General features: G+C 35.7%; 6 protein-coding genes and 1 long non-coding RNA gene across 9 annotated transcripts; 2 read left to right on the forward strand and 5 right to left on the reverse strand.

The window, feature by feature from the left end:
- Nucleotides 1-17,657: 17,657 nt before the first annotated feature.
- On the reverse strand, nucleotides 17,658-69,152 carry LOC124457498. Of its 3 annotated transcripts, none has more exons than XM_047007737.1 (7): nucleotides 68,867-69,152; nucleotides 53,404-53,488; nucleotides 46,966-47,004; nucleotides 45,936-46,004; nucleotides 31,056-31,333; nucleotides 29,775-29,849; nucleotides 17,658-19,791 (listed from the first exon to the last, which is right to left on the reverse strand). In XM_047007737.1, exons 1-7 carry the CDS (start codon nucleotides 68,867-68,869, stop codon nucleotides 17,926-17,928), a joined length of 2,415 nt encoding a protein of 804 aa, XP_046863693.1. In that variant the 5' UTR covers nucleotides 68,870-69,152; the 3' UTR covers nucleotides 17,658-17,925. The 3 variants fall into 3 exon arrangements, with proteins under 3 accessions (XP_046863693.1, XP_046863692.1, XP_046863694.1); XM_047007736.1 differs by having other exon boundaries at nucleotides 53,404-53,491; XM_047007738.1 differs by lacking the exon at nucleotides 29,775-29,849 and having other exon boundaries at nucleotides 53,404-53,491; nucleotides 68,867-69,150.
- LOC124457501 lies at nucleotides 62,051-62,617 on the reverse strand. The gene is made up of 2 exons (XR_006952632.1): nucleotides 62,369-62,617; nucleotides 62,051-62,284 (listed from the first exon to the last, which is right to left on the reverse strand). It is a non-coding gene; the product is annotated as an uncharacterized LOC124457501 (long non-coding RNA).
- A 5,813-nt stretch (nucleotides 69,153-74,965) lies between the features above and the next one.
- On the reverse strand, nucleotides 74,966-77,491 carry LOC124457087 (zinc finger MYM-type protein 1-like). Its single transcript, XM_047007376.1, has 2 exons — nucleotides 77,023-77,491; nucleotides 74,966-76,817 (listed from the first exon to the last, which is right to left on the reverse strand). The coding sequence occupies exon 2, from the start codon at nucleotides 76,757-76,759 to the stop codon at nucleotides 74,966-74,968; it is 1,794 nt and encodes a 597-aa protein (XP_046863332.1). The 5' UTR covers nucleotides 76,760-76,817; nucleotides 77,023-77,491.
- A 526-nt stretch (nucleotides 77,492-78,017) lies between these two features.
- Nucleotides 78,018-79,015, forward strand: LOC124457088 (reticulocyte-binding protein homolog 2a-like). Its single transcript, XM_047007377.1, has 3 exons — nucleotides 78,018-78,079; nucleotides 78,244-78,375; nucleotides 78,598-79,015. The coding sequence occupies exons 1-3, from the start codon at nucleotides 78,018-78,020 to the stop codon at nucleotides 79,013-79,015; spliced, it is 612 nt and encodes a 203-aa protein (XP_046863333.1).
- Nucleotides 79,016-99,960: 20,945 nt separating this feature from the next.
- Nucleotides 99,961-101,672, reverse strand: LOC124457089 (craniofacial development protein 2-like). The gene is made up of 3 exons (XM_047007378.1): nucleotides 101,442-101,672; nucleotides 101,034-101,384; nucleotides 99,961-100,287 (listed from the first exon to the last, which is right to left on the reverse strand). Exons 1-3 carry the CDS (start codon nucleotides 101,670-101,672, stop codon nucleotides 99,961-99,963), a joined length of 909 nt encoding a protein of 302 aa, XP_046863334.1.
- A 16,359-nt stretch (nucleotides 101,673-118,031) lies between these two features.
- Nucleotides 118,032-136,022, reverse strand: LOC124457090. Its single transcript, XM_047007380.1, has 5 exons — nucleotides 135,304-136,022; nucleotides 131,724-131,811; nucleotides 130,579-130,671; nucleotides 127,782-128,041; nucleotides 118,032-118,697 (listed from the first exon to the last, which is right to left on the reverse strand). The coding sequence occupies exons 1-5, from the start codon at nucleotides 135,307-135,309 to the stop codon at nucleotides 118,032-118,034; spliced, it is 1,113 nt and encodes a 370-aa protein (XP_046863336.1). The 5' UTR covers nucleotides 135,310-136,022.
- A 6,703-nt stretch (nucleotides 136,023-142,725) lies between these two features.
- Nucleotides 142,726-143,769, forward strand: LOC124457091. The gene has a single exon (XM_047007381.1). The coding sequence runs from the start codon at nucleotides 142,726-142,728 to the stop codon at nucleotides 143,767-143,769; it is 1,044 nt and encodes a 347-aa protein (XP_046863337.1).
- Nucleotides 143,770-144,179: the final 410 nt, after the last annotated feature.

Genomic DNA, 144,179 nt, shown 5'->3' on the forward strand with positions numbered 1-144,179 from the left:
GATGCGATGGATATAGTGACAGTTTTAAGGCAGAGGGCATGGAAGAAAGAGGACATGAAACACTATATAAAGAAAGTTAGTTGAGCTATGTTTATTAGTGGATACGCGGATACGTGGATACGCAGTGACAGGATCTTGAAACGAGGCATAAGATAAAGAGGATCTATTACCTATATAAAGAGTTAGTTGAGCTATGTTTTAGTGGATGCGTGGATACGCAGTGAGAGTTTAAGAACAGAGGCATAAGAACGGCTGCTGCATTACAAAATAAGCATTAAAGAACGAGGCATTGTTAAAGAAGGGCATTTCTTTCGTTTTAAGAACGAGGCATTTCTTTTCGGTTATGAAGGAATATTGTAGAAAGCTTATTCCAAATAAATGTTGAGGCTGGTCTTTTCAACAATTTGAGTGGTATGGGCTGTGGATAGTATATTTTCGAAACGTGTAGAGAATATCACCCCTCCATTCTTCTGTACAACAAGAATAGCGATAGGCAATGTAGCAATAATAAATGCAAAAAACTCTCTGTTTAAAATTTCATAAAAGAAATTTTTGTTGTTTTCGATACCATTGGATAGTTAATTATCGGAATTTTGCAATGTGCTTGGAGGCGTGTTTTGAATAACTAACAGATAGTTGAATAATGACTCATTTAAAGGAGAAATTATGTAATAGGAGCGTCATATAATTTGTAATATGATTGTTGCCTACAAATGCTAGCAAAGGAAATAGCCAGCAATAAACAGATTAATACCATGAAATACATAAAATGTATGGCGCTGAGGAAAAGAAAAATGTTGGGATTCAAGTAGCGGCAGGAAGGAAAAACAAAAGAAATTCAAACAGATTTATCATTGCTACAATGCGAAAGTGTTGCAACGCAATGCGGCGAATGGATAGAAGTTATCAACAGCAAACCAAGAAATGTTTGTGGACATACGACAAGCAAAGGCAGCGTACTTACCAGTATGAGAAATTGTGTGTAAGTTGGCTAATGGAAAGGAAAGTTGATCGCTAGTAATCGGCTATGCCCTCGTTGTGATAGCGTTATGAAGTGGTCATGATTGTGATAGAGTCGGACGGTTGTAAAATGGGAGATGTAGAAAGCAAATAGGAGGTAAGCGACACTAAATTGAGTTATCTATTCGGAAAGGTAGTTGGTTTGAGGCAGTAATTTAACGTTGGAAGAGTTTTAAGTTTGACATATTTGTGTGGTATGAGATGTTAAACAGGAAACAATGAAATTTGAGCATGTGGTGAAATCTACAGTATTGATTGGACCGTTTTGTAGGGAAATTTGCGAGTTGAACTATTTTAATGCGAGAAAAAGTGTGAGGTGTGGTCAAGACGCAGGTGCAAATTGATGAAACAAATTTGGAAACGAAAATATCATAGAAGGTTATAGAATTAGAAAATGATGTGGAATTTGGGGGTATAGAAGAGGTAGAAAAGAGTTTTATGTTTGCGGTAGAGACAGGAGTAGAGAACGTTTTGCCGATAATTGAAACAGTTATGAAAAGGCGACAATAATATCGGACTGTTGGAAGGCTTATTTAAATGTAGAAAACACAGTTACAAGCACTTGCAACGTGGTGGAATTCGTGAACAAAATGGAATCACACAAATAAAATTGAAGGACATTGGCGCCAGCCAGGTAAAGTTCCACCATTTGGCATACGAAAATGTATATTCTCGTCATCTGGCAGAGTTTCTGTGGAGATACGAAAATAAAGAGCAGACTTATTCGAAGTTTTTGGAAGATGCTAAGAAGATATATGAACTTGAATGAAAAGAATAAAAAGAATAAGATTGTAAGATGTAAAATATACGTTAAAGGTTGAAGCGATTAGAAATTCAGCAACATCAAGTCAAATTAAAGAAAATATATATATAAGTTTCAGATGGCGTGTTGTATGTAAACCTGTTGAATAGCCATTTATATTCTTGGCCTGTATATATGGCTCTGCCTATGTTTAAAAATTAAATATAAGATTTTGATGACTGCATATCCGCATATCCACTATAAATTGACTTCACTTTGGTGACGTTGAATTTTCTTGTATTTAATTATCACTGACCGCCTTAACCATGTATGGACTACAAACCGCAGCCCGCACTGTTAACTGCTGACCGCGCATCCGCGTATCCATTAAAAATTGGATTTGTAGTAAGTGGACGGGTATTCTATAATCTAGCCGAGCGGTATAATTGAAAATAAAATAAACCACGAATAACTTCATCGAAATTTATTCCCTTTAGCTGTTTCGTATGGCAGTTATTTAACTTGCCACACTCGTCAGGAGAATAAATATAGCACTACAGCACAACGGAACTTATACACTAAGATGAATAATTAAGTGTTTAGGTGATATAGTATTACATTAATGACGTTAGTGTTTATTACGAAGGCGGCATGCGGAAATGAATTCGTTTCGTTTATTTAGCGAGCTGAGTTCTGGGTGGAAGATGATGATGAATTTCTCCGAGAGGCATAAATTACAGCGTTTGGTTTTGTTTGAGTACGGTTGTGATTTCTTTACAATTTTCCAGTTGATGGTGTATGGTGTGTTAGAGTCTTTTAGTTTCCCTATGTGTTTGCTAAGTTCTGTGGAGTGTTGTTTTGATTTATTTCGGAATGAGCTGGTGTGGTTCAAGTAGCGTGTTTTAAAAGTGTTCTCCGTTAGACCGATGTAGGTTTCTTTGTGTTTGGTTAGTGTGTTGGTGACTGTGGCTTGGTAGACTACACCTTTGGTTTGGCATTCTCCTTTTAGTGGGCATTCCTCTTTCTCCCGGCAGCTGCATTTTCTGTCTGTTGTGGCGTTTTTCATCGTTTCTTCTTTGGTTAAAACGGTCTTATTGTGGGTAGAAATTATTGTATCGATGTTGGGCATGCAAATGTTATTTAGTTTAAGTGTGTTTCTGTTGAAGATTCTTCTGAGTGGATGGTTTTCTGGAAAGGACCTGTTGATTATACAAGGAACTTGTGTCCGATGTCTGTGTGGACATTGGAGTTGTATTGTGGGTTGTACCAGGTGATGTTTCTATTGCTGTTTCTGTTTTTTGACTTTCGTGTGATTTGTGGGTTGTATTGTAATTTGTAGCCTTCGAAATAAATTTCGATGAAGTAATTCGTGGTTTATTTTATAATTTATGATTTTCCGTATAAAACAGTGCTCGATGCCCGAGAGCAGAGCGTAAATATGTGTAGTGGTGTAGAGAAAAATCACAGAACTACAGATTCATCCCGACAAGCCTGTTTCGTGATTGCTCACTCTTCAGGGGATTTAATGAATAAGATACTTAAATGCTTAAAATATATATACAGGACGGAAGTTAGTGTATTAATCCAAGGTGTATAGTTTCAAGTTAGATGACATGATTGAGTATTAATTAAGGTGTATGGTTACAAATTACATAGGAGTGTTTTGGATCTATGGCGGCAGAGGAAACAAGAATTCGTTGCGTTTATTGAGGGATGATTTGGATGGTTGAGGATGAAAATTTTTCTTTGAGGCAAGATTGCATCTTTACTGGTGCTGTTGTATGGTTTTGCTGTGTGTGATGATGATCCATGAGATGTCGTGGTCGATATTGCTGTCTTTAAGGGTCAAATGTGCTTACTGAGCTCGGTTTCGTAGTTTTTGTGGCGGAAAGAGGCAGTGTGATTTCTATGTCTAGTCTTAAATTCGTTTCTGTAAGTCAATGTACGTCTCAGTTGTATTATTGTCTTTGCGTTTTTACAGTAGCTTGGTGAAGCAACGGATGACTGCAGGTGATTTCGAATTAAGGCTGGATTCTTTTATATGTCTGCGGTGCCTGCGCTTTTCCTGCAGTATATGGTTGGGTCGGTTCGCGAAGGCAGCCTGCCGGTATCCTGCGGTATCTCTGCGCTTGCCTGCGATTTCTTTATGTGAAATTTTTCTTCAAAACAAAATGGCGGTATCAACGACGCTTGACTTCTTTACTTCTTTCAAATTACTCATTACTGTGCTTTGGTAAATACTTACGTGCAGGGAAGAAGAATGAGAGCACAAAGGAAAAGAAGGTTTTGGGTGAGACCAATGCTACAACAACGCAAGAACTACAGTCAATTTCACTGTTTATTAAAAGAATTACAGTTGCATGATCGTGAATACTTTTTCAGGTATAGGGCTGTACATGCGAGAACATTGCTCGATTATATGATTTTATATTTGAAAATGTTATCAGGAATTAGTGTGCAAACTTGTTACTAGAATTGAGATGAACACGTTTTTATTTCAAGGTTCACAAGAATGAGTCTGAACGATTGGGCATTGTTAAGTTGGATTGCACCATATATGAAGAAACGAAGTTGCCGGAGTAGAGAAACAATCTCAATTAAACAAAGATTGGCGGTGGTTACACGATATCTTGCCACAGGTGACTCACAAGAATCCCAATCATTCAATTTTCGAATTGGTAGAAGCACAGTGTGTATGATCATGAGAAGTTTGTGATGATTTGGAAAAGCATTACGAGATGAGTACTTGAAGCTTCCCAAGTCAGAAGGGAATGGCATGGTGTTGCAGAAGAGTTTCTTTAGGAACGGGGTTCCTCATTGTATTGGAGCTATCGATGGAAAGCATGTAAACATCGACTGTCCCAAATGCTGATCTCTCTTTTACAACTATAAAAATTATCACAGTACTGTGATCATGGCGATTCAGCAATGCAAAGTATAGGTTTTATTTGTGGACATTGTTGGAAGCTACGGGCGTGACAATGATGCCTTATCTGAGATAAATAAAAAATAGAAATGGGCAACTTGTACCAGGACCGTCTATGGTTAGTGAATATATGTTGCCTTATGTTATCACTGGAGATGACATTTTCCGTTGAAAACCCTGGTTGATGTAAAACATTTCCTGAAGAAGTCTTACTCAAGAACAAGCTATATTTGATATCGATTGTCTAGATGCAGACGAACCATTTAAACACCTTTGGAATACTGGCGTACAAATTGGAGGAATTTATAGACGACCAATTCAGGCTGCAATTACAACTGTAGATCTTATTGTTCAAACAGCTGTATGTTCATCAACTATTTGTCATTAACTCAAAACATATTATATTCCAAAGGTTTTGTTGATGCTGAAGATGGATCTGGGAATATTATTATTAATGGGGAATGGAGACACGTCATGCAAGGGATGAGAGCACTTTGCAAGCAGTTCGACGAGTTGGGAACAATTCTTATTCATTTTACTGCAAAGTCTGTGCATTGTGTGAATATTTTAACTTCAGCAATATGGAGCCTTCCCTTGCACTAGATTATTAGATACTGTGGAAAAAGATGCTGAAATGTTTATCAGCTAAATATGAAATTCAAATACAATACTTGGGTCTATATGTAATCCTGAAAGCCTAATGTAAAGGGAGGAATTTGTAAACAAGCAATAATAATTCATCTATTTAAAGTTCTTAACTTTTAAGAACTAAAATCTCCTTGGTCAAAATTATTAAGAGTTCATCCTTTGCTGACTTAAATTATGGTGCTGCATCCATGGGTTAGGGGTGAAAGAAGTATGGATTTTTGTGTGGCCTGTTGTTGGGCATTACATTACATTTCCATTTCTTTCATCACTTTCAAAAATATTTAGTTATGTAAAGACTTGTGTGAAGTTAGGGATGCGTTTGAATTTGGAAACCAAGCTCAAACAAAACAATGTATCTTCATCATTTTTTAATGTTTCCCATGTCAGCATCGAATAAGAAAGTTGCAATATGTTTTGATGCCATGCATGGTCTTCATGATTTCCTTTTCAAACCCAAGTGCTGTGTTAACTTTTTTTATTCTTTGCCCATGGCCTGCAATATTTTTCTTCTTCTAATGAGCATATCTTTCTTTTTTAGACGTTTTACTATCTTTGACCATCTGTATAGCATCCTTATTACCACTACCAATATCTGCATCCAAGTCTTGTCCTCCATTGGATGAGGTTTGATCACAAAAACTGGCTGATATATCGTCCGAATCATCGTCTACAAACACCGTGCTAACTTTACTAGATTCGCTTCCCTCATCAGTTAGTTTTATTGATGCATAGGAAGTTTGCCCAAGAGGATAGTTCGTGGAAGTTGAAAAATTACTTGTTGTTTGACGATGTTGAATATGTGTAATTAACCATCGCAGATGTTCTAAATCAGGCCTGATTTCAATATCTGCCCGACTACTGCTTTGATTTTCCTTAATATTCTTTATGTACTTGGAGAAATTTGTTCGTATTGTGTTGTATCTTTTTGCACACTTCGGCGTCAATTCAAAGCTTCTGCCACAGCTTGCCAAGCGTTTTGTTTTATCCTTTGATTTTGTAATCTGGACACGATTTATTGTATAGCACGATATATACGGGTATCCATAAGTGCTTTGTTCTTGACTGTTTCAATAACTTCATTGGTGTCTGAATTGTTATTTTCGTCCATTTCGGTGCTTTGTATTGTGCGTTTTGCTATTTCGTCCGCCATGTTATCCACATCAGACCGCTGCATTGTGGGATTCGACAAATCGTTCAGGCATACCGGCGGACCATTCCCATATATGTAATTGCCGCCGTATACCGCAGACATATCGCAAACTTGCCGGGAAAGTTGAACTCGGTCAGCTTTCCCCGGCAAACCGATGTTGACACAGATACCCTGCGTTACCGGCGAGCGATTGCTCACACTATACAATAAATAAGCGCAGGTTAACATCGGCGGTCATTTCGCAGGCACCGCAGGCATATGAACCAGGCTTTAGTGGGCAGTTTGTTTTTTGTCAGCAGTTGCATGTTTTGTAAGTGTCTTTTGTTCGCGGTGTTGTCGTTAGTTTTGTCCTGATGTTCTCAATTATATGTTTGTTATGGTTGTTGATTATTTGATCGATATTGTTCATGCAGCTGCGGCTGAGTTTGATAGTGTTACGGTTGAATATTTTCCTGAGTTTATGGTCTATGGGGGTGATTGTCGATTAATGAAAGGAATTTGTGGCCAATGTTCGTGTAGACGTTTTGCTGAATGGAGGGTTGTACCAAAGTATGTTTTGTCGAAGTCTGTTTTCCGTTTGATAGTAGCGTCTGAGTCGAATTTTAGTGTGTGTCGGTATCCGTTTTCCTCGGAAGTGCTTTTGGTATAGTGCAGTTATTTGGTCAAATGATGCTTTTGTCGGACGATAGTGAAGAATAGACGTTTGTTGATGGCGTCGGGTATGTTCTTCGTTATGGTTTGGTGGATGGTTGCTTTTGCTGTGGACGTATTGCTGCAGAAGTGTTGGGTTTGTGTAAAGGCGATATGAAAAATTGTTGAGATTGAAGGTGATGTCAAGAGGAAGTCGATATGTTTTGTTTGCTTCAATAGTTGTCATGCGAATCCATTGTTATTGTTGAATATCCGGCATATTCCTTTAATGTTCTCTGTTTCTCATGGTGTGGTGTTTGAAATGGCAAGTCCGTCGTCTCGATAAAGTCCTATGTCTGTTGTGATGTTTTGTAGTTGAGAAAGGAGATAGCTTCCTACGAGTTCGCATGTCTTAGTAGGAAGACATGCGATACAGTTTAAAGACGTGAACAGCACATTCCTTAACATAATTTCTAATTAGCAGCAATTTTAAAAAACACTTGAGAAAAACGACGATTTTTTTGAGAGCAAACATGTTTCGACATTATCAGAATGCCATCTTCAGTGCAGAGTGGTTATTGTTTGTAATATGATACATGTATGATATGAATAAATTAATTACAATGAATAGGATTATGATTCAGTTACTAAATATAAAATATTTACAAAATAGGAAAAGAAAAATAAGTATTAAGAACTTAACAAAAATATTATTATAAAGTAAATATAGTGTTGTAGTGGTGAACTTGGATATTTAAATCGGAATTAGTTTTATTAATGTGTAAAGCTTCCTTGATTTTGAGTGAGAAAGTGGATTGATAGTGTCGATGATTTTAAAACAGGAAGGTGAGAATTTTATGAAGAGAGGCTTGAAGATGTTTGTAGATAGTGGAGTTTTGTCTGTGTGGTATGTTCCTTTATCCTGGTAGATAATTGGCGAAGTTTCACCAATATGGCAGGAATTACATCCCGCACATGAAAATGATAAACTACCATAGATTTGGAAAGTTCGGGAAGTGGGTCTTTAAACGAAAATAAAGATTTTATTTTAAAGGTGTGAAAATAAGTTTAACGTCAATGTCAGTGCAGTAGCATTTAATGATTTGTGTGAGTTTGCGTTGTGTATGTCGTGGTAATCACCTATGAGGTAGTTTGAAATAACGTTTATGTCAGGTTGTTGTATATCGTTAGTGTTAGTTGTAGCGTTAGATGAGTCAGTGCTTATCTTGTTGTCCAAATAGTGTTGTATAGTGTTGTTGATGAAATGAAAGGAAATGAATTACGTTGGAGAGTGAATATTAGTTTCTTTAAATCACGTTGAAAGCCGATGTCTGTGTTGTTAAGTTTCCGTGCTCTGTCGGTCAGTGTTCGTATCAGCCCAATTTTGTAATTTAATGGTGTGAAACTAAAAAGTTAGTCAGTAGTCAGTATATGTTGGTTTGTGGTATGTAGGGTCATACAGTTTTCATGTGATTTAGTAAGATGTCAAAGAAAGGGTAACTGATTGTCTTGTTCGGTTTCGTATGTAAAGTTTATGTTTGATGTTGTTTGTTGATGTATTCGTAAAGAGTAATGCTTCGGCTTTGTTATGAAAATACAAAAATGTCGTCAACGTATCTGCGGTAAAATAAAGGTTTGTTGTTGCCGTAGTTATTTAACCAGTTTCGTTCGTGAAAACCCATGAAAATGTTGGCTAGAATGGGTGCCAAGGGTGAGCCATACTACCCCGTCAATTTGGTCGTAGTACTTACCGTTAAATAAAAATGAGTCTCGGCCGTAGCCATGTTAAACAATAGTTTTAGTTCTGTTCTGTTCATTTGAATGTAGAGTTGTTGGTAAAATTAAATCAATGCAATGTCAATGGTTTCGGTCAGTGGTATGTTGGTAAAAAGAACTTTCAACGTCAAAGAAATAAAAGAATTTGTCATGTGGAGCGTTAGTGTTAAAGATAAAAATCATCGACAAAACTAAAAGAATCTTGCTAGAATGGTCATTAGGTATTAGGGTTGGAGTAAGAGCTGAGTATTTGGCTAATTTGTAGTTATACGAATTGATTGAAGAATTTATAGGTCTGATAGGAGGTATGTCATTGATATTGTTTAATTTATAAAGTTTAGGTAAACCGTATAATCGAGCTTCCTTAACAAAATGAAAGACCACACGACTACCATGAAACACGAAACGAAGCTACTAATCGCTGCCGACAAAACAACAAATTTCTACAAACTAGACAAGCCAGCATACTACGACCTTCTTCAACAAAACATCACAAAATCATACAAGAAATCAAACGCCGACACAATAAAAGCCATCCACACCGAAGACAAAAACATCACATCATGACTGGGTATATCTGACAGAGTAGAAGCCACTGCCCATAAAAATGCATTCATAACACTCAAAGACCATAAACCAAACTTTACGAATAAACCAACCTGCCGACTTATCAACCCAACAAAATCTGAAGTTGGTAAAATTAGTAAGAAAATACTGGACAGAATTAACAGCAACATCCTAAAAACAACCTCATACAACCAATGGAAAAACTCATCATCTGTGATCCAGTGGTTCAAATCTATCAAACACAAAAAAAAACGTCACCTTCATATCCTTCGACATCGTAGACTTCCATTAATCAAGACCTACTAAACAAAGCACTGGATTTTGCCTCAACCTACGACAACATCACAAACGCCGAAAAAAACATCATTATACACGCTAAGAATTCATTCCTTATACACAAACAACAACCCTGGCAAAAGAAATATAACTCAACATTCGACGTCACAATGGGTACCTTCGACGGAGCTGAGACATGCGAACTCGTAGGAAGCTACCACCTTTCTCAACTACAAAACATCACAACAGACATAGGACTTTATCGAGACGACGGGCTTGCCATTTCAAACACCACACCACGAGAAACAGAGCACATTAAAAAGGAAATATGCCGGATATTCAACAACAATGGACTACGCATAACTATTGAAGCAAACAAAAAAATCATCGACTTCCTTGACATCACCTTCAATCTTAACAATTTTTCATATCGCCCTTACACAAAACCCAACACTTCTCTGCAATACGTCCACAGCGAAAGCAACCATCCACCAACCATAACGAAGAACATACCCGACGCCATCAACAAACGTCTATCTTCACTATCATCCGACAAAGCATCATTTGACCAAATAACTGCACCATACCAAAAAGCACTCGACGAAAACGGATACCGATACACACTAAAATTCGACTCAGACGCTACTACCAAACGGAAAAACAGACTTCGACAAAATATACTTTGGTACAACCCTCCATTCAGCAAAAACGTCTACACGAACATTGGCCACAAATTCCTTTCATTAATCGACAAACACTTCCCCATAGACCATAAACTCAGGAAAATATTCAACCGTAACACCATCAAACTCAGCTACAGCTGCATGAACAATATCGAACAAATAATCAACAACCATAACAAACATATACTGAGAACATCAGACAAAACTAACGACAACACCGCGAACAAAAAGACACTTACAAAAACATGCAACTGCCGACAAAAACAAAACTGCCCACTTAACGGAAACTGCCTGCAGTCATCCGTTGTTTACCAAGCTACTGTAAAACGCAAAGACAATAACACAACTGAGACGTACATTGGACTTACAGAAAACGAATTTAAGACTAGACATAGAAATCACACTGCCTCTTTCCGCCACAAAAAACTACGAAACTCGACCGAGCTCAGTAAGCACATTTGGACCCTTAAAGACAGCAATATCGACCACGACATCTCATGGAACATCATCACACACAGCAAACCATACAACAGCACCAGTAAAAGATGCAACCTTTGCCTCAAAGAAAAATTCTTCATCCTCTACCAACCATCCAAATCATCCCTCAATAAACGCAACGAACTTGTTTCCTCTTGCCGCCATAGATCGAAAACACTCCTATGTAATTTGTAACCATATACCTTAATTAATACTCTAACTTGCGTCATCTAACTTGAAACTATACACCTCGATTAATACACTAACTTCCGTCATCTTGTATATATATTTTTGAGCATTTAAGTATTTTATTCATTAAATCCCCTGAAGAGTGAGCAATCACGAAACAGGCTTGTCGGGATGAATCTGTAGTTCTATGATTTTTCTCTACACCACTACACATATTTACTCTCTGCTCTCGGGCATCGAGCACTGTTTTATACGGAAAATCATAAATTATAAACTTCCTATATATATATATATATATATATATATATATAAAATGAACTAAAATAAAATGAACAATTATTTGCTGTCGCTACTCGGAGTTTCAAGGTAAATGACGGCATGCAATAAACATATCGGAACGTTTATTTAAAATGCTCTTTTTACGTCCTTTCAGGATAAGTAGCCTTTCTTCAATGCAAAAACGGCAGGCTCAATGGTTTTTGTTCGGAGGTGGAAGTTGTTTGATGTAGTCCCATTTAATGTTGTAGTTACGTTTGTTTTCTTTCAGTGTCCACGTGTATTTAGAAAGTTCTGTCTCGTTGCGGTATTTAATGTTCGTAATTGATTTAATGGGGTTTCGATATCGTGTCTTAAAAGCGCATGCAGTAACACCTATGTAAGTTTTTGTTTCGTTGTTGTCAGTCGTTGTCACGTCGGCTTTGTAAATCACGTTTGGTTTCAGGCAATTGCCATTTCTCGGGCATAGGTGTTTCTGTCTGCAGTTTCATTTCTTTGGTGGGTTGTTCTTGTTCTGGGTTGTTTCTGGGTTAAGTCTTTTTAAGATAGACTTGTTGTGTCTGGTTATGAAAGTTTTCATGTTTTCGCCGCAGCTGTAGCTTACGCGTATGTTGTGTAGGTTGAATATCTTGGAGAGTATAGTATTTGGTGGGAAATATTTGTCGATAAGTTGTAGGAAGTCTTGGGCGATGTGTGTTTTTACGTTTTTGCTGTATGGTGGGTTAAACCAAGTGACGTTACGTTTTCTGTTGCACGTAGTGTTTACATTGATGTTTGATGGATTAAAGGTGAGTTGGGTGGTGAAGTTGCTTTGTTTAAGAGCTTGGTTGTAAATTGGTGCGGCATTTTCGAAGGTGCCTTTGCTAGATGAGAGTGTGTTAATTCGGTGGTGGATGGATGTGGGTAGTTGGCGTAAAACTGATGGTGGGTGGTTGGACGATCTGTGAATGTAGAGCGACTCGTCGTTGGGTTTTCTATATGGTTGGTAGGTGTCGTTGCTAAGGTCAAATGTTACGTCAAGGAAGTTTGTGCGTTCATGGTTTGTCATCGCTGTGATTTTTAGCCCAAGCTCGTCAAATAGGTGTGAGAGGGTTTTTCTTTCTTTGTTGCAGAGTCTTCCAGATTTGGTATTTATGACTGCAAGGCCATCGTCACGGTATAAGCCGACGTTGTTACCGTACAGGTGCTGTAGTTGGTCGAGTAAGAATAGCCCTACAAGCTCGCAAACTTCCGCTCCATAATAACTGCCCATGGTTACATCAAACGTGTTGGTAGCGTTGCGTTTGGACCATGATTTGTTTTGGTGGAAAAGAAGTGATTTTCTTGCGTGTTTTATAATGGTGTGGTCTTTTTCTGTGATTGTTGTGTATTGTTTTGCCCACGCTAGGCATTTGTCCAGTAGGTGTTTGGTGATCGAAGGGTAAAAGTCAACTATGTCAAATGATATGAATGATTTTCTTTGTTTTTCGGTGATGGATTTAAACAAAGTCATAGCATCTGCTGTGTTGCGCCATTGGTTTAGTTTTAGTTCGTTTCGTATTACGTTGTTGATGTTGTCTAGGATGAATTTTTTTATCTTACGCTCTTCTAATATATAGAATATTGAGCGCTCTTTTATCCAGGATTATTATCCGAAATATATATATATATAAGTTTGAAAATTTGTAATCCAGGCATTTAATACATAAAAGATAAAATAGTATATATATATATATTATATATATATATATATATATATATATATATATATATATATATATATACTAGTTAACTACTTACAAGAGGAATTTTTCTTGATTTAGCTGGTAGTTTAAGTGCACATTGCTTTTTGAATTGCATGCGAAGATTTACTGCTAGAATGGGAGCACCCTTGCTAATAGTTTTGGACAACGGCAAAACAATTAAAACAACCGAGAAAGCGTTGAAGGGGACTCATAAAAGTAAGGAGGTAAAATCATATATGGAAGGTAATCGGTTGATATGGAAGTTTAATTTGGCGAGGACACCCTGGTGGGTGAATTTTTTAAAAGAATAATATCATTGGTGAAAGGTTGTCTGAGGAAGGTGTTGGGTATCGCTAAATTAAACAAGGAAGATTTGCTAACAACATTAGTTGAGGTACAACGTAGGTTTAACTCTAGATCATTGAGTTATGTACATAAAGATGATGTACTGACTCCTGCAATTGTTATTGTTTGGAAGAAGATTAACATCTATTTTAGACAAAGGAATTCTACATACTATTAATGACGAAGATGCAGGAGAGGTTAAGCGTAAGTTTAGCTATGTAGTGAGATTGAGAAAGCATTTTTTGTGCAGGTGGAGCAAGGAATACTTAACAAGTTTAAGAGAGTGTCATAAGGTTCGCAAGTAAATGGTAGTGTGGGTCCGAAAGTAGGTGATGTAGTTCTTGTGTTTGAGGAAATTTTGAAAAGAGGATTTTGGAAAATAGCGAGAACCGAGGTATTGATCATAGGAAAAGAAAATATTGTCAGAGGAGCGGAAATCAAAATCGTTAGCAATGGAAGGCCACTGCACATAAGCAGGCCTCTTCAGAAACTGTATCCACTAGAGATGGATGCAAAGGAGAGTAAAGACAGGTGTGTAAAAATAGAGTAACAACAAAGTAGTGACAGAGGTAAAGTTTCAAAAAAGTGTAGCAGTGTGGAAAGTCAAAGGAGACCTAAAAGTGCAGCAGCTGTGGATGTATGTTGACGATTAAAAGTTTTGTTCAACCCTAAACGCTCAAAAGGGGGGAATGTGCCGGAACTTGTGTAAATAAGTACTAGATAATTTTCATTTGATACTAGAAACGTATGGAAGAACGGAAACAGAAACTTATGTTAATACTTTTTTAGTTATGACACGTTGAAAGTCAGGGTGCTTCTCTCACTGGCTGTGAATGTAAAATGTTGAAATTTTTAAGATTATCTGTGATGCTGCAAAGTTATATTGAGTAAAATTGAGAATTGTGTCAACTGCGCGTACAGTAGGATAGCATAGAGTCCCAAAAAGGAATCGACAGACGCATAAATGCTTTGTAATAACGCGGAAAGTAGAAAATTGCTACACAAATAAATAAACCATATCTTGTAATTTATGAACTGGGTTTTAATCCTTCAATTGTTAAAGAATTTAACGGCCCTCAAAACTAATAATAATTCCTCTTTTATAAACAACACACATTTTGTATATTTTAATAAGTATATCAAACTCATATCTTAAATATCTAAACACAGGTGACATATTTTCATGTTGACAGCAGAGAAATTTGATTCATAGAGCACATTCAAGTGGGCATACACAAAAATAAAGAATTTCTGAGTATTTAACATTTACTTCTTTCTAACTTTTCCATGCAAAAAAAGTGGTTTTTATATCCGCGACTTTACCCGTGACAGTTAGATACACTCAAAGTATACTATCCCGACATGTATAACCTACTCATAAATTTTACAAGCATTTAATCAAAGCCTTTCGGACAATCCGAATTTTCTTCTTTTTGTGGGAAATCCGTATTTTATTCTTTTTGCCCGCAATCCATATATAATTATATGAATAGTTGCAACTACTGCGTCAAAGCGCAACACCCATGTTACTTGGATAATCAACATGGTTATATGACAATAGAAATAGAAATGCCTTCGAGGCTTGTCGTTGTGAAGAAATTGAATTTACATTTATATTTTATGATTTGCATTAGTCCTGGGCTAAATTTTATGTTTTTCTTAAAATTTTCTCAATGAAAATAGCATATATATGTTTTACACTCATATAACAACATACCATTGAGAAATAAACGTCCCTTGTTTGTATTAAAGTACTAAAACGTTGCTATACCTCACTTACCGCAAGAAGGGCATCTTGTAGTTAACACCTGAACCGCAAACTATATAGCCTAGATAACGTGACTTTTTGCGTTTACCGTTGATGGAAAATGGCACCTCTCTATGATTAGCTTTTTGGCTAGTATAATGTGCGATTTTCTAACAACATAGTCAACACTATAAATATAGCTTTACGTACTTAAAATCCTATGCTACATCATCCTGTCCTTAATTGTCACTTATAATTTTGGATTGGCAGAAATGCATGCTGATGACCATCTGATAAATACATTAACATGTGTACCACGCCACAGATTTTTAAAACCCTAACCTATAGTGTTCATTCGAGGTCCTTTTGCTCCAATAGGATATCTTGCTGATGTTGGTCATTTTCTCTCTAATCTCACATTTATGTTGCCATAAATGAATTATGGTTACACGATTTTGTCTCCCAAAATTTACTTAACTTCCAAAATTTACGCCATGTTGAAAAGCCTATTCTGCAATATTGTTTAAAGTGCTACAAAAGTGAAATTTTGGGTATCGATTTTTTCTATACTCAAATACTTCAATCTTTCCTGATCACTTTTGTATATTTTTTTTGAAAATTGAGGAAAGAGATTATTAATAACTTCTTGCTCAAAGTTGCTTTATGCGTGTGAGTTTTAATCTTGCAATACTATACGGATGTGACGTAGTTAAAAGGACGGGAGAAGTATGAGCATTGATTTACTAGTACTTTGTTATATGTTATACACTTATTCACAATAAAATTTTAGTTTATCAAGCAGTAAAAGCGAACGCAGTTCGGATTCTGAAACTCTAATAGAGTAAAGGAAAATTTACTTTCGAATTCCAGCGATTACGATATAATAGTAGCTGAATCTATTGTTCCTTCGTACGAAAATGAATCTCTAGAGAAAGCTGTCAGTGAGAATTTTAGGTCAAAGAAGACGCAGATGGATTAGAGCTCTAAGCGTTTAAGGCGAAGTTCAAATGAACCGTTCAGTTAGATAATTGGTAAGTTGATAAATGTTATGAGAACTTTATAAGAAACTGAAATTGTCATTTTGTCCGTATGTTGTTTAGTGTAAATACAAGAACAAAGAATATAAGTGTGCATGTAGCTTGTATGTGTCTTACTCAGTTGGTCACTGATGCCAATGAATGCCGTTGTTTTAGAGAGGTTGGGCCTACTTTACACAAAGTCATATTTAATGGGATCATTAAAAAGAATTAGCTGTGTTTCTTTTCACGAAAAGCGCACCATTATGACATTGACACATGCTACTGTCTTCAAGAATGTTGGCTCACCCAAAAGACATGAAGACGGAAGCATCGTTGAATACATGAAAATGAGTTAGTACATTTTAATTTCTACTTTTATTTTGTAAGGAAAGTTCGAAATCTTGCCATGGATCGTCTTCGGATCTTTATCTTGTGTTGTATTTGATGATGCCTCACAATTCTGTTATGTTAAATCAAAATAAAAAAGTGACAAATATACATTTACTGATTTAAAATTGTTAAAACCTTTTCATTAATGTCATTTGCCTCAAATTTGTCACAATGTAAAGTTGCCTGTCATCTGTCACATAATTTGCCCGTGTGAAGAATTCAGTGGGTGAGATTATAAGAGCTTTGCAATGTGATATTAAAATTTTGTGAAATTGCATATCGTATTGAAAATTACTCATGCATCACATTAAAAACAACAATTTTACACCGAGAATAGGCTAAAATCTCTAGCTATTTTTTAAAGTATTAGAGTCAGCCATGTTAATATCAGGTTTTGGTATTTTTTCACTTCACTTTACTCATAAACTAAAAATGCGTTTAATGTGTAGTTGATAAATAACCCATCTTCACGTCAGGGCCTTTCCTCATTTAATCCCATATTAATCAACTGTTGTATAAATTAAAATGTGATAAATTGAGTTAACATTTGTCAATTTTGGAATCACCATCGTAATAATCGTGTAAAATATTATTATAATCTTCCTCTTGGTTAAACTCATCAATGTGAAACACACTTCAAAATTTTTTCTTTATTTTCAAATTCCGTTATGCTCATAAATCTCCACTAGCCCTTTTAGATTTAGCTCTGGCAGCACCAAAGACGGATGACTTAACATTTAATCTATGAAATGGTTTTCTTCCAAAGATAGATCGACTTTTACGTGGATTTTGCAAGCTTTGAAATGCTTCACCTGTCTCATTCCTCTATAAGCCGTACCTGAATGTGTTTATTATGTTGTTTGGCTCGAGGACCAGCAAATAAATCAACGCCATGTTGCAGAAATTGCAACTCGTATTAGTTACAAACAACGTTCTAAACTTTAGAGCTCTTTCTATAAGCAATTTATAACATGACACACGGATTACAAATTTTCTGCAAAAGATGCAGAAATTTGTTCCACACTTGTTTGGACAAGAATAATTTAGTCAATGCAAAATCCAAACGTCGGACTTCAGATAATCCCATACAATTAACTTTATTATATATCTTGATTAAATGTACGTTAAACAGTTTGAATATCACAAACATAATTCAACAATAGTATTAATCTATTTTAAATGGTATTAAAATTTTATTAAAAATTAAATTAAAGAAGGTAAATTACAATTAACGACAGACTAGTCTAATTTAATTTGTAAGTCTAAAAACACCAGCTATTATTGGCATTTATTGAAATAAAATGGTACAGAGTTCAAATTATTCTTTATGCTCACTTGAATTATTTGCTTCCAATTAGAACAGAAAGCACATGAATTGAGACCGTTTCCCATTTTGTAATTGCTGTTATCTTCACTTCAATGGATCTTTTGCCAATTGTTTGATGAAGAGGAAGAAGGTAATCGTTCAGACGTAAAGAGTATAACTCAGTTATTGCTCTTTGTGGACAAAACCATATCCCAGCTTCTTTTTCGTCAACTACCACGTTTGCCTTTTGATTTGGTATTATTGAGTGATATTCTCGACGAAGAACGACACCAACGTTGCTTTCAGAGATAAAAAATGTATGAACCACAGTCTGTCCGGGCTCCAAAGACACAACTGTTTTGTTTGAAAGTCCACCAGCTTGGTTTTCGTACATACTTTGAATGTTGAAATATTTAACTCTTGCAGGAATAAATTTTAATCTGGGAGACAAACCATTTTCGAAACTATAATAATTCACTTTGTCAGTGTACAAACCACCAGAGCCTTTGCTACCATAGTACAATACAACAGTATAAAGGGAATCTGGTAAAATATTTTGGTTGAATGACGATGATGTCATTAGAAACTTTCGATAGTTATTCGGTTTTTGATTAAAGTGAGACTCTAAGTAAATTCGAATACCATTAATAAACAATATTGGATCCAGTGTGTTTTGTCGAAAGCATTTAGTCATTCGCATCTTTTTTGTTTTGTAAAAGGAAGGAATGCCATTAAATGGTCCGGTGATGTTTTTAGTTCTAAAAAAGTCGTGAAAATAGTGAAAGAAGTCTTCCAATCCGGTTCCAGGAAATATTGGAGCAGTTGCATTGTTTGTTTCAATATTTATATCCAGTTCTTGTGCTTGTGAGATTTTTTTACTCCTCCAAAAAAAGTTCACAGCCACAACATGACCCCATTCATTTTGCAAATGAAAAATATCTTTATTGTGTTTTAAATCAAAACCTTGTTGAGTCAATTGAGCACTAAAGTAGCCAGTTAGTCGGGGGTGATATATTTTATAATCTAATAGCTTTGTTGAAAACTGTGAACAAATAAGAGCAGATTTAAATCCATTTGGTATACTAACTGTGATTTTAGCTGACTTCCAAAAGGGCATTTCATAGAAGAGATATGCCGTCCAGTCGAATGGCTTTAGTTTTAATGCAGCGTCTCCTGTCAAGTCACAGCTCATTTTTCTTAGTCCTGTTGTCAAACTTTTTATTTCACGAATGAAGTCAAGGCCAACATTAAAAATTCCTCCTAATGGAATATCCTTTACCTGTGGTTTTTTACCGTCCCATTGCATTGATATAAGAACTCTCCTCCAATTTTCTGATATGATCGCTTGTCCTTTGAATAAATCATACACTCGAACACGCATTGATTGAATTACTTTAGCTGCTTCATTACTCGAGCTCTCAAACAAGACTACTTTATCATTCTGTTTTACAATATGACATACCATTGAACAGCTTGAACCTATACCTGGCGCATATTTTTCAGGCTCAGAAGCCATAATAGATAAAATAGATGTCATTTTATGCAAGTACTTGCGTTTTAATGAGTGAATATCTTGGGTAACATAATCTTTAAAATGTGTGTTTATTTTTGCACCATGTTCAAGTTTGTTTACAGTTACTCCAAAATATACCTTAACGTTGCATGCTGTCTTTGTATCATGACACACTTTTGATTGATTCCATACATCATCGGTTTTAAACTGTTCACTGCCCGGCCACCTGGTAATGATGCGAAAACTTTTTGCATAGGAAATTGGGTGCGTTAATTGAAAACCAGCTTTGTTTTTTTTGTCATCAAATCGAAAGAACGTCTTTGGAAAAGGATAGGCAAAATTTCTCTTCCAAGCGGTTGGTACTGTAATTAATTCTTCTCCGTCAACCTTTACAAAAAATTTTTGAAAATCATTACATTACAAGTTTAGTAAAAATACTTAGAATACTGTAATTATTCACATTTATTTGTTGAAACGAAAAAAATGACCATGTCGTGCCAGAAAGTAATCGTACATTGACCATAAAATCTTTCAGTTCAATATGCTATTCCGATAAGTAAAAGAATTATGTAAAATCGTTACTTCAGGCATAGTAGTGCACTATGATTCGGTCAGAAACATATAGTCGTCCGAAAACTTGTTTTGGACAGGAGATACAATATGCACGTAGTTTTAAATTTGATTTTAATAGTAAAGATTTTAAGAGTAAAGCCAGTTAAAAATACCAGTCAAGAAAAACAACTCGAAACATGAGTTTAATTATCCAGAAGACACAATTACAAACGATGTTTTTTTTTACAAACGAAAATTAGAGAAGTGAAGGCACGAAACCGAAAAAACAGCGAGGAGAAGAAAAAAGGAAAGTTTTTTCGTTTTTTTTTAAATGCCAAATAAGAAACGTTTTATCAAACTCTTTTTATGTGTTATCGCAGTAAAAACAATTTTATTAGTTGAAAGAAGACAGCATGGAGACTAAATTTAATATACTTTGTACGCTTATCAACAAAAGAGACTTGTCTATGTGAAACATATGCATGAATAATATTTGACATTGTAATACAATTTAATTATTTTTAAAAACATGGCGTCGTTGATATTCGTTTGAAAGCAACAGAAATATATATCTTACTGAAGACAATCGCGCTGTTAAAAATTAGGCAAAAATATAATATCTTGAGTTTGTCCTTGTCAAGGCACATTTGCCTTCCATGTATAATGTCGTGTCTCAAAAATTAAAGCATCGACAAAAGGATTGGTATTATGATTAATTATACAAATAATAACATTACGTAAGAGATTTAGGAGGAAAATAAACGTGGCAATACAAGCTTTTTATCGCTAATTATGAGACTATATAGATAGAAGTGCATAGTCACCGACAAAGCTTCATTAACAAGGCTATATTAAAGTTTGATAGCTTATTTTGATTTTGATATTTTTTTGTAACAAAACATATCGTACGTACCTATAGAAATAATCTTAATTTTTTTTAAATATAAAAATTTAATTTATCAATAGATGAAGAAGAAAAATTTCGAATTTTGAAAGTTTTAGGCGCTGCTTTTAAGTTGTTTTCAAAGAAATTAAATATAGACTTCCATGTTTAATCAAAGTTTTTTTCCTCTATTTCTAAGGCATGTTTTGAAGGGAAACTCACACCGTAATTTAAAGTAGCTCTATGAAATTTTGGGCTATTTACAAAGCAAAACTCGCTAGCCTGCTGCTGCAGAATCTAAGTGCATTTAGTCAAAGGGGTGTAAAGGTGAAAGTTCTGATATGAAGTATACATGTCGAAAAAAGAGAAATCTTAGATGTGCCAAATGGTCAAAACACAAAAAAATGTTGTTGTACCAGGATGTAGTGTATGTACACAGCTTCCGATGGAGAAAAGTGAACTGTCAAATAAAGTAAAGAAATAAAAGGGATAGTGAAAAAGCAGGGTGAAAGTGCAAAGTTCTACCGTATACACGTAAATGTTTATGCAAGTAGAGTTGACAGGTTTTTTGACCATTCCAATTTACTATTCAAATTGAATCTTTTTTGTACTTTTAGTTAAAAATCTACAGTCAAAGCTAAAGAATCTTAAAGCTGTTTCAAAGAGCCCTGTCAGGAAAAACTTGGATGACACATACAAATTTGGTGTATTCGACTATGACGCTGATAGCGTTATATTTGGAATGGATTTTATTCTTCTATTAATAAAAGCACATCCCAAAAATGGAACTGAAACTAAAACAAAAACAGAAACAGAAACAGAAACAGAAACAGAAACCATCGGGAACAAACGCTCAACTGATATACGGTTAGTTAACATACGGTTAGACTACACAGCCACTGAATGTTGTCCTCATTTAAGTATTTTCGCAATTAAAAAAAAATCTGTGGTTATTTGTAGTGGCTTATAAAAAGTGATTCTTGATGTACGTATGCTACTGAAAATTCTAGTGATTTATTTGATATGTTTTACCCAATATATACTTGTGAAGTATGCTAAATTACTACATCTCATAGATTGCCTTTGACTGGTTAAGCAGAACCGAAATATTTCGTTTTTATATGACAATTTTTGATTTTTTTAAAAAATTGTCATACATGTAATCATGATTACACAGAAATGGAAATTAAACATCACATAAGTAATAGTACAGTAAAAATGAAGTGTCCCTCTTCAAATCATAAAAAGCAATGGTATAGTCCACCTAATCTTCCAGTTTTATTGATCTGAGCTGGTAACTTTTTGCTTTACTTTTCTACTTTGCTCGGTTAAGGATAAACAGGGAAAGCACTGAAAATGTTTATTTAATCAGAGTCAAAATGCATTGGTTCAAAAAGCTGCTAAAAATATCAACAGGTATATATAATTTGATAAAAAACTTACCAAAACTTAATAATTTAAAACTTTACCAAAAAATTTTAAATCCTCAGATTTATAATTATTTTAAGTAAGTTTTCAAACGTAATTTGTATATCTGTTTGAGAAATTTGTAAAGCACTTTCTAAAATCGTATAAGAAAAATCATTGAAAGATTTGGGTAATGCAATGATGCCATGCCTAAACAATTTTTTTTGGAATGCATGTCACTCGAGATGGAAATGGCTTAGTCATCTGACCAAATTTAAAGCATTCATAAGCCAAGTAGTGAGGGAACACGATAACCTACATGACCCTTTGTTTGACAAATGCGCACATTAAGATATCAGTCACGAAAAATGGTTAAAAAAGTTTGTTAATAAGGTTTTAATACATATCTTTAGTTATAAAAAGTATTTATACTTTGCAAATACATATGCCAAAGTTTACATTCTGCTTGATATACTATAAAATGCATTAATCAGATTAAGTATAAAAATTATGTCACTGCAACTTTTTTTGTAGTTTAGTTTAGTATGCCGTTTGTTTAGTAAGCAGTCACAGATACATGACCGTCTTTGCAAAGAGATGTGAAAAAAATCGCTAGTGGATAGCATTAAGTAAGATTCTCCTCTAGACCAATCTAATTATGTAAATGGTTTCTTTATGATCCAGAGAGAAAAATTTTTTATCTTAACAATTTCGTCATAAATACGCAATAATTTCCTATTTATTTGTTTTATAAATACCAATGTAACCAAGAATAAATCAATTAGAATCTACATATTAGACTCTAGAAAACATTAAAAAAGGGAAATTTTTGGAGAACATCACAGCATCTAAACAGAGACATCAAGATTATCGGGATAGCCGTGTTTACTGTTGAGTAAACTTGTTTTAGCCTACGTGTACATATCTAATGTCATTTTTTATTTGTGACCACTTCTATTTTCTCAGTTAAAACTTATCGTGAATTGTGAATTGTTTGTCGAAACAAGGGAGGCAAGCTCCAACAGTGTAAATGCAAAAATATTTTTCTGACTTATATTGACGGCGGTGAATTTTTAAAAGAAAATGCAGCGGGAAAACAAACAAACAAAGACAATAACAAAAGCAGAATTTTTGTTGCGCATCCTAAATTTAAGAATGGCGGTGCTATGGTGCAGGATGTAAGAATAAAGCCTAAAATCTGTCAAGTGCCTTGATTAATTGCGGTTTGGACATTTAAAGCCATCTACGTAGCTCTCTATATAAAATATATAAATGCATACTAAAATGTTTACTCCTCGTTCTTAAAGATGATGTTAACATCAATACACCACTTTATTAATATGAAAAACGCGTAGTATTTTTAAATGTTGCGTGGTGCAAACTGTAAACATAGCGTACATTTTAACAACTCTATCTTAAATTCTTACACAGGGTTGACTTTTTTGACTTAAAAAATTCGACTATTAGTGTGTTTACTTTTCAGTTTTATGGCAAATGAAGGCGTATAAAAGTCTGAAAGCCTGAAATTTTTTTAATCAGGCTGAGTTGGACTTTTATTAACAAAGCAAGCAGAAAAGGACAAAGTTTCGGTTTATAGACGAGTAAGTGTTAAGTTTAAATTTTAAAGCACGTAAGAAGTTTATAAAAGATAACGTTTTAGTTTTCAAGTAGACTCATCTGGTTTTAGTCAAATTACTGGAAGGTTAATCATACTCAAAGAGGAAGAGAAAATCCACTGAAGCCATGGTTCTTAGCAAAAAAAGAGTAGGTCTAGCCCACAGCAATTGTATAGCTGGTTTCAGTGAAGCCTGTTGACAAATTGCAGCTATAATGTTTGCCACTGAATCAGCAGTCAAATCATATAAATGTATAACATGTACACAGCAAGAGAACAAATAGCTTGCACTGGGGCATGTAAATAGCATACCTTATTTGCCAATAAACCAAGTTGATTTCACATCACTAAAAAAAGTACTCGATAATTTGTAAGCCTAGTGCATTTGCTGATACAACTAAAAAGCAAAATTTTTTACTCCACGTATTGATGAAGTCAATTCTTTCTTTAATGCAAATAACACATAAAGCCGTTTTTTATCTATTATTCCAAAGTTTAATGAACCATATACTCCCAAGGAGGTAAAAAAACACTTTCATTCATTTACCAAGAGAAGAATATGGAATTTGACTATTTGAACTGCTTGAGGAATGTCTATCAAAGCAGAAACTAGATAACAATCGCAATCTAAAGTTTAGTTTAATCAGAGAGCTGGTCGTGTCAGAGCATCGAGGCTAAAAGCAGTCTGCCACTCAAATTATGCCACACCATCAAAGAACTTAGTGAAAGTAATATGTCATAAGAAGCACAGAGGTTTTCAACAGCAGCCAAAAGGTACTGTAACCTTATTAATAATTGCCATTACTGATCATCCTGGGCAAAATAGTATACGTTGGTAGTTCATATTCTGCACTCATAAGTGGTGATGCTCTTATGAGCTAACAACCAGGGAAGTATACCAAAATAAAATTCGTGAAACGCATAATAATTTTAGTGTTGAAGACAGTGAATTGCATATGCTTTATTAATGACCACAATTGGAGCCTCTCCGGATGCGGTTGTTGAGTACTTTGTTGTGGTAAAGGTGTGTGTCAAATTAAATGTCTTTTTTGCTACAAAGATCAAATATTAGTAAATGCAGTTGATCAGAAAACTAGTTGTTTGGTGACAATCGATGGTCAAGCAAAACTGGATACAAGTCATTTTTACTATTCCGAAGTACAAGCTCAAGTTTTTATATGCGATTTAGACTATTGTGATTTTGTGGTCTATACAGAGAAAGATATCAATATTGAACGTATACTGCCAGACTACAACTTCTGGCGAAAGGGTAAAGAACTGGCCTCAAAGTTACTAACATTGCCATTCTCACTGAACTGGTAGGGAAATGGTAACAAGACCAGTTGCTATAGAAGATAGCATACTTGGAGAAATGGCGCAAACACTAAATCCGAATGATGTTGTGTGTTACTGCCAGAGAAATTTGTCAGTATCAACATTAATTGCCTGTGAAAATACTTCATGCACAATCTCGTGGTTTCATATCAGCTGCTTGAAACTTGACAAAGTACCAAAAGGAAAATGGCGTTTTCAAACTTGTTAGTGAACCCCCCAAAAACCTCAACACACATCAAGAAGAAATGCAATGAAATATTTTAATTGAATTACTTATATTTTTAAGTACAACAATATGAACTTTATAGAGATAAATAAAAAAAATGCAAATTATATTTAAAAGGAACTATATTTGGTGATAAATTTGTAAGTGCACCAAGCGCCAAGGCAATTTTATCACATTGTGCTTCCGCTTCCTTTTTTTACAGTAAGGTGGTCTACATGCAGACGGTTTTGCAAAATAACATACTTGCGTCTTACGAGTCTTATTACACGCTCTATCCTATGTATCCTACTGTTTTCAATTTTCCTATTTTCCTCAACTTCTGCAGCACAAAGCTGTGCTATTTCACGAGTAAAAGCTGGTATTTGAATTGATGTTTGCTTTAATCCAACACTTGTTTTATATAAAATCCCCAGTCGGCCAGAACAATGTGACCAAGTAGTAAGTTTTTTCAAAATCCACTGTTTTCCGTTGTATGCTTGTCTCAAATTTTACCTTCCAACGCCCATGAAATAATTGATACTGCACCTTGCGGAGTAATACTGATGTAAAACTTCACACTATTGTGGTGTTTATAGCTTGAGAATGTTATTGCTCTTGCTGAGAGGGATGATGGTCTATTTAAAAAAGTCCTAAGCAGTCGATTGTTGCTACTACACGTTTGCCAAATTCTGTTTTAAGGTATTGGGCATATTCTTTTGTAGAACCTCTATTTCAGTGCAAACAATCAAAATCTTAAATGCTGCATTCATTAAATCAATCCTTTTGATAAAAATTCATGATGCTGTCGCCCTCGATTTTTTGAACCGGTAAGCTAAATCCTCCAAGAAAATATTTGATTGGAATCATATAAAGAGCAACAACAATTCTTGAAATTTTGTTAGTGCATTTGAACGGTGATATGAAATGAAGGGATCACAAATTTTCCATACCGCCATTAAAGGCGAGAAATTATGGAGACCAGTGAAAAAGGCTGTTCTCTTTGCATCTTTTTTCAGACTTTTTTTGTAGACTTCAGTGTCTAGTAATTTCTTCTTCAGCTCAGATATCTCGACTTTCATAGTGTTTAATGACAGCAAGCCAAATTCGTATTCTTTTACTGGATTGTTTTTCAGTTTTCTTGTTCTGATCGTTATTTTTCATAATTTTGGAAATCATCAAGAAGCCTTTATGACTATCTATAGTAGCATTATTTAAGAAACCATGTACTGCCCATAGAGTAGACATACTTGATATTTATCATTTATTATCCAACATGGCGCGCATGTAAAAAAGTTCCATTAATGAAGTCACTTAAGTATGACCCAAATTGTTAAAGTGAAAAAAAGTAAAGCAAAGAACAAGCCTAAAATGAACATTATTCATGAGTAACAAGTGCTAATGTCTTTATGCTGACACTTAATTCATTTTGCGCCTGAAATAAGATTACTTTGAAATTTAACAAAAATTATAGAAAAATTTTGCTGTGTTTTTACTTCCGTATTTTAACACCAAATGCTATACTTCTGCACAATTAATTCTTCTACTCTATCGTGTATTCCTTTTAAATGGTACTACACCAGTTTAATGGTATAAAAAATATTTTTGCTATCTTCTATAGTGTGTTTTATAGAATTCTACACAACTTGACATAGAAGGTTCTATAGAATATGCTATCAAATAATTATCTGAATATTAATTTAATATTGCATAGAAAGTTTCATAGAATAAGTTCCAAAATCTACTAGAGTCTTCTATAGAATATTCCATGGAATATCAAATAGAACGTGTCAATGTCATATTCTATAGAATATTTTTGTAAGTGAGGTTTACAAATTTAAGGAATTCTAAGCCCTTGCGAAACACAGGAAGTCTCTCCTCTTAGTAATGTCCACAGATGATTTCAAGCAACAGTGTTAGTTAGCCAATTCAGTGACAGCAGCGAATCCAATAATCTTATTTCAAAGAAATATTTAGGACCGGATTTAGCGACGTCTGCAACAAATAGTACAGCCAGACCAAAGAACAAGCACGTTCTACCCCCTGTTTGTATAATATTTAAAATGAAGGATTTATACTACAGTGATTCGGAATGATGATTTTCTTTTTTCTTATGACTTTTCAAAACAAACGTGAAAATTCATTTGTTGTTTTACGGTAATAGATAAGTAGAAAGCAAAAATTAATAACATTGTTTCAACAGAAAAAATCGATTGAGGTAAGTTGAGCAGAGTTGAAATGTGACGAAATACTTTCCCGCAGATCAAAGGCAAAGATTGTGTTGCCGTAGAAATGAAGTATCACAGACCACGCCATAAAAAATGCATTTTATTTTTGAGTCATGGGAAGGAGGATCAAGAAGCAGTAACATGAAAAAGCACACTTCCACTTTATTGCACATCATTTGAATCCATTTGCGAGCAGTTTGTATAAATAAAAATAATTCAGGAAGAGGGCGTTTTCTACATAAAAAGGTTAAAGACGTGTTTGTGAGCACTGTTGTGGAATATTAAAATGCTGATGCATCAAAATACAAAACTAGCCGGCTAAAACAAAGGATGAAGTCACGGTTTGCCAAACTGGTTTTACATTCCACTAGGTAAAAAATAAGACTGAAATTGTGTATTCCGATAGTCTAAAAAACGTTATGTGGTTGAGAATCTTGCATATAGGGATGCTTTCTAAAGCTCATTAACTGAAAGTGATTCTACTGAAATTGGTGAAAATAAAGCTAGGCCTGCGGACAAAGGTACCACGATAACGGATTTTTATAATGTAGCAATGACCATAAGAACAGAAATAAATGAGAAATCGAAAACAAGATAAGCTGTAAATTATTGCTACTTATAAAGAAATATGATGGATGTATATCTATCGTTAATATGAATAAAAACTAAAATCATTTACATATGAAGGTGGTACGAAACATGGCTTCTTGTTGCCACAGATTTGTCCGATGAAAGTGTTAAGAAATCAGTTTCACCAGTATTTTTCAGTTTAATTGCTTGGACGTTGTGATTTTCAGATGAGCCCTTGCTTTCAAGTTATCTCCATGTTCGAGAGAAGGAAGCCGTCCAGATTTTCGCCATTTGCCCAGGTATGATAAATGCTTTAGCAAATTAAGGACCCAAATGCCAAAGGCACTATCTCTAGCTATGGCAGTGAGATAACAGGTTCTTCTCGATTGATGAACATTTACACAACAATAGCATATGAATAAACGTTAGCTCATATGACAATAAATACATCAAATATTGTTCTTAAGGAGTTGATTCCTGGAAAAAATATCTGTGTTGTGTTTGACAATATTGGTTTTCAAGAGAAATCCTATCGAAAACGCATGATCTATAGAATTACCAACCATTGACATAGCCCCATACTCTGTTGGCATAAAAAGAAAACCGAATTTTGATCACTCTGAATTGGATGTAGAAGCAACGGAATCTTTCACCAAAACAACGAAAGTGCAATAGCGCAAAAGTTAGATCGAATATATTAGTTGATCAAGATTTTCAGTGCAAATAGTGAAGAGCCTTGGCCTGGTTGAACATGATTAAACACGATGCTAAGACTGTGTAGCATACCAGCAGTTTCAAGAATTGTGTATCCTCCTACTATAAATGCCAGGTTTACGCAATATTCTACACTTCATGAAGTATTACAGTCGGGTTTAAGAGTTCTGCTGTATCTTGCGACCAGACCCTAGAGCAGACGATAAGTCAGGACTCGAAAACTAAAGACGGTAACATCGGATTTTCGATAAATCATGCAGCTATCCATAGATGGCTCCTTGCCCAAAGAGGGAGAGCAGCCATTACTAGTAGATGCAAGAATATGGCTGGTGCGAATGACAAACCAAAGCTGTACAATTGCTCTTTTTTTAACTTTAGTTACTTCAAGCACTATTGGTTACATACCTGCAATGGCCATACGTTATGCAGCTCAATTCCCTTTATTTTAAATTATTCCCCCTTATAGAAGCCGAAAAGAACTTAAAAAGCCAAAATGCATTCGTCATTAAAAACCGGTGGTTGATGTGATGCGTACCGTAGGGCATATGATTAATCCATTCACCGTTAAATATGAGCAGTTTTTTGGTTTGGCAAGTGGGTTTGCTCGCGATGATATTGTTGCAGACAGGCTTCTGGAGTCAGAGAAATACGGAGAAAAGCAGTTTGTAGAATTTTTTCGTGAGAAGCTATTAACTGTGTTATTGAATTTATTTTTGTTTCTTAACATGGAAATCAATCAAGAACAGTCAAACGTTGCGTCTGAAGCTTAAACAATTAGAGTTACCATTCCTGATTTTTGCGAATGATTGTCTTTTCACGCATTGCTATATTCTAGAAAAACATTGTTTGTATGCCACTACAAACCTCTGCCCTCACACTGGATAATGAAAGATAAACGTTTCCAACAGTCTTGGTGTGAAAGGAAAGATTGCTTGTGCTCTAGTATGGAGAACAAGTGATTATTTTAATTGTATCGTACAAAGTCAACTATATGAACTTAAACGGATTATGTCGACATGGATCGTTTACAAGGTGATTGCCAAAAGCAATAAAAGTGAATGTAACACAACAAAGCGTACAGCAAGGACTTCTTAAATTGCCACTATCTGTAGTGGAACTTCATGTTTGTTCTCGCAATTGCACGACTAGCTGTTTTCGTCCAAATACGCCCCTGTAGAAGAACCCTAGCTACAGACTGAAACATGCGAGTTTCATTCGAAAGTTAAGAAAATGAAAACGGAAAACAAAAATTTTTGAATCACACAGTCAGTTTCACTTTCCTACTGTAAATTAATATCGATAATATTAATTGTATAAGACAATTTTGACTATTCAGTTAACATTATATATTTTTATAGTAATAAACGCACCTGAAAATGTTTATTGAACGACTACATTAAATCGAGATTGATCTATAAGACATACTAATAGAATAGACTATTTAGCGATTTCTGGTTAAAATCAGGGAACGGGTAAACTCAATACTCTAATAAGAAAACAGTAATCACCTTTACGGCAAAAACGCTATTTTTGCAATCAGATCAGTCAGATTTATAACAGTGGGATGTATTAAAGTAGAAACTGTCACGAATCGCTTCTACACAATTCTTCTACAGTATAATTACTACGCGATACATTAAAAAAGGTTTTAGCAGTTTTTACTACAGTCAAGTGTCCGGTTCACCACTGGTTTTACAATATTTTTTGATATAGCGCTGCCAGCAATTTACTATAGTAAATGTTATAACATGCAAGATAATGGAACTGGAGCATGCACATAAAAATTAGCGACAAATAAAGTCAAGGGTGGCCCTTATGTGTAGTATACATTCTGTTATGAACAAATTTGGATGCATATGTTCTTTGCTGAATGTATTGAACAAGCAAGGAAAACGTTTTACTTATATGTGTCATAGTTAGACAGCAATAGTTTACATCAAAAAACAAAAGTTAGGGCCTTTGCTTTCCGGATGTTGCTAAAGTTGCTTTTTTAAGTATACTTGTAGGAACTTATAAGAAAAATTCTAAAAATGTAAAGACGAAGGAAAAACAATCTTTTTTTGGGCAAGAAAATGATCATAGGACTTTGGAAACTTCAACATGTTAAGTAAAAATTATTTAAATGTATGTCAATAAGAAAAATACCTCAAAAGAGACTTCATCAACTTTTTCAGATTGATTTAGAGCTTGATGAGTGTGAAGCAAAGCAAGCCTGTGGAAAACTCCAGCACCATAATCCTCGAACAAAACAAGTCCTCCTTTATCAAATCTGATAGGATTATAAAAATCTCCATTAACAGCGTTTGGACGAAAACTTGTCATTTCTACATAGCTCCGCCCTAGTTTTCGTTTAGTCAAGTCACTAAAATTAAATTCCCAGGTAGATTGATCACCAGAATTTCCTTTGAATATGTAACCGAATTCTAAAATAAATCGCCATATTAAATTGCGTTATACGTAAAGATATTGTTGATAAACAACAAATACATATTTAAAAACTATAATATCTTAATCATGCACAAATAATGATTGTAAACATAATATTCAAATTATATCATTCGTATCTAGGAAGAAATAAATAAATAAAAAAATTCCTATTCCATAATGTCATAGTAAAGTGAGTTAATTGCTCACGAAAAGAAAAAAAGAAAATCTTAAGTTGTTATTGATAGAAACAAACTCTTCGATTTTCCAGGAACGTTTGGAATATTTAACTTTACGTATTTTATAGTTTTAACACCTTACTTTATGAAACTGAGCAATTACAGTATTTATTTTCCCTTCAATTTACTGTTCTATTAGTCAGTTGCATGAAACACCATTTACACATTATAATTGGTGTCCTAGTTGATTTTAATTTACATCAAGAACGCAAGTTATCTTTGTCTTAACATATCATTACACATTTTTATTTCTTTTGCGTCATCAGAATAGTTACATTAATATAGAATAATAATTGATAATTCTATTGCGAAAAAAATAAAAAGTGCTTTGAGTTTTCCATAAATTTATTAGACAAATTCCTTTTCTAATTTTCTCTAGTTTTCTACTTATGCTATCAAAGATTGCAATTATATAAACATCAAGATGATCTAATTCCCTCTGGAACAAACAATCCCGCTGCATTTCCAACATGGTAAGGTTGCGTAAAATTGGTGTAAAATAAAGGCAAATGCATAGACGAACGAGGAAATCCGTCTAGAAAACAGAACCGACAGATTGTTCGAGAATGTAACATATAAACAGGATACCAGCTGAAAAGGTATGATCTTTTCTGCTCCTATTTTATTGAAATTAAACAGACGCAGAAACCACGTATCGTGTCAGTTCATTTCTTTCTTTCTTATGTGAGTAGGAACTTTTCAAAACGAAATAGTTATTACTGGCAATCGCAGATTTTTGCGTTTGCTTATCTTTTAGTAGTATCAATGTTTATTGCATGAAGTTATAGATGTTGTAAGCATAAGTGTTTTTAAGAAAGCGTATTATTGCTGAGTTACACTTACAGAAAAACTTTTATTGTGTCACAGTCGGGTATCATCATCTGTACTTACAGTTGCTGTACGTTTAACCCAAAGGCAATAGAATCGGGAGGTAGTTTTGGTATACAAGCCAAGACACAACAAAATTTGAAAAATAATATGCACTAGTCGAAGCACTTTAGACTCAAATTAGTAATCATGTATTCACTTGTCTTTGGCGACAACGATTATATTTGTGCAAAAAGGGAGAATCAACTAGAGCCCTAATTAAAGTTTCGACTAGAGCCTTAATTGTGGCAACACAGTTCTCAAAGGTATCTGTATACGTGCTGATCTGCGTATCGAGGATGGCTTTGAATTCTTGGCGATAAAATCGCATCTGTACGTTAATCGCACCATCGTATTGGAATTTTTATTTATTTTTACGAGGAATGTTTGGTAACGAATATCGTGGAAAACCGCTTTTAATATCTGTTCAAACTCACTTTACAAACAATTAGATTCGATTCCTGCAGTCATTGCATCAATACTCTCAACTACGTTCATTGCCAGAAATGGCCGTTTTTATACAAGAAATGCATAATGCCTCTGAACGCATATAATACGTCACCTTTTTTATTCCTCTAGTATAGAAACGGAACGAATTATCCATAGAAGCACCACACGTACAAAGTGATAGTTGCGCAAAAAGTTATTAAAACTTGGGCGCCAATTCACATTTTTTTGGCAAATTTCGGCAAAAGTCTAAACTTTATTAGTTTACAACAATAAAAAGAAATTTATAAAAGCGCTTTTTAAAACCATTAGAATTCTAAAAAGAAACTGCAATGTGCATAGCATTGTCGACGATAGCATTCTTAAAGGGAAACGGAAAAAAGCTGCGACCAAATGAGCCAAGAATGAACAACTGGTAAACGAATGGGTTCCAAACCTGATACCACAATTCATTAGAAAAAAGTTTTAAGGTCTCTCAAATGATATTTGATTATATTTTAGAGGAAATAGACAAACCCATTCAGAAGGAATAAACACATATAGTTCCCCAGCCCATGCCTATACAGCTCAGATAGTACTATATTTATATCGACTTGCTGTCGTAGTACTAAATTTATATCGACGCACAATAGGTGTAATTTTTTGAATTTTGATGATCTCTTTGGTGTAGCTGAATCAAAAGCTGTAGATATTTTTACGACGTTTTTACAGCGATTGTGTGTATTTATATGACATTTTTCTAACCTGCCCATAAGTATTGACGAATGGAATGAGGAACAGAGAAACGTCTTTCAAACTTTCCCCTATGATGCAGCATGAGTATGGTTTTCATGCTTACATATGTACTAAACTTAAAAAATTTCCACAGATTTAAGAAAAAGTACTCAGTGAGAAAAAAAATATGTTTTATTGGACACAACAAGCGCTTCATATCGGTGGCAGTCAGTGCTCCAGGATCAAGAAGTGATTCAAGGCTGCTAAGAAACTGTACTATTTGTACTGACAATAATAATGGACATGTATTTCCGAAAAAATCTTTAATCCTTAGTTCTTATGGGGAGATTACCTTTACAACTGTAGGTGTTTCGGCCTTTTCAAGTTACCCTTGGCTTCCAAAGCCATACAGAGATTGCACAATGTTTCCAAAGCAAAGGTAATTTAAGAAAATGCTTTGCTCTGCAAGGGTTCTATCGAACATGCCTATGGCATGATGAGAGGGAGGTGGAGAGTTCTAGACAAAAAAAAAGGATGTCACTTGGAAAATGCTTCTCTCATCATTATGACTTCTATTGCTCTTCATAACATCTGTATCTAAAGGTTTCATCCATGTAAACGAAGATGGAGGCTTGCAATTCAAGAAATAAATCTTGTTCGAAAAGTAAATTCTGATGGAAAAGCATGACAAGAAATAATTGCAAACTGGTTTTGGAATATCAAACAGAAAAGATATAGTTACTAACATTAATAAATAATTAAAGTAATAATAATTGCCTACGTTATAACATTTCCAAATGCAACACACTATCTGGTGATATAGTTAAACATGTTAATATGCACTGATTGTTAAAACTTTGAAATTTGGGTCTATTGCTTTCTAGTTCTCATGCACCTGCTCTGGCCATTGTAGTCAACACTTTGCTCTAGCAGTTGTAGTCAACACTTTGCTCTAACAGTTGTAGTCAACACTTTGCTCTAGCAGTTTTTTTCGTTTTGCTTGAAAAGGTTAAACGGTAAGTATATCGCGACAAAGAAAACGTCATATGACAGCGACAAAAGGCGATTGAATCGCTTTGTAAATGTGCAATAATAATCTAAAACTTGCGCTGAAAGTCAATTGACAGTTTAATATAAGTAATTAATACAAACACTTTGAGCAAGCAATTTTGTATGAAATCGGTATTAATAGTTAATTTTGGCAGTCAGTTGTATTGTATTTATAGAAAACAAATAAAACACTCAAAACTTACTGACGACATTTGCCCAATTGCATCATATGTTGGCAAACACTTTATCAATAAAAACCTCAGAATGCATGCTCTATAAGTTTTTGATGTGACAACGCAAACCTTTGTCATGCACAATAACAATAACAAACCACATTTTTTATAGTTGTGCAATTATCTAGTGTCGTGCTTAATTACTTACAGATGATGTAGAATACTGTTGATGTAGAGAGACTGGTCATAATGTATATAAGTGATAATTAAACAAGACTTATCGTGAAGTTTAAGTTTGATTGTAATTCTGTCTTGCCATAAGTCAGGAACGTAGGAGTCACACGAGATGTGCATCGAGTGTAATAGATCAGTCTTAAAAGCAAATATGAGCGGAATCATAGTACGGAGTATTATGCCGAAAGTTGAGGGTTGGATTCTGGGCATGTGACTCATCTGTTCCTGACTGATGACAAGACAGTATTACAATTAATTTTCAAATTCTAGGTAAGTCTTGTTTAGTTATTAACTCTATCGTGTCATCAGTTTACGTCACTCCGTAGTCCCATGAGTCTTTAAAGTTCTTCTCATATGCAATCTAGTACCACAAACAACATCAACTTTACAAAATTTCAACATTATTGCTTATGCAACTGAAATTCTTGATAAATAGTCAATATTCATTAGTATCATAGAGTAGTAATGCTTCCCAAAAATTATCCCTTTGTTCTCTGGGTCCGTTATAAAACCGTTCAAAAACTGATGTCGAAGTCCAAACCTGCAGTCTTTATAATTTCGGATAAACTAACTCCTCGTTTTTTAGTATGTGAATTAGCAGCTGCTCTGCAACTATGCGCAGAATATATATTAACGTCAATGCCTGCACTTTTTAAAATCATCTTTATCCATTTGGCTATGGTAGCCTTGGTAACTGGCTGATAAGCTTTCACATAACTAAACAATAATTGATTATTCTCTCCTCTCAATTCTTTGATTCTATTGATTTATTCTTGCAGATTATCTACTAAACAAATTTTTCAGTCTAATGGAATTTTAAGTCAATCGGCTCATGTTGTACCCGGCTTGATTGCTTTAACTTCTAATGAATTGTTATTATATATTTGTCTTCTAATTCCTGTATGCCATTGATGTCCGTGTGACCTAGTGCCAGACATCTTTGTGCTGATGTCAAACTAAGTAGCATTGCTAATTTTATAGTAAGATTCTTTATGTTAAGATGTTCTGTAAGTTCAAATGACTTAAAATAATCCAGCACATTGCCGACATCCCAAACTGTTGAATATCTAGATAATGCTGGTCTAAGTTCAAAGACTCCTTTTGAAAACCTACACGCGATAGGATTTTTTCCAAATTTCATACCATCGATTAGTTGTTAAGTGCTTGATAACGTTGATTGTGCTGTGTTTAAAGCCCTGCATCCTATTCCAGATTCAAAAAAATTTGCAAAGACCTCGATTGCGTCCTCTGAGCCCTGATACAAAGACGACAATCTATTTTCATAGCAGTTTTTCTCCATTTATTGAAATAAAGGTTTTATTGCTTACTTGTACCTCTTCTCTATAAAACACAATCATAATTTGGCTAGTTTGAGGCGAGAAATTATATTGACTTAGTCTTTCCCTGACTAGTAACATATCATCAATATTAGCTTGCACTCTAGTGGGTGTGTTGCATCGGGAGGTTGTGGTAATTAAAGATGCCTGTTGCTTGCTTTTAATATTATTACAGGTTCTTTTAGAAGTTGCGATATTTTGGGATACCAGTTATGTGTAGTCCATTCTGTGATAACCACTAACCTTTGGGCTTTGTCGCTGCTCAATTTGTTTAGTACTAATGAAATGACACTAAAAGGCGGAAAGAATGTAATTTCCAGTTAGTCCATTGCATGTTCTATGCATCAGTTGCTACTGCATATGGATCTGGTCTAAATGACACATACTTGGGAATTTTTTTTATTCTCAACGCAAACAAGTCCACATTAGGAATGAATGATAATTGTCGACGTGCATTTTGAATTCTGCAGGATTTAGCATCCATTCTGAGGCATTATTTGTATTTTGTAATTCTGCATCTGCTATGACATTGCATTTTCCTGGAATGTGTGCTGCACTGATCCATACATTCTTTTTAATGCAGCACTATCATATTGTCGTTCAAAGCTTATTGCATAAATCTGAATGACTTGCACCCTTGTGGTTTAAAATTCTGACCCAAGTCGTATTATCTAACAGAAGACGAATATGCACATTTGATTCATTTTTTGTGTATGTTTGTAATCCGAAATATGCTGCCAATAACTCTAAGTAATCAATGTGATGTTCTTCCTAAACTATGTACCATTGACCACCTGTTATTTTTCAAAGGAAGAACATCAATGTGATGTTCTTCCTTAACTATGTACCATTGACCACCTGTTATTTTTCCCAGGAACTCAGCTCCTCACCCCAAAAGAGACGCATCTGTGGTGATATAAAGGGATGGTGGTGCGCGTGAAATATTATTTTGTTCGTTATGAAGATTTATGTTCCACCACTTCAGTTTTTGATTTTGCTGCTTGTGATAATGGCCTTTGTGATCTTTACATCTGTAAGCTTTACTGTTATGTCAATTAAGTTTAAAGTGAATCCCAATACAATAATTATTTGTGATGGCATAAATTGCGATTTAATGGGGAGAATTACCTATGCAAGCCTGATGAATAACATAATAGTGGCATAAATTTTTTTCAAAGCAAGTGATATGTTGTAATGAATTCATTTTGAAATGGAGATACTCCACATTTTCATTGAATTTTTTAACGTTTAAAACTATTCTATAGTTGCCATCCTTTTTCGGCTTCAGAAAAATACTGGAAATTATTTCCCTGGTGCTTAGTTTGTAACATTATCAATGGTAAGCTTTAACAACATTTCCGGTAGTATTTCCTTCCGATATTTGTGCTCATTTTTACAAAGTTTTTGCCTTTTCCAATGCTGAACAGGCAATCTGTTAGTTCAATTCTAACCCCTTTGATATCTGACGATATTTGTTTGTCAGTAGCTAATTTTATCTATTCAGCCCAATAATATGCAACTTGACCTACTTGAAAACTTTAGCACAACAACCATGATTATTTTAATGTAGGAATAAACCCTTAAATGACCTCACATTTTGTATTTGCTATAAAGCTTTAATTATTTTCTCTCACTCTTTGTTGAACGTTTTCCTATTGCCTGAATGACTTCGACCTCTCCAAATAGCCTCTTGTCCTCTAACTCTGTTGAAACGATTTTAGTATGGGGTATAGTTCGGACGTTTTTCTATGTTGTAGCTGTAAGGTTTGTCTCTAACCTTTGTTCGTTTTTTATACGAGAAATGAATCAAATTTCAGGTAATCGTAGTGGCCTCTTTTGCTTCGTCCAAATTTTTGTTTAGGTCTTCTCCAAACAATAATGGCCTATTTGGGATATCTGCTCTACCGAGCAATGCGTATTCTGGGCGAAGGGCAAAACGCATTTATGCTCGACGTAGTCTGGAGAAATTAGCATTCGCGTTTCCCAACCACATGCGAGGCTCAGTTTTTATTTATAACACCGGTGGTGTTGGGTAATAATAGCTTATCTTCTGTGTGAAGTATCGTTATTGCCATTTTTGCGAATTGTTTGCATGAGATTACCTAATTAAAATACATTTTTCGTTTGACTAAAGATAAACGAGACCAAATTTCATTGTTTACTTTGGTTGGTATTAACTGGGACATGTTTTCAGGTCTATGATATCGGCTGGTAAGTGTTTTGATCCCATCTGGCGTAAGTTTTGCCCCTATCGTTTCTCAAAAATGTCTGGCAGTTCTTTCTGAATGGGTGGGCCTTTTGTCTTCTATTCGTCAATGAAACCAGCAAGTTTTTCAGAATTAAAAAATCAGCTTTTTTTTTACTATTCTCACTCTGCGTTTCTCATGGGGCTCGGTGAGCCTTCTTAAGGTTTTGCTCCCTTCGCCCTTGGCGTAAACCCTCATTTGCTCATTTTCTCATAATTTTTGCTTCTTGTGATGTAAATTGTTTTTTTTGTAAATTATTTTTTTTTGCCATTTCTTCATTGATAACGTGCCTTAAATATTTACGAAGCGTTCAATTTATATTTTGTTATCTTCACTGTCCAACTTACCTGTCGACGATCAACGAAAAATTTAAAACAAGTTGTTGGTTGGACATTATTATTTTTTTGTATTGCAGTCACAAAAAATCGAATTAAATCATTTTGTGACATATAGAGTAAACAAGGTACTAGCATCATTGAGTAAATGAGCTGAGGGAATTGCACCTCGGTAAAAAAACTTTGCAGACTTAGGAAGTCTCAGTCTTGTGGTTATAGGAATATATCTAATTGGTAAGGAATCCCAGAACAGAAAAGCTTCTGTTTTTAGTAATTAAGACAGAGGGAAAAGTTCGGGAAGAAAGGAAAGTACGTGGCTGTATTATTGGTAGTAGCTAGTGAGAAAACTGTTATTGACAAGAAAATCAACACAAAAAGTAAATAATTGGGAACTTGAACAAAATGATCATTAAGGAAATAAATACTACAGAGACGTGTTAATTTTCAGTTTTCAGAAAGAGAAAAATTTAATATGGTATGAGAATTGATTAAAATTAGTTGAAGAGAATGGCTAGATGAGGTACGACGTAGTACTAGCAAAATGCACATTTACAGATAGACAAAAAATTATTTATTTTGTTGCCAAATTAAGGCAGTTTCACTGCACTGATGAGTTGGAGCAGCCATAGTAAGCAGGACTAAAGAGGAGTGAGAGCAGCATTAGCAAAGATTAGGTTGTGATTTTTGTTCCCCAAAGGCAGTGGTGGATTAAACCTTTCTCGGGCCCTAAGCAATATTCCCTGGTTGGGCCTCTTTATACTTTCCGCTTCCTCCCATTCCCTTGCAAATGATTCGTTTTCCAAAACTAAACAAGGAAGAGACTTCAAGAATAAAACAAACAGCCATTAAACTCGACAAAACAATTTAGTTAAAGTACGGTTTACATAGGTTTCTTGCGCGCTTTCTTTTCAGAAAAATCGTCAATAAGCTCTGCAAAATTAAGTGCATTTAAATTTATGCTCCATGCCCATAAGCGATATTTTGCTAACTCATTCACCCCCCGCCCCCCAATGTGCTTCTTAAATCGTTTTTATGCGTTTTAACTTAGAGAAAGATCTCTCTTACCAGCCATTTGAAACCGTCACAAAGAGGTATATCTAAAGTGTGAGGCTTATATTTGCCAATGTTTGTATCCGGTCATTTTTATGTAATAATAAAAACACACGAAGTTCATTTATATCCTTTTACGCGAATCGATGTCCATAATTGACTAATTTGTCGCTGAAATTTAACAGCTAATGATCTGCCGTGGGCAGTAACTTTGAAATTGAAAAAAATTATTAATAATAAATGCATTGTTTCAATACGTCGATAGATCATAACACAATATATCTTAAAATGATAAAACTAAGCAAAATTCAGTCTAAATTTACTGCAAGCGCTGAGTTAAAATGTAGTAATAGTTAAATGTTTCAATGAAATATTAAAAAATTATTTGACTGTTACGGCCACCCCCGCAGAACCCGAATATCTGCATGACCCCAGTTGTACCCCAGTCACCACCACCCCCTGTGATCCACTTCTGCCCAAAGGAAGAAAACAGGAATGACTATTCTCAAATTCTTCACAGTTTTTAAGTAATTAAAGTGCTACTGAAGTGAAATTTTCACATCTCGTTTTTTGAAACAAACAATTTCTTTGTACTTTGCTGATCATTTGACCTGGCACCATAGATATAATAGGACTAGATTGCTGACGAGCCGCCATATCGCGTGACATCCATGATAAATCCAAGATGGCGTGGGAACCGGGCAAAAAACATAGAGTCACTATAGGGCAATTGATGTTTTCGCAATTTACTTCTTCTCATTGTTTTCAAACTCTTCCAATGAAGTTTTATTGGAAACAAATCTTTATTTCAAGTGTTTTAAAACCATATTGGACAGTTATAATTGAAATACGGGTGAAAATATCGCTTTCGAAATATTGTGTAAATTGGTCGTTTGGTTGTCTCAAGTCGTTTGTCCACTAAGAGAAACAGATTTTTTCAGCTTTAACTCCCATACTGATTTGTTGCGCATCGGAATATATCATATTGACAATTTACAGAAAGATTGGGGAATCAATCTGAATATTTCTGACAAAAAAGCGACTTATTCGAGAAAGCACTCCCACTGTACTCGTACTGATATGTGAGATTCAAACACGGTTTAGATAGACCATCCGACTTTGAATGAATGAAAAGAGGAGCAAGGAGATACATAACACTGCAGCACTATTATCTACTGACAAGATCTTAGTGAAGTTATTAAAGTTAGTAAACTTAACTGAAGGAAATTTACCTCATCTCAAGTAATTGTATCCAGGAGCATTGGCTATACTGATGAGATCTTACAGCTAAGTGGTTCAACGAAAGAGAAGGAACTTATGTTCAGAAGCTTGTTATATTACCAGTGGTTATTTCAAAATCTGACATAATAACATTCAAACACATAACCCAAGATACTGTTACAATACTATTTTTTGAGAGAGTTATGAAGCTCTGTATGAAGTATTTTTTTACCAGAGCTAAGGTGTTCATTAAATTTATATATTATCTTATGAAATATTTGATATGGATGTCATCGGTGGCATATCCAGAATGAATGTATAAATTTCACTGCATGATTGCTTATTTCATTAGAAATCTATTGTTTTTACAGTGAGTGAACACAGCAACATTGGAATAGCATGACCAAATAAAAATGCTGGCTATGGCTGAGATTATTATAAGATATAGCTGTGAATAAAATATATGTGACTTTTATGCTTATCATACTTAGTTATAGTATATGTTTTATTATGCTATAGCTATAACACCATCTATGATACCAGTTGTTTCCAATGGCAATACAATTTTATAACTACAAATGTCTAAATTGCATCACATTATTAACATGCAGCTAATGATTTCTGACAAAATTGTATCATACTGCTCAGTTGGTTCATGCGATGACCATAGTGATTTTGTGATGACCATATCACCATCCTCATCAGAAAAATAGCATACATGTACAGTAAAATAGTTGTACACCAGTGTTCGTAAAGGAGCTTCATCTAAGCGGCAAAAGCTGACAAAACTCATCCTTTTTGGAAACGATAAAGACTCTGTCTGTTAAGTGTCAACACATGTTTGAAGATTGAAAGAACGAATAGCATCTTGAAGTGAACTTTATGTAAAAAATATGAAGATTAATTTTCCCATCTTTTTGTATGTATTCAATATGATGTATTTCAACGTGGACGAGCCAGTATGGGAGGTAAAGCAGACGAAATCCGTTTATTTTGGTAGACAAACGCCTGGAGACAACCAAACGACGAATTTACACAACACTTCGCAAGCGATATTTTCGCACGTATTCCAATAATAATTGTCCAATATGGCTTCAAAACATTATTAATATCGCTTTGTTTCCAATAAAACTTGATTGGAGGAGTTTGAAAACACTGAAACGAAGTAAACTGCAAAAAACAACAATTGCCTAATAGTAGCCCCAAGTTTTTTGCCCAGTTACCGCGCCATCTTGGATTTATCATGAATGTCACGCTGCCGTCTTAATAAATCTAATATTACGTCACACTCGTCAGCAATCTAGTCCTATTATATCTATGGCTGGCACAAACTGAAATTGTTCAACGGAAATCCATCGAAATTTGCTTTCAAACATGGCTTTTTTAATTGTCTTGATGCGAATTTGACTTTCGTTTTGGGATTTCAGAAGTAGGCCAACATTTTTCAAAACAGTGCCATATGTCATGACGGTGTACTCTTTGTAAAGAGTAACACAGCTGAATTCTTCCATGCTGCCATCAAATATTAGTTTATGTAAAGTAGACCCAACCTCTTTACAACAACGGTATTAAATGGAATCATTCAGCAGTTGAGTACGACACAAGCTACTATTTTATAGTTATAAAATAAGCAGTTTTTCATTGTATTTACGTACCACGACATGCACAAAAAATAACATTTAAAAATTCGTCTAAATGCATTCATCAATTTACCACTTATGTAACTAAATGGTCCCTTCAGCTATCTACGTCTTCATCGACCTACAACTCTCTCCACTAGGTTCATTGAAGGTTCTATCTAGTACGAATTCACTGTTGAGTTAGCAACTATTGTTTCATCATCGCCGGGAAGTGTAAAGTAAATTTCTACTTGCTACATCAGAGTTTCAGTAATTTAACTTTGTTCGCTTTCAATGCTTGAGGAACTCATATTTTATCGGGAATATGTGAAAAACATCGAAAAAATACTAATACATTAACGCTAATACTTTGACTTCCATCGACACAAGTATAACATTTCAACTACATCACATCAGTATAACATTTCAGAATTAAATTTAGCACGCATAACGCAAATTTGAGCAAAAAATTCTTGATGATGCCGTCCTAGAAGTTTCATAAAAGTCATACCAACGTAACCAGGAATCATTGGCCAATTTGTTTATTGAAAAAATTGACTCCAAAAATTTCACTTCAGTAACACTTTAAAAGGTCGAAAAGACAACATAACGACAAAAGCGAATTAATTGTGCCAAAGTTTAGTTAAGTCAACCATAACTATAATTTAATACAGGGATGTATTTTTTCAGACCACATTATGTTAAAAATACGTGTAATGGAGCATATAAACTGTATTTTGCTTTTTCTTTCATGCCTTTTTACTAGGACTTTAAATTGGGATCCTGTTAAGGACCATTCTTCAAATGAATTTTCGATCTCTTTTTTGAATTTTTCGGAAAGATGGGGAAGCCATTGATCGAAAATTGATCTTAAGCATCTTACAACACATTTTTTAAGGCAACAGATACTAAATTATAATAATTACAGGACAAATTTTTGCCACCAAAGTATTTGTATGATGACGTTGTAAGTGAGCCGTTGACTACACCGCTCTTGGCAATGTGGCGGAGGTATTTATCAGAGCTAGACCATGTAGTTGAGGAAGAAATATATTATGGAAAATATTGTAAGAATAGCTATAAATAATTGGGTAAGGGAAAACTGTACTTTTGAATTAAAATGCGTGTAGACAGTATTTGCTTTTATTATGGAAGTTTCGTAAAGATAAATTAATTTAAGGGTAGCCGAAAAGAGTGATGTCGTGGTTAACAACAAATAAAATGTGAAAAGAAAAATCTTAATAATAAGTGTCATGCATTAATTAGGTTATGTGCAATATAATGTAGTTAGAAGAGCAAAGTTAAGTTTGCATGATAATGAAAAAATCGTTCATCTTAATCTCTCTCTCCGAAAACTTTATCCTACTGCGTTTAGCTCCGATGAGGGAAGATGACAGAAGAAAGTAAAAGGAGTCAAACGTAGTGAGAGATAAAAAGAAAAAAGCCTTGCTATTGACTCTGTGTGGAAACGAAAAAGCATATGACTCCCACTTTATAAGGTGGGAGTATTTATTAAAAGGTAATGATCGTACATAAGATGTAATTGCCTGATATCTAAAATAATATAGTATATTTAAAAAGAAAATAGTTATTTTAAAGAAATTGTCGTTAAAGAGTAAAAAGAAGGGAGACTTTGTTGTTGTAAAAAATGTAAATTAAAACTGTTTTGAAAATAACAGATACCATGTGAATGATCAAACAATCACGTAATATTTCTTAAAAAAACTGTTTGTTACCAAACAGAACAGTTCTAAGAACATAGTCTTAAAGCTAAAAAAAGAAGTATTTCGACAGACTACTCACCAGACGTCAATGGCTGCTAATAAATGAGAATAAAATCACACGACATTTATACCGATAAATTAAAGTTAACGTCATCTCTAAATAGTGAGTTAGCACTTATATAACAGAAAAAATCAAATATTTCAGTGAGCAGGATTAGTCGACTTAATTTGTACAAACTTTATGAGTTGTACAAATGTAACTTCGAAAGACATCTTTTAACACATATGAAACTATAGAGATTAGCATAATATAAGTTAGCAGAGTGAATGTTATTCGAAAGATGTTTTTCATTTGCTGGAAGACAGCAAATCAATTTTCAATCGTACAATAATATAAAAGCTAACATATGCTGCTTTGTCCGAACACCAAAACTTTATGAGGTATAACCTAACTTTAGAAAAATAAGTAATAAATGTTATATTTGTTCCATTTTTTGGGGGGTGGGGGCGATTCTGTAAATTTGCAGGATATTTCAATGGTAAATTTCAAAGCAATGTTTGAACGTTTTTGACAAACAATCAAAATAGATAAAAAATATGTAAGTGACAAAGTTGCAACAAACATAAATAAATTGACTTAACGAATGTGCAATCTGCAATTTCTTTCCGAGCCATTTATTAAATAATGTCGTCTTAATTTGTATAAAAGCACCACCAGCTCTACCACTCAAGGAGCCCCCTTCCACGTATAACTTTTGATACTATGCCTGTTTTCCCTAGGTTTTAACTTAGCTAAATTTTGGAAGTAATTATGTAGTTAAAGTAGCTCTATATGTGATTTGTATGAATATGCTTCCTTAATGATTTACAGCTGGTGTTTACTAATATTTCATGTAATTAGCTTACAGGTACAAAACTTGGCTAATTGACCCAAATTTTGTGAGAACCCTTCAAATTAAATTTGTTTTACAGATTGAAATTTGTAATGGATGTTTTAATAAAGAAAATGGTAATTTCCTGCATTTTTTCAACATTGTCAAGCGACGTTTTTTTACTTAGTTAAGATCAGCAATGGATTGTGCTATTCCAAACAACATCTTTCACAGTTCTGACAAACGTGGATTATGCCAAACATTTTACAGTGTTATGGCATTTAGTAAGTTAGAAATTACGTTTGTGCAACATTAACGCTTTATACGGCAAAACATTTTTTTTTACTCTAGATGAAAGCTTATTTTAAAACGTAAAGACTTTGTGCTCGTACTCGCAATAAACTTATAAAATAAGTCATGTTAGCCTCGTGAAACTCAATCAAAGCAATAATTCGATGATATATGTCTGATACCTGTATCATTTATGGGTCCGTGAACTTCTTTTAACAATTTCCGAATTAACTCATCTTGAAATGCAAAACCTGAAAAATATTTTTTTAAGATAGCACAAAAAAGTAAGCTGTGGTAGAGTCAGAACGGGCTTTTAAGATTTCTCTCGTTTTTCTCAAAAGAAAGACAGCTATCTCCAACATGCATGGTCTCAAAATTTTAGTAAAATGAGAATATTTAACGAAAAGATAACATTTAACTGTTGTCTACAAAGTTATAGATACACGGGTATAACGTTATTTGTGATAAATTCTTCCGGTGGCTCGTGGCTACTTTTTTAGTTTTTATCACAATCGACGTTTAACCGTGTATTTTTAACTGTATAGACAACAGCTAAATGTGATCTATTTGTTTTATATAATAAAATAAAGTTTGTCATGGAAGACAAGTCGCTGTATGTAAATAATGCATCCGATATATTTACGAGATTTCAAAAACCATAAAAGAAAACAAACAGGTCAAAGAAAGATAGCAAAGCAATACTAAAACATGTCGTTGTAGGTACGATCAAAGCAATGTCTATCATTATTAATTTGTTAAAAACAAAGAAAAAAGAAAATAAAGATCAGTGTGGGTTAGAGATAAACTCGAGGTAAATTTGCCGTATTTCTTTCGTTGAAAACAATCGTGACTTTTTTCATTTTCTGAATCGCTGCAGATTTTGGATTTTGATAAAAACAAAAACGCTCTCTACATTTTCTTTTCCCGTGTTGAGAGAAGACATTTCAGTCATTATTTTGAAATGATCATAATTTGCTTGTTTCTCATGCAATAGCAACATAGTAAAAATTAAAAGAGAATCTAAAATTTTCTACACATTTTCATCCAATTTTTCGAGTCGAGCGACTTCCAAAGATGGCAAGAACACGTTGTGCGTAAACGTACCTTTATACCGTTAAATATGATATCTGACAGTAATACAACGAAGGATGTATGAAATAATTGCCGGCGCATAAAAATTAAAATTTATAGCTTGAAATACAAGTGTTCTACCTGATGTCGTAATCTTCCATTCCTCAGCTTTTTTGAATACTACAAAATTAAAACACACATTTTATTCCAAAGCCATCAACAGAGAGAGTATACAACTGATTTATATTATGTAAAACACACATGTTTTGTAACTTATTATTGTTATATTCTAAAAGGTCGTTCACTCACACTATAATATATAATTTACTCTTATATATTACTCTCAATGAGAAAGTCATTTTGTTTACACGGCGATTTTTGCTGAAATATTTAATCCAAGCAATCTTATATTATGCGAAAATGCTATCTTTATGCAAATAACTATAACAAGAATTTTAAGTTACACTCACTAAGCATGGGAAAAGGTGACTCTACAATTAACAGTTATGATAACGCGTGGATTGTGCAAGACCACACTTGAAAATAAACAGTTTATACCGGCAATTTTACAACTTTCAGAGAGATAAGAGAACATGGTAGAGCGAAGATCCGATTGCATTATTATAATTCTGTAAGCGAGTGTAACAGTAAGAAGACGCTAGCTCTAGCGTCTACTCTGGGTACAAAGTTTTGTTTCACAATCCCATGCAGTACATTCATCTTAGTATCAATTTCGCGTATAAATTGTAATCCTGCTTTAATTGTAGCAAATAATAGCAAATACTAAAGGCACACCTGCATCACATATTGATAAGTGCAGCTTTGTTATAAAATACAGTATTCCACTATATTTTGTCATAGTGGGGCTCCTTTGGAATGAAGTGTTTTTTGCAGATAATATTATGCAAAAGGTAACACACTCACCACAAAATATATTAAAACTAGCTGCAACTCCGCTTTTCCACTGTCATCATGGTGTATCAATTAAATTTTACACAATATTGTCTCAAGCTATTGGGTTGAATATGAAGTAATTTGGTAGCCATTTATTAACTGGCATTGACATTCATACAATCATTTAGACAATGGTGTTGCCATCCCAGTGATTGATAATGCCATTCATATAGTCAGTAATAACATTCTTATAACATTTAGTGATTGGCATTGTTATTAATATTAGGAGCAGATTCAGCTGAAATTGTGACGGTTTCACGGCAAGCAACGAAGGCAAAAGCCACCACTAGGGGGTCTGGGAGGAATTTCACCCAAGAAAACTTTTAAATTTTAACTGTGAGAAAAACGTTTTCATGCAATTTGAGGGCAGAGCATAGAAAATACTGCTATGAATAAATCGAATAAAAAAAAAAATTTCGGAGTTTTTTTTCACGTTTTGCTAATACAAACACACATATTATTGTTAAAAACGTATAGCTTTGAGAATTCCGCACGGCTTCTTCCATTATTGCTGCTTGATTACAAATTTATTCAAAAATAAAAAATGCAAAATCATAGAAGCACATGACAGAAGCAATTTCTTTTGAAGTAAATGCCCTTCCTTTTGCAATGATTTGATTAAGGGCTGCTTAGCAGAGTAAGAAGCAATTTTACATAAATTTATGCTGGTGTGGTGGCACCGTATGGTGTAAAGATTTTCATTTGCAATCAGGGCAATAGAACAAGAAATGTAAACACAAATTCTATTAGCCAAAACACTAACACAAGTTTAGTAGAAAATAATCTGATATACTTAAATAGTTGAGGTACATAAATTATTTTCAATGTTATAGAATGATCATGTCGAAAGCAATGAGCTTCAACTATACAACAAATTAGCAATTTTAATGTAGGATTTGTTCTTTATTTATTGCCAGTTTTTTAATAATGATCCTAAGACAAGATTATGAGTTACTTCGATACGTTAACCTAGCTATAAAATATGTTCTTTACTCTAAACTATTGTACTAATTAATTCTTGTTACAACTTTCAAGGTCTAGTTTTTAAAAATTTTATATTTTCTAATTGTCATCGACTTTTTATTGTTCTAATGGTTTAAATAGTTTTTTTATATTAAGTTTTCGCGTGCTTTTACAATGCGTTTCGATCTCGTTTTTCGCAAAACTATTTCATTTCCTATGTTGTTATCACTGGTGATGTGTGTATCTTCTTCTCTTGTTTGTTCTTAGTTTTCAGGCTCGACATTAGTTGACGATTGTGGTTGTTCTTCAACTTTTATGATCTTTTATCGATTCCGTCTGTACTCTCGATTACCTGATTGAACAATGTATGATCGTGGATGATCAGATTTACGAAGAATTCTACCATTCTGTCCAAATCTCTCTTTATTTTGTGTTCCAACGCTGTCACCTGTTTTTAATGGTTGCAAAACTTTCGCCGTATGATTATAATGTTTGCTTGTTGTTCTCTGTAATGTCGTAAACGTTCTTATATAACTTTTGTATCTATCGACTGAAGCTGTAACTGTTTTTCTTTAAGTGATATCTTCGTTTTAATACGTCTTGTCGTAAGTTTTTGTGTTGGACTTCCCAAAACTTCATCTCTAGGAGTGTTACAATGATTCAGGAGCGCTAAATAGCAGTCCTCTTCAGCTTCTTTTATCTTTTTCAAAAAAACTCAGTACTTTGTACTGCACTTTGAATAACACATTTGGCAAACTTGAGATTTAAGATGCGATTGTTCTGTGACGCCACCGGAAACGATTTTGCAAACTTAAAGCACGACTGCGCATGGTCCAATGTTGGCCTGGCCGTGTTAAGAAAATTTCACAACGTGAGAAAATGTTGTTTCAAGTTTTATATTAAACGTGACTGAGAAGTAATATTTTTGGAAACTTATTGATAAAATCTTAAAGCTCCTTCATTAAAAGTTTAAGTTTAATTTTCCATAAAGAGGTTATTTCCTCAAAACTAGGTTGTCCATGCTTAGATTCCGATTTTTTAAACCTCCTCTATGTTTAGATTTCTAATTTCTGCGTTTTTATTTTCTATCAACTGAAAATTGTCTCTGTTCGTCTTTCTTAATACTGGATGATTATGCCTTTTTTCTGGCTGAAGTTTCTTTTGCATCTATGCTGAATATTCCTGGAATCGTCTTGGCACTGCAGTTTGTTTCAAGATCACTCTTTTTTTACATCTAACAATATAACTCTCCCTAAAATGATCTAAACCACAGCAGAGGTTTTGCCGAGGTACGTATCCTTGCAAGTTATATTTTTTATTCATTGTTTTTTCCTTGTTTCATTTAACGGAAACCTTGAAAATTGGCAGTGAAAACTGTTAGGTATTAGTTAATTGTGATATAGCAAAAAGTATTATTTTTTATATTGTATGGTAGGTTCTTTTGCTTCCATTAAGGATGATTTTGTTTTTTGATTCTTATTTACTATGCATATTTGAACTTACTGATGAAATGTCCCGGCAAATATTCTTTTAACCTCGGACTCGTCCAGAGCACTTTCCTCGCTGTTACTACGCTAATTACATTCCCTAAGTCTCTTTCGTTTTGAACAGCCAAAAATAAATTATTTTCGTTGCAATGTTTTTTTTTCCATCCAATTCTTCTGATATCAATACAACTGATATAATAAAGGAAAAGCCACATTATCCATGTTTGATAAATTATCTGTGACTGACCTTCAAGATTAATCTAAGTGCTTTTAAAACTCAGAGGCGTACAGAATTTACAAATGTAAAGAAAATTTTGTAACTGATGTCAAAAACAGTCAAATGTGTCAGCAGGAATAAGTATCTTTCGTATTTTGTATGCACAAGTTTATATTCTAGTCAAAATTTACACAAACTTCCGAATTACAAAAAGTATGATTAACTCGTTTGATAGTTTGCTGTGTTTTAGTTTAACCAAAACGCAACGGGTTCTTGATGATCGTATGTCGCGTAAACAAACTTTTCACGTCAAATTTTTATCTATTTTATTCCTGATTATCCGTAGTGTCAACTGTTAAAGAGTTCCTACTTCATTAGATTTCCAATTGCTTTGTCGACAATTTGTGTGATAGTCTGTTCTTAACTTAAACATATACTACTTTATATGATACATATCTGTGATCTGTATTATTGTTCTAGCACATTCTTTAATGGATTTCACAAACACGAGCTACATTGGTGTTCACTCTTGTTATCCCATTTTGCAGGCCTTACAAACACAAGAAAACAAAATTTTATTCATGAATATTCTCTACCAGTGTTTCTCTGCATTTGACAAGATTTTCGTCCGTATCAGAAGTATGTAAAAGCAAAAATAGGGTAGCCTATCAAATAAATTAGGGCTAAATGAAGTAGTTAAATGAACATAATTCAAATAAAATTGTATATTTAATATCATTTACACAGAACTCGTTCAATATTTAAAAACTTATTCCAGTTATATGACAAAGTAAGTGTTTAATCGTTTCTGCATTTTCAAACGTTTTAGCGTAGATTACACGCCTCATAAATGCATGTGCTCGCAAGAATCGCACCAAGGAAAGTAACGTCATTTAGATTTCTCACGACTTTTAAAGAGTTTAACGAAAACATTTTCTTTCATAGTTGTGTTTTAAAAAAGTTCTCTGACGTGTCTTAGATGTCGCTTAGAAAACTTGTTCCCCCTAACGATGAATACCGTATTTGTTCGAACAAGTACAGCGGTGCTAATTTTTTCTCATCGCGCGTGCAGTGTTTATTGGAGGGCAGCGCTAGCTGTGGGACGGTGCTTGTTCGAAAAAATACGGTAAACACGACGTGCTTATGACATGATTCAACATAAGTATAAAGGAAATTAGTAATTGTGTTTTAAGCCAACTGATCGTGTTATTTTTTGTTACTTTTTCTAATTACGTTTTTGAAAAGTCTATATTTTTCCAAAGATTTTAGGTTTATTGCAAACAATGTTTGATAGTAAACGCTTCGCTCAATTACTGCAAGTGATCGAAAGTATTTTGCATTTCCTGATCATGGAGTTTATAGTTTAACACGTATCATATTTCACTAGAAGTAAATCGCAAGCCACACAAATAATACTTGTAATTCGCAGAATATTCAAAAGCAAAATTAATTTATTTGCTTTCGCCATTTGATTAGACTACTCTAACTCTGGATGAGTAAATCGAGTGATGTATAAGCGATGCAAATAATACCAATTGAACCCGTTACAGAGCAGTAGATTGTAATATTTACATGATTTGCCACTTCGCCGGCCACCCTACATTTGAACAATATCTTGGCTTTTAGTTGTTGCTTTTTTTATGAAATTTCATATTATTGATATTTCGTTTGTATAGTCGATGAATCAAGATCATGTTTAGTTTTGTTATATTGAATAAACAGGCAATATGATACAATTCGACTTTTGAGTTGCAATGTTTCTAGATAATATTTCTCAAAACAACAACAATTTCACAGCATTGTGTCACTGACGATTCTTTACTTATCATATACTATTATAGGCAGAGACCTTTCATCGCTTATGCCATAGAGAATTAAACGAGACTTACCTTAAGTCAAAGTTTGATTGTAATTCTGCGAGTCATCAAGTAGGAGTGAAGGAGTTGGAAGCATACTCACTTTTTTTCCTCTTTCTCAAACAACTCATCCAATTGTTATTCAGTCATAAACCAATATCAATACTCTAAACACTGACTAGTGCATACGTGCATGGCACTCTCTCTCTCGTTCAGCTCATCTACTCATGGCTGATGACTCCTAGAATTAGGATGCAACTTCGACTTAAGGAAAGTCTTGTTTAATTTCCATTTTCATTTTAAAACAAGAACTACCTTTTTGAAGTTTTTAGGTTTTGCTACATGATTTAAATTTGTCGCTGATTTTTCCCATCAACTTATTTAAATAAACGTTAGAGATACGTAGATATGAATATTGTAGAAAAGAAAATACTCTAAAAGTAGACCGTTACTAAAGTATATAGCACACTCTTTAAGTAACTTTCAACGCCCAAAAAAAATTTAATAAGGTCAAAAAATAAGGAACATAAAGGAATTCAAAGAATCATAAGTTGATATCTTAGACTATTTTTAAATTAGATACATAGTACATAGATATCTTTGATAGGTCCTGTAATGGCTTGCGAATGAGGCTAAAATGTTTAAGTAAGATTTATCAAATAAACTTGAAAAATTTACTCAAAACGTTACTGAAAACTCAAAGAAGACTTAATTATTCAAAATAGACTCTGTTAGCTTTCGATAAACACACAAGATTTGGTTTGCACTCTTTTTGGCATTTTCCAGACGGCAATTCAAAAAAATGAATTCTTCTACTCCAAAAACAACCTTGAAATAAAGTCAGCCTATATGTTACTTTCAAAAACACTTGCGTCTTGTTATTTTAACTCAAATTTTTAGTTTATTCGTTTTGTCTTTTTGGAGTAACTGATATTAATCGACAAACAAATTGGTCATTACTGAAACGTAAATTAGCTGCACTTGATTTTTTCCTAAACTTGCAAAGTTTGAGATAATACATACTTCAATTAAGTAAACATTACAATTTCAAGCTTGAAGTTGAAATTGAAATTACACAAACTAGACATATAAATATTAATACCTTTTAAATTTCTGTAATAATGAAATTGAAGCACTATTAGAAAGGCTGCCATTCCAGTAGCAGTAAAAATGAACATTTCTCTCTTCTTCTAAAAAAAGTATTATAGTTGCAATACGATTAGTCTTCGGGTAAATAAAACTCTATAAACTCTAACGCGTTTTTTGGAAAACTTTATGAGAAGTCTGTACACCATTCAGTTTGTTGTTTTTCTCTCCATCAACTACACTACCAGTTAAAGGGATAAATGATGTGAAACAAATGGAAATACAAGTTGACCAATCAATGATTGTTGTAAATTGTTTTGCTTTAAACTTTTTTGGTATCTTTACTGAGAGTGAAAACAGTTCTCATTGATAAGAAGAAAACTTTGTATTTGCAAAATGACCTGTATTCTGATGTAAAATTGGATCTTAAACTGAAAATTTTAAAATCGTAAATCCCTCGATATCAATTTTACTGTTTCTGGGTTGTGATATTGTTCCTTTTTAAAATCAGAACTAAAGTATGAATATTAATGTTTACTTAAAACAAAGCTACACCTTATGCCCGACTTAAGATAGCAAAATGTGTTGTAACAATAACTTGATTCATCTTCATTTTTTCATCTTTCTAATATAAGAAGTATATATTTGCTCTTCGTTTCACGTGTAAATTATCTTCGTTGCAGAAGACAAAATCGTTCAATTAGACAAATTGCTGAAGGTTTTTATGACAGTGAGCTAAATGCCAGAAATAGATTCGTCAGAAATGAAAAAAACGGTGTAACAAATTTGCTTCTTCAAGATTTAATTAGGATACGCAGCGAAGCTCTGCACTTCAGCTTCCTCGAATCGTTACAGAATATATAGTAAAAATAGCATTTTAAATATGCATGAGCAGTATAAAATCTGTTTAGAATACCAGCCGTTTTAGCACAAACAACATCTAGTATCTTAACTTCAAATCAAACATGGCATATATATCGTATTCATTCGTGTTTCATGGTCAGATTGATTGATGTTGCCATGCATACTTATGTATAATGAAAACTCAGAAAAATATGATGTTCGGTTATCCGATTCCAAAAAATGACAATGATTTCTTAAAGATCTGAGACAATAACAAATATACAAATAAATCAGTGAACGTTTCAGTCGCTCTATAGCATAGAAAGACATGTAAACAAATAAAATAAAATGGTAATTTGTGTTAACAGATGCTAAGTACTTAAAAATCCTTTAAACTACCCAAATCCTGTAATATAACTTCTATATAACTAGATTCAATTAACGTTGTTTAGCGTTTTTTTTATTGCCCAAGCGTAAAAGGTGATTCCCATTGTCATACAGCCAATACGCTTATGGTTCCAGACTTTTCAAAATTCGATTATCTCGAACAACCTGTACGAAGCAAAGCATCTCAAAGCAATTACTACTTGTTGATGTAAAGCTTTTTACTTCATCTCCTAACTAAATATTGAGGAAGCTGATTTGTATTACAAGTTATTTTTTTTCTGCCATATCTAGACATTGTCCTTAGCTCACCGTAGTAAAAACCGCTAGTATTTACTCCACGCACAGACGATATTGTGTTTTGCTATGTGGATAAGTTACACGGGGGATGAAGAGCAAAATTTATCATAATTGATTTATTTGCGAAAATAATATGTTAACCTATTGTTAATTAAGTAATTTGACCCACCATGCAAGAAGATTTAAATGTAAATCTTGTTTTAACGGAGGGTTTAAAAATAACCTAGTTTTGAGCATCGCAAACTAACCTAGGGTAAAAACTTAAACCTAGGTTGGGCATATTCAACCCTAGGTTAGCATTAACCGCCCTTGATGCAATTAGGGGTAATCATTCTTTCTATAATTCAGTCCACACCTTTGAACCAAAATTTATGGAACGCTACCTGAAGTAAATAATTGAGGGCATATCTTACACCCAGATATGCAAGAGTACATCATTGAGATCTATAATAAATGAATGGGCTAAGTGGACTGTGGCGAAGTTGTCAAAAACGTGGATGCCTAATGACCTATTATGGCTGAAATGATCGTTTTGCAGAAAAAGCCATATCGCTCCTCCCTGATTTGGTCAATGACGACTATGGTCAATTATATAGAATTTTATAATGCCAGAAATTCTATTTTTTACTTGCTGGACTTAGCAATTTCCACGAAAGGAGCAACTCACTTTTAGAGGTGCTTCTTTTCTTCGTTCAAAAAAGATTAAATAGCGATTATACACTTGAAAACCATAAAACCAGTAATCGTATTTTTTAAGACTGACTTCAACGATAAATATACTCGGTTTTTTTTCTGTTTTTTAACAACTCAGAATACTTTTCTGCTATCTTTTAATGTATGAAATCTTTACTTTAACAATTTACTTGCAAAATAAAAGGTACCGTCGGACACCCACGTCTTTGTGCACCGCATACTAACGTGACTTTGTGTTCTGGCATATTTTGCAAATATGTTCAATAAAATACTGTAAGAATCTGTTACACATACAGTATTGTCCTGGATTCACTAAAGTATCCGGATTTGTTGTTTTTTGAGTCTTAAGCGTGTCGTTTACAGTTGCATGTTGTGTGGTTAATGCAGCTTATAAATTTTTTATTGTATCAAGTATGCCTCCTAAAAAGAAAGCAAAGACTCACTCTACTCAAGAAAGAGAACAAGCGCATAATTTAGTCTGGTCTGAGAACGACATCGAACTGCTATTTCATTATATCATTTTCATTCACTCCTGTGTTATCCGCCACCTTGAATTTTTTGTATTCGGATCATTGAGTTCTATAAGACCTGGAGGGGAAATGTCAACTAATTTACAATAAATTATTAGCACGCGGCCGTGTTGTTAAAAACATGGCAGAATTTGGCTGTCAAAGTCAGCGGAAAGACGCGGGCTCATAAAATAACAATAAATATTTTCGCGACACATATTTGACAACCACAATTGCGATTATATAAAATATAAATGCCAAGCACAAAAACTTTTAGAAATTTTATCTTTAAAACATGCTGCAAGCTTGTTTGGTATAAGGATGCTGAAGTAATGCCAGAAAAGGGAACATTTCATGACACCGGTAAGCAACGTAAGATTGTTACATGGTTGTAAATGATGATCGTCCAGTTTAATAAAATTTATTAACTTGGAGAAACCATCATTTACAGACATGTAACGATACTCCCTGGTTCAAACAATTTACTTTAGTAGGATTGTTTACTATGTAAAGTGTTCAGTTTTTTGTTTTAAGTCACTACTTGAAGTGTAATGGTATATACTTTGAATGTTTTTACTCCTAAGTTTTAATTTAAGTTATGTTTATCCAGTCTTATTTGTTTTTTACTTAAACGCTTCCTAGACGACGCAAAGCAACAAATTCTTATCGAGATATGCATATCTTAAAACTCTTGTTTAAAATGAGTTTACCTTCAAGAAATGGAGGAGTTTACATGATTTTTTTCTGAAAATATGAAGCAAATATTAAGAACAAGTATTGAAATCAAATGCAGTGTAGGGTTAATTAATGAACTTTTTGGTACATGTTGTACAATAAAAAATACCTGTATTAAACAGCTAGCCTTGATAACAGCTAGTCATGATGAAGGTGTTTAAAGGTTTGCTTTATGCTAAAAGTTTTATAAATGCTATCGGGTGTTTCTGTAAATGAAATGTTTGTTCTAGTAAACAGGTTAATACATCCAGATCAAGATTAAAAGTACTTTTCTCAATAATGTGCAAATTATGCTCCTACCTTGAAATATTTGCTCAAGAAAAGTTTAGGATGACATGCATGAAACATTAAATATAGTACTGCATCATGTGACAAAATCCATACGTCTTTCAATTTCAGGTGATTAAAAATTCCCATAAGATGCATTGGTTGCAATGAAGTTAAATGTGGAAGAAGCAAAAATAGATGGCAAAGAACTTTTTATGTCTTATGAAGAATTACGATATTATATAAAAGAATAAGAACAGCAATCTAGTGAAACGAGTGACAAGTGTCTTCAACATTAGAGTTTTCCAATTATGTATAGTTTTTTTGTACAAAATAATATTATAGATAAACTAGATTTTTAAGTCATTCGCTGATATATTTACCAAAAGACAAAAACGAAAATTCAAAGGCATAATGTAAAATTCAAAAGTTTGTCAAGTTGTTTGAACCTAGAAAAAAAATAGTATAGGTAACTGTAATTTGTAAGGACACAAAAGAAAAGTAGTGTAAGAAGGTTAGCATTTTTGAGAATTAATACGTTCTTCTTTACATACATTACACAAGGCCATAATATTACAAATAATGACTGTACATTAACAATTATACAACATGCTAAATATCTTCACCTACATTATAATTATTTAACAGGTTTGCCTTAATGAAGCAATAAGAAAAGTGTTACGTCAGAGAAACCATTGCACGTTAATTAAGGAAATCGTATTTTCAATGGGAAATTAATGTAAGTTCTGTTCAGTAGTAGATCCATGGTTGTCAATGACAATCCAGTTTCTAGTATCTTCGCTCAAAACAGAACCAGCAAAATGATTATAGAATTTCTGAATTTCATTCTTTTGCTCTCCTATTTCAAGATATTTTCTTCATAAGTTCTCAGTAGATATATCAGAATATCATAATTCCTTGTAACACACCCAGAATCAATCCTACCAAAAAAAACTCAAAAAAATTACATACCTACTTCCAGTGGATTTAAGTCGTAAGGGTAAGCTAACTTTTTCTAACTCCTTTTTGGACATTTTAACTAAGATTTACCCACCTATTTAAGAAGGACAGTTGTACCAAGCTGTTCATAAGCAGTCAAAAACACAAGTATTGCGCATGGAATTATGCATTAAAGCTTAACAACACATTGACAGTGTAAAAAATGCCGTTTGATATTTATTTCTAATATGGCTAAAGCAATACTTGACAAAATATGCGTTATTTATTCGTAGATTTTCCTCATTTAAATGTGTGTGTCTATTTCACAAAAACCTAAAGCATTATTTTCAAAATTTTATGTTTACGGTATCGTGGTTGCTTTCGCTTGTTGTCATTAATATAAACAGTAACAGAAATCCGGTTTCCGGAGGGAGCGAATGTTAAAACTTTTTGTCAAAGTGGAAGTTTTGGCAACCAAAATCCGCCATTACTGCCATGTTTTGACCACTGGGTTCAGGCCCCTTTTTCCCTCCATGTCTTATAGAACTCAGTGATTCGGATTCGTCCGGCTTTCCGTTTACACGCAGATTTTAGGAAGATGAAAAGTTTTCGGATACAACAATTCCACAAACTTTTTCGGCTTCAAAATTCCCATTTTCTTATAAATTCAACAAAAATATCACATATTTGCGATGAATCCAAAAAACTTTAGTCCTACTGTAAACGGAATCTAAGACAAGTCTTACGAAGTTAGTGCTTTTGAGTTTTGCGCTTTGCTATGTTTACACAGCTTTCTTTAATCTAATCAACGTACCACATGCAAATAATGCAATCTACCGTTGACCTTATGATGAGTGCTCCTCTGCTTGGAAGAAACGATAACAAACGCTCGGAAAGCCAGCAATCAATTTCCGACTTAAATTCTTCCGTGCTTATAAACTTATTTCATTTTACTAATTTAAAGATGAACTCTTTATTATTTTGAATCAAAACAATATTTTTGAAATAACAATCATATCTTAACATATCGTACTAATATAAAACTTTTTTGAAGTGTAGTATACTTTCTTTACTCGACCGATAAATCGAACGCATGTTTACAAGTTTAAATACGTAAAATCAGACGATATTAACAAAACAAAGATATCATACAACTATTTTTTCTCGACACTATTTTGTCAATAAAATTTTGATATGACGTTATCGCCCGTGATTCTGTGCCGATGGCAATTAAACGATATTTAATCTTCAAATGTGCAGACTACGTAGTCATTGCAGTTTGTCCATGCCATTTCTATACTTGCACCATTCCTTTAAATTCTTTGTTATTCTTGACGTTTTGTTAAATCCATACCAATACCATATTTTCCTAACCCGAGCACTGTGACAAGAGTGTACAAATAATGGGAATATATAAGCACCGGACTCGTAAAACGGCACGGTGAGTCATGTTTTGTGTTCGTAAAACAAGATAAAATTGATGTTGGTTATCACTCAGGCGAGTTTAGCATTTACAGTATTGAAATTACGTTGTTTTCGGTATATCTAATCAAATTCCAAACATAAAAATCAAACAAGACGCTCAGCAAGATTCTACTTTGTTGTGATTGTGCGCTCCTCCTCGAACCTTCAACCCCCCCCCAAAAAGAAAAATAAATAAACTGACAGACAGACTGAGAGACAAAATTAAATCAAGATTTCACCAATATATAGGTCCGGCGAAAGACTAGGCCATGTCTTAACACGCTGAGGAGTGGCAGCAATAAGGCAATAAGTACAAATCCTACAATTCTAGCCCGAAAAAATAACACTGCCCATTGCATAAAAAGAAGCAAAAAATAATGATAGCCATTATGCTAGTTTCTCTCTCGAACCGTTGAGATAAACTGGATATACTTTTTTGATAGACTAAAGAGTTAAATCGAGCAAACATGTTTCACGCTGGTAATAAAAAGACGCACATCTGAGTTCATAGGTAGCTGAAACATAGCTCCATCGTTGACAGTTATTAAACGAATCATCGTAGGAGCACAGTAAAAACAACTTGGCATTTAATCCCATGATGTCGTTTTGGCTTTTGAAATTGCTAGCCATGTTAGCTAACATTAAAGGGGCGTGTTGGCACAGTGACGGTTGTCTTTGCTCTACGATTTGTGCCAAAATAGAAAGATATGGGCCATTTTAGCAGCATGAGGTTGTTTTAGATTTTCAAATCGCTAACCATATTGGCCAACAATCAACGCTAAAACAGACAAGAGCTATGGAGGGTGATATCATCCAAAATTAATAGCCACATTATTCAATTACTAATGCGCATTTTGTCCTTAGCAATGTGCATTTTGTCTTGATCATATTTCATTCTGGAATTTCATAATCGGATTTTGTCCTGTACAATTCCGTTAAATAGCATTTTGTTAATGAACATTTCATTATGATGACGTAACATTATTCGTGACTTGCAAAACATCAAATTTTAATCGATCACATTATAATTTATTTATAATATACTTTCTTCATGCGTTTATAATGAAAACAAAATAAATCAATTGTTTTACCAACAGGTCTACAACCCTAAAACATGGCAGACATGTTATACTTTGTAAAACTCCTTTGCAAATTTATTTTGGATTTTATTGCTGACCTCGAAGCAAAGGTCAAATTTAAAAGCAAGAAAATATTACTGACAACGACATTGTTCAAACAGATAAACTTGCTGCTGCTCCAACATATAATATATAATCAGTTGTGGTGCAAACCATATTCATACAAAAAAGACATACATACAAAAAACACATACACAACCAATTAAAACCTTCCCTGCATCTTTCTACCAAAACACTTACTACTATTTGTTCCATCAAGTAGATCAATTGATGTTAGAAAGAATGTGCAATAATTCTTCCAATGCACTTATAGAAGCCTGTACTTCTCAATAGTGAGTTGGCTACAGGAACTTAATGGTCATTTTCTCCTTCAAAAACAAGAGTTTTAGGCTTTTCATCACCATCCAGTGGAAAACCGTCAAGAATCGTTTTCATTACTAGGCTGAAAAATTATGGCATAGGACCACTGCCAACTGAAGTTTCATTTTCAAACTTTACACTGAACTGAGCACAAAACTTATTACTGTGATTTTTGTAAATCCCCAAGATGCCATTGGCAGTCACTAACCATGCGGTTGATATAAACTCGAAAAACTGGCCTGTCACTGACAATTGTAGCATCTCGATACTCTTCAATGACTGTCTTCTTTTGTTCTTAAATATAAAACCAGTCAAGTGATCATTGTAGCAATACAGCCCAGCAAGTATTTGCTAGACTAAGCTTACCAATAATACAACTTCTACACCTAAATACAACATGCTAAAATCACAATAAGCATGCTCAACTTTATTTATATTGAGACCAAATTGTGCTGCAAGAGCATAATGCCAGTTAAAACAACAAGCTAAAAGCCATGCATGAAGCAAAGCATCATTTTTAACCAATCAAGAAAACTATATCAAATCATTTACAACTCGTTTCTTTTGAAAAAAATTAAGATAAATGCTGCAATTAAGATGCATTTATGAATGTTTTGCAGCATGTACGTACCTATTAATTTCTTCGTACCTTCTTGCAGACGAACTTCTGTTGCCAGTTGAAGATTTTCTAAATCTTAGTCTGCGCTATCAACAGCATTTACATGTATATGCACATTTATTCATTCATTATCTGGAGGTAGTTATTAAAAAAAATTAAAAACAAAATATTTGTCTTTTCACACCGCTATTCAGCCTTAACGTACTCTATGCTACGACCAAAATATATTGATAATCCCATACATGGAACTTTATATAATGACATAAGTACTTACTGCCATCCAACAATGATGAAACTGCCACTTCAACGTCTCCCTCACAGACTCTTATAGCTTCTTCTTTGGCAGTATCATGAAGGTCAGGAAACATTTCGTGCAGTTTAGACAATAATGGTGAATTAATTCCAGAAAAATTTGCCTGATAAAAACTTATTTATTCAATTTTCAAGATAAGTAGGTAAACAAAAAACAGTGTGACATTTTTATAGTGAGTGTGTAATAGGAATTAATGCAAGCTTATATCATACATTGATCTTGACTGTTTATGGTGATTGTCCAATCCACATTCAATCATATGATTCCTGATTGAATTCATTGGAATCTGGACTGAACAATTTTAGCATTTCCTGTTGTTGCAATAGATATACCTAGCAAAACAATGTATGTATACGTATAATATTTCCTGTATAATAAATTATCACTTAAATTACTCAAAGCGATGAATACATTACCTTGTTTTCTGGAGGATCTCCTGCATAAGCGTGATCATTCGTTTCCAAGCATTAGGAATCTAGATCAGCTTGAATGGATCTAATATATGCAATTGCCTGCCCTAAGCCAGAACTATCACGAAGAAAGTGGACAGATTGTCCAATATTTAGTGGAGGGGTAATAAGATACAAATCTTTGGGTGATAAAGCACTCCTTAATATCGCAAAACCACCGCCTGATACCAGCCGGGGGTAGATCTCTTCTAATTTTACCTCCACTTTGGCTGCATTTGAATTTTTATGGAAAGAAATACGTCTACGTCCAAGATCAGCTTTTTGTAATTTAACTTTTTCCATTCTAGTATGCACACAATCTTGCTCATGGTTTGCCAGGCAAAAAAAAACCTTGAGTCAAAGTCTCTTGTGGTTTGTAACACCGACCTTGTTGTCCCCACGAATTAGATCGACCACGTTTTCCTGGTGGATGAGAAACATCTTTCCATTGTTAGCTCGATTATACGGTGCGAACAACGCCTGAACTCCTACTCTTATTGAACAAGATGATATTGATCTTGAACCTTAGATGACGAAGTCAGATGTTGTTCTTGCAATGTGCTGTCAAGTGTTGACGATTGGACATGTTGAGCAGCTCCATGATCGGCAAGATTGCAATCTTGATCAGTCGATGAAGTTCTAAGACTTGCTGATCCAGAGAGTCTTGATTCAGTAAATTTGCCGCTCGGCGAAGTAAAGCTGCTGCCTCTCGATTTTTCAAAGGAACAGTATAATTTATTGATATTAACAATTTTTGGAGGTAAATAATTATAAATAAGTTATAATTTGATCGAGTAAAATTTGATGCTTCGCGAGTCACGAATAATGTTACGTCATCATAACGGAATGTTCAACAAAAAAAAGGACTTTAACGGAAATTGTAAAGGGCAAAATCCAATTTTGAAATTCCAGAATGGAATATGATCAAGACAAAATGCACATTGCACAAGACAAAATGCGCATTAGAAATTGAAAATATGGCTTTTAATTTTGGCGGAGATCACCCTCCATAAAGAGCGACCTTTGATTTCATGACGGTTGTTTTTGCTCTACAATTGGTGCCAAATTGGTTCGAGAGCAACTTGATGACTGCATAGAATCGGGTGACTCAATTATATATGGCGGCAAACTACTTCATGCTGCACGCATGTTTCGATTGCTGTTTTCACTGTGAGGACGACCGTAGATGTTTATAATATTTCAAGAAAAATAATATTGTATTGTAATTCAAAGTAAAGAGATTTTGGATAAGACCATTCTCTTTATTTGTTTTGGTTTTGAAAGTGATTGAATTATAGGAGTGTACAGCAGGTATTGTCTTTGCAGTATATGTCAGGTATTGTCTTTAAGAATGCCTTTTTGGCCATTTTAACCGTTTAAATAGCGTTTGAACAAACTAAATCAAATAGTACGACGAAAATTTGATATTTAGTTCGCCAAAAATTTTAGTAAGAGTTATTGCTGTACCCCTTTGAGATTATTTAGCTGTGTTTGCTTGGGTTTTTTTTTAAGATAAAGCACAAGTGAACTTTAAAGCCTCATATATACACAAAAGACATTGCTAAATTTTAAGATTCTGAGGAACATTTCTACCAAGTTGATTTAAGACATAAGTTTATACACTAAAGAAACTTTGTGTGAGCCATTGTAAGCTTAAATATTCTACAGCTTTTACATAAAGATATTCGTTGGATTAAAAAGATATTTAAAACGCGGATCGAGTAGACATAATTAAAGCTTCAAGTTCACAGTAGTTGGCAATCCTACAGTGATCTTTGAATTTTTCAAGACATTTCTAATATATTGAAGGCTTCTTATGTTTAACACCGAGGAAAACAGTGTGTTTTGCTTACTTGAGATCGACGTTGTTTATTCGAAAGAAAAATGCCGATTGAGGGTAAACAATATACACTGTTTTCCGAGATTTTAATCAAGCAGTTTCTCAATTATACTAATTGTAAAAGAAAAAAACTAAATTTATATCGCAGATGAATGAAACGTTTATTTTCCCTAAAGTAATATATAAAAATAACATGATAAAAATACTTTGCCTATTTCACTGGTATGTTTTGTATAAACTACCGCTCTTTTGAAGTCTTAGCATTATATCAAGGCTAGACATTGACCAAGGTCGGGCAAAGATCACGTGTGCTTTCACGTGATGATAAACGTGTTATTCTATTTATCCAAGCCTGTGCATTGAAATATCACGAGCAATGATGTGCTAGTTTATTAATCATTCAGAAATGCTTTGAAAAAATTGGCTTATAGTATAGCTTACTTAACGTAAGTGCAGACACTCAAGCTTGAAGCGAGAGCATTCGATGATTAATTAATATTGAAAAAGGGTTTTTTGTTACAAGCTTGCAACTAGGTTTTGCAATGTGTCGACAAAGATAACATACGTTTTTAATTCTCAGATGCAAAGATTGATGGGAAATTGTTTCCAATATTGGGCAGAGTTCTGTGATATGTTCATGACTTTAATACGAAAGCGTGCTGCTATTGAAGTTTGGTCTAAAATTTCTGGTATGGTACGTGACGTGAGCACTTAAAGTATCAACCTCAGGGGCGGATCTAGGATTTTTGAAACATCAGTCATAAGACGTCGGAGGCGCTCTACGACTGGGGGGTCTGGGGCATTCATCCCTGAGAAATTTTGAGTTTCACATCCTTGAATTTGCCATTTTCAGCGTTTTAGAGCAATACAAAATGTATTTTGTGGGCATCGTTTTTGCGTAAAAACAACACGTTTTGCTTACGTTTATTTCCAAAAAAATGAAGTGAACAATACTTGAATGTTTTGCCAAATATTTAGGATCATTATCATGTCAAATATATGGCCCATTAGCATGTCTAGGAACGTTAAATTTATTTTACAATAATGCTATTCAAAAATAGATACAGTGTTTAAAAATTTCTACCAAGTTGTCAGGCATAGACCCCCCTAGAGACCCCCATTCAAACCTCTATGTAATGAGTTAAGTTAGAAATTTGGTACAACAAATGACAGTTCATAGATATAGAAAAGCTCAGACTTCTAACCATGCAAGTTTATTGTAACCCTTTACCCATCTCCACATCAGGGCCAGCAAATTCACCTTTTGAGAAACAACTGAAATTCTTTTTCTGCCAAAGATTAAGCAAAAATTATCAGAGTGAGAATTTGCAATTAAGGACAGCTTAATGCCGTTAATGTTAATTAAGCATTTCACTAGACTATTATTTTCTGTAAGTATATGCAAGGTGTGCTATATAGCAATCACTAGTAGCATTGCATTTGCAAATACATACAGAATGTAAGCAACATGTCTTTATATAATTAAATGAATGTTAAAATTGGTTCATATGTCATGCTTATTGGTTATGATAAATATCTTTTCATACGATCAAAGCTCGTTTAAATGTAAGTCTGAAATAATTTAGTTTAGAAATTATAATGATCATCAGAAAAATTACATAATGATCATGAAAAATACTTTGTTGTTTTGCCAAATTTCAAAGTTTATCTGCATACAAAGAAAGACATTCTTACTTAATAGAAAATGCTTTTCATACATCAATAGCTCTTTGGAATTTATGGCAAGCAATCTGTTATAAGCCATAGATTAACACACCTTTACATCTCTACATGAGGTGTTCAGTTAGAAAAGGGGACAATATGTGACATGGGACAACATTTCATGTATGTGAAATACTCAGGTTTAATACCATTCCAGTCAAATTGTCAAAATAAAAAGCTTCATGCATCAGAAGACTCAAAATCACAGTTTATAGTAAACAGCTTCTCATGTAATCAATGTTAGTTTTCTCAAATCTTAAACAATATGTAGTATAACTGTCCAATGATTGAATGATCAATGATCATAAACTGAAAAGCCCCAAAGATTTGTTAATGATAAAGTAAATAATAGTATGGCGCCTTATGGCTACAGATTTTTTGTCAATTGAAATATATTTGCAGAAATGTAGGATTTCGCTGCCATATAACGGCCACCATTCCCCAAGCACTAAAGAAATCATAGCTAAAAGTCCTTCGGCAACAACAATTTTAAAGGAAGCATCAATCTGCTTACCATACGCCATATTAACATAAATTGCAAAACACACTCGCATAAATTGACTTTGATAAATTACATTCATGCATACACTTCAGTTGTCCTTTACTTACGATTTTGGATGTAAATTTCTGCTGATAAAACTCAAAATAATGTTGGCTTGCTTTTGAACATCAATGACTGAAATGTCGCTCGCGAGATCGTCTCTACCAAGCATTTACAATTTATCCATAAATTTTTAAATCCGTCAAACCAATCACAATAAAACAAAAATTCAAATTATCTAATTGAAAGATAGCAATTGGACTCTCTTATACGTCCGGCCACCCCCCTTATCAGTGAAGACCATTCCGGACTGTCCACTGATCTGGCCATTGACCAATAAAATAGCGTTTCTGGCGTTCAGACTCCTTTATCAGTCGAACCAGTCAAGCCACCCCGGTATCAGTCGGTTATTCCAGGTCAATTAAAATTCAACTGATCTGGTTACCAAGGAGATATTCATTGGATTAGTCATTAGTTTTCAATAATAAATAAAGCTGGATTTTTATCACTAAGTAAATACGATAATAAAGTAAGAATAATTAATGAATTTTTAATTAATATGAATAGGTAATTTTTGAATATCAAACATCAGTCGCGCGACGGATTTGACCTACTCTAGGTCAGCCCCTGATTAACGTTATTGTAAAAACTTTATAGTTTTTATGTTTATACCGCTATCAAAATTGCTTAAGATGTGTTCAAGCAGCCCAACAGAAAGGTACCGACATATGTTAATAAAGAAGCTGTTATTCAAAATTGATAAGGTAAGACTTGCACTAGATCTTTACTATAAAATGAGTATAACCATGTATCTTACTCCATTTTTGTTTCTCACATTACTTGTGTATCTTGTGCACCCAAATGAAAGTATAGGCTATTAAGAAATTATTGTACAGTCTCAAGCTAATTTTATAAATTGTGTGCTATGCCTTTCTATCATAGAACCACGCTTTTTTTAACCTCTATCAAAGAGATATTGTATATGTTGTTGCAGAGGAGAAAGTTTTGTGCATTATAACAAAAAAAAAAAGACGAGTGATGCTCAGGTTGTTTTTTTGGCCACTTACCATACATACAATGTACAATGTTTAGAGGGCAAGAATGTCTAGCTTTCTTGATATGATTTTAATGAGAATTATTGCAGAGAAATGTCTATATCTTCTGTGAAAAGTCTAGTAGGAGTGCTATCAAATGTGTTTAACTAATGATGCATACACATGGTTATATACATTATGTTTTATTTCGATTTTCCTTTGTGAAGTTTCATTTGAGAAAGAAAGTATGTGCATGTAAAGCGTCTTAATGAAGATGTCAAACAGTTATGTCCTTATGTATAGTATACAAGTCTTAATAATTGCAACTTTCAGTAGTTTCATTTCTTTCTCGGCACGGGGCTGCTTTTTAGACATGGCCGATTTGATGATATAATGGGAGTGAAAACTAAAATGGACAAAAGAGGAAAAATAGCTCGCTATGGGACTAAACTGCTCCTCTTAACTTGGCTGTTTCAGCCAAGTTTTGGGGTAAACATGGAAAAAAGGGGCCAAAATCGGCCCCTCCTTAAATAGTGAAAATCGGCCCTAAATTATGCGGCGGTGCTGCGGTCAATATTTTGGCTCCATTTTTGGGGCTGAACTAGTCCTTTTGTTACTGTGAGACGATACCTGAAAACCACTGTTGAATCGAGTTACGAATTTTAGGTTTTTACCTTGATTTTCATTGCTCTTTCTCCGGGGGGATTGGAATAAGCACGCGTGTCTGGGTGTAATCTTGCGTGTTTGGTTGTAAGATTTAGCTTCGAAAAATTCTTAGGCTTTTTTATTACAGGTAGCATTCCATGTATTTTAGCCACAATGCTTCACAGTCGACATCACTTTAAAAAGTGACTAAGCTACAAGCATGCGCATGTCATCTCAATTCTTTGTTCTAACTGACAACAAAACGGACTTACAGTCCAACCTCAAATAATTCATGTTTTATTTCAGTTAATTCAGGTAATTCATGTTTAATTTCTAAAGATACAACAATGAACAGTGCTGTTCGGTGCACTCTGATATTCAAATTTTAGCAAGCATGCTAGGTCACTGCTATCTTATAGCATTTTAAGCACTGTGATTTTTGACAACTCACAAAATTTAATTAATACAAGTCGCATTCATATCAGTTGAAAATATGATTTCTTCTTCTGTTGTAAAATGTTGAAGTACCTCTGGTCCGATCTGTTCTGATTTGCAATTGTTTAACGTAAATGAATGTAATTTTAGTCAAAATCTGCTACAAATAATATACTCAAAGCTTAACTGTTTATATAATATCCGCCATATTTTGAAAAGGTGTAATTTGAAGTATAAAGTGGACATACCATTCCTTGTGGTGCTGTTTTGTTCACAAATAAGCGTTTTTGTTCTGCAGTGATTTCTGGTTGTTCTTCACAGAATGAAAATAAACTATATGCGTACAGTATCCAAAAATTTGCTATAGTTCTTTAATACTCCTTCGATGTTTTATTGTATTGTTAAAATCAATCGTGCGTAGCGTAACATTTGCATAAGCGAATATATTGGAATGAGTGTATCTAACTGTCGCAGGACGCGGATAAAACGTCGCGGGTCGCGCGAGTAGAATAGAAATTCCAATTTCCTATATGAAATCAACTATGAACTTTTCGTAAGAGAATGTTGGAAAGAAGTTAATACAGAGTCCTCGGGTAGTCTTTATTTCTGTGTTTGCCCACTTGAACGCGCTACTGGAATGAACATTTAATTTTAACATTAAGATATATCACTAGCGTTTTGAACATTCGTTATTAGTGTTTTTATACATGTCCAAATATACAATGTTTGGACATTACGTGTTATATTATAAGTAGTTCATGGTTGAAATCATGCATTGCTCAACTGCTCAACATTTCAAGAAAATTGAGACAAGACTCACAGAATCCAATCACATTCCTCCACCCACTAATCAAATTAGACGCACTTAACGTCTCCAAGCTAACAGCACGTATAAATAAATAATATCCTCATTCTGATGAAGGCTCGAAGCAAGGAGTCGAAAGCTCAATAAAAATCATTTAAAATCCGGAGAAACTTTACCTTTTATGTATTAAATGCCTGGATTACAATTTACTAATTTTCAAATTTATATATATATATAATTGAAAATAAAATAAACCACGAGTTACTTCATAGGAATTTATTCCCTACAGAACTGTTTCGTATGGCAGTTGTTTAACTTGCCACACTCGTCAGGAGAATAAATATAGCACAACGGAACTTATACACAACGATGAATAATTAAGTGATATAGTATTACATTAATGACGTTAGTAAGTGTTTATTACGATGGCGGCATGCGGAAATAAGTTCGTTTCGTTTATTTAGCGAGCTGAGTTTTGGGTGGAAGATGACGAAGAATTTCTCCGAGAGGCATAAATTACAGCGTTTGGTTTGTTTGAGTAGGGTTGTGATTTCTTTACAATTTTCCAGTTGATGGTGTATGGTGTGTTAGAGTCTTTTAGTTTCCATATGTGTTTGCTGAGTTCTAGGGAGTGTTGTTTTGATTTATTTCGGAATGAGCTGGTGTGGTTCAAGTAGCGTGTTTTAAAAGTGTTCTCCGTTAGACCGATGTAGGTTTCTTTGTGTTTGGTTAGTCTGCTGGTGACTGTGGCTTGGTAGACTACCCCTTTGGTTTGGCACTGAACCAAAGGGGCACCATCAACTGGAAAAACCAAAGGGGCACCATCAAAGATATATATATATAGGAAGTTTATAATTTATGATTTTCCGTATAAAACAATGCTCGATGCCCGAGAGCAGAGCGTAAATATGTGTAGTGGTGTAAAGAAAAATCACAGGACTACAGATTCATCCCGACAAGCCTGTTTTGTGATTGCTCACTCTTCAGGGGATTTAATGAATGTATATATATATATATATAATTGAAAATAAAATAAACCACGAATTACTTCATCGAAATTTATTCCCTTTAGCTGTTTCGTATGGCAGTTATTTAACTTGCCACACTTGTCAGGAGAGTAAATATATCACTATAGAACAATGGAACTTATACACTAAGATGAATAATTAAGTGTTTAGGTGATATAGTATTACACTAATGACGTTAGTAAGTGTTTATTACGATGGCGGCATGCGGAAATGAGTTCGTTTCGTTTATTGAGCGAACTGAGTTCTGGGTGGAAGATGACGAAGAATTTCTCCGAGAGGCATAAATTACAGCGTTTGGTTTTGTTTTAGTAAGTTCGTGACTTCTTTACAATTTTCCAGTTGATGGTATATTGTGTGTTAGTGTCTTTTTAGGCATTGGGGCTCTGAGGAAGGGTATCACCTTTGGTGTCGGGCTGCTGCACTCTACCCAGTAGGGTGGACGGACATCACTGGTCCCAATCATTCCTAAGTCTCTCACATGTGGCTCCAAGCGCCATGCCCCGGTCATCGTCTCAGCAGGCGGGCTAAACCATGCCATTGGGTGGTGTTTACACTGCACAACTGGGCGGACGTGCAGCGACAGGCAGCCAACGGTGAGGGACGAGGGTCCACAGGAGTGACCCAATGTCCAAGTGTGCTCCATCCATGGATAAATGGTCCCACTGCCTTGTGGGCATCTTCGGGAGATGAAAAGGCTAAGGAGTAAACCTGACAGAAATCCGAAGTTGGGCCCAAAGGTAGTCTGCTGACATACCCTGTCATCTTTCTGGCAGCTCCTGCAGCCGAAGCGATTCCAAACTGTAGCACTATGTGTTCCTTTTGACTACATAGTACAGGCCGAGAGGGGAGTCTTGGGCAGCGCACGCTACTAGGATATTACATGCCTAGGAATCAGTACGCCTCACCCCATATGAGGTGCCACTGACGTCATCCTCGCTTCGCGACGGACTTCCATGATAGAGTCTTTTAGTTTCCATATGTGTTTGCTGAGTTCTGTGGAGTGTTGTTTTGATTTATTTCGGAATGAGCTGGTGTGGTTCAAGTAGCGTGTTTTAAAAGTGTTCTCCGTTAGACCGATGTAGGTTTATTTGTGTTTGGTCAGTGTGTTGGTGACTGTGGCCTGGTAGACTACCCATTTGGTTTGGCATTCTCCTTTTAGTGGGCATTCCTCTTTCTTCCGGCAGTTGCATTTTCTGTCTGTAGGGGCGTTTTTCATCGTTTCTTCTTTGGTTAAAACGGTCTTATTGTGTGCAGAAATTATTGTATCGATGTTTGGCATGCAACTCTAACTTAGCTTAAGTGTGTTTCTGTTGAAGATTTTGCTGAGTGGATGGTTTTTTGGAAAGGACCTGTTGATTATACTAAGGAACTTGTGTCCGATGTCTGTGTGGACATTGGAGTTGTATGGTGGATTGTACCATGTGATGTTTTTACTTCTGTTTCTGTTTTTTGACTTTCGTGTTGTTTGTGGGTTGTATTGTAATTTGTAGTTAAAGCCGCTTTTTTAGTGCTTCTTGGTATGGGTGTATGCTTGAGTCGAAAGATTGCTTGGTAGATGAGATTCTTGAGAGCCGCTGGTTGATGGTTTCCGGGATTCTGCGTAGGATAGATGGGGGGTGGTTGCTGTGAATGCTTATGTATTGAGGAATGTTTCCAGGTTTGTTGCATGGCTTAAAGGAGTCAGATCGTAAATCAAAGGTGATGTCAAGGAAGTTCACGGATTTCTTATTTGCTTCAATGTTTAATTTCAGGTGGTTTTCGTTGAATATTCGGCACAGTTTTTCTTGATTTTTTCTATCGTCTTGGGGGGAGCATTGAATGCACCGAGGCCATCGTCGCGAAATAAACCAATGTTATTTCTGTAGTCGGTAGGGAGTTTTGAGAGGAGAAATGAGCCTACCAACTGGCATGTTTCCGCTCCGTCAAAGCTACCCATTGTTACGTCGAAATTTGAGCTGCTGCCTTTTTTGCGCCATGCTTCAGGTCTGTTGAATAATAGGGAATTCTTAGCTTGTATAATTATGCGCTTGTCTTTCTTTGTGACTTCTACAAATTCGGAAGAAAATTCCAGGGCTTTGGGTAGAAGGTCATCTGACAATGAGGAGTAGAAATTAACGACGTCAAAGCTAATGAATGATTGTGAGCGCTTCTTGGGGATGCTTTTGAAACATTCAATCACTGAGCCACTGCTTTGCCATTGTTTTACGCCGGTGTGTGCTATTATTTTGTTATTGATCCTTTCGAGAATCTTTTTACTGATGATGCCAATCTCGGATTTTGTTGGATTGATGAGTCGCGATGTCGGGTTGTTGTTGAAGTTTGATTTGTGGTCTTTTAGTGTGATGAAGCAATCTTTCTCGGCTAGAGCGTTGATTCTGCATTCGAGCTTGAGTTCTTTCTCTATTGATATCTCTTCTCTAATGATTTCGGTTTTTGCGTCGGGTGAAGCTTTCTTGTAGTTTTTGGTTATGTTACTTTGGAGCAGCTGTTGGTATGTGTCTGGATTGATGTGGTAAATGTTAGTTGTTTTATCGGCTGGCACAAATAGCATATTATCTTTCTTGATCTTGTTCATATCTTGGCGTAGATTGTTTTGGAAGGGGGAGGTTGAATTTTGCAAGTTAGTATTCTGAACAAGTGATAACATTTCGTATATATATATATATATATATATATATATATATATATATATATGATAATGATAAGGATTAAATATATATATATATATATAATTAATACAATTTTTTACCATCTTTTTGACTACCCAAGTCAAAAAACAGAAACAGAAAAGGAAACATCACCTGGTACAACCCACCATACAACTCCAATGTCCACACAGACATCGGACACAAGTTCCTTAGTATAATCAACAGGTCCTTTCCAAAAAAAACATCCACTCAGCAAAATCTTCAACACAAACATACTTAAGCTAAGTTACAGTTGCATGCCAAACATTGATACAATAATTTTTACACACAATAAGACTGTTTTAACTAAAGAAGAAACGATGAAAAACGCCACCACAGACAGAAAATGCAAATGCCGGAAGAAAGAGGAATGCCCACTAAAAGGAGAATGCCAAACCAAAGGGGTAGTCTACCAAGCCACAGTCACCAACACACTAACCAAACACAAAGAAACCTACATCGGCCTAACGGAGAACACTTTTAAAACACGCTACTTGAACCACACCAGCTCATTCCGAAATAAATCAAAACAACACTCCACAGAACTTAGCAAACACATAGGGAAACTAAAAGACTCTAACCATAGGCGTACGGGCACATATTTTTAGGGGGAGCTGGACTAAATTTGCCCGAATTATATGACGTCATATGACGTATGACGTCATAGATATTCTTATGTTGTCTCTGGCCATCTCAATTAATAAGCTAAAATCATTACAATTTGCTAAGAGGATGCTACGAAAGTAACTACATTTTATTTGATATTTGAAATTTTGTCATATATAACACTAGACGCAGAAGAAATTTAGTTAGTTAAATGTGCGACGATCTAAGACTAAAAGAAATAAGATTTACGATTACGTCGCTGTCCAAAAATGTTAATTATCTTTTCCATGTCGTTCTTTAAAGTACTATTTGCATAGGCTCTTTCCACATTGATTAGGGCAATGCTGTTTAACCGTTTTGACCAATTGTACTTCGAAGATAGGTTTTAAGCGACGAAGAGCGCTAAAAGATCTTTCTGCTGAGCAGGATGTTGCCGGGATCGCGGCCAGAATCGAAAATACTTTGTAAGCCACAGGCAGGACTTCATGAACACCATTTTCGAACATTCTCTTAACAATTTTGGCAGCGTTTTCTCTCTCAGCACAAGGGAAATCAACGTCAATATTCTCAAAGACATTTTTCTCGCTACTAAGAAGCTCACTGTCGATACCATAGAAGTGTGATACCAACTCAACATTCGCCGTGGTTGGAGACCTGTTGAACACAATATCTGCAAGTGCCAATAGGACCTCTTGATCACTACCTTCAAATCTTGATTTCATCTCCGCCACAATCTTGTCAATGCTTAGGTAGTAGCATGTGATACGATAGTAATCTTTTCTGTTCGATTTTCCACTTCTGCATTTACTTCAGCCATTTCACCGACGAGAGCTTGGAGCCGCCGTGACGGCTGTTGGAATCTTGGTACTTTTGCATCTTTGAAATTGAATTCTGTACCTTCAATTTGCTCCTTAATTTTGTGTGCTATGATTTCAGCCCGTGACCATAACAGTTCGAAATTTTCGAGGGAACGACATCCAATTAATGTCTTAATCACGCCATCAACACTCTTCTTTGCTGTGGCGACATCCATTTGCTTTCCTTGTAGGTACCTGCTCAAACCATCGGTGTTAGATAAAATAACCTTTAATACCATCAAACCAAAAACGAACCGAAAGTCGCAAATCGAGTTAAGTAGCGAATTGCTGTCATTGTAGGTCTTCGGATCGCGATCTTTTGAGAGTGTAAGGAGAACCTCGATGATCTTAGGTAATTGGTTTACTACTGCTTTACAGCTGCCCAACGACAAGACCATCTAGTAGCACTCTGCGATTTAATAGTCAGTGTAATATCTTCGTCCTCATCTTCGACCTTGATGTCATTGAAGATGGAGTGGCGTTTGGGACTTCCTTCCAAGAAATTATGGAGACTCTGGATCACACCTAAAGCTTTCTGAAGTGGCTCAATTGTAGTCATCGTATCTTGTAGCGCCAAGTTAAGCCGATGCCCATGGCAGTGAACATAGATGCTAAGAGGTGAGCACTCCTTCATGCGTGCAGCAAGTCCTTTGCGAGGGCCACTCATATTTGCAGCGCCATCAAAGCATTCTGCGACAATGTTTTCCAATGTCAACTCTAGCCTGCCAATGGCTGTCTTTAACAGCTCATACAATACTTCTCCTTCCGTAGATTTGGTTGAATAGAAACCAGTGAATGTCTCTTTGGTTTCGCCATTGAAAACATATCTGAGGAAAAGAGATAATTGCTCTGTTCGACTGATGTCTGCCGTTTCATCGACAACTATTCCGTAGTAGTCGCTACTTCTTGCTTCTTCTGCTATCCTCTCAAGCATGACACTTGCTACTATTTCCAGTAGTTCATTTTGAATAGCAGGGGATGTCCACTGAGCATGTGTCTGCAGCTGGCTTTGAAGTTTAGATTTCAGCCAAGGCAAATCGTTGCATCTTATGCAAAGTAACTCGAGAAAGTTTCCTCTATTTATATCAGATATCTCCCATATATCACCCCGAATCTCTTCATGACCTCTAATTGCAACATTTTGTTGTGCAGTGTACATCAAAGATTGTATGATTACTTTTAAGTATTGTCTGTTAATAGCAACCTGGTCCTGGTGTGCACTATTCAGCTGTTGTAGTACGGAGGTTTTCTTTCTTTCCATTGCTTTAAACTGGAGCCATCTTGTCATGGATCTGACGTGGTTCTCACTCTTGCCATGTTTTGCCAGCTTTGACGACTTCTTCCAATTTGTAAGCACAAATGAAGTATTCTTCCCAAATTCTTTACAGGCAAAACAAACGCATGCATCTTTATCCACTTCGTAACTAATCCATGGATATTTCTTGTACCATTCAGGCTGAAATCGTCGCACAAATGTTTCACTGCCGAATTTTCGTGCAGGATATTCACCTAATATAGGCTGTTTTGGGGCGTGCAAGGTGGAAATCTCTTCTTCATTCATACTGTTAAGGGAAACCTTTCTAGTCTGTTCATTTAGAACAGATGCTGTTGAATCTAAATCTTGTATTGCTGTTGTGTCTAGAGTGTTAGACGTCGTCGTTGATTCTGGTGTTGCAACGCGTTGTATATTTTGATTTAAGTTAAATTCTTCGATGAACAGTGCGTCACTGGAAGTAAGATTTTCATTATCCGTGACCGTATTCAATTCTTTATTTTCTCTGAACTGCGTCAGTGGATTTAATTCATCAACATCAATAAACGTTCTCATTGGTTCCGTTTGGTCTTCGCTTATGGGCTCCTTCAAATTAATCTCAGGTAGATTTTCCTCAAAAGACCCAGTGGCTGCTAAATCTTTACTAGCACTCGATTCTGTTTCCTGTAAGGTTAGGTTATCATCCTTGGTTGTCATGTTACTTTTTACAAAGAAACCACTGATCTTTGACTGCGATAAATCCGATGAATCCATCACTCGATGACACTTAACTTTTTCATTATTGTGAACTCGTCGAAAGTGGACCTCCTTATAATCACTGTCAATTTCCTTGCTGCATTCCTCGCACCAAACGCGATGTCGATACGGTCGTTTACGAGACGCCATATGTACGCTTTATTAGAGCTTGGCTACTAAATGTTTTCCCCTTGTGGATAATAGTTTCCTTGAACAACAATCATAGAGTGAATGGCACTAATCTAATCAATGGAATGGACAGTGCCTCTCCATACGAAGCCTAATTTTCATGCAAAATTAAAAATCACTTTTGGGGATCGCAGCGATTGTTAATCTATATATTAATGTATAACGGATAGCGTGTGGGGAGACGATTTTTCGCAATTTCAAGACATTTCAAGACTTTTACTGACCTCAGCCCTTTTTTATAAATGGAGAACGTTATGTGGATAAATTTAATACCAAAAGCTTTGCTCTGATTGAAAATATCGGCGTTCGTGTTCGTTTAAAAGTTGTAAACACCGAATATATTCGTCGCAATATCGCTAGTAAATAGACCGATTTCTCGTGACGTAATTTGTTTATATTATAATGGGGCGGATGTAAAATTCTCCTATTATGTCTCAAGAAAAATTTTGCACCCAATCACTTTACGCGATTTTTTATTTTACCTCCTGAAATTTAAGTAATTTAAACAATTTAAAAACCATCCATTAAAAGACCGTTCACGCTCAAGAACCGAAGCAGTTTATGATCTAGAAATGATGTAGATTAATATTGAAAATTTAAAAACTGTAGTAAGTATCTTGCCAGAATATCATGTAAATGCTTGCCCGAATACACAAATTCTCGAGAAATTGGGGGGGCTGCAGCCCCCCCAGCCCACCCCCCCGTACGCCTATGACTCTAACACACCATACACCATCAACTGGAAAATTGTAAAGAAATCACAACCTTACTCAAACAAAACCAAATGCTGTAATTTATGCCTCTTGGAGAAATTCTTCATCATCTTCCACCCAGAACTCAGCTCACTCAATAAACGAAAAGAACTCATTTCCGCATGCCGCCATCGTAATAAACACTTACTAACGTACTTAATGTAATACTAGTGACCTTAAGATTTGACGACGCGCTCATTTACAACGCGAGCGGAAATGAATTTTAAACCAATGCGCATGTGCGTGCGTCGTTGTGTTTTGTCGTGCTTCTACTACGCGGCGTCTATGCTTAATCCCACGTCGTACTACATCGAAGGTGGAATTTTTCACAAAAAAGTTTTAAAGTAAGTATTCAGCTTTTAATTCACCTGTTACAATTGTCTGTGGAGTCTGGTATGTGATTGATGTGTTGATATTTATCTGTGATTAAAATATGTTTACATTTTTGCTTTTAGCAAGGCAAGAAAATGGCAGAACAGTTTTCATCCGCATCAAGTGATTGCTCATCAAGTACACCACGAAATTCACCGTGAGTTAAATTAATTGTTTAGCTAAATTAACATCCAGTGGCTTTAAAATTTGTCTTACTTTGTAATAACGGTTTGTGTTCCCCTTTTATGCTTGCTTAAAAATACTATGCAACGAGTACTCATATATCAATTTTGGCCACTATATATTTCTAAATTGTTTTAGAATCAGTTTTGTTATGAAGTGGACAGCAAAGTATAATGTCGAACTGTGCAAAGCCGTTGTTTTGTCAAGACTTTTTGAAACAAGAAAAAAATCCCTTGAAAGAGGAAAGGTGTGGGAAGCCGTTGCTAAGAAGTTAGGGCAACATGATCAACTGTGCATTCGTGTTGACCAGCGTGCAGTAAGACACAGAGTACGAAAATTGCTTGCAAACTATTGCAAGAAAGAAAGGGAAGAAATAAATGCAAGTGGCATTTCTCCAGAAGCAACTGAGCTGGATGATTTACTTGAAGAAATTCATCTTAGAGAAAAAGCTAGTGATGTTATTCATGCTGAGGCTACAGCTGCTGAATGAAGAAAAAATAATGCAGACAAAGAAGCAGCAGAGGAGATAAGGAGAAGGGCTATGGAAAATCTATCCGAAACCAGGAAGCGAAATGAAAGCGAGCAAGGTGGTGCTAGAAAAAAAGTTAGGAAAGGAGGATATTCTACTTTAGAGTTTCTAAGAGAAAAGTGGGAGAAAGAAAGAAAATTAAGAGAGGAAAGCTTAAAATTGGAAAGAGAGAAAATAGAAATGCAAAGGCTGCAAATACAGAATGAGAAAGAAAGTCAACAGCAATTCATGGAGAAACAAAATCAGTTGCTGCAAAACATGATTGAATTGCAAAGGCAACAAAACCAGCAAATTCAAGCAAATCAAATGCTACTGGTTCAACAACAGCAACAACTATCACAAGCCCTAGTAGCTCTTTTATCAAAAATTGCTGACAAATGAACTAATCATGTTTTTTTAACAGAAATTTCAGGCAAATAAAATAATTTGTAATTACAATGTATGAGAAACAAGAAATATTCACAAAAAAATTATGAGAAATACGTTTGAAGAGAGGGGGGCTCCAACTGAAAAAAATCACTTGTCATATTTGATTGAAGACAAGTTGGAGCATTTCTAAGCAGTGATGCGACTATATACATTTTGCCCACAGAACTTAAGCTAATTTTTAGATTCTTCTTAAAATCAAGGAATTTAAAGTAGTTTATAATGTCACCAAAAATCCACCTCACTGATATTCTCACAGCACTCATTGACTTATTGAATTCTTCCATTGGCATGGTTAGTGGTAGGTTTCGGTATGGTGCTTGCAAATGAATGCACAGAGGATATGCGGGATCTCCATATAGGCACATGGGTTTTCCATTCCAATGAGCAAACTCTTCAAGGTCATTCAGAAGTCCTGATTCAGCCAGCATGGCAGAATCTTGCCTTCTTCCTTCTAAAAGAAAAATAACTCAGTTTGTTTTTCAACAGAATTTACCCTTGACATTGCATTTACCTATTGGTCCAAACATGTTTCAATTATTCCATTTGGAAGTGTAACTGATTGGAACTTAAGAGCATGGACCCTCTTGTGACCATTGTACACTATTCGCTGCATTTCACCTGGTCTACAAATCTGCCTTACTGTCCCATTAATGAAACCAAAGCAATTATCAAGAGCTGCTCCTTTTTGATGCATGGTTTCAGCATAAATCTTCAGATTTTCTGGGCTGAGCAACTGGTGATTCCAACAGGTTATTTTGTACCCATACCTGTCAAAAATGTAGTCAACAGCGGTATTCATGATCATGCTGAGTTCTGGAACAGACCTGCCAAACTGCGGTACAAGATCACTGAATCTACATGGATAAGCAAACCGACGAAGGACAAGGCAGAGAGCTTCCAGCCCATCACAAACTGTTCATTGTTTACATTTGAAACGATGAGGAAAATCTAACGCTTCAGCCAGCAAAGGAATTTCGTGTTTCTTAAAACGAAAGTCTACAGCACATGTAACTTCATCAATTTCCTCCAAATCAAAAGATGAATAGTCGCCATGTTTTAATTCTGGGTACTTTGTACGCGAAATATCATACAAAAGCGCAAATTCTTCTTCGTTTATCAAAGCGGCGTCATACGCAACAGCTATAGCATTTCTTGTTTTTTTTAAGGAGGCCATTTTTTTTTGAAAGTATAGGTAGTGAACTCACAAGTTCGCGTCGTTAAGGAAATCCAATCTTAATGACACGCGGGACACAAGAAGTACAGGTTTGAGAGCTCTGGTGACTCTACAATACAATCCATACAATGTGTAACCGTACGTCCTGTGTCCCAAGTGCAGGAGTCACCATTTTATTATGGTGATAGCCGGGAGGGCACATTGTAATACACTTTGATATATATATATATATATATATATATATATATATATATATATATATATATATATATATATATATATATGATAATGATAAGGATTCTCTGGATTTGTTTTAAATTTTTTATTAAGCTTTCAACTTGGTGCTTCGAGCCTTCGTCAGAATGTGACAATATATTATTTACAAAGATTTTGTAGGCGTTTGGAGCGTCTGATTGGTTGGTTAGTAGTTGAGTTGATATTATTGGATGGTATAAGATGCGTTGTCATGGTATCGGGTGTATCGATTACGTTAATGAAATTCGAGTGTTTTATTTTAGTCGTTGTGTTATTAGTTTGTTGTTTTGGTTTTGTCTTTATTTGTGAATAGATGATGGGGATGTCAATATGTCTGTTAATTGTGTTGTTGTCTTTGCTGTACCATGCCTCTTTGAATTCTCGTGCGTGTTTTGTCTGTGCGCGTCCAAGAAGTTGTGTTTTTGTCCAGTCAAATGTGTGGTTGGTATCGTAGGTATGTTCTGCTGGTAGTGATTTTGGGTTGCGTCGTTTGATGGCATTCTTGTAATCAGTGAGTCTTGTTTTAATTTTCTTGGATGTTTGTCCTATGTACTGTTTGGGGCAATCTTTACATGGTATCATGTAGACCGCGTTGGTTGTGTCGAATGTCGTTGTTCGGTCTTTATGTTTAGTGAAGTATGATTTGAGTTTGTGTGTTGGTTTATGTGCGATGTTTATTTTGAATGGTCGGAGTAGTCTTGATGTCATTTCTGATGTTCCGTTTATATATGGTAATGTCACTATTTTTACTATCGTTAGGTTTTTCAGTTTGTGGTTTGTTGTGTATTTTGTTTAATACTTTGTTGATAAAGTTTCGTGGGTAATTGTTGTTTATGAATGTAGTGTATAAGTAGTTGCGTTCATTCTTCTTGGCTTCTTCTGTATTGCAGTGTGTTTTAGTCCTCTTAAAGAGAGTTCGTATGCAACTAATTTTGTGTTGTGTTGGGTGATTGCTATTAAAGTTGAGTATTTGGTCTGTGTGTGTATTTTTGCGGAATACTTGTGTGTTTAATGTGCCGTCATGTGATCTGGTAAGTAGAATATCTAGGAAGGTAAGTTGTTTGTTCAGTTCTTTGTCCATGGTGAAGGTTATGTTCTGTGTGGTGTTGTTTATTGTGTGTAGAATGTGTTCTGTTTTGTCTTTTTTGACGATAGCAAAGATGTCGTCAACAAATCTTCTCCATAGTCTGATGTGTGCGTTTTTCATTACTGACTGCTTTTCATGGTGTTGCATAACAGCTTCTGCAAGGAAGGTGGATAAAGGAGAACCCATTGGTGTTCCTGAGATTTGTCGTTAATATGAATTTTGGAAGGAGAATTCAGTGGAGAGGCAGAGCTCGAGCAGATCGATGATATCGTCTTGGTCTAGTTCGGTTTTGATTTTCCATGAGTTGTTGTTAGTAAGTAGTTCGTTTGTGACTTGTTTGGCTATGTTTAGTGGTATGGATATAAAAAGTGACACTACATCGTAAGATATCATGATTTCGTCTGGTTTTAGTTTTACATTTTTAATATTGGTGAGGAAAGTTGTGGCATTTTTGATAGTATGATGTGATGATTTTACTAGTGGGTGCAGAATATTAGAAAGATATTTTGATAGTTCATACGTGGGAGATCCAGGAAGAGATACAATTGGTCGTAGCGGGTTGTTTTCTTTGTGAATCTTTGGTAGTCCATATAGTTTGGCGGTGGAGGAGTCGTTGGGTCGGACTCTTTTTTAGACGGTTTCATTAAGTTTCTTTTTGTCTTTTAGTTGTTTTAATTTCTTGTTGATGCGGTTGGTAGTGGTTTTGTTGGGGTCTGTTTGTAGAGGCTCATACGTGTTGGTGTCTTGTAAGAGGGTCGTCGCTTTGTTGATGTAGTCTGATTTGCCCATGATTACAGTTTTGCGTCCTTTGTCGGCTGGTAGTATGACTATGCCTTCTTCGTTTCGTAAGTTTCTGATAGCTTTTTGTTCTTCGTTGTTAAGTGTGACTGATCTTTTGAGGCAGAGGTTTGTCGTTACTTTGTAAGAGTAGTCTTGATGTCATTTCTGATGTTCCGTTTATTTATGGTAATGTCACTATTTTTACTGGTTCGTCTGTATCTTCGTTAGGTTTTTCAGTTTGTGGTTTGTTGTGTATTTTGTTTAATACTTTGTTGGTAAAGTTTCGTGGGTAATTGTTGTTTATGAATGTAGTGTATAAGTAGTTGCGTTCATTCTTCTTGGCTTCTTCTGTATTGCAGTGTGTTTTAGTCCTCTTAAAGAGAGTTCGTATGCAACTAATTTTGTGTTGTGTTGGGTGATTGCTATTAAAGTTGAGTATTTGGTCTGTGTGTGTATTTTTGCGGAATACTTGTGTGTTTAATGTGCCGTCATGTGATCTGGTAAGTAGAATATCTAGGAAGGTAAGTTGTTTGTTCAGTTCTTTGTCCATGGTGAAGGTTATGTTCTGTGTGGTGTTGTTTATTGTGTGTAGAATGTGTTCTGTTTTGTCTTTTTTGACGATAGCAAAGATGTCGTCAACAAATCTTCTCCATAGTCTGATGTGTGCGTTTTTCATTACTGACTGCTTTTCATGGTGTTGCATAACAGCTTCTGCAAGGAAGGTGGATAAAGGAGAACCCATTGGTGTTCCTGAGATTTGTCGTTAATATGAATTTTGGAAGGAGAATTCAGTGGAGAGGCAGAGCTCGAGCAGATCGATGATATCGTCTTGGTCTAGTTCGGTTTTGATTTTCCATGAGTTGTTGTTAGTAAGTAGTTCGTTTGTGACTTGTTTGGCTATGTTTAGTGGTATGGATATAAAAAGTGACACTACATCGTAAGATATCATGATTTCGTCTGGTTTTAGTTTTACATTTTTAATATTGGTGAGGAAAGTTGTGGCATTTTTGATAGTATGATGTGATGATTTTACTAGTGGGTGCAGAATATTAGAAAGATATTTTGATAGTTCATACGTGGGAGATCCAGGAAGAGATACAATTGGTCGTAGCGGGTTGTTTTCTTTGTGAATCTTTGGTAGTCCATATAGTTTGGCGGTGGAGGAGTCGTTGGGTCGGACTCTTTTTTAGACGGTTTCATTAAGTTTCTTTTTGTCTTTTAGTTGTTTTAATTTCTTGTTGATGCGGTTGGTAGTGGTTTTGTTGGGGTCTGTTTGTAGAGGCTCATACGTGTTGGTGTCTTGTAAGAGGGTCGTCGCTTTGTTGATGTAGTCTGATTTGCCCATGATTACAGTTTTGCGTCCTTTGTCGGCTGGTAGTATGACTATGCCTTCTTCGTTTCGTAAGTTTCTGATAGCTTTTTGTTCTTCGTTGTTAAGTGTGACTGATCTTTTGAGGCAGAGGTTTGTCGTTACTTTGTAAGAGTAGTCTTGATGTCATTTCTGATGTTCCGTTTATTTATGGTAATGTCACTATTTTTACTGGTTCGTCTGTATCTTCGTTAGGTTTTTCAGTTTGTGGTTTGTTGTGTATTTTGTTTAATACTTTTCACATCCATACCACTAAACATAGCCAAACAAGTCACGAACGAACTACTTACTAACAACAACTCATGGAAAATCACAACCGAACTAGACCAAGACGATATCATCGATCTGCTTGAGCTCTGCCTCTCCACTGAATTCTCCTTCCAAAATTCATATTAACGACAAATCTCAGGAACACCAATGGGTTCTCCTTTATCCACCTTCCTTGCAGAAGCTGTTATGCAACACCTTGAAAAGCAGTCAGTCACCAACAACGCACACATCAGACTATGGAGAAGATTTGTTGACGACATCTTTGCTATCGTCAAAAAAGACAAAACAGAACACATTCTACACACAATAAACAACACCACACAGAACATAACCTTCACCATGGACAAAGAACAGAACAAACAACTTACCTTCCTCGATATTCTACTTACCAGATCACATGACGGCACATTAAACACACAAGTATTCCGCAAAAATACACACACAGACCAAATACTCAACTTTAATGGCAATCACCCAACACAACACAAAATTAGTTGCATACGAACTCTATTTAAGAGGACTAAAACACACTGCAATACAGAAGAAGCCAAGAAGAATGAATGCAACTACTTATACACTACATTCATAAACAACAATTACCCACGAAACTTTACCAACAAAGTATTAAACAAAATACACAACAAACCACAAACTGAAAAACCTAACGATAGTAAAAACACTACAAGTGACAGTTCATAGATGTAGAAAAGCTCAAACTTCAAACTATACAAGTTTATTGTAACCCTTTACCAATCTACACATACAGTGCCAGGAAATTCACCTTTTGAGAAAAAACACCTTTTGAGAAAAAATTTTTTTCTGATAAAGTTAGAACAAAGATTATCAGAGTGAAATTTTGCAATTTAACGAAAGCTTAATGCCATTAATGTTTATTTGGCATTTCAATAGACTATTATCTTCTGTAAGTTTATGCAAAGTGTGCTATATTTCAATAACCAGTAGCATTGCATTTGCCAATATAAACAAAATGTAACCAATATGCCTTTAATCATATAATTACATGAATGTTAAATTTGGTGCATGTGTCATTCTTACTGGTCATAATAAGTATCTTTTTATATAATCAAAACTTGTTTAAATGTAAATCTGAAATAATTTAGTATAGAAATTATAACGATTATCGGAAAAATTACCTAGTGATCATGAATAATACTTTGCTGTTTTTCCAAATTTCAATGTTTATCTGCATACGTAGAAAGACATTTTTACTTTATAGAAAATTCTTTTCATGCATCAGTAGCCCTTAAGAATTTCTGGCAAACAATCTGGTATGAGCCGTAGATCAACACACCTTGATATCTCTAGATGAGATTTTCAGTTAGAAAAGGGGACAATATGTGACATGCCTCAAAATTTAGTGTATGTAAAATTCTCAGGTTTAATGCCATTACAGTCAAATTGTCAAAATAAAAAGCTTCATGGATCATAAAGACTCATAATCACAGTTTATAGTAAACAGCTTCTCATTTAATCAATATTAGTTGTCTCAAATCTTAAACAATGTGTACTATAATATGATCATAAACTGAAAAGCCCCAAACATTTGTTTATAATAAGGTAAATAATAGCAGATTATGGCTACAGAATTTTGGTCCATTGAAATACATTTGAAGGAATGTGGAATTTCGCTGCCATATAACGGCCAAGATTCCCCAAGTACTAAAAAATCAAAGCTGAAAGTCCTCGGCAACAACAATTTTAGAAGCATCAATCTGCATACCATACGCCACATTGACATAGATCGCATCACATACTCGCATAAATTGTCTTTGATATTTTACATTCATGCAGACACTTCAGTTGTCCTTTACTTACGATTTTAGACGTAAATTTCTGTTGAGAAAACTCTAAACAATGATGGCTTGCTTTTGAAAAGCAATGACTGAAATGACGCTTGCGAGACCATCTTTGCCAAGCATTTACAATTCATCTATAAATTTTTCACCCTATTGAAAAAATTTACAGCCTAGACAGCAGCATTCACGTGAATAAATGAATTTGTAAAAGATTTCCCTAAACTCCGGCTGATTGTAGTTTCTATCATGCATTAGAAAATTGCTATAAAATGCTCAAACATTCAATGCAGACAGTGAGCTTGACTGTGTTAGTTCAGTTGGCTATCAGTCAAAATCTGTCAAACCAATCACAGTAAGACAAAAATTTAAACGATTGGGGGTGTGTATATTCATATATTACGTTGTGCGCTTCTGATTTTTTTTAATTCAATTCACTTTAAAAGAAATCAATATGGCACAACGGATAATATGAATATGTACCCTCACCGTCTAATTAACGTTCCAGTTACGTCTCTGATGTTATCTTTCATATCATATTTTTAATACATCTTTAATGAAAGTATTTAAATATAAAACACGGTTTACAAGAGTGAGAATAATACAAAATTAATAATTTACACTAAAACATTACCCACAGAACACGTTTAACTGAATAATGTTAAGAAAAAGGAAGAAGTAGGATGGCGGCATAGATTGGATTAAAAGAATATAAAGTTTTCACAAATTTTAAATTTTTTGTTATGATGTCCCACAAAACTTCAGTTAAGTAGTTATTATTCGGAGATAATACCACAAGAATATAGATCCAGCAAAATGCAAATGTTATTTGCATTACCATTAATAATATCTCGATCAGCATCCCTACTTTCCATTAATACTACAATTTTATACATCCAGCAACATTATACAACTTGTTCACAACGTTGATTGGTGATAAGATGATATTATTGTCTTTGTCAGGTATCAAATAGCTCCAAGCTGCTTTGTTAACGCTTCAATGACAAGGCTATGGTTCTGCATGTACATAGATAATAACAAACAAAATAAGACAAAATTTTCAGAGAAACGTGAGGTATTTGTCTCATTATCTTTTCTTTGAGTTCAGCTGACCAACCTCCAATGACGCTATCTTGTTCCTTAATATTAGATTTATTAGCACGATTGAATGATTGATAAACTTTATCCTTATATTCATCAACTAAAGCATTTTGGATGAACAAATGTGGGGTTTTGTAGGACATGTAGTCTCTTGAACGCATCTTTTTTTGAATTTTTCATGGTCATTGCGAGTGTGATTACCTTCACGAAGTCGATTGAGAGTCTGTGCAAAATTCTTGCTTTCTTCTGTCGCATGATTTTATCAAGCTCAAAAATTCTGAGATACTTTCTCCATAAGTTTGGAGCAACAATATCGTAAGAACTTAAACACTGAACATCTTTGAATATATAACCATCCATTACAGGCTTCATTTGAAATAAATAACCTATTGTATTTATACTTACACCGCCAAAATCTTCTTTGATTCCTTTTAAACGTTTTTAAACGGTTATTCAATTAAATCGCGAACTTATTATGGCCAACCATTGATACTTCATCAAGTAATATGAACTTTGAACCCAGTTCGCATCTCATCGTGTTTAATTTGACAGAATGTAACGGTTTATAGTTCTTTAGTGACTGACTGGCTGGTATACACAAGGCACTGTAAATCGTGTTACCTTTTGTAATATGTACTGCTTTTCCTGTATGGACATTTAGTAGTATATGAACACGATAAAAATATTCTCCTGCTCTTCAGAATATCAACAATTTCCTACTAAATCAGTATGTTCATTTCGCCAAGGAGTAAAGAGCATAATTAACTCACGATAATGTTTTTCGGGTTGAGCTTCTTTATTAGACCGGACACTACGTATTTTTTTTACAGCGAGATCTTTTCCTTACATTTTTTACAATTTGAGGATTATCATCATAGTATTCATCAAAATTTCCCAAAACAAGTGTATCAACATCACACTTGTTTGGTTTTCTATATGTCTGTGAGGACAAGAGTCGTACCATGCGGTTTAATCAGCCAAAGTCACATTTTCCAAGCTGCCAGGTATTTCTGTATACCTTTTTAAAAGAAATTCTTCTGCCTCATCAGATATTTTCTCTATTGACTCAATGGTTTAAGCAATTCAAAGCTTGCGGAAAGAGAAAATGTATTGATGAAAATTACACTGCGAGACAATTTTGCATTGTAATTTGAAGAACGACGTACACTGTGTACTCGCGATTGTCCTTCTCAGGACTTTATCAACCTGGACTATTTAAATTAAGGAACATGTAATGATACTCGTGGGTTCAACCATTTACTTTAAAAGAAAACATAACGTAATGTAATAGGACGGTGGGAGGGATTATTCTATCTCACTTCTGCGTTCTCATATAATCTCAGCTTTACTGCGGGCGCTGCGCCAATTGTGGCTTGATTTTGGTGCTAAATTCACATCAGTATATTAAAGGGCATACGCATACGCATACGCGTGTCAACAATAAGGTACGTGCGTGAAATTGCCGCGAACGAAACAAAGTTTTGCCGTGAACTAACAGAGAACAAAAATAACAACTCCAAATGTTTGTCTTCTTTACACCAAAAATATTGCCCAAACATGCCCACACATGCTCAGGCCTTGGGGTGGTTTGGATTGCTTTAAACAAGTTTGTATTGAAATAATTGAATGCTTTTTCTGAAAATATGATCATCTTCTAAAGGAATCGACTAATTTCATCTGTTTACCTTATTTGTTACGCTCAACTTCAATATTTTCGCACATGCTGCATACTTGTTTAATGATTATGATATTTCAAGATAAGATGATGGATACGGAAACCATGATAAAGGCTTTTTGATATAGATGAAAGTTTTTTCACAATATAAACAACAGTTCATTTAAATTTTTTCCCAATTTGAAACATTAACATAACATAAAGTTTCTGGAACAAACCCCGTTGAACAAACACGCCTGAACAGATCACAGCAATTACTGGCACCTTACAAACGACTTATTCACAATACAAACAAACGATCAAATAAAAACATTACACGTCACACTAATTCACAATGACAATACACAATTGACACACACACATTACAACTAAAAACATCACACATAAATCACAAATCACAACTAAAAACATTTCACTTCACACTAATTCACAATGACGGTACATATTTCCTGTACACACAATACAATGACGTAGAATCAGATAAGAAATACGGCTAACCTGACGTTTACTCCTCATTTGACTCTGAAGATGACTACCGCTAAGGTTGTCAAAACGTCAGTCAACAACAACAAAAACAGTCGTTCTTAGGACTATACCAACCTGGACGATCTACATTTACAAACATGTAAGATACTCCCGGGTTCAAACCATTTACTTTTTTACAAACATAAAGTTTTTTGTAACAAAAGTTAATTGATCACAGTTGATATTTTTTAACCTTGACAGTGTCAGCAAAGCTTTGTTTTTTGAAAAGTCATTTATGAAATTGTTTTTGTTAACAGCTGCTTCCACTGCTGATTGAAATCATCATTTTCTTTAAACTCCTTTCATTTTGTGCATTACTTTCTTTGGATGAGATCTTTCTGGATCAGTATAATTATAGAATGATTAGATATGTTTTATCCTCACCTGACTGCTCATCTAGACCTCTTCAAAATGCTTTCTTTCACATCATCAAAATCCACATTACTTCTTTCTCTTGCCTCTTATATCATTGGTATCAAGAATCAGTTTCCTCCTCGGTATCAGCCTCCCTACCCGTTTACATCAATCTTTTAGATTCATCTGTGTAACTTATCAAAGCATTATCATCAAACTGTACATCCTTACTGTGTAAATCTAATTGAGACATTTCTCTCGAATCCCTTTGTCAACAGTACTCTTTCTCGTGACGGCTAAGTTAACAGTATGTATATCTGTATATCAAAATCATGAATATATGTTTGTAAATAAAGGCGTTCTGGTAAGTTATGTTACTCATGTAACATAACTTACCTCATATACCTCATAACATAACTCATGTAACATAACATGGGCATTTTAGCAAGTGTTTACATGCAGTTATACGTATATTTGCGCTCACCTTGGTGTATTAGGTGGTAAAAATTGTGTTACTCCTTTGCAGATCCTCCATTTTTGTAAACGTGCTCATCAAACCTCCATTTTTTATGTTTGAGTGGCTTATAATCCAGACATAATTCCCAGCTTAACTCGGTGCTATAATCAGGCTCTTAGGGGCTGTTAAAGTAAGCCTGATACCTGAGATTTGAACGAAGCGTTAGATAATACTTCACAACAAAAAACTTTTTTTAGAAATTTCTCTATCCTGTGTTGCAAAATTACAAAACCTTTAAAATGAGAACAAATAATCTAGCATGATGTCAATATTATGACTAAAGTGATTTATGACGATTAATACTTACAAATTTACCATCATTCTTGGTTGCTCTTTTTTAATTTCTTAAGGTGGTATTACAATTGTGGCTTTTTGTTTATGTTATACATGCTATGTTACATTTAAGTTAATTAGATATCTCAGTAAAATTGATACTATTATTTGTTTGTCATCTTTTCTATAGAGGAGCGAGAGTTCTAAGATTTTTTGGGAATGTATGTAATGCGCGAACAAAAACCATACTGTATTTAGTGCAGTTCGATATTTATTCAGAGAAGATAAATAGCAGTAAGTATTTAGTGTTTTAAGATATCATGCATTTAACTTACAAGTCGAGTAGTTTATATTTGAATGAACAATAAGCTTGATTTATTTTTATAGTAATTGACGCCATGGCCTTATTTTTTCATTATAAGAAAAAAGCAAGACGTCTCATCAGAGCTGGTTTTATGATAGCCATTGTCTTAATTTTGATTGAAAATTTTCGAGAACAATCATACATCAATGGATACGTTACAAATGTTTCTGTAGCTAAAATATCCTCATTTGAAGAAATCCCAAAATTTACAACATCTGACAAAAGTGGACGTTTGTTAAAGCGATTAAAAAGCAAACTAAAAAATGTGTTCGTTGTTCTTCATCCTTTTCTTGGAAACGAATTTCAAACACAATCAGTGTTTTCTCATCTTATTACGATAAGCGTTTTTTACAAACAGTCCGCTACGGAAATTTCAAAAGAAGTGTGGTGGTCTTAGGCTACGAAATGGGCAAACTCGACAATGCATTGTTCTGTGGTTTTATAATGAATGGGAACCAAAGAGTCATAGAAAAAAACCCCTGCTTTTCGTGTCATTTTAGCGGAGTTCTGGAAGCTCAAAGTTGACAGATATAGAGCAATTATGTATAGATATAACACTGTTGTGGGCAGACCACAATATGTCACTTTAATGATGTCACAGGACATTTCTTCATTTCACACGATTCCTATCTCAAATTTCGTTCCTGTAGTTGATCAGTCCTCATCAATCAAACACCAGTTTGGTGTTTGTTATGAGACACCACTCTATGGGGGTAAATATGACCAAGGAATTATGGATTCCATAGAACTTAACAAAGCACTAGAAGCTACATGGTTTACTATATATGTTTATGAAGCCCATTGTATAGCAATAAATTTTTTAAATTATTACTCAAAGAATATTAAAATTCTTGATGCTGTAATGAATTGGGTTAAGAATATCCCTAATCCTGTTTACAACAGAGGTTTGCTATTGGCTATCCATGATTGCGTCTACCGCAACATGTTTTGCACTAAGTATTTGGTACTTTGTGACTTGGACGAAGTAATAATGCCCAAAAATGGTCTGAAATGGAAAGAACTGATGCTCAAAGTAAAGGACAGCAAAATCGCTCATTTTACATTTCAACACTTGGGTTTCCATAGGAACGTAAGCAAAAAACAGAATTTATACATTGTCCTGGTAAAACTAAATTAAAGTAAATTACATATCTAAAAATTGAGGTTCTTAAACTTTGTTTTGACGTATGATAACCATCAAGAAAGAGTACAATAACATGGTAAGTCATGGGATGAAAGTAAGTGTCACGTATGTCTAAAAAACGGAATAAATATCAGAGAAATAAAAAAAGATAATGAATAAAGCTAATGAGTGTGTAAAATCTACTTGTTAGTACCAAAATGACATTATGTCTGTCACAATTAACCAGTAACATTACAGTTCAAAATTTCGTTGCCATGTGACAAAAGTTACATCTATATGGAAAAAATGAACGTTTAGTTTGTTTTATTCACCTCAGTAGTGTGCACTAATCCAAACATTTTTAAGACGTTCACCAGACATTTGCAGGTAGTAATTTGCCTGATAAGTAGTATCAACAAGATAAAAGTTTCAAAATAGCTGTTTGCAGAACTTCGCCACTCATTCAACTAATGGCCACTAAGCCGTTTTCATAATACTAGCCAGATATAAATGCACATGGAATTTGTGGAAAACGTTCTAAAGTGTGTTTTCAGACAACTGTCTTGTAATTTGTTCGGCGTGATTGCTTGTACAAGCAATCTTTGCAAGGCTGTATTTTGCAAGAATCGATGCTTTCTCTTTTGATTCCTAAAAAGTCTGTAACGAAACTCATTGATATCTGAAGACTCTGGACGACTGCAAAAAATATTGTAGGTGAAAGATTGAAGTTTCTTGAATAACTCTTCTGATAGGTCTAAAAAGTTCATTTATCTCTTAAAATTATTTGTTCTGTTTTAAAAGCCGTATCGCTCCGACCTTTCCTCCACCGGCCAAGCACTGACAGTATCACATATAGTATACAAGCATGTATACCAAGCAAGCTTGGACACAGATCTGGATCAATGGCTTAAGAAAATTTGAGATATTGATAAACTTGATTCTTGTTGATGTTCGACTTTTATCAAATATGTATGAAGTAATTACATAATTAAATGGCAAAAATACAGCATGAATAAATTTGTGCAAATTCTAATACAACAATTACTGTGCCACAGCCAGATTTTCTTCATCAACATGGGTACCATTTGCTGAGATCTTGTAACACTTCTCTTTGTAGGCTACGTACAAAAACTTACTTTCTAGCTTTTCCTATATTTATCCACTCTTCTGTTCTCTACTCTTCGCTCAAAAAGATCCTTAGGGCTTTATTATTTTTGGGATTTCGTAAGAAATTTCTCCATTTATGTGATTTGTGAACGCACTTAAATGTTCTTAAACTCGTTTTTTGTGACCCGGGCTGCTTGCTCTCTCTTTGCATTCTTCGTACATCGTCAAAGATAACACAATTCTGGAAGTGAATAATCCTTCATGTAACATTATGTTGTGAAGAGAATCCTTTATATCTGAAAAGCTTTTTGCAATATATGATACAGCAAAGGTTAATGAATCTCTTCGGAAACAGGTCTATTTTCTGTAGATCTTTTGCAAGTAATGCCTTGGTCGTTTTTCTCAATGAGCCATCTGAACTTAATAATGACCTTTGAAGGGGACCAAATGGAGGGCAAAAGAAATCTTTCATCTCAAGATGGCGTTTATTGCATATCAAAACCATCTGACCAAACAAAGATTTATTGGCTCAAAGAATGATCTTTTTTCATTTTTATATTGATACTCACTTTCTTATTTCAACTCAGAAAATTCAACTTAAATATTCTTATGGTAACATGGAACAGATCAATGGAGGGATCTTTCTCGCGACGTTCTTTTTGGATTGTTTTATAAGCCATTTCGTCAAATTATTTCGCATTTGAGGTATCTTCAATCTTTGTTGTTGCACGTTACCATGTCGACAAACCAAAAAAACCAACCGCTCACTGCTAAATGGCTTAATCCACTGGCTATAAAACATCACTAGTAATGACTTGACATCAGCCTCATCTTTTAAAAAAATACTACTTGTTTACTGCTACCGCTTTAAACCTTTTTGTCCCTACTGCAGTTTTCGTATCTGAATTATCTGTTTCTTTGCATGCCTGATCAACTTACTAATCAAACAGACTTGAGATAGTCGTGTGCTTCTGTGTGGTTCTCTTTGAGATGAGACAAATCAAATATATACGAGCATAATTGAGGTTATTTTAGGCAAAGCATCAACAAATCATTTTCTCACGAGTAGATAAATGTAAGTCCGAATTGCCTCTCTTCATGCTAATACCAAATTAAGCAAAAATATGTGCCAAGTCAATATAAGATATCCAAAAGCAAGAAAAATTTCCATTATTGTTGCTACAATAATTGATGTAAATATCATAGAATTTGATGATGTTTGTAAAATCACTGCTCTCTAAGACTTTTTCCTGTTTATTTTGGCATTTTTCATTGTAGAGTGGCTTTACGTTTTTAATATTTCATGTACAAACCGATTCTGTTCTTGAAAAGTGACTGCAATCCACGCTTGGAATCCTTTCCAAACGAACCTATGAAGTGCCTCGTATATAAGTTTAATTAAATATTATAGGACCATTGTATCAGGTTCCTCATTACTCGGGGTTACAAATTACTCTCTACATTCTGGATTAATGCACATATTTCACTGGCAGCTTTTTGAATGACGGAATATTTTGACTTGCAATCCTTGTATAACAACATTCACTAACTTTTTGGCTACCCGTAATGGTGTGTCATACTTACTAGCTGTTATTAGAGAAATATTGGCAGTTGCTATTCAATTTTCAAACCTTAGCAACACACCAAACTTGTCTTCTAAATTTCTTTTAATATATTTTTTTGTTATTAATTTACACCCTTTTGCGTCCAATGAAGATAGATATAGTTGGAGAAGCTTGGTCATTTTACATAGTCTAACTGTATCCATCTTTTCTATTATCTTTGTCGTAATGTGCTCAAAACGCATCTGGTAAGCTTCAGATTCCAAACTTGCCACACTCGTTTTCTTCAATGAGTTTAAAACATGATGGCCGGAAACGCGAGACAGTATGGCCGCTCTTATGCGCACAATCAGACAAAATTGTTAATTTCAGACGATGGAAATATGGTAAATTCATACTATAAATATACCAAAAACGATGCTCATACCTAAGTAAAAACGACTTTGCAAAGTGTTTACGTCTAAGATTTTAAAAAATACCTTTGTGAATGCCTCCTTCGTCTCTTGATCATTTGCAAATTGCCATTATAATCTGCCGGAGTAACTCGGACTTACAGTAATATCTCACAAGTTGAACTTTTAATAAATGCTGTAAATTCTTATTGGCTGTTTGGTTTAGGCTGGTGTAGTTTTGCTCAAGAAGTTTGAAGAACAATTGTTTACGTCTACATTTCTCTTTCAATAGTTGATATACACTTTCACCTTTAGTTAAAACCATTGCAGCTTATATTCACACCCCCAAATACTTTTAAATATACTGCTTTTCGCCAGGGGTGGATTCAGGATCATGCAAATAATGCGAGTGCATCGATCATAAAATTGAATAGTCAATATTTTGCAACATTATTACTTACAATCAATACATGAAAAATGCAAGAAATATATCACATAATAATGTTTACAGTTTCTAATTACCTTAAATACCTTAACGCTTACAATATAAAGACAATATATGTATATTGATTATTGAGAAATATAGTTTAAAGCCTTTGTAGATTGTTTACACGTGAGTATCATTTTGCTTTTATTTCGTCACCGGTGACTTCGTGACAAAGTCACATGAGATAGCACTCGCCTGTTCACATCATCAGTGTTCGTTTGATTCTGCTTCACATTAGACGCGAATTATACTTTGTTGAAAATGGTAAATTGTACCGACAAAATACTTATTTGGGTGGACACAATTTGTGCTGCCCGTCATACAAGACACTTTGCTGTGTGAGCATACATTAAGAGATACAACATATCTGTAACGAGCTAACAATCACTTAATATCGAAATAAACCATAATACATCAGATCTCGAGGAGGATGACATTCCAGCTATAGAAGAAGAGTTTTTCGGGTAAACACAGAGGCCCACTTCTGACCGGTTCTTGCTTATATGGAGGTTATACATGGGGATATAAAACAATTACAATCACGCCTGTAATGCGTTGAAATCTGGGCCTCGCCAGAACAATCCAAGAAAGCATTTTTTATTGAAGAAGAAACCATGGCCAAATCAGAGGTCATGGTACCGCAAGTTGTCACAGAAAAAAAACATCAGTAACACCCAGCCTAAATATCCATTGTTTCAAAAAGTGAGTTTTCAATCACAAAATGATTTTTAATACTAAAAACGAATTGCAGAAAAAGATTAATACACTTTTTTGCCGGAAACATAACTTGATTTCTTGAAGAGTGGAAAATATCCGACACAGAAATTATTGTTACATTCAGTGCTACACAATAGAACTTTTTGAAGGACCCCTCCTTTTTGCAAAAAAGTAAATCATACATTCAGAGAATCTAAACAACAAATTAATGATTATGAAATAACTAAACTGTTGGCCAAAAAAGATCATAATTTATTAATTCTATCATCCCATGAGCATGGTGAATTTACTCCCCCAACTTTTGTCCGCCCTAAGAAAGTTGGGAGTCATTGTATGATTTTGAATTTGAAATATTTTAACACATTTGTGGAATATCATTACTTTAAGGTGAACACACTGTGGTCTGTGACCTGTCTATGATACCAAATTGTTTTATGGCATCTGTGCACCTAGAAGATTCAGTCCCCGTTGCCATATATAGTTAAAATTTCCTCGAATTTTCATGGAACGAAATTTTATATCAGTATAAATGCCTTCCACATAGACAATAGAGTTTTCTCAAGATTATCATTGATCAAAAGAAATACGTCTATTGACTTTTTCAACAATTTAATATGAGTGACTGTAAAGCAGCTGCAGCACATGGAGAAGTTAATATGAAGTTAATCAAATGCAAACACGACAAGAAATTAGTGAATCCAAATTCATACAGAAGTTTATTAGTTCCATTACTAATTATTGGTACAAAACCGATATCGACTTCTTTTGCATTGTTATTCAGCTATTGTGGTTTCTAAATAAATCTGACATGTCACATTAGAAAGCAGCAAAGCACGTATTAAGATATCCTAAAGGAGCTTTAGGTTTACAATTAACATTCTTGGTAAATTCCAATTTAGATATCGTTGATGACTCAGAGGAAGATTGGAGTGGTGATCTCAATGATCGCAATTAACTTACAGGATATTACTTAGAATTTGTAGGATTTAATTTGATTGACTAATAATGTACTTATGATGAAGTAAGGGGTAAAGCCAATAAAATTAAACACATTTTGTGCACTTAAATACTAGAAGCTTAACAGATTTTCAGAAATTATAAACTTATTTAATTGTAGTACTTACCTCATTCATATGAAAAGAATTATGAAGCAAAAAATTAAAGAAATAACTTCGAGAAAACAAAAAAGGTTCTTTGTTTAAAAAAGCAGAAATTAAAGCAAATGATAAATGTCCATTCCGCACTCTAACAGGTAAATAAGCTCAAAATGTTCTTTAAGGAACAACTGAAATTAAGAAGCAATATATAGCACTGAAACTTTCATTGCTGATTCTTTAAGGCTTCAATATGGCATGCTTTAGATACATAATAGTAACATTTAAGCAACACCGTACTCAAATATTACAGGAAAAATATATATGATATGACTTTACGAAAATCAACTCACTGGTTGACAACTCCAGTTGCAGCGAGTTATCGTCCATCTCGCTCTCAATATTCACAGAAACAGAAATTTCATGACCATTTTACATGTTTGTGAATTGAAATTTCATCAAGCATCAATTCGTCAATTGGCATCTATGCTTTTGGTGTCATCGCCTCAGTCCACTTAGCCCCTTCAGTTTTTATAGAACTCATCGGTGCATTCAGGAGCCCTCTAATGTAATAGATGGGACATGTTTTTTTCACTGATTTGCAAGGGCTAATGGGCTATACTCGTCACGTGATCGATTTCCACCATTTTCACTTCCTTATTTTGAATTTTAAGCTAGTGCTTACTTTGCGATTATCACAAGTTTGTTTGTATTTTGAGAAAATCTTTTGATTTGCTGCTGGTGCATGTGCGATAATTTATTTTTGAGAGCCAATGTATGTAATTACATATTGCCAGAAATCAGTGGTGGATCTAGCAGTTTTTCTGACTAATACCGAGCGCTGAATTTTGGTATTATAGAACATCGCAACGTTTGGTATTATAAAACTACGGCATTTCCTTCATTCTTAAACATCATTGAACATTATTTTTACTGATTTCTTCAATGAAAAATAAGATTTTTACTGAATTTTTAAGTGATTTTAATTTAATTAAGTTAGTTGACCACTCAAAAATTGTTGTTATGTACGTTCATACTGCAGGAAAAAGCAAGCCAAGTCTTTATTAAAGCCTCTTCCTTTTTTATCAGTACTTGATACCTATAATGGCAAAATATTTGGAGTAAGCAAAACAGGAAAATCGTACAAAGTACGTTCGCAGCCTTTGCTCAGTCTTATGAAGCAGGAAAATCAAAGCCAAATAATTCAAGTAAGCAGTGGCTAATAGCAATTGATTTTTAAGATTTCACTTTTTTTACTCGAAATCATTAATAAACATTCCATTCTCCTTGTCTTTCCTCGTGCAGTAATGTAAAGCACTATGTAAAAATTGCTTCCTTGATCTCTATTATTTTTGGAACATGTACGAACACGACACAAAAGTATGAGCATAGAATTTACATTAGCGAAGATGACTTGTGCCCTTTACATTTCTTAAAAGAAAGGTCAGAACTATGTCTTACGATTTTTTAACATGCAAACGCTGCAGGGGTACGAGAAAAGAGGGGCAGAGCGTTGCTTCCTTTGGGCCACCTTCTCCTAGATGGCGTCTACTCTACTGGCTTCGAAGTTCCAAACGCCCTGGGAGCATAGATGCTTCCACTGCAGTTTGTCTCCCGCGAACTCCTCCCAGGTGTTTGGGTCTATGTTGCAGCTCTTCATGTATCCTTTAAGGGTGTCTTTGTATCTCCTCATTGGTCTTCCTTGGACACGGCTCCTGTCTTGTAGTTGACCATATAGCAGCATCGTTGGGATTATGCTGTCATCCATCCTTACGACATGGCCTGTCCATCGGAGTTGAGCTTTTATGATCAAGCTCTCAATGCTGGGAAGTCCACACCTTTCAAGAACTTCAAGGTTGACACTTTGTCCTGCTACATGATACGGAGGATTTTTCTCAGGCAGCGCTGGTGGAACTGTTCCAGCTGTTGTATGTGCCTGCGATAAGTGGCCCTGTTTTCACAGCAGTACAGCAGAACACTCAGGACCACAGCCTTGTACACAGCAATTTTGGTGACGATCTTGATGACGTGCTCCAGCCAGAGTCTTCTCTTTAGTCTGCCGAAAGCAGCACTGGCCTTTGCAATACGCAGCGTTACCTCTGCGTCCAGGGAATCATTGTTGCTGATGGTGCTGCCAAGGTAGCAGAACTTGTCAACAGTCTTGATGTTGGTGTGGTTAATTATGACAGGAGGTGGTGGTGAGGTGTCACGAGTCTGGGATGATGGAAGCTGGACCCAGGTCTCAGTCTTGCCTAGGCTGATGGTAAGCCCAAAGCAATCACATGCAGCTGCGAAGCGGTCTGTTATGCACTGGATGGCTTCATGGGAGTGGGTGGCTAGTGCACAGTCTTCTGCGAAAAGAAATTCACGCAAGAGTGCCTCGTAGACTTTGGTTTTGGCCTGAAGTCTTCTGAGGTTGAAGAGCTTTCCATCAGTATGGAACTGAATGTACACCCCTTTGTCGAAGTCACGGAAGGCGTCGAGCAGCATCGCTGTGAGCAGGATGGAGAAGAGAGTGGGGGCAAGAACACAACATTGCTTCACACCGTTCTTCACAGCACATGGGTCCGATATCTCCCCACTTTCCTGGACACTTGCCTGCATGCCATCGTGAAAGGGGGCTACCAGAGAGACTAGCTTCTTTGAAAACCCAAATTTTCCCAGGATCCTCCAAAGGCCTTCCCGGTTAACGGTGTCAAAAGCCTTAGTTAGGTCTACGAAGACCATGTGGACTTCCTTGTCTTGCTCGCGGCACTTTTCATGCCACTGGCGGATAGCGAAAACCATGTCAGTAGTTTCCCTGTTTGCCCGGAAACCACACTGAGATTCAGGGACGATAGCCTCGCAACGTTTGTGATTAGCCTATTGAGGACAACTCGGGCCAAAACCTTGCCTGCGATGCAGAGGAGGGATATCCTCCATGGTTGTCACATGAGGTCTTATCGCCTTTCCTCTTATAGATGTGCACGACGGCAGCATCTTTGAAGTCCTGGGTGACCTTGGCAACTTTCCAAACCTCCTGGAATAGGGATGTCTGTTTGTCCAGCAGTGCCTGGCCTCCGTTCTTGTAGACGTCAGCTGGAATGCCATCAGCCCCAGGAGCCTTTCCAGACCTTGTCTGCTTGAGGGCTTTCGCAACCTCGTCTCTGGTGGGTGGGTCGGGAATTTCCTCTTTGATTGGAAGCTGGGGATTGGCAGGTGGGGAGGGACTCAATGGCTTCTTAGTTCATCTGTGACTCTCTATTCAGCAGTTTGTTGAAGTATTCAGCCCAGCGTGAAAGTATGTCAACTTTGTTTTTTAGCAGTGTCGCTCGGTCTGCAGACCTGATGGGGGTACAGCCTGACGATTTTGGACTGTATACCACGCGAAGCCTATCGTGGACCTTTTTTGAATCGTGAGCATCAGCTGCCACTTGGATTTCTTAGGCTTTCTTTTCCCACCAGGCCTTTTTAATTTCCTACAGCTTGTGTTGCACATGCTGCCCCCCTTGCTGGTACTCTTGCTTCTTCTTCTCGCAAGATTTGTCCCTATAAGTTCACTGTGAGCCTTATGGAGCCTGTCAATAAGCCTGTTGATTTTGGCGTCATTCTCGTCAAACCAGTCTCGATGTTTTCGCTCAACGTATCCAAGGACACTCGATGCAGAGTTGTAGACGGCTTCTTTGAAAGTGGTCCAGTCTTCATCTATATCCTCCTCGTGATGTTAATGTTTCCCAGGGCTACCTCTGGCATCTCTTGCAGCTCTTCTTTGCTGGGTAGAATGCGAGCTACATTCAACTTCCTCAGTGGCTTCTTTCTTGCTGATTTGTTCTTTCTGGCTAGCTAGATGTTCATCTTGCTCTGTAGCAGGCGGTGATCAAAAAAACAGTCGGCACCGCACATGCAGCGTGTGATGTGCACATCTCTGCGGTCCCTCTGGCAGACGATTACGTAGTCCAGCATGTGCCACTGTTTGGAGCGAGGGTGCATCCATGTGTTCTTCAGCTTGTCAGCTTGTTGGAAGAGAGTGTTAGTGATGGTTAGCTCGTGCTGTGCGCAGAGAGATAGTAGCATCAGATCATTGGAGTTGCACTTGCCAGCTCCATGGCGACCCAGAATGTTTGGCCAGATGGTGTAGTCAACTCCAACTCGTGCGTTAAAGTCACCAAGGATGATGAGTTTGTCTCTGCGGTCAACACTTGAGAGTAGCTGGTTGAGCTCTTCGTAGAAGGCTTCCATCACTTCATCTGGGTTTGCCATTGTAGGGGCGTAGGCGCTGACAATTGTTGCGTTGCACTCTTTCTAGAGTTTCAACCACAGGGTCATGACGCGATCGCTGATGCCCTGTGGCAAGCTGACTAGTCGCCTTGCGAGCTGAGTGCGTATGGCAAATCCCACGCCTGAGTGTTTTGGGGCATTTTCCGGTTTCCCAATGCAGTAGAAGGCGTAGCCACCACCTACTTCTTCCAGTTGAGTTTCATCTTCAAGTCTGGTCTCACTCAATGTGGCTATGTCCACCTGGTATTGTCTAAGCAACCTTGCTATTAGAGCAGTGCGTCGCTCTTGTCTGTCTCTTCTGTCGAACAGCATTCTCACGTTCCATGCCCCAATGCTTAAGTGCTTTCCTGTCTTGTTATCCTTAGTTGTACGACCGCTTAGTTTGATGCCCAGGCAGGTGCAGTTCTTGCCAGGTGTAAGTAGGGCAGGCTTTGTTTAGGGATCCTTTTATTTCCCTTTCCCCAAGTGGGGAGAGCAGTGTCTAACACTAATGAGGGCTGCTCTGTCACTGCGAGAGGATACAGGCGCCCTATCTGCCCTAGGTTTACGGCGGACGGCCATCAATTTGCAGCCGCCTGCGTGCAGAGTCGTGGCTAAGAACTTACAGCAGCAACCTCGGCCTGTTCCCGTCTCCATTTCTCCATCGCCACAGGACTTGAGATAGCTGGCGCAAAAAAGGAATGGTTGCATCATTTGATTCCGGCAAACCTGCTTGCCTGACCAGCACAGGTGAATGTTTTAGGTGAAGAGGGGATGTGCATGCCGTCTCCACCCTCTCGCCTACTGACGCTCAATGCTCCACAGGTGTAGAAGCTGCCACGTGTAGAGCGGCCCCAGCAGTTGCAGCATTCTTCTTCGGAGTATCCGTCTCCTTTCCCGTGACCGAGTACACCGCAAGGCGGCGGCGGTTTGGAGTCAGGGTTCTCCTTCCCCTAGGTGAGCTTCCTTCCTGGGTTAACGAGCCACCACCTGCCCAAAGCATCTGATTTTAAGGCACCAGAGACCCGCCTTCGCCCCTTCTCCTGTCGGTAAAAGCAGTTCCGCCGGGCTAAGAAGTAAAGCCACACGAGCAGGCCAGGAGTTGGACTTTGTTGACAGAGGCTGTTTGAGACGCACGCCGTAAGGAGCATTTTGTAAACACCGGGAGCTTGTCGCCGTAGCCACTCCTGGCTGTGTCAACTTTGAAACCAATGCCGGTCAGTACGACACCAGCAACTACCCCAAAGACCATTCTCTGTTCAGCACAGCCAACAAGAAGGTGCTGGGGAAAGCTAAGGAAGAGTGCGCTGGGGCGCCTATCGCTGAGTTTGTGGGGCTCAGGCCCAAGATGTACTCTATCCTAAAAGCCGATGGTCTGGAGGAGCGCAAAGCCAAAGGTGTTAAAAAGGCCGTAGTGGAAAAGCATATCAGTCATGCCCAGTAAAAAGAGGCGCTCTGTGAAGCAAAGCGACTCCGCCTCGGTATTGATATGCTGCGCAGTCCTGGGATCAGATCTTCGGCGAGCATGTCAACAAGACATTGTTAAGCCCGCTGGACACGAAGCGTTGCATCGCGGCCGATGGGATATCTACCCTAGCATACGGGCATAGTGAAGCCGGTGCCGCAGGCAAATAAATAATAAATAACATGGGTAATTATGCTGATAATCACAGTAGAAAAGCCGTTCCACGGCTAAGCGCAAGATACTAATTGTTAGTGAAAGCTTTCATAAAAGCGTGACAGGACCCATGGACTAATCCGGTGGTGTTTCGGTCTTAAAGGGCATCACTTGGATCTCCTCGCGCACAAACGCGCACTTGTGCTCATCGCTCAAGTATAAAACACAGGCTTCCCGCCCTCAACCACACCACGCTCAACCTGAAGGGAGGTCACACTCCAGATAGGATCGGTCGCCCTACGCCGTTTGCCACCCTCTAGTTTGCCAGGGGAATAAAAATACCGCACAATAACATCCAATGGCAAGCGTCGCTCTTTAAAACCAACTGGACAAAGCGTCGGCGCAACGGGTTTGGCCTTAACGCTTTTCTTCCGAGTCGCAAGCGAGGGCTTTTGCCCGTCAAACGAGTAGCTTCATTATTGAGCGCTTTAACCACCTCAGGTAATCTTGATACCGATTCTTTGTTCCGAGTTCCGAGCTTAGTCAAATCGCTATGATACTAATAACCAAACAATCGCTCCGCCAAGGTTAGGTTAAATCTTTCTACGAAATCCTGATCTCTATGAACTCCGACCCTACCCCGTCGAATCGTGATACCATTTTCTCACACGCTTTTACACATCTCCGCGGAACTCCGAGGCAGGGTAGACTTGTAAAACCTTAGGACATCGAAGAGGCCCACGGGCATCAATCTAACGCCTTCCCAACCGGGGTCGCTGTCTTGTCTGTGATTGCCTGGGCCTCCTTATACCGACTTGCTACGTCGACGACCGTCAGTGCGTATTTGAATGTGCGTCTTCCGACTCGATCTTAAGGCAGAGCAAAGATCGGCCTGGTAAACTTCATTCGTGGTGTTGATGTCAAACTTAGGTAGGAGGATAGTACTTCGCACTGGTGCGGGCAAAGTAGATCTGCCAGATGCCCTGTTTTGTTATCCATTTATGAGTCACATCCTCGCCGACGCCAGCCTCTTTAGCCAGCCTTAGGATAGCAGCAGAGCCGCGCCAGCACCCTGCTGGGCTGTGGTACGACTCTGTGAGGCGTTCCTCAACGCTTCTGTCAGTAGAAACGCGACCATGCTTTATCGGGACGACGGCTTTGACACTACGTGTCGTAGGCGACTTCTTTTCAGCTTCGAAATCGTCAGGACCGCAGCCAGTAGTCAGAGGCACAAGGTCGAGCACCTTCTGATCATTGGCTAGAGGTTCTTTGCCGAATACCCTACTTAATCTTTTTAAAAGCCCCTCTACATAACCTTCTTCGATAAACAGACGTTAGTCAGGACAGCATGGCACCCCCAGACAAGTGGGCAGCGACTGCAATGAGCAATGCCGCCATTTGCCATCACTGCGCACAATAGGTTCTTTCTCCCCATGTCAACAAACGCTTCCCGAGACATTGCTCTCCATCCGTCTATTGAGACATCGGCAATATCGCTGAACTCCAGTAGTGGGAAACCTCGCAGAGCTTGACCCCTGAGATCGTGGTGAGCTGCTGCATCAACACCATGGCAGGCAACTCAAAGCTCCTTATATCTTTTGGCACATTAAATCTCTGATTAAAATTAATTAATATCAACGGTTCTTAGATAAAAAAAGATCGGATACCCTTTGGAAATGACTCTCCAGTGTTGAATTTCAACCAAAATGAGACCTCGTTCACTTGTTGGTAGGAGCGTGGACGCCGCAAGTCGGGCTTAGCAAACACATAATTGTTAATGCCGTCGAGTGTCTGACGAGAAAGGTCTTGAGGACCCGGCTGTCAGAGTTGTCCTCATACTCCACAGCGGGATGGATAAAATCTGTGTAAAGGAAGACTGCCCACCAAACCGCGATCAGGTCTACTGCATAAGGAAGGGTTTTTACGATTCCGGAGGAGCCACCTGCGGCATCCACAATTTGCCTACCACAATCTTGCCTAAGCCGAGGATGAGGGAAGAGCTGTCTTTTTTTTATCTTCAAGGTCTTCCCAGCCGGCACCGTATTCTGAACTTGACTCTGAGCCCGCACGTAGCTAAAGACTATACCTTCATGACCTGCGTTGGTTTGAGTCTGGTTTACAACTTTGATTAGGTGCCCGACCTCTGTGTATGTCCCTGTGAGGATGCTGAGCGCGGTCTTAATGTCACCAATAACAACGTACAGCTTGTTGCTTTCAGGCCCGACATTGTGATAATGGAGCTCAAACCGGGTACTTTCGACGAAAATCTTCTTTCCCCCAGTGTTTAGGTCCTTAACCCGCATCGTAAAGTTGGGCTCGAGTAGGCCGCGGCTGACTGCTGGCAAATTATTCACCGCGGATAGTACTACGCTTGTTGCTGCTGCCATGTTTAAACATGAGCAAACAACCCCCTTCTATCCAATTGGAGGCACAAGCCACTGACGCATTTACCGAAGGTGAACCATGGCGACTGTTAACATGATACAAATAACATAGAGTATTAAATTTGTAAAGTTAATGTTATTTCAGTTCTTTAGCTATAGTTCAGTGGACACGTGACAATCGTACGATTTTACATACTTCCTGTACATATATATTTTGTTGTTGTAAAATCGATACTTTTTTTTGAATAAAGTTCATAATCTAACAGGTTATAGGCCCAGGAGTAGCCCAGGTAGCCCAGGAATAGCCCAGAAATAGCTCAGCAATAGTACAGAAATAGTACAAGACCGTATTTATGGATAGTCAAACAATTATTTGGTTTGTGTTCGATGGAACAGCTGAGAACTATCCGGCATGGAGCACAAAGTTTACTGCATATATGCAAACGAAAGGTTTGTACAAAGCTCTCCTTGGGAGAGGAGTCATACCTCAAGAAGTTACACCGTTAACAGTCGACGCTACAAGTGAGCAAAGGGCCGAATGGGAAACAAAAGTGCGAGAGAGAAATCGACAAATTGATCAAATCAAAGAAAGAAACAACACGGTATGGTGTCATATTGCACTAGCTCTTGACAACAACAGCCTTTTATACAGACGACATGACTGCTTGTCGCCAGATGAAGTCGGAGACGGAGCAAAAAGTGGCGTCTACTGCAACAAAGATTTTCTAACGTAGAAAAACCAACTGTAGTAAGTCTAGTTCGAAAAATATCTCGATTACAATTAGGGGAAAGTGAAAAGTTCCGAATATCCGAATATTTTGTATGATCACAAGAATTAATGTCTCGACTCACTGAAGCCGGAGAAAATATATCAGAAACATTATTTAATGCTCTAGTCATTAACGGACTTCCAGAAAAATTTGAACACTTCGTGGTTCAAGAAAGTTTCAACCCAGCAGCTAACTTCTCAGAACTGCGAACTTGACTACAGAATTACCAGGATAGTCGGATCCAAAGAATCCAAGGAGAAGATTGCGCAATAGCAATGCATTCTAGAAATGCATCAGGTAAAACAAAGCCTCAATCAAGCAAAAGGGACTTGTTATGTTTGTGGACTCCTGGTCATTTTGCCAATTAATGTAGTATAAGAAGTTCAGCTTTCTGTTCAAAGTGCAAGAAAAAGGGACATCTATCAAGAGCATGTAGGAGTCAGAGTAAAACCGAACAATCTTCAACAAGAGGACCAAATTCATTCTCATCATACTCTCAATGCATGAACAGTGGTACTGGAATAAATAGTAACTGTAGAAAATTGAATTTTATCACCATTGATACAGGTTGCACAGATCACATCATTACTAAAAATGAACTATTCGACAACTTAAAACCATGCAATGCTAAAAATGTTAAGGATCCAAAGGGAAAATTAACACTTATTGAAGGTATTGGTGACGTACCAGTAAAGCTTCTATTGAAAGATGGGAAAGAAGTAGAGATGGTACTGCAAAATGTCCTTTATGTGCCAAATATGAAGTCAACCTACTCTCTGTCAACCGAGCTGACAAATTTGGACATAAGTTCGTATTCAAAGAGAGTGAAGCAAAGTTGATGTTAAATCATGGTCCAGAAATTGCACTAAACAAAAATGCAGGTTTATATTATCTGGAGATCATTTTCCAAAGATCTAGTTCCTGTAATTCCATTACAAGCAACCAGAATAAAAGAGAAATCAAAGGAGATTTTCAAAGGTGGCGTTAACGCCTCGGACATTTGAACAAAGATGATGTCAAACGCACAGTTAACTTCGAAGGCAAATTAAAGAAAGTGTGTGAAACATGCGCACTTGGAAAGCAATCATGCAAACCTGTACCTAAAGAAGCTCACAATAAGTCCCAGAAACCATGCGAATTGGTATACAAAGATATTCTTGGTCCCTTTGAAGTGCCTAGCCTCAGTGGATGCAGATATACAATTACCTTTGTGGACGAATATTCGAAGTATGCAGTTGTTAAATTCATGAGCAGGAAAGCACAAGCATTCGAAAAATTTAAAGAGTACGTAGCAGAATCAGGATTATCTCCAAAATTGAGAAGCGATAATGGAGCAGAGTATACATCGAAGCAATTCAAAGCTTACTGCATAGAATCAAAAATAATGCAGGAATTTACAGTACCCAAAACCCCGCAACAAAATGGAGTTGCCGAACGCTATAATGGAACTCTAGTTGAAATGGGACGATGTCTATTAATCCAAGAACAGTTACCAAAACGTTATTGGGTAAGAGCCTTATCCACAGCATCTCATATTAGAAATCGCAGCGTTACCGCCAACAGCGAACAAGGTAAAAGTCCTTTCGACCTATTCACCGAAAAAACCCCAAGATTAAATAATCTACGTACTTTTGGGTGCACAGCATATGTCATGAAAAGGAAGATCAACCTAAAGAAATTGGATTCAAGATCTGTGAAAGCAAAATTTATTGTTTACGATGACAAAAGCACGGCTTACATCCTGCAAGAATTCGAATCAATGAAAGTCCACAAAGCACGCGATGTTGTCTTCAAAGAAAGTGAAATTCAACCTTTTTAGCAAAAGATACGATAAATCTAGAACAACCAAGTCTTATGAGCCCCAACTTGGATTTCGACGATGATTTTTCAAAAGATGAGAAACTAAAGGAACCGATTGAAGATAAAGGGGGGGGGAAATAATGCGCCGATACCCGCTGTTCAACATCAGCAAGAGGATGAAGAAAATCCAGAGGAAGAAATCTCGCTTCCTAGAGAAAGCAGAAATCGGCGGCCATTAGAAAGGTATGGATTATACTATATGTTGATCACAACTAATGAAGGAAGTGTACAACAACCCAAGTCTTATCATGAAGCAATTACTACACCGCTAGCTGAAAACTGGAGAAAAGCGAAGAAAGCAAAGTATGATGGACAAAAAAGTAGACAATAACACATGGACAATAGTGAACGAACCAGAGAATGTACAAGTCTTACCAGGAAGATGGGTATATAAAGTAAAGTATGGAGCAGATGATCAAATCGACAAATATAAGCAAGATATGTAGCCAAGGGTTATGCTCAAGTCGAAGGCTTAGACTTTTCGATACTTACGCTCCAACATGTTAACCCGAAACTCTTCAAATCCTGCTCGCAATGACAGCACAAAAAGGTCTACATATTGGCCAGATGGATGTTAAATCAGCATACATTCACTCCAAAACAGAAGAAGAAATTTATCTAGAACAACCACAAGGTTTTACCAAGAAAGCAAAATCAAGACGAAAGCAAGTTTGCAAGCTAAACAAATCACTCTATGGATTGAAACCAGTGGCAAAGAATTGGTATGAAGCATTGGCTACTCTACTTATTAAAGAAAAATTCAAACGTAGCTGCAACGATTATTGTTTATTTGTGAGAAAAGAAGAAGATGGAACATCCTCATACTTATTAGTTTGGATAGACGATATTATAGTGGCTGGTACGAGTGAAAAAGCAGTTAGTAATATCAAAGCAATGTCGAGCAAAAATTTCAAGATGGACGACCGTGGCACAATGCACTTGTTCTTAGGAATGCGAATTCTACGATCTCACGACAACATTACCGTTCACCAAAAGAAATGCATCGAATCTGTTCTTCAACAATTCAACATGAGTGATTATAAAGCAGGAGCAACGCCTGGTGAAGTAAATCTGAAGCGAATCAGAAGCAACGACGATCAGAAGTTAGTTGATGGTAAGTTATACAGAAGTTTAGTTGGCTCATTACTATTTATTGGTAAACAAACCCGTTTAGATATCCTTCACATTGTTAATCAGCTATCAAGATTCCTATATAAACCAGACATTTCACATTTGAAAGCAGCAAAGCACGTATTAAAATATCTTAAAGGAACTATCGATTTACAATTAACATTCTTGAAGAATTCCAATCTCGATATCGTTGGTGATTCAGACGCAGATTGGAGTGGTGATCTCAATGATGGCAAATCAACTACAGGATATTACTTCAAATTTGAAGGGAACGGAGGTGCAATCAGCTGGGAAGTGAAGAAACAGGCAACTGTAGCACTTTTGTCAACCGAAGCCGAATATCAAAATATGGCGGCAGCTGTACTAGAAGCAATATACCTACGAGCACAAATGAAAGATTTAGGTTATCCAATGAAGAAACCAACCAACATTGGAGAAGATAACCAACCTTGTATAAAGATGTGTCACAATCCCCTATTGCATAAACGATGAAAGCACATTGATACGAAACTACATTTCATTCGAGAAAGAGTACAAACAAGGAAATAAAGATCAGTTACGTTCCAACCGAAGAAATGACAGCAGACATTCTTACAGGAGTCTTTATCTCGAGTCAAAGTAGGAAAACATCGAGCAACACTTTTAAGGATTTAGTTAACTACATAACAGACTCATCATGAGCAAGCTGAGTCTGAGTGGGGGTGTTAACATAATACAAATAACATAGAGTATTTAATTTGTAAAGTTAATGTAATTTCAGTTCTTTCGTTATAGTTCAGTGGACACGTGACAATTGTACGATTTTACATACTTCCTGTACATATATATTTTGTTGTTGTAAAATCAATACTTTTTTTGAATAAAGTTCATAATCTAACGGCGACGACTCTTGACACATCCCAAATCCCCGAGCCCTTCCGTGGTCTGTTGTCACCTGTGAAGGTAGTCCAGGATGCCATCGAGGAAGGGACAGAAAATAAGGTCTCCCTGTTTGAAGGGCGAGCTAGCGTCACTCTCTCTCTGGACAATCCAACTCTCTCGACTGGGATAGACATCAGCTCGGCAAAAAACTTTATGGCGCTTTCGGAATCGTATTTCATCGTCAAGATGAGGTACGAGGTACAAGATAATCGCAACCAACCAAACACGGGCGACTATCCAAATTGGATAACTCTTACGAGCCCAGCCTTTAGTTGGGTAAAAAAAAAAACGTGTGGAGCTCAACGGACAAGAGGTCACGCAAAGTGGCGTCGTGGCTGATATGCAGCCGGTTCAGCACATCCTGAGTCTTATGGAGAGCTCGATCGGGAAGTTGCAATACGCGGATAGTGACTTATTTGGCTTACAGAAGCTGGATCCAAGAGGGCTTTGAAAGCTCTCCCCTTGCAGACCTACGCCTATGGAGTCGACCGTAGCGTTGGATAGCCTTTGCGACAAATACAGCAGGTGACGGAGGTGGAGACCCTGTCTTTACTACCGATCATACCCCCAAAAGAGTGCCTGGTGTTCAGCTCTCTTCAATCAAAGCCTTCTCGAATACGGTGCAAGAAAACATCATCCGTGACCTCAGCGGGAACTTTTAGTATAAGTTTCGCCCATTCCTCTCCCTCTTCTCCAGTAGGGATAGTTTGCTACCTCCAGAAAAACAGGTGAAGATTCGCGTCGACCTCCCAAAGGGCGATCTCAGTCGCTACTTGATCATTTCTAACAAAGGGTGCGGTGCGAATAACGCAGACGCTATCAGCAGAATACGTATAGAACTGCAGAATACGTATAGAACCCACCTATCGCATGACAAAAAACTACAGACACCAGGTCTCCATCGCTAAGGAGCTGTATTTTCACACGTGTTGATTCGGGGTAGTTCAGAAGTCGTTAAACAATGACGCTGGCGTTCTCGAGCTCCTAAACAATGCCCCAATCCCCAGGAAGATGATTCTCTTCATCACCAATTTGAGGCTTGGAGACACACCAAGACTTACTCCAATGCCACCGCAAACTCCAGCAACCGATTGGCTATGATCCAAGCCGATTTAAGCAAGCTCCGCATCATCATGAACGAGACGAACCTCTTTGATCACCCCCTGAAATTTTCGTGGCAGTGCAGCGAGGGTGAAACTAACCAAACAGTAGCCACTCACTTCTACGACCCCAATAAAAGTTCCTACGTGAGAGGCTACAACTTGGTCCAAGAGATTTTTGGAAAGACGTACTGCACGGAAGTGTCTGTCACGGCCGAGGACTGCTGCAACAACTGGTTCATGACTCCAATCAATCTCAATCTGGACCCTGTCACAGACAACGCAAAAGGAACGAATAGCCAATGGTATTGTTATTATTCGATGACAAGACGAAATGTTTTCGAATCTGAAGTTTACATATAGTAAAATATGTAAGCCGATTTCAAACGTTGAGCAAACTGCCTCTAAGAATACAGGATCACCATAAGGAACAGAATACGTAGCCATAAACCAAAATTGACCGTGTGATTTTGGTAAACGATGAAATACTTTGGAAATACAAAGCCCACAAAATTAACTCGCTGTATTTATATGTTTTGATTTGTGCCTGACTAGTTTCCGTGGACTTATTTATCGACGATAGCGAACCAGAGCTGTGTTTGACTAATGCACAAATAATCCATCCAATCATAGACAAGTTTCAAAAGTTTCCGTGGATCGAGTTTTCAATGCACACTCGTGGGTCGTGCAAACTTAAGTGCACACTAAAGTAAGTAAACACAGTCTTACGAAAGAATATGCAGTGCGGTGTTTGATGAAATTAAATGTAAATATGTTCTTAGCCTTTGTTGGACAATTTAAGCAATTGTTTCATGAACCTGAAAATTCAGATGACTGACTCGAACCCAAGACCTCTGTGGTGCCGGTGCAGTGCTCTGACCAACTGAGCTATGAAGTCACACATGGTGAACAGGTCAATTTTGTTGGGTTCATGTTTTCTCGTGAAAGGGATGTTACATAAAACATTCTTTCGTAGGACATCCCTTTCACGAGAAAACATAACCCAACAAAATTGACCTGCTCACCACTGTGTGACTTCATAGCTCAGTTAGTCAGAGCACTGCACCGGAACCGCAGAGGTCATGGGTTCGAGTCCCGTTGAGTCACTTGAATTTTTCAGGTTTATGAGACAATTGCTTAAATTGTCCAACAAAGTGCGAAGATCATATCTACATTTAATTTCATCAAACACCGCACTGCATAAAACATTCTTTCGTAGGACATCCCTTTCACGAGAAAACGTGAACCCAACAAAATTGAGCTGCTCACCACTGTGTGACTTCATAGCTCAGTTGGTCAGAGCACTGCACCGGCACCGCAGAGGGTTCGAGTCCCGTTGAGTCACCTGAATTTTTCAGGTTCATGAGACGATTACTTAAATTGTCCAAAAAAGTGCGAAGATCATATCTACATTTAATTTAAACACAGTCTATGGACTTAACACAACTTTCAAGGTTGGTTTCCCGTAGTATTAACCTCCATGACCCTCGAACCTTGACTTACGAGCAAACGCTTTAAAACTTTGATAAGAAGCATAAGTAAATTAAAAGATTAAATTGAGCAATTTTTCAATTTAAGAAAACCTTTTCTTCCTTTGGAAATTTGACTAGTTTCTGGAAAATTGGGGCACTAGTCTCTGTCCATTCCTGCCAGAAGTCATGGATTAGCAAAAGAAGAAAGAATATCTTTACAATAGATTCTATTTTATGAAGTAAGTCTAGTGACCATTTTGCCAAACTCTTCATGACATAAGTTTGATTCAACAAGATTGCTTTCGAGTCAAAAATCACTGGAAAAATGCGTCCTTTTGCTAATATTTCAATAGCTTTCTTTCATCAAAAGCTTGTGCTTTATAGAAAGATTATAACATGTCACTATGTTATGAAATGAGCCAAATGTACTTGCCCTTAACTACTTCAACCAAATTACCTAAATACCATTCGATTATTTCATTTTGAATTTTGTGCCCTGAATTTTCTGCTCATCATTTGAATGTGCAGTGTCTGAAATTATAAATCAAAATAAATATTTTGCTAAAGCAGCTTGGTAAAATATATTCCTTATAATATAATGCCTTCTGTACCTTAAACCAGAATATAGTCAATTACCTTATCAATGAATAAATAAATGTTTTGGTCTTTTAATACAACTAGGGAAAACATACAGAAGTTTTGTCTTACTAAACTCATTATTTTTTTATTTTTGATTAAAAATTGGATCCGACACATATGCGGTATTAAAGTCTTTACCAACATTTGTAGACAACAAGACTTTACTTCAAAATAAAATTGTTTTATAGCCATTGGAAAAACAATAAGTTTCTTTTCAATAATGCCTCACTAAAATGTTTAATGGAACTATAAACCCCAATTTTTTGGCAAAATGAAGTCGAAACATTTGTTCTAGTATTTTTGCGAAAACAGAAATTTATTTCGTCCAATTGTTTGATTTTTATTGCTATTTATATTTAGTATTTGATGGACGTCGTGTTTTGCAACGGCAAATAGACTGGCTCTAGCTTTCTTTTTGACTTCATGCAAGGGAGTCTGGACTCGGCAATGTTTTGCTATTAGTTGCTTTGGACGAAGTGTGATGAAATATGACGTATAATTTATAATTTTTTTCTGCTTTTTAGAGGAATTTCGTTGTTGTCATTATCTTTATAAGTAATACAATTATTGCAAAGTTGTAAGAACGATGACTCAAACATTAACTACATTTCGGGGAAAACAATCCCTAAATGGAATAGCAGCATATGCGAGATAGAGCTTCTGCTAACAAAAATCGTTAGCAGACAAAATAAGCTTATGAAAAATGCTAAGACGGGTTAAAATGATACAAAATGAACAACTTAGTTTAGTGAACGTATTAATATAACCATATTAATTTGAATTATATTATTACACTAGGTCATCTGACTAATAAACAATCTAGATTTTAAAAGGTTGTTGTTAACGATCATTTTATTTCAAACGGTCTGTATATAATTTACTCTCTTTTCATCAGGAAACAGTTGAAAACGACGCTATTAATCTGTAGGCTTCAAATACACATAATATGCACTTTAGCCTTCCAAACGGTTTAAACACGCGTTTTGCCTTATCAAAGTCAGCTGAGGCCCTGTTTACATGAGGCCGGAACGAAGTGAAACCGGAATGAAAATCAACATTTGTTGCATGTTTACATAGGACCGGCACTAAATCAGGAAAAATTCTTATTTGCGTAATGCCTCCTTTGCAGGCTAGTTTTACACTTGCTGGCCATTTTGTTTTTATAATTCGCTATTGTGCTCATGCGTTGCTGCCATTTCAGACCGGTCTGAACGTTAATTTAAGCTTACATTGATGCCGGTCTTAATTCATGCCACTCTGAACTCAGTCGGATAGGTTCAGCAGACGGTATGACTTCAGACCGCTCTGAGTTATTTTCGTAACGGTCCCATGTACACATCTATTATAAATGCTAATATAACCGACACGAGCTGGTACGGTTTGACTATGTTCCGGTCTCATGTAAACAGGGCCTGATATTCTTCTTAGCCTCTTTCCTTCTTGCTGCTTGTGGTTAAGGCACACATTTATTTGTCAATTTAGCATCTAGAAAACTATATTTGCCATCAAACATTAGATACAATTTGTCTGTTATCAAGTGTTGAATCAAAACTATTTAAGGAATACTCTTAATATAAACTGTATTCCATGACTCCCTTGAATGACATCAAAAAACTTACTCGTTTCCTGCTTCTACCTGCCATGATCCACTCAAAAGCCGCTTTTTGCAAAATTTAAAGTAAAATAAAATTTATCGATATGACCAATTATATTTTTGTTCTCGCAATAATAACAGGAACAATGCCAAGATTATATGTTGCAAAAAACTTTTCCCGTTATGTGCACTTTAACAGAATCTTATACCATTTGCATTAGAATTCAACTTTAACCATACTTACAATTTCACAGGCAATGTGATAAATCAACTTCACATCAGATCAATAGAACTTAATTTGGAGAGCTACTGCATCTAACCATTATTTTAATAAATGAAAAAAGTCCATAATTCTCCAGAAAAGTACTTTGTAATCTGTTTGCTTTAAATATTCATTGTAGGATCACATTGCAAGATATGCTCAAATCATTACTAAAATTGCATAAAAAAATGAAATACAAATCTCCCAAAAGCAAAATTTCACGTCAACAGATCTACCAAATGAAAGCTTGTTCAAGTATAGATAACACTGTCTCATCAGCATGTACAGTTTAATTCAAAATAAACTATACCAATTTTAAAATCAAATAGTTTTTAAAATAAGAATATTTGTAACTAATTTCGAAAGAATAAACTTCTACCAATTAAGTTGCCTCCGAAATATTTGGGGGGCTTTTAAAGAATGTGTGTCAATCAAAATGCATTGCCCATTGATCACGGCGGACATTTTTGGGGTCGCGAAAATGTTAGCTTATGTTATTATTTGTTGTCCAAGGAATTTTAACCAAACAAAAACTTTAAAACAGTAATTTTATAATCTTTAGATTTGAAATAGCGTTGTTTTCTAAGCCTAAAATGCTAAAACGGAAAGTTTAACAACACCCGACTCGTAAATATGATAAAAGAAAAGACAAAGCCAAATCCGATTCGGAGATTAACATTTTTGACGTGTTTTCAATTTTTACAAACTTGATAACTTTTTAATTGATGTTTTCTTGCTATAATTTTAGCTAAATTAGACGACGTAGTGACCATAATGTGATGAACTTAGATTGAGTGTGCTGCAGGCTCAAAAATTATATAATGTTATCAACAACGAGGTACAACCTTACATGTTTGAGCCTTGGCCAACGCACAAGATGATCATAATGATGACAATTCAACGACATCGGAAAGCGAAGATGAATACATTCACAGAATTGGAAATGTTCGATAATTAGTTGCATTTTATTGATGCTTCACTGTTTTTCCCTAAGTAAAAAGATGTTTATATCTTTTAGGTGCGACTGTAGCTTTTATAGCCATGAGTACAGGACGCAAAAATATATGTTGCCAAGAGGAAAACAATACATTATCAGAAATGTGCACAAACTTTAGATGTTACGCCTGAACACAAGCATGGCATAAATTGTCATATGTTTGTCCATCTTGAATGTAACGTTTTTCCTATGACCGCGCGAAAAAATTGTGAGAGCTAAAGCGACTACAATTATTAAAAACTGCACCTTTTTTTCAAAGCCGATTTAGAATATTGGGGTGATAGATATACAAAAACGGAGTAGAGTGGGTAATGGATGCACTATAGGATCACAATGATATCAATACTGCTATTGTTACATGCTTAATAAGTTCATTGAGTTATATAAGACCTGTAGAGGGAAGGAGACTGGACCCGGTTTTTAAAAGCATGGCGGTAATGGAGGAGGCTGAAGACAGGCAGCCAAAAGCTTTTTCAATAAAATATTATCAATCTGTAAACGTTCGATCGCATTAAATAGATTTTTCCTTTTGCAGTATATGTTTACGTAGTAATATCAATTTATTGCATCTTATTAACGTTAGAATGCATAAATATTTTTACACATACAAGAGGATAAAACTTTTTTCTAGCATAAATCTGAACAATTAACGAATAAAAAAATATTTCAATATCAATATAATTAAGATAGACTAATTATTGCATTACAAAAGCTCTGATATATCATAAAGGGCAATGCAAAAATTATAAGTTTTATTCCTACATTGTCAAAATTGCCGAAAGTACTTCAATTGAAACACTTTCCCATTTTGTAATAGCTGTTAGCGTTACTTTGATGACTTCCTTTCCTTTAGTCTGTGAAATTGGAAGAAGGTAATCATTAACTCGCAATGACATCTCCTTATTTGCGGCTCTTTGGGGACATAACCACATACCAGCCGCATTGCCATCAACCGTTACACTTGCTTTCTGGTTTGGAACCATGGAGTGATACTCACGCCGTAGAATAACACCAACATTGTTAATAGAAATAGCGAGTGAATGAGTCACACTCTGTCCTGGCTCTAAGGAAACTACAGTTCTATTAAAAAACTTTCCCACTTGACTTTCAAACATACTTGAAATGAAAATGATTTCACATTTTTTGGAATGAACCGAACTCTTCTAGATAAACCATTATTCTCATCACCATATACTACCTTATCTGTATAACTACCCCCAGTTCCTTTGTTACCGTAGTATAAAACAACTGTGAACAAAGAGTTTTTTGGAATATTAGGATCAAATGAAGAGGTACCCGAAAACTTTCTGTAGCTTTTTGGTAGTTGGTTACACTTAGCCTCAATATATATGCGAATGCCTGTAGTAAACAATATTGGATCCAATGTGTTTTGTCGATAAGCATTTATTAAAAACAGTCGACCATATTTTATGAAGAGAGGGTTACCATTGAAAGGAGATGAGCTGTTTCTAACACTATTAAAACCAAAGAAATAGTGGAAAAAATCTTCCAGTCCTGTACCAGGGAAAATTGGGGAATTAGCACCATTTGTTTCAATCATTACATCATTTTCTATTATTGTTTTAAAACCAACTATTTTTGAAAAGTAGTTGACAGCAACAACATGTCCCCATTGCTTTTTTAAGTGAAATAGATTTATATTTTTCAAGCTAAGTTTTTTAACTTGAGTTACTTGCGCACTGAAGTAGCCAGTTAATTGCCGGTGATATTTTTTAAAGTCCAACTCCTTTACTGAGAACTGCGAACAAATTATTGCAGGCTTGTATCCATCAGGTATCCTGACAATAATTTTTGCAGACTTCCAGAATGGCATTTCATAATAAAGATAAGCCGTCCAGTCAAACGTTTTCATTCTATATGATTCTGCACCCATTAATTCACAGGTCATATTCCTTAGTCCTGTTGTTAAACTCTTCACTTCTCTTATGTAATCAAGACCAGTATTAAAATTCCTGCCAATGGAATGTCCTTGACTTGTGGCTCTTTGTTGTCCCATGTCATGGTTATAAGAATTCGCATCCAATTTTGTGAGATTACAGTTTGGCCATTTAACATATCATAAACTCTAAGACGTAGTGAGTGAATTACGTGAGATCCGTTGTTAGCTTCAAATAAGACGATGTCTTCTCCCGGTTTAACTCTTCGACAAAATAGTGAACATTTTCTTCCTAATCCGGGAGCAAATTTTTCAGGATCATTTGCCATTATTGAAAGTGCATTTGTAAATCCTCGCAATAAATTTTCTTTTGATAAAGGCTGTTGTGAAACATAGTCCTTGAAATGAGTTTTAATTTCTGTTCCTTGTGCCAATTTATTGGAAATAACCGAATGGTAGAAAACATTCTTACATAGTGCTCCCGTTGTGCGGCATACAAAAGATTCGTTCCACGCCGTGTTTGTTTCAATATGATCACTTCCTGGCCATCTTACTATAATGCGAAAACTTTTGGCATAAGATATTGGATGTGTTACGTACAAGCCAGCTCTGTTTCTTCCCTTATCATTTAGCCGCAAAAAAATCTTTGGAAATGGGTAATTAAATGACTTATTCACGAAGACTGGAATTTCAATAAGCTCTTCACCATCTATCTACAAAGAAAACACGTTGTAAATGTAAAACATTACAGCCAAATAATATAGTTTGCTTGGAAACCACAAATATATAATACATGGACACATAATTCGTTTAAAAGTCATTTTAAATATTTATGAAGTAAATTTTTTTCCTTACGATTTATTCGCTAAAAAATATTTCGATTTTTCAATTTGCAAGCAGTTAATTTATCATTGTATTTTTTGTATTGAATTAATATTGAAAAAATTTCAATCCCAAAAGATGTTTTTGTGTTCAAAGGTTTTCATCGATATATTTGTTCAATGACGTTTATGTAGTTTGTAAGTCAACAAGCTAAACAAAATTTAATTAAAATGCTGAGAATGGTACTGATCGTGGAGTCATTTTAGCAAACATGGCGTTTAAAATATTTTTCACACTAAGTGTAAAGAGTCGCTCTGACGGCCTATACTGGGTCTGAAAAGACCAATTTTAAATCTATTTGCATGAAAATGGTTTCAAGAGTAATTAGTTTTAATCGGCAAAAAGATAGGAAACTTCTTTCAATTAGTACTTGTGGGACATTATTAACAAAACATTACAGTTCCCTTATTATAGCAGGAAAACTTTCTCCATTTAAGATTTTACATGTTCTAATTAACAAAGCTATTATGCATTGTGTCTAAAATGAACATGAAGAATCATGCTCATATACTGATTTAGCTAGCTGCATAAATTTAACTGTATTTCAAAAGTATTCAAATGAGTTTTATACATTGACAGGCCTTATTCCTTTTTTATGTGGAGGCAATTTTGACCGTCCTAAATGCACCATTTATTCATTGAAGCAAAGGAATTGATTTTCGAAAAGAACCAATTACGCTTATTTTCTAAACATATATTCCTAAACAAAGAAGAATTTAGTTAAGAATTAAACATGAAATCAAAACTCCTGCGACGTCACTTCTATGTATTAACATAAATATTAATGAAGTAGAATATTTATGTAGCATGTATGCAGCCTGCACTTTTTAAATTTGAGGCATTAAACACAAGACCTCATAATAAATTTCAGAAAATTGGTGTGGTTTCAAACAGAACTATGAAATATATATTGTTACTGATGGACATAGTCGAAATAAAAAGATACAATTCGTTTACGTATAAAAGAAGAATAGCATAAAGACTACCCAGATACTAAAGTGAAGAAGTTTGAAGGAATTTGCGGACCGCTTATGAACTTAACATTCAAAAACATTTATTTCCTAAGAGAAAACAATGTCCGTCTTAGTCAGTTAGCTCTTTTTTACTGACTTGCGAAAACGTAACTCAAAATTGTGATATTGGAGGCATGTGGGGCAAACTTATTACATATCGCATTGTGTGTGGTATCAATAAGATCGGTAGAAATGGTGTGCGTATGTGGGAGAGGGGAATTCTTCAAAAGCAATGTCCAGCTTTTGGAAAAGTCTGCGACAATTTTATACGAAAAACATGGGTGTGTCTGAAGTCTACAAAAAATTTAAAACCAACGTATAATAAAATTAAAGATGATGAGTTGTTTGTCGGTACTGCTCATGCACTTCCGCCTAACAACAAATTAAATGTTTAAAAGTCGGCAATCGAATGAATATGAAAGAAGTACAAAAGCGCAAGGTCGTATAACATTCCTATCTCAAGATTGGCTAGCATTCTGTAAAGGTGTAGGTGGACACCCTCACGCCGAAGCTAAGTGTAATGTGCTTCCACAAAAATTGTTTGACAAAATCACAGAAAGTGGTCAATAAATTCCTAAATCAAATAAAAATCTAACATCATATATTGGAGACACTATCCAAAGCATGAGACATGCAGTGATAAAATTTTTTTACCAAGACAAACAATTCAATCTTCTTTTCTATGTTGCAAAACATAATGGGAAGCCTATTTCCTGTCTACCCAATACCGAGCGTTTGTGTATGGTGAAGAGAACTGTAGATGTTAATCCTATTTCCATTACTGACAATACTATTAATAAATATTCCGATATTGGTTGTTTACCTATAAAGCATCAAATGAAAAGATGAAAAAGTTGTAAAGCCGAAGGTTGATTCGCTGCAACGTGTTCCTGTAACTATTAAAATGAAAATTAAAGAAGAATTAGATTGAATGCAGAAAATTGGTAAAATTAACCATCTACAAAAAGTAAAAAAATGATTTTTGCACATGGTAACAGGGAAAAGACATCTTCTTAACGAAGCCAATCAACGAGAGTATTACCCTCTCTTTACTGTTAAAGAAGTCGTATCTAGGCTAATTTCGACCTACATATTTCTTAGTGCTCGATGGAGTGGATGCAGATTTTGGCAGACATACGCTGGATGATCCTTCAAGCTATCTTACGACATTTAATACGCCTTTTAGTCAATACAAATTTAATCTTCTTCCATTTGGTAAATCTTCATTAACCAAAAAATTACAAAGAGTTATGCATCAGCTGCTCAAAAGAATAGACAGTTAAGAACTTTATTAAGTACGATATAGTAGTGTGGAGTACCAGGCGTGATACAAACCAAACATTTACCTAAAAAGAGTAAACCTTCACCTTCCAGGGCCATTCGCCGATAGCCCAAGAGACGAAGAACAACTATAGAAGAGGATAATTTTGTTAAAAAGATGGAATTTGTTTATCCGAAATCATAAGAATGTACAAAAAGTGAACTTGATCTATCCTATATGCCACCAAGACAAACCGCTATAAAAAAGGGCATTGGGTTGATCATCTTCCTCTATCTAATGTGTCTGACAACGGGCCGCTTACTTTCAAATCGCCAGGATTTGAAGATTGCGTTGACTTGTCTAAAACGATGTTGGTAGTAAGAGCAAAATGACCAAAGCCAACGGGCAGAATCTTGATGCCGATGCCAAAGTTGGGCAGATGAATAATTTTTTACAAAGTTTGTCACACAAGCAAGAGAAAAATATGCCTATCGTGCGTACACGATATTTTTCTTGTGTCGTCAGTTGTCGACACTGCTTTTAAAGTAAAGCTGGTAGAGGTGTATCTTAAAATTCGCAAAGTTATAGTGAATCCTAGTGCGTCTTTGGGTAACAAAGTTACTCTTTAAAAGGTCCAGCTATTTACCGCATACGTCACGTAGACTTCAAGAGTTTTATTATTCCTTCAGGAAACCCTTTGCTGCAAAAAGATAACCTTTAAATGGTCTCGCTCCTAAATCAATTGTCATTGGTCTTGTGGAAAGTGCAGAATTTAGCAGGGCTAAAAAAACCCTTTCAATTTTGAACATTCCAACATATCATCGCTAGCTATTTCAGTGAATGGAGAATCTGCACCATATAAACCGATCAAGTTGTCCTTTGGCGACAATCCCAGATTTGTTGAAGTATTACTCTCGATCTTTACGAGCATCGATACGATACAGGCAATAAAATCCCAATTAGGATTATCCTAAGTGTTTTACTCTATTTGGAGCTGCTCTGACGCCTGATATGAGTAGCTCGTCGAGCCATTTTAATGGAAACCTTGCTATTGACCTACAGTTCTCAGCACCGCCAACTGATACAGTTTGTCTTGTTTGCTATGGAGATTTTGAGTATATAATTCGCATAAACTCCGAAAGAAACTTCACTCATGACTATATTGGCTAAATGAACAACTGGCAAATTTTGACTGCATTAAGATCCGACCCTGTTGCGAGCAAGAAATTCTCGGTTCCTGCCGATTGTCGTCCCAAAAAAAAATCAGCAGTTACCCAATAGATTTTGCCGCAAACACAGATATCAGTGGAAAACCAGGAACACATTGGGTGGCTTTTACTTTGAGGAAACAGCAGCATTTTTGATAGCTATGGATAGCCACCTGAAAATGTCGTACGTTTTTCGGGATTCTTTGAAACATTAATTGGAATTTTAATAAACGTGAATTACAAAGTATTTGGACAGATGTATGTGGACAGTATTGCGTATTTCACCTCAGCCAAAGAGTTCGAGTGCATAGTATGAATAAAATTGTACACACCTTTAATTGATATACTATTTTAAACGACAGCAAGGTATCGCGTTTTGTAAGCGAACATTTTCTTATTAAAAATGTAGCTAGTAATAACAACAATCAGTCATGCATTATCTAAAATGTAAATTGAATAAAACGTTTTTATTGTGACTTAATTTTTTTATGAGTGTTTACATTATCCTAATAAATGTAACAATACTCAGGAGATTAGTAACAAATGTAGCATTAATTAAAAAATGATCAATTACATCCTAAGTTAATAGGTCAACAAGCGGAAATGAGTTTTTTAGGTTTAAATGAAGCTTTTGGTGTTGTTGAAGTTGAAAGACTACGCGTTTCTTCTTCGCTCGATAAACTTTGGGCTTCGTTGCATCTTGTTTCATTTTGAATCAGATCCCGAGGAATGTTTATTTTCGACAATATACGAAAAAATTATTTGGAACCTCTTGGTTTGGAATTCCTTCTTCTTCTCAGAGCGTCTCCAACTAAGTCGGATATGTTTGATTGAGAAATAGTGATACCATCAAGTTTCATTTGTCCATATGCATCCCTTGCAATAACATCAGGTGCGTTGTAAGACAATGCATTATAGCTGTCGCACAGTCACGCACTGTCTTTGGAACATTTTCAACAATTGTGGAGTCAGCTAAACTCTGTCCTTCGTCCCTTTTTACAGTTTCCTTTTCTTTGCCATCGACTGCATCCGTTACCCGTACCATAGGTATTCCACTATCTTTTTGTTGTTTTAAGTGAGGAATTGTTCAAAGTTGATATTGAAAAATTTTGCTTTTAAGAACACGAGAATGTAAGCAATTTTTATGTAAGATATTCATTGTAATGAGCGAAGTTTCTAGTTTTTACTTTTGTTGTAAGCTTGTGCATGTTATGAACTTCTTTAGGCACTGAAATCATACGTCTGGCACGCTTCATTTTGTCAGCAAACATCCTAGCACATTTAAAAAAAGGTGGTAGTAACGCAGTCAGTACATTTCCACCCTTCTGATTGAAAAGATTTTTCTTTGTTATTCGAGACATGATGCTCAAATGAATCCTCTTGTGGTCCTTTATCGTTTAAGTACATAGGCAATATGCTTTCATCCTAGTAAAATGCTTGTTCTAACACGCATATTATCAGGTGTTAATGCATATCCAGCACAAGATAGTCATAAGGGCGGCACGTGGTGTCTTGGAATGTCTCCAAAAGATAATTGGATTTTTTCCTGTACATTTGACGTCCAACGTTGAAATACCCAAACAATCTCTTGGGTTTTTAAAAATGTTCATGTAACGAGATTTAAGACTAATCGTTCATCACTGTTTACCAGGAGGGAATAGATTTTGTGTTAAAAACATAATTCACTGTTTACCAGGAAGGAATAGATTTTGTGTTAAAAACATAACGGATATTCCACGATGATGCGAACTGCGGTAAATATATCAGACATTCGTTGATCGTTTGAACACTATGACATCGAAACGATTTCTCACAAGCTAATGCAAATCAGTCCCCTTTGACCAACGTGACATTTTGTGCGCATAAAAACGAGATAGTGAACGACAAATTTTGAAGCAATCGGCATACTGATGCTTTTCCCCTGAAACTTTGACAAAATCATTACGATTGCAAGTTTTACAAATGCTAAAACATAAATGGTTTAAAGTAGTGTTAAAATACAGAAAACATTTTTGGAAGTCTTTTATTACGCTAAGATTTTATAACTTTGGATATTTTTAGACGGTGATCTATAGCGGTTAAGGATTAACCATGCCACACTGAAAAGACGGAGATTACCGACGGTACTTTTAACGGCATATTAATTGAAACACTGCACAGATACTAGCCAGCAACAGCCAAAGCTTAAATTTTCATTTTGTTAAAAAAGACGAAGTTCCGCTTACGCCTTCATCCACCAAAATCTTGTGTTTCTTTAAAGAACTGCTTGAACGGCCACGTCTTTCATGGTTGCCATGTTGCTTTAGTGCTGTCAAAGAGTACAAAACTCGAAAGTGCATCGATTCTCTAATTTCAAAATGCCGGGCAATTGCTACATGCACCAGAATAAACACCAGTTAGGACTTAAACAGTATTGAGCAAGTTCTTTCTGGCACAATAGACCAGCACGTGCACCTGATTGTTCTGTTTCTTTCCAACTATTCATTAAGCAAAACTAATTAAAAATTTACGACTTTCGATATTTTTAGACGGTGATCTATAACGGTTCCCTATTCTTGATAAGGATTAACCATTATGCCTTGAAGCGAGGGAGAATTGCCGATAATATTTTTGACAGCATTTTTAACTATCGAATGTTGTTGAATTATAGTTCTATGTTTTACGAAGATTTGTTCAAAATTTTACGTTGTGGTAATTTTTATTTTTATCTTCAGAGCCTTTATGACAAGCTTCATTACCTATTTAATGACTGATTAATAAAGTAAAGATTTATAAATCTAATTCAAAAAGTTCATTGTTTCGTTTTTCATTTGGTTTTTTTTTTGCTCCGTCCTTGTATGTATATACTTGATCAATTCTAGCCCGTTTACTTAGGACTAAGGGCACTTAAAGTATTGAAGAACGATTCATTAAATCTTCTTCATAAATTTTCAATACGGCATTATTAATGTAAAATAATATTCTTTCATTGTTCGCCATCATCAAACAATCATGGCGTCCTTGCGAAGGGTGATTAACACTGCAGCCGTAACAGTCTTTAGCAACAAGGCTGGATATTATGAACTCTATTTCTTGGCATAACACTTCAACAATTTATCTTGTATAATTTTGACGTTTCCCTTAAGTTTGTTACTCTTCGTCAATATCAAATGTTTCCTTAAATTTTTTTGCTAACTAAATGTCAACTTTTAAAGCTATTTTTATTGTAAGAAGAAAACTAGTCACTTTATAAAATCGTAACCTCTTTTCTATATCGGCAAAAAATGATATAATACTTGTATGTTTTAGCAGTAACAAGCAATCTTTCCCTTCAATTAATCCATGCCTCATTTCCCATTCATCAAATAAACCAGTCAAAAGCATTCTTAGTCGGTTTCCAGTTGACACGCGGCGTCCGGTGGACTTTGAAAGACTTGAAACTATTTGACACAGGTAAGAGCTCCGTGAAAAATGCTGATGTCGGCGGTTCTATACCTGTACCCTGTCTACTGATTAGGTATGTTTTATCTCGACTGTCTAATGGAAACCAGGGGTGTTACATTTTATCGATTCAACATGAAAAACAAACCCATCCATACAATGAAATCATACTAAAATAAAGCAGAGATTAGCATGGAATCCTCACATTTTCTAACAAATCAATTGGGCTCAATCATTAAATTTTGCTCTCGTTTGAGGTGAATTTTCAAAAAATTGTCTGATAAAAGTACTTCTTCGAATAAATACCCAAACATTCATAACAGAAAAAAAAAAATTAATTTTTTGTTTTCAAGGTGTCAAACTAACAACTTTATTGATGCTTATTTAAAACAACGAGGAGGCATTACATTATCATGGATAATAGTGCTCTTTAAGCACCACCAAATCTGAAATAGTGCCACTTTTGCTTTTACATACAAGCATGTTTTATTACCACTAATAATAGTGTTGGATTTTCTTAGCGAGGGTGCTTAATTAACACTAAATGTGTAAAACATCATTTGAGTGGGTTCAAAATTCATGCAAACTACATGTAAAAAATAATGATTCTTATAACGTAATACATAAAGTAAAAATTGATATAGATAACAGTTGCTCAATGTCTGGGAAATTAAACATACAAATTTTTTAACTTTTTAAACATTTCATTAAAGTCGTTGCAGAAGATTTGCCAAGCAGAAACCGAATTTTTAATTTGAACATGATATTCAAAGATAAGACTTCTAATGAGCCGTTCCAAAAGCCCAATACGAAGAATGGGTTACCCCTCTACGTCTTTAATAGGCTAATATCTTTATCTCCTAGCTTAAACGTTGGGTCGATGATTATTTATCGTCGTCGATATTAAACGCTACGTCGATGATCGTTTTCTAATTTTCCGATAATTGGATAAGTATCTATCTTACCTGATTAAATCACGAATATACTTTTATTTCTTTATCATCCTGTCATTAGAAACATGGCACACTTCCATTTCCTTATTAATCGCACTCTTTACAATTGCCTTAACATATTTCTAACTATCAATACATTTGTCCAACTGAACTCCCCTGTTGATTACGATTTTTTTTCTTCTGAACACGACTCTTCTATACTGCTTACCTATTTTCTACACTTTCCCAGGAGAATAAATGCACACAACCTATTTAAACCTTCACACATGACGTATTTTTACACTCATCTATATTTAATTTATGTAAAGTCGAAAAGCATGCAACAATATCACGTTTCAAATTTTTTCTCCAGAGAAAATATTTCTATTTAAATAACGGAGTACATAACTACCAAAGTAAATAATGAAATAAAGTCGTTTAGTACAGCTTTTGCGTAAATTAAACATTTCCAAAGCCACTCGGCTAAATAGCCTCCAGTGTTATTATATTCTATATCTCCAAGGGAAGGAAACTCATTAAATGTTGTGGGATTTAAAGCTGAACTCAACTTGTTTACTCAACATATATTCAACATTGTCGACTCAACGTGTTTAGAGAATTTGGACACTCTGTTAAGTGGTGTTGAGAGGTATTAAGAGGTGTTCAGTGGCGTTCGGTGTTGTTGAGAGAGGTTTGAAGTTGTTCATTATATTCAGTAATCATTGGATGTACTTGCATTTTAACGATGAATAGGCTCTATATTTTGTGGCCCAGATTAATATCTGCAAGCAGGCCAATTGATTCAATATTTAGCGTTATTTATTGGCTGTCGCTTGTTGCAAACAAAAATATTCCAAAAAAGGATGGATTTCATAAAGAGAACAATACATGTTCTTTAACTTACATCGAGCAACAAACATTTGACGCTCACATAATGGTGTTTTTATTTCGACGACATGAAATACTTAATAATGTTTTTTATTTTGACGCATTATACTGAATTCATTAGAAATTTTACTTCGAGTTTACTTTTAAAGTACTTGTATTAGCCAATTTGATTGGAAGGTATTTTTATTCTTACCTCAAAGAAAACATGGTCATTTTTTTCTAGTTTGTGAATCATTGCCAAACGTTGAAATACACCAGAACCATAATCCTCGAACAAAACAAGCCCTCCTTTTGCAAATTCAACTGCATTGGAAAAGTCCCCATTTTTTCCATTAGGGTTAAAACTTGTCATCTCCTTATAGCTGTAGCAAAATTTTCGTTGCGTGAGATAACTAAAGTCAAACCTCCATGTGAGGTTGCTTGATAAGTCCCCATCAAAAATACTGCCAAAATCTGTAATTTAAACATTAATAAAAAACACTTTTTATCAAAAGTTAACTTGATTATAGGAACAGGAAAGTTGTTTTGAGTTCTTTTCAGGGTTAGGAGATTGATTACTAAATGCCAAATGGTAGAAGTCTTAACATCGAGCACTTAGCGACCTAGACCAAAGGAAAAGCGTATTTGTTCACCCAAAACTTTCAGTCATGCATGCTTGTCAGTAAATAATGTTTTTATTACATACAAATTATAAAGAGAAAAGTTTAAAATACATAAATATCTGTTATCATTATTTTCTGCAAAACAAATATATAATTAATGTTCCGTATCTTTTGGAAAACTTTGCTAAACTTTTGTTAGTTTCAAATGCTTATAAATTGTCGGCGGAAGGATGCATTTTTACGTGATGTTGAACGTGAGTTTTATAGTTAACCAGTTGATATCGTATTAGATCGCTTTTAGCTACGGAAGTTGTTTTCAACTTCTTCATCACACATCAAAATTTGGCAATTGCAGTAGGAAAAGAAATTTTGGCAAATAAAACACCATTTGAAAGTAATTACCTTGTGAGAATGTAGCCCAAAAAACAGAAGAATCAATATCTGCTATACGCACAGAAAGTCAAAATAAGCATTAAAAAGACATTAAAATTTAAAAACCACAACAAACAACCAGGGTAAAAATTTGGCTTCTCTTTTCTTGTTTATCACAGGTTTGTTGCAAATAAAAGAGCGTGTCGACTAGAAATTATGACATCTGTGGAAAGTTTGAGTTTAAGCCCAAAATGATTTAAAGTTGAATTCCTTAAAGGGAGAAGGAAGAGCAATGGAACACAGGGTGGTGTATTTTGATCTTTAGTTTTTTAAAAGTTTTTGCTTTTCTTCTTTCCCATTAAGTCTGTGTGACGTTTAAAGTTTTTAAGTTTTCATTGTAAAGTTTATTGTGTGTCTCTACAGAAGAATTAAACAAAATTAAGCTAATTTTTAGTTTTTTTCATAATTCTGTCCCGTTGAAACTCAAGAATGATGTCCAAATTATGTCTTTATCATTAACCGTTCTACTTATTTTTAGTGATTGGGCTGTAATTAATGTTATACATGTAAAGTTGGTATGATGCTTTCTTTAACGCTCTCAATGCCTTGTCGTATAGCAAGATCAAAGAAAAGATCAAATTCAAAAGACAAAAAAAAAGAGAAATAAAGCGTTAATCTATCATTGACAAGCATGTAATACCACAATAAAGCTCAAACCTTAATCAAACCAAAATTTCTATGTTTTCCTCGTAATATTTATTATAACAAAAAAGAACAATAAACAAGACAAACTGTTTAAAAAAATAGAAATACATATAAATGAATACGAGTCAAAAGCAAATTTATTCGTTGGTATAGTAAACGACATCTTATGCATTGCAGAACGTATTTTTATGAAAAATGGTTGACAGCATAAAGTATTTAAACCAACAGGGGTTTTAATGATATTTGAAATACGTTCATTTACCTGTTTCATATACTTATATGAGCGTTCCAACCTATTGTTTATTTTATACCGGTATATAACACTTTATCTCATTTAAGCAACTTGATAAGTAGCATTCTTCCCTTTAGTCTTAAGAATAACGTAGTCGTCGAATAAAGCAAAATGAAAAAAGGAACTTTGAACATTCGTACGTAAAATACTATATTGTTGCCTTGTAACTTAATTTTTTTGCCCCTGAAACAAGATTCTCGACATATATGTCCGAATTTTTGCAGTATCAAAATTGCGACCTTATACAACACAGATTAAGACAATTCAAACAAGGAAATTTGTCAGTAGAGAATTAGATTTCTATATTAGAAATCAGCAGCTGCATTCAACAATTTCGCAAATGTTATTTAAAGACTTGGAACTTTAAAGCTCTAAAATTTTATAGGATTTTTAACAACTTTTTTATCAACTAAACGGAAAAAAGGTTATACTATTGAAAATAAGAATGGATTTCATGAAAGTTTTCCTTTACAATCAGTGAAATTATAGTTCATTAAAAAAAAACTTTATTCCTTTGTAGACAGTTATATGAATTTCAAAAAAGCCTAGTGATGAGCAGAAGCATAAAGCTGAATACATTTTACAATCATTTTCGAAAGACCTCGTTGTACTACAAACTTTCAGGCATCACCAATTACATATTATATTTTTCAGAAACATCCTCATGGGGGAGGGGGAGAGGAGGTGAAATTGAACAGTTTTTGACATCTGTTTTTGTTTTTGAATCCTCTTTCATAGTCATATTATCCTTTAAATGCCATGGTACATTTTTGCAAAACGTTACTCAAAAAGACAAAAAAAAAATACAAAAAAAGATGATCCAGTGTTTTCAAAATTAGACTGCAGTAGCTCAATTGATTGTTAAAGCTATAAAAATGTCATAAGCAAGCTACTGCTTATGAATTTAAAATTCCTAATCAAACCTCTGTAAAAACATTAAAAATTCAAATATTTTTAAAAATGGGCTGTTATAATTTATTGTTCTTTTCACTACAACCAATGCTATATAAAATTCTTACTTTCTATGATTTGCAGCGTTTGAGGTGCAATCTGTGAGAAGAGTTTCTCTGCCCACATTTTTAGTTTTGGCTGTTGTCCATATGATGAATAATCTAGAAGATTAATATTGCACTTTTTATTTTAGTTCATGAAGAAAAATCAGAAGAAAATAATGCATACGTAGCACCAACAAGGACAGGTGAAGTTAAGTACAAAAATGATAAGAGCTACAAATGCGCTAACAAATGAATACACGTAAGTGCTTAATAAGTTTGAGTAGAATAGTAGATGCCCCAAAATAGTCACTCGAAAATGCTCTTTGCATTTGTGAGTGAGCAAGAATGGCACATCTTTTCTTCTTTTAGAATGATTTAAGAGTAGATTATAATAAGTTGTTGAATGTTGTTTTGTTGTGTATGAAAACATTGCAGGTCATAAAAAAGGTTTGACCAAGTTGTAATTTTAGGTTGCAACAAGCTTAAGCATCTCACAAACACTTTTTGTCCAAAGAGAATATTTTAAAAAACACCAAGTACCTGCTATTGATTGAAAATGGTGATTTAATGAGATAAAAGGTAGTTTTGTTAGTTTTTGTAATAACAAAAAAATATATTATATGGTTTTGCTTTTTTACACCATATGCATATATTATATTGTTAGCCACATTGTTATATATAATAGTTTGGGATGAAATGGTATCAAAAATAATTATTATGTTGTGCATTCTTAGAGTTTTAGCCTTGAATTCTCGTTATTTGTCTTTGTTTGTTTTGTTAATGTGTTAGAAGTAATTTTATTTATGAAAAGCCGCTGTACCATCCTGCCTATTTTGATTAGTACCCCTCTCCATATTTACACCCTAGAATGAAAAGGTAAAGTGGCATTATTTTGTTTCCTTACAACTTCAATGTCATTTCTTAAACTTCTGTTGTTAAAATAGTTCTATTATTTCTCTTATTTAAGACAAACATATCACAATATTCACTATTTTGCTATTAGCATAACAATTACTCTATGGTAATATAATTGACATTATAAAGAACTTATAAAAGCGGTTGCTAAAATAAATTTTGAAAGTAATTACGTGTAAACTAAATGTATACAACCTCAAATTTCAAAGAAACTTTTTAAATATTGGAAAAATACTACCTACATCAAGTATTACCTTTAGTGTTTAAATACCCTGTGTACAAACATAATTGAATCAATATACTTGAAACCAGAACAATAAAAATCAGCATTTTTAAATTTTTCTAGATAAGAAAAAATTCTGTGATTAGTATTCGAGGAAAATGCTGCACATACAATCAACTGTAAATAGTGATGTAATTTTTTTACTTTGTACACGGAAGTACAATAAATAATAATTCGAAGTAAATCAATCAAGTGCACATGTTTTAATATGGAAAATTAATCTAAGAAGTGTACAAAATGAAGTGTGAACAACAAAATCAGATAATTTTGTATAGGTGGGATGAACTAAAAAAAATGTGGTATATCTAGAGAATAGCTGAAAAAATGTTTTTCCTGAATAGTTAGCCAGAATCTCTACATATAAAATGCAAAGTTTCCTTTGGGTTTATTAACATTAACAAAATTAAAATAATTTACAGTAATACATAATAAAATAAAAAAAATTTTCTAGGGAATAAACACTCAAAACCGCATTGCATTATAAAAGGCAACTTGCCAGGTTTCGCTACCATTTTGCTGACACACAAAAAGCACATATTGTGGGAACTAAAAATAAATCTTAGTTTCCTGACAGGAAAAATCGTGTAAGAAAAGCTTGTGCTTGACTATTTCGTTACAGAGCCCTCTATTTGTAAAAGTTGGGACATGTTTTGCTTCTTGTTTGCAAATGTTGATTGGACAACATCCGTCATTTGATTAATTTCCGCCTATTTCGTTCTTACGTTTGAAATTTGAATTAATGTTTATATGGCGATTACAGCAAGTTTGCTTGTATTATGAGAAAACATTTGATTTTCTGGAGATATGGGCTATAATAATTAATTATTTTATAGCTAGTTCATATGACAACATATCGATAGAATCATGGAATCGGGAAGCATGAAAGAAATAGCTTTACCATAGATTGGACTGCGCGCAGTGACTATTTTCTCAAACTGCTCTTGACATAAAGATTCATTGACGATGATTGTTTTCGACTCAACTCTTTTATAAGCTAGATTAAAATTGGATCAGACTCATATGTAATATCAAAGTCTGTACAAACAGTAACAATTGCAACAAACAAGACAGTTCTTAAACAACAGAATTCTTTTATATTGAACAAAATAAGTTCATTTTGAACATATGCCTCACCAAATAGAAGCCTATATCATTCTGCATTTGAATTACACTTCAACTATAATCGCAGTTTCACAAGCAATAAAGAAATAAGCAACTTCACATTTGATTAATAGATTATTAAAGAACTATTGCATAATAACAAATATCTTAAGTCATAATCTTCCAGCAAAACCATTGTAATCTGTGTGCATTAAATTTTTATGCTTGGAGCACATTGCAAAATATGTAATACCTAAGCAAAATTTCATGACTACAGTGCTTCAAAACAAAGCCTTGTCCAGCCATGGATAACACTAACAATTCCAAGCACAGTTTAATTTAAAATAAATTATAGCAGTTCAATTGTAAATTCAAATTACTTTTTAGTTTTAGAATTACGTTATTATTCTAGAATTTTTACAGAATACATTTTTACCAGTTAAGTTGCTTCTACGGTTTCGAAATGTAAATATAACCAAAAATAAGCTGCAGTGATTTATTTTGACTTACTTTATACCTGCCAAAGCATTCATTCAGATCTGAGGTATAGTTACGCGTTTTCCTGATCAAGAATATGCATTCGAAATAACTAGTATTTTCTTCATCGCACGTTAATTATAAGCAATGAAAACAAATATACTGGTGCTGTTGTTGAAAACTGCCAGAATATACGTTCGGAGACGTAAAAAAAACCCTAAATTGGGTCACTAAGAGTTTCAAAGCACGAACTAGTCAAGCGCGAATGTAGCTCAAATCCATAAAATTGAGTTTTGTTTGCAGTAATTATTCACAAAAACGCCAAAGGCTTCATTGCCAATTATGATATATTTAAAATTTCCATTAAAAAATGCGGAATTGCTGGTCATTTAGGTCATTTAGCCAATATCACACAAACTCAATATTATTTCGTATTGTAAGTAGGATCGAAAACGGCGGCTCCGCGCTCGCGCCAGACCCGTTGTCCCAACTTTTATAAATAGAGGGCTCTAGTACGAAAGCTATTTATGGTAGGAAATTTAACTAGTCTTCATTACAAACCCTGATTTTAAGAATTAAATTTTTCTAAAGAAATGAGGTATACGTGCAATACCCAAATAAGTTGGCATGAGTGATTCCATGTATGGAATTTTACTTTTTAAATGTTTTCGCAGTAAGAGAACAAGCCTAAAACCATTGGTTTAGTAGTTCTTTTCCACCAATATAACAATTATCCTTATCATGCATCCCTAGAAATTTATGTCTTTTACACATGTGTCTATTAAATTCTTGAAAAAAATACTATTAGTTCCTTTGAACACTTATAAAAGATTTCTCATGATGTTTTCACATAAAAAGTTTGTGTCAAAAACGAAAAAAATCAAATATTAAATCCTTTCAAAATTTCTAATGTAACAACGCAATAACAGAAGATTTTCATCAAAAATACGTGCATAAGCTAATTAACTTGATTTCCAAAATTTTGCTGCGATTTACGTCTGTGAACGACTGAAAATCAAACATATATTGAATTCCATCTCACTCTTTTTTTACCAAACATTTGTATTTCGTAAAAATAACTGTTTTTTACTCGTCCCTTTGAAGAAAATAAACTATTTGAACGTGAACTATAAATTTTTACGTCCACGACTCCTGTCTCAAAAAGGCTAAGCCGAAATATTTTGACAACAAACGTCGTCCTCGACCCAGTTCTCCTCAACATTTAGACGTCTTAGTTGACGTCGCGTTGCGTTTGCTAAAGCTGTCTAATATGTTGGAGAACATTGTTGTGTTTTAATATTTCCAGATCATTTGAAGGAGGTTGCAGAAGTCTCGAAGTTTCGTTGATTCAATATAGCAATGCGTCCATTTAGGAGTTAGAGAAAAATGTGTAAGACTTCTGCTTGCTTCTGAAAATCTGGATTTGAATAAAGTAACATAAGCGTATATTTATCTGAAGCAAAGTTTGCAATTATAACGCAAACACTCAGCTTGACATGACATTTGACATGACATTTAGTATGTCTTTCCTTTCTGTGTGGTGGAAAAGCAATATTGACTTTGTAGAACATGGATTGAAAATTATCGAGAGACTACCAAAGAAAGTTAAAACGTCTTTAGGTTCTAAAAGATTCTACTACCAGTACTACTCTATAAAAAACTCTGACATTAATTTAGAATTTTTCGAAAGGGGCATGTTGATTTCAATATTTTGTTGTTAACATTTATTAATCAAATCCAAATTGTTCTAAAAGCATTAACAGAACATTTATAGATTTTTGTTACAAAACCCTTGTGACCAGAGTTAGACATAAGAAAACACAAGAGAATGTTATTTCCAGCATATTTTTTCAACCTTAATACTTTCAACTACAATCTATGTAAACATTATAGCAACAAAAGTACAATCCTTTTAATATATAATACATAAAATGGAATAGTCAATGCTGTCTGTAGCAGTAAAAAGTATGTACCTTCATTATAGATTCAGGACTTTAGCTTCTGTTGGTATGTAGCTACTTGTGTCATAAAAAAAGAGAAACCATAACATCTAGGCAGGTTGCTAAGTCCCATCCTTTCGCAAAACTTGCACAATTATGTTGCCGTTTGACTTCATTGCTCACATAAAATGATAAATTTCCTGCACAAAAATAAGTTTCTTTGTTAAGAATAATTGATTTGCTTATAGACGTTAAAGCATCATAAGGCTTAGTTGTAGATATTTGTGGATCGTAGAGTGAATATTTGGAACCTTGAAGATGCAAAAGCATAAGTTCTTCGTTGCTATTTTCATACTGAAATGAGTAAGACACTGTGCTTTTAAGAAAAACTCGTGTGACTTTTCATTGGGAGGAACTAAGCACTCTTCATCGTTGTTTACGTACTTAAAGAATTCCCCATGGATATAGTTCTCAACTGTGACAGGCATGTTCTCAAGTACTGAATAAAACACTTTCCGAAATAAAATGGTTTCCCGGGATTCCTCCAGACATTTGATGCAAAGCGTCGAGTTATGTTTCGAGCAACGCTTTGCATTTGCACTGGTTTTCGGGTATGCGCTTCAACACTTATTTTCAATATACCCTGAACAGTTTCAATGGAGCTTTCCTAATACTTTTTCACTACCTAATCGCCTTTAAAAGAAGATGAGACATCACTGCATTTTTCGTGGAACGGATCGTGAAATCCTTCACTTGCATTTTTTTTCTTCTATTTCCATTGATATTGAAGAGCTGTATGGTGACCACGAACATCTTTGAATATCAAAGGATTCTAATTGTAAAACTGCTGTTTTTGAAGTCGAACTAGATTTCCAGTTGTTATTAAATCGCGTATTGCCAATGACTTGGGGTAAACACAAGATGTTGTATCGACATTTTGAGCTTTTCTTAAAGATATGGCAGGCACCAATATTATTTATTTCTTCATTTGTTTCCAGACAATGGCATGGCACAAGGCCTAATCCAAATGACCCTGAGTCTATTGGCTGTAAAAATCGCACCAAAAAAACTTTATTTCGTCTAGTGTCTTCATTTTTAGTGCACAATCGACCTCTCTTTATTTGCTCTAATTTGTTCCATTTTATTTCAAGTTGGACCTCTGTCCGATGCCAAAATGTCGAATGAACATTGTTGGGCTTTGTAAAATTGTTCAAAGCAGTGGCTTATCTGGCAAAAAAATTTGTAATGCTATTGCATACAGAGCCACGCCCTATGCACCTAATAAATTCACCCATAGTAAATTTAAGGTAACTTTTGTTTTATGACTGTACACAGGACAATGAATGGCATTATGTTAAAGGAGAAATGTCAGTATTAGCAAAACTGACCTCAAAACTTTTAACTTCACAATGAAGCCATAAACTACCGATCAACATCTACACACATTTTAATTGCTTTTAGTCCACAACTTCATTTGATATATTGACATAAAATCGTTTCCATAAAAATCAGCATTTAGATATGACAAGACCATTAAAAAGTGCAATTCCATATAAAAGTTGATGAAGCGTAAATAATTTTTTTGCTAAGTTTGTAACGAACCAGGCCTTCTATGCTGGAAGCCCTTAACGTATATTTCTCTGCGACTTTCCCAGACATGCTGACGAGCTCCGACATTGAGCGAAACGGTCATAAATCCACGATTTATGATAAAGAATGTTGGGTTATTTCAATTATAAATGTCTTGTTCTGAGTTCAAAGTTTTGACCTTCCAACTCAGAAAACGCAGCCCTCATCATGCAATGTCTTGCAAATCCGCATAGTGTAAGTGTGTTCAAGCAATTTTGAACTTCTTCCAAACTTTTACAAGAGTTTCTATAACTGTAAATTGGAGTTTTTGTTCATTATATACTCATTCTGAGTTTTAAACAAACTTCAAAATTGCGAATACGTCGCCAAACCTTCCAGTGCGCTCTTCTGTCAAAGAAAAAAATTGGCATACAAAGGATGTTTTTCAAGAAGCTTTTCGGAAACTGGTTTGTGTAGGTAAATAAAACATCTGACCTCGCAATGATCATAAAAATGACAAAGGCAAGCGTAAATGTAAGACAAATTCATACTAACGCTTTCCAAAAGCACAATTGAATCATATTTTGCAAAGAGTTAAATAACAAAAACTTATGCTTTATGATGTGTGTTGCCATACTAATCGAAACAAAGAAGGATATTAACTGTGCGTGGTCCCTAGTGGCAAACACAGTACCGAAACAAGTCACAAGAAGCTTTATGCAAGAGATTTCATTGGCACTCACAGGTTGTATTCTAGCAGCGTAAGTTGAATTATGCGCCGTGAAATTTCGATTTTGTAATGTATTTTACAATATATTTCGGCATAGCTTTTTCTACAGTACATATAGGCTACTTGGCTTGTCGGGTATGCCATTTCAATTTTCGTAAACTATTGCAACACGTTAAAAAGGAAATTGATTTTGTTAAAATGTGCAATGTGCATAGAACTGGTGAACTATGATGCTATTGATAACTTTAAAATTGATTTACTCTTGTATTTTAAGTGCGCGTATTGCAATAAAAATTTTTAACTGCCTAAGCCAAGAATATATTGATATGAAAATTAATTCTTGAAAACATATCAGCAACAACTAGCTTTTATATTAAATTAGTTTTTGGTATGACTTGGTAATTTAAAGATCTACATTAACCGGTATTGGTCTCATTAATCTAAGTCCATCTGGATTGCTGACAAACTGCACGGATATAATTATTTAGCACTGGAGTTTAATTTATGCATGTTTTAACTGACGCGTAATTTGACGCGCAATATTCATGGGATAAAAGGATTTGAGTCTATAGTGCAGCTGACAGTTACCACATGCTAACCAGGGCGAAAGCTTCATCATTGTATTACTTTATTATATCGGCTAACCTGTATTGAAATTAATGTAGATCGTGAGGACCCGGCAAAGAAGTGAGTTCATGTATTTTCGTTTGGTATACTGTTAAACTGCACATTTGTTATTTACACTATATCATTACTTACTAGATCGAAGAAAAAATTATTTACTTATAATCTATACGATTCCGACTCACGCATCTATCGGACTGCTAACCTGAGAATCCACAACATTCGATTTCTGAAGAAAAATTAATCGCGTGGAGAACCTGAACCATGAGTAACGAAGACGAGGCACTGAAGACTGCTAAGCTCAAACGCCGAGCAGCCAAGTCTACATTGACAAGACTGGGAAAGGCCTTGAATCATCTGTGTATAAATAAAAGACCAGCAAACGAGGTAAGCGACTATCTCGTCAAAGTAAAACAAGCGTTCGACAACGTGGTAGAGAAACATGAGCTCTATGCAAATTTGATTATGAACGATGAAGCTTTTGAAGCAGAAGAGCATTGGTTAGATGAGTGCCAAAACGAATTTTTAAAACTTGATATTGAGGCAAAATATTATATCGAACAATTGGTTTCAGTGAAAACTTCAGAAACTAGCATCAGTCAAAACGAGCAAAATTCGTCTGGAATGATCGGAATGCAAAATGTTGACAGCGCAAGTAATATGAGCCCCGCAGCTATTGAAGAAAACCCGACCAGCGTAGGTGATGAAATGAGCAATGTGGCGGAAAGTTCCCACGCGGTAATTTCCGAGGAATCTGTCAACGCTCCCACCGAAATAAGCCCAACAAATGAGGAAAATTTTCCGAATCAAATTACGTTCAATCTGAAGTAAAAAATGAATCTGAAAATACACGAAGTCCCTGCGGGTTTCAAATGGAAAAACCAAAGCTACCAAAATTTTCGGGCGACGTACGTGAATATGCAATATTTCGTGCGGATTTCAAGCATACAATTGAATCGAGATATACAAAACGAGATTCAATAACACTACTGCGAACTTGTTTGAAAGAGAAACCACTTGAATTAATAAAAGGTATTGGTTCTGATTATGATGCAGCGTGGGAATACTTAGATTCCATTTACAGGGACCCTCGGTACGTATCAGACACCAAAACGCAGGACATCGTTAAATTTAAAGCCCTAGAAACAGGAGAGGACGCGCGTTTCTGTGATTTAGTTCATTTGGTTAGGCGGTGTTTCAACACGTTGAAAGAGGTAGGGGTTCCGAGTGACATGGATAACAGCCACATGCTATCCATAATTGAACAAAAGATGTGTCCAGATGATCGAAAAGTGTGGTCGAGAGACTTAGAGAGAGAGAAAAAGCCCGCAACCCTTAAAGCGTTGATGAATTGGATGACAATTGAGATGAAGTTGCGCATGCGTGCAACAGCCCCAGTCAGGAGTGGTACGTCTCTCACTCGACGCAAAGTCAATCATGTCAATGGTACAGTCACGGAAGAAAGTAAAAACCGATTCAAGTGTTGGCTCTGCAAGAACTCAAATCATTGGCCGGACCAGTGTCAAAAATTGGCAGCGATGTCTGTCGATGAGCGAATAAAAGTTGCGAAAGATAATCACGTGTGTTTCAGCTGTTTGAAGAAAGCGGGTCGGGATCATCGTCAAGCAAATTGCAACAGGCGAAAGCAATGCACCAAGTATGAAAATGGAGTCCAGTGCACATCCAGTCACCATCCGCTGCTGCACAAAACAGGTGCAACCATTGCATCAGTAACTGGTCTAAACGACTCAATCCTACCAGTGATTTCTGCTAACATTTGCGGATCAAATGGTCTCTACAAGCGCGGCAACGTTCTTCTGGATTCTGGAGCTCAGATAAGTCTAATCCGCAGCGAAACGGCGGAGAGTCTCGGTCTGAAAGGAAAGACATCTCCGTTAACATCATAAAAATAGGTGGAGAGGAAGAGTCAATCTGCACAAAGAGCTACAAAGTTCAAGTAAGCAGAATCGGAGAATCAAAGAAGTATACAATCACTGCAGTTGGAATACCATCTATCAGTGAGGATGTCAAAGGAATCAATACCGGGAATGCAATCGAAAAACTCGGATTACCAAAGGATAAGGTGAAGCGTGGAAAGGGCCAAGTCGACTTACTTGTTGGAATCGATCATGCATACATGCAAAAGGGTCAAACAAAGCAAGTCGAACATGTTGTCGCGAGAGAATCGCCACTCGGATGGGTTCTGTTCGTATCATCAACGGGACAGTCAAACATTGCAACAACAACTGTATTACACGTGAGGTACCCAGAAGCAGTTGATTTATCAGAATTTTGGGCAACCGAAGCTATGGGAGTAACAGTAAAGCCGTGCACCTGTGAAGCTGAAAAATTGAGCCAATCCGAAAGAGAAGAAAAGCAAGTGATTGAACAGTCTGCAAAAAAGGTTGGAAAGCAGTGGATGATTCCATATCCATGGAAGAAAACCCCAAGACTTACCAGATAACAGAATCCAGGCATTGAAACGACTAGAGTCAACTGAGCGTCGATTATTGAAAATTCCTACGCAAGCAGCAGCGTACAACAACAAGATGACAGAAATGGAAAACATGGGGTTTTCTCGAAAGTTATCCGAGAAGGAAGTTAAGAACACAAAGAACCAGTCCATTACATCTCCCACCCTGCAGTTCTAAGACCTGACAGTACAAGCACCCCGGTTCGTATCGTTTTCAACTCCTCCGCTACGTTCCGAGGACATAAGCTGAACGATTATTGGCAAAAGGGGCCTGATCTTCTGAACTCTCTATTCGGAGTTATTCTCCGTTTTAGGGAAAATAAAGTTGCCCTCACTGCGGACATCTCAAAGATGTATCACCGAGTCCTTATCCCTGTCGAAGACCAGCAGGTACACCGATTCCTATGGAGGAATTTAGAGATTGATAGACCTCCGGACACTTTCGTTATGAACGTACTTACGTTCGGTGACAAACCTGCACCTGCGATGGCCCAAGTTGCCTTGCGGTAAACTGCAGATGAAGGAGCATCAGAGAACCCGAGAGCAGCAAAAGTTATAAAGGACAATTCTTACATGGACGATATTCTGGATTCAGTTGCTACAAATGAAGAAGCAATCGGGTTGACTAAAGCAATCGACAGCATCCTTGATAATGGCGGTTTCATGTGAAGGGATGGCAATCAAACGGAGAGTTGCACAGGAAAGACGAGCAAGAAGATGGTAATGAAGTTGATGTTCCTCATGGAAAACAAGAGTCAAAAGTGCTCGGCCTGGCCTGGAACAAGAAAGAGGATGTGCTTAAGTATAAAGTAAAAGTAGAAATATGCCACACCCAACAGCCAAAGTTCACAAAGAGGAAGATCCTAAGCCAAGTCGCTAGAATATATGACCCAATAGGCTTTGCAGCACCTTACCTTATAAGGGCAAAGATTGGTTTGCAGGAACTGTGGCAGCAAGGACTCGACTGGGACCATGAACTATCGCAAAGTGATCAAACAAAATGGTTGACGTACTTTAAAGAGATGGATCAGTTAAACGAAATATCGTTGGAAAGATGTCTATGTCCCGTTGTAATGATTGAGCCACCGATCTTATGTGCCTTTGCCGACGCATCGCGAGAAGCATTTGGAACATGTGCATATTTGAGAAGTATAGGACCTAATGGAGTAGTGAACGTACGGTTTGTTGCAGCAAAGTCACGAGTCGCCCCATTGAAAGAGCTAACAATACCCAGATTAGAACTACAAGCAGCCGTGTTAGCCAGCCGTTTATGCAAGACCATCCAAAATGAACTCCGTATACCACTAAAAGAGAGTGTCTTGTTTACCGACAGCGCAATTGTTCTTGCGTGGATCCGCAGCCAGAGAAGACGACTCAAACCATTTGTTTCAAGTCGAGTAGGGGAAATACAAAGCAACGTCCAACCTGCTCAATGGAGACACATCCCAACGGATCAGAACGTGGCAGATGATGTATCCCGTGGTCTCCGTGTTGTTGAGCTGTCGGATAGATGGAAAAACGGTCCTGAATTCCTGTACTTGCCAAAGGAAGAATGGCCGGTCGAAAACGCAAAACCCGATGCAAAAGAAGTTGAAAGGGAATGTAGAAGTTGAAAATTGGTAGGTGCAGTCACAACGTCAGTAAACGTAATTGACAGTGAAAGGTTTTCAAGTTGGAGAAAGCTCGTACGAGTTACTGCTTGGTTTTGAGAGCTAAGTAAACATTATTAGCAAAGGTACGGTCGACAGCGAAGGACACAGCAAGAGGAGATTGCTTAACACCGGCAGAACTCGAAAGAAGTAGGACATTCTGGATTAAAAGAGCTTAAACAAAGATTCGTGCACAATTGAAATCTAACGAATTAAGATCTCTGAGCCCTTTTACCGATGAAGAAGGCACTGTTAGAGTTGGCGGAAGAATTGATAACTCATTAGTCTCTTACGAAACCAAGCATCCTGCTCTCTTGCCCTATAATCACCGAATCTCCAAATTGATAGTGGAAGAGTTTCACAAAAAAGGTCACCACGGGGTGGCAACTACGGTAGCAAAAATCAGAAGAATGTATTGGATCATTCGAGCACACGATTTAGCAAAGAGCATCAAGGCAAAGTGTGTCACATGTCGAGCAGCAAACCCAAAAACTGAATCACAGATAATGGCCAACTTACCACCACAGCGACTTCAACCCCATTCCCCACCGTTCCACTACACAGCATGCGACTACTTTGGACCACTGACTGTCAAAGTGGGAAGAAACAAGAGAACGAAACATTACGGAGTAATCTTTACGTGCCTAAATACTCGAGCAGTCCACCTAGAAATCGCCACCGACTGTTCAGCGATGGAATTTATCCAGACTCTGCGAAGATTCTTCTCAATTCGGGGATACCCAGCAGAAATCTTGAGTGATAACGGTACGCAGTTTGTTGGTGCATTGACCAATCTGCGCAAAATGATCCAAGGAGCTGACAAAAGGCTACTTCAAGACTACTGCGCGGAAAAGGGAGTACAATGGAAGCTTAGCACCCCAGCGGCACCACATCAAAACGGATGTGCAGAGGCGATGGTGAAAAGCTGCAAACGAGCCCTGAAGAGAGCGATTGGAGAACACATACTTACTCCGTTTGAGCTGTATACTTGTTTACTGGAAGTAGCGAACTTAGTAAATCAACGCCCAATTGGACGACCTCCGAATGATCCCGATGACGACTCATATTTGTGCCCCAATGATATGCTCCTGTGTAGAGCATCTGTTCAAGTACCACAAGGTCCATTTCAAGAAACCAAAAACCCCAGAAGAATGGTGGAGTTTGTGCAAAAGATCGTGGACTCGTTTTGGAAACGATGGACAAGAGACACATTTCCATTACTTGTCCCCAGGAAAAAATGGAATCAGGAAAAGAGAAATGTGCGAGTCGATGATGTGGTAATAGTGGCTGACGGAAATGCTGTACGAGGAAAGTGGACAGTAGGACGGATAGTAGAAGGGTACCCGGGAGAGGATGGAAAGGTACGAAACGTAAAGGTCAAAACAAGTTCAGGGGAGTACTCGAGACCAATCACCAAGATCGCTGTGATTCAAGCAGCAGAAGAAATAAACTGATAAGTAATGTTTCTTTATCGGGGGGGGAGGATGGATTGCTGACAAACTGCACGGATATAATTATTTAGCACTGGAGTTTAATTTATGCATGTTTTAACTGACGCGTAATTTGACGCGCAATATTCATTGGGATAAAAGGGATTTGAGTCTATAGTGCAGCTGACAGTTACCACATGCTAACCGCGAAAGCTTCATCATTGTATTACTTTATTATATCGGCTAACCTGTATTGAAATTAATGTAGATCGTGAGGACCCGGCAAAGAAGTGAGTTCATGTATTTTCGTTTGGTATACTGTTAAACTGCACATTTGTTCTTTACACTATATCATTATTTACTAGATCGAAGAAAAAATTATTTACTTATAATCTATACGATTCCGACTCACGCATCTATCGGACTGCTAACCT

Source organism: Xenia sp. Carnegie-2017, unplaced genomic scaffold (assembly GCF_021976095.1).
Source record: "Xenia sp. Carnegie-2017 unplaced genomic scaffold, XeniaSp_v1 HiC_scaffold_6, whole genome shotgun sequence".
In the NCBI taxonomy this organism is placed as follows: Eukaryota; Metazoa; Cnidaria; class Anthozoa; order Malacalcyonacea; family Xeniidae; genus Xenia; species Xenia sp. Carnegie-2017.

Coding starts and splice junctions, on each gene's coding strand:
- LOC124457498 (XM_047007736.1), bottom strand. Junction 47,005..53,403: donor TTATTACAGAAATTTAAAAG/GTATTAATATTT, acceptor TTAATTTTGTAG/TATTCAAAAAAGCTGAGGAA. Junction 46,005..46,965: donor ATGGAAGATTACGACATCAG/GTAGAACACTTG, acceptor AATATTTTTCAG/GTTTTGCATTTCAAGATGAG.
- LOC124457087 (XM_047007376.1), bottom strand. CDS start 76,759: ATGGCGTCTCGTAAACGACCGTATCGACATCGCGTTTGGTGCGAGGAA.
- LOC124457088 (XM_047007377.1), top strand. CDS start 78,018: ATGGCAGAACAGTTTTCATCCGCATCAAGTGATTGCTCATCAAGTACA. Junction 78,080..78,243: donor AGTACACCACGAAATTCACC/GTGAGTTAAATT, acceptor AAATTGTTTTAG/AATCAGTTTTGTTATGAAGT. Junction 78,376..78,597: donor TGGGAAGCCGTTGCTAAGAA/GTTAGGGCAACA, acceptor TGCTGAATGAAG/AAAAAATAATGCAGACAAAG.
- LOC124457089 (XM_047007378.1), bottom strand. CDS start 101,672: ATGCTGTTCGACAGAAGAGACAGACAAGAGCGACGCACTGCTCTAATA. Junction 101,385..101,441: donor CTCAGCTCGCAAGGCGACTA/GTCAGCTTGCCA, acceptor TTGAAACTCTAG/AAAGAGTGCAACGCAACAAT. Junction 100,288..101,033: donor AGTGGCACATGCTGGACTAC/GTAATCGTCTGC, acceptor GCCAATCCCCAG/CTTCCAATCAAAGAGGAAAT.
- LOC124457090 (XM_047007380.1), bottom strand. Junction 128,042..130,578: donor AACGCTGCAAATCATAGAAA/GTAAGAATTTTA, acceptor TTTAAATTACAG/ATTTTGGCAGTATTTTTGAT. Junction 118,698..127,781: donor ATGACCATGTTTTCTTTGAG/GTAAGAATAAAA, acceptor TTTTCTTTGTAG/ATAGATGGTGAAGAGCTTAT.
- LOC124457091 (XM_047007381.1), top strand. CDS start 142,726: ATGTATTGGATCATTCGAGCACACGATTTAGCAAAGAGCATCAAGGCA.